Raw genomic sequence first — 135,453 nt, forward strand, 5'->3', positions numbered from 1 at the left:
GCATCACTCCATTAAAAGCAAACTCGGATTTGTGATAAAAGTGAATCTAGTGGCTTAAACTGACTGTGGTATCTAAATAAAGTCTCAGATGTGTATCAGAGCCAGGGCTCGTCTTTCCCAGTCAATGCCCGTTCAACGCCCGCATGTCGGTGGCTATACCATAAGTTACCGACTTTTCCGAGTCTTGACTAAAAACAAAAGGGGAATGAATGCGTCAAGTATAGTCGACTAGTTAACATAAGGTAGGTAGGGGGTATAATAAAAGAAGAAAGAAACAGGCATCATATCATCCTGACCGCCTCACATGATGAATACTTCCCAGAAGCTACGCCATCTTGGAAAAAAAAGAAGAAAATATAACTACAATGCAAGAGTAAAATTCCACTTCAGTGCATCAGCTAATGACTGTGTTCACTTCTCAGAGCCACTGGACCTTGGAAACCAGAACTTCCAGGGACGACGTCGTGCATTTCCAATCCCTGGGAGCTCGATCTCGGCCGCTTGTCTCGTCGAATGCCTAGGCGTTGGTCGCCTTCGTGATAATGCGCCTTGAACTGATAATATGTGGGTTGTCGAGGGCGACATAGAACGACAATAAAGTTCTTCAACATGTTGGCCTGAGAGAATGCCCGGAAACGCTCCTTCTTAGCAAACTTGTGTGAATTCATGTACTCTCTCGTCGTTTCGCCTCGCGCCATGAGGAAGATGTGGTATCCCATCAAAGCAGCAGGATAAAGGAAGGAGATAAACCCAAGGAATACCAAGGCAAAAGGAACTCGGAAGTGGTCGATAGCTTTTCCGAATGAGACACCTTCCCGATTCTTGTAAAGCAGAATCTGTGTAAGAGAAGTGGCGATAAGGTAGGCCGCGAGGATAGTTGCGGATGTAACAAAGGTAAAGAAATATCGGTAATTACGTTTCCCGACACAGTTGTTGAGCCACACGCAGTGATGATCATGGGTCTCGATACAGTTATCGCATAAGCGACAGTGGTGGGCACGGGGTGGTCGCCAGATATTGCATGTTCTACAGTGCTTAACCGGAACTTCCATGGCGGCTGTTGATGATTCGGCAGATTTTATCAATGCCCAATCTGTCGTGGGTGGACTCAGTTGGAGAGGGTCATCGTTGTCGTCGACAGGGGGGAACTGGTGAAGATTTCGCGGAAGAATCTGACAAGCATTAGCCAACGCGCACCTTGATGCGAACAAGATATGGACTTACCCCAGGATCGGTAACAGAGGCGTGGATGAAGGAAGAGAAACATATATACGCAAGGTATGCAAAAACAATAGGTATCGCAGGTGATACATGCTTCCATAACCAAGGTGCTTCAAAACCAAAGAACAGGGCGCAAGGAATGATGACAAAGATACCAGTCGCAATATTAACAGGTCTCCCTCTTGTGTTTTGCCAGCGACCACCAAGACAGAATACCGTGTTGCCATCGAAATACTGATAAACACGTCCGAGGTCGGATTTCTGACTTGGCTTATGAGGGACGCGGGGATGACGCTCAGTATGAGAGTCTACAGGCCTGAACTGTGGTGAAGATGCGGACGAAGAGAGTTTCTCAGCTCCTTCGGTACTGCGATTCTGACTTTGCTGGCCTTCGTTACTTCGGCCCGGCATTAGGAAGCTTGATCGAAACGACCGTGGAGATTTGATCGGGCTGGGCAGGTTGTGTAGGTCCTTATAACTCTTGTCCACAATGATGTTGTGCTGAAAGTGACCTGTATCGGATGTCTTGCCTTGTTGAAGAGGACGAACACTATCCGTCAAACTCCCCGCAGGATAATGGCCATGACTAGGGCTCGTATTCGCTGTTATTCTGTCCAAAGTTTCTTGTTCCGTCATTTCCGTGCCTCGGGATGGTGGAGATCGCATGTTTTCGTCATTGCTTGTTTGGCGCTGCAGTTGCGCAATGGGATTCGATATGATACTTTGCCGTGTTTGGCTACCACTAGCTTCGCCGTGCTCGTCGAATCTTTGTTGTGACGTTGGCGATGTTGGTGACGTTGGTGAGGTGGGAGATGCTGGCGACATTTGAGTCATTGTAGATGGGCGATGCGATCCTCCTCTTTGCGCCTGTAATTTCTGCGAGCTCATGGGTCGGAAAAAAGCGTGCGACTGCAACGATGGAACATGGCTTCTGCTTGATAAGCTCGGCGCTTGACTTGTCGAACCGGCAGTCGAACTCTCGACACTCCCTCTCTTCGCTTGTACGCCAGAAAGATATGTCTTGTTACGCAAAGACTGACCCTGCCATGGACCCCTGGAAGACGCTCCCGTTCGTGCAGTATCCGGCCGGGAACCCATGTCCGCACTTCGAGGAATGCTCATTCTGTTCTTCTGCAACTCTGGCCCGTCCCCGTCCTCACTCGCGATGTCCGTCATTCGAGAAGAAATTATGCTCGGCGGCCGGGCGGCTTCGGAACGGGAATTTTGTGGCGCTGAGAAGCCATCGTCATCGGATTTCGCGGCCATAGCGATGGCAATGTTGAGTAATGGTGTCGTTCGCAGTGGTCTACCTGGAGACGACTTTACAGGAAGTCTTGGTCGAGATTAAGGGAACGGTTGCGCGAAAGGTCAAACCGAGTTCAGCCTCCCATTCATTCAGAGCCTCGTTAATTTCGTCGGCTGGCCAGTGAATAGGTAGGTAGTGTCGAATGATATCCAAAAGTGAAATCGGCACGGTCGGCAGGTTGGTCGCGTTACGCAGTACTTTACAAAGGAGCCAAATGAAGGGATGGAAGGACAGGGGTGAGAGGATACGGGTTTCGATCGTGGAAAAGGGAATTAGGAGAAAGTGGTCGCGAGAAAGATAGGTAGCTAAGCACGGCAGGTAGGTAGGTAAGGTAGGGAGCGCACAATTGGAGAGTTAAACCAGTAAGTAAAAGAGAACGTAAAGGGCGGCCAGCAACGAAAAGAAAGGTGATGGGATGGTGACAAGACGAAGAGGAGGTGTTGTATGCTTGTTCCTTTTTCCTGTCCTGTCCTGTCCTTGCCTGGTTCCGGCTCAGGACTGGTTTCTTTTTCCAAGCCCAGTCCAGCCTCAGAAACCTTGGGCCTGAATCCTTAGGTACCTAATTGGACGTTCGCGCTCATCCAAGCTGTCCTCGGGCCCCCCTACCTTAGTAGGTAGTAAGGGGCCAGGGGCTAACCTCAGGTCACTGAAGCCCCTGCTAGCGGCGCTGTTGTAAGGGCTGTCGGCGGTTGAGAACTCCAGACGATAATTGATCACGAAAAGTGCTATTGGACTAAGAGATTGCTATGGCTGAACGCATACGCCGCAATCAAAATGCTCTGTACCTTTTTCTCATGCACAAAAAGACGTCACTTTCGACAGATTGTGGAAACCTTCTGCAGCAACCCGTTTCGTTGACGTTTGACAGCCAGTCCCAGAATAACTTCGGTTACGGTAAATCAGTGAATAATGATGGTTGCATTCACTTAAAACTCGACTGAAGCCAGCTAATAACTTAACTTTACTAGTCTTGGCTTTAAGAGGCTGGTATGATCGTCGCTGCATCATAATGAACGAATCTTCATGCTTTAGCCAGGGACAAGAATAGTAGGGAGCCAGCTTGCGGCCTGGTTACCAAGGCATCATCGCTAGAAATGGAAGCTCCCGCCTGGACTCAACTCAAGACGTCATTTCTTGTAAATCGTGATGCTGCACGTGACCCTCTCAGCTCCCCCGGCATTGGCCAATGATAGTGCACGCATTCATCGTAGCGACTGTCTCCGAAATCATACGAGAACTTCAAAGCTTCAACCACCTAAGAAAGCCCCCGACGTAGAAACCCATTCTTCAACAGCAAACAAAATCACGTCGTCAAAATGGCCTCTCGCATCTCCCGCCGATTCCTCTCCACCACCGCCCGCCGCTTCCAGGAGCACCAGAAGGCCGAGCTCAAGAAGGAGTCTCGTCGCAACCCTGAGATTCTGGTGCGTCATAATGCCTCGGCCCACCCTTGGAACTATGCCAGGCCAAAACACTGAGCGATGGGAATGGACTATGAATCATGGTTGCTAACGTAGATGGATGATTTGCAGATTCTCGGTGGTGTTATGGTTGCTGCCCTTGGCGGTGCCGGCTACTTCTTTGGTACGGAAATTAGCTGATATGTCAAAACTGAAGCAATTGCTGACATCGCCATCTTCAGGCCGATCTCCCACCGGCGCTACCTCCGAGTCTCCCGTCACCATCGCTACTCACCCCTGGGAGAGCGGTAGCTCTGGCAAGTACCAGTACCACCCCGGTGGTGACCCCAACGCAGCCCCCAAGGACGCTCCCAGCGCTCTCAACGTTGTCGTCGTTCCCAACGTTACCCTTCCCGCCGAGCTTCACGAAAAGTACAACAAGTGGGGCAAGGACGGATATCCTTAAATCACGAGTTTGGAATGATTCTGAAGCTGGCTACATGAACAAGCATGTATTGTAGGGAATGAGGGGAGACCTTATGAGTTGGATCAGCCAGGTCTCCCACGTCCTGTGTAGAAAGAAGAAGGACAAGATGGGCTTGATTTAAGCAGCCACCCATAGTTCACATACGACGCGCCGCGATTTTTCTTAGCTTTGTGTCTTTCAACTATAATTTGACTTATCTCTGGCCTCATTATGTCTGTGCCTGATCTCCGGCTCCCGGGAATTGACCGGACCAAAGGCTGCTCTGGATATGTTCACATGGGCTTCCAATAACAACGGCGAAATGGCATGATTTCACATACGTCACAGAATAACTCTTGTTTCTCATTGTTTCTCGTTACTTCTTGGTATCTCATCACTCACCAATACAACACCCGTCATTCCTCGTAATATCCTAAACTCCTATCTTCACCAGTCTTGTGACAACTTTGTCTGAACTCAACGCCGACAACTAAACAACCAACGCATCAATTTCTTCGGAAATGAATCCAAGAAGATACAGGAGATCCAAGAGGCTCTCTCCGTTCAGGCGGGCGTTAGCTTCCATCTGAACACGGGGCTTTGCGTTCCATGCAACTCCTAGACCTGCCTTGTCCAGCATGAGCAAGTCGTTGGCGCCATCACCAACAGCAATGACTTGACACAGGTCAATGCCCTCCTTGGCAGCAATGTCCACGAGAAGATCCCTCTTCCGCTCCTTGCCCACAATGACCCCCTCGACCTCACCTGTGAACTTGCCGTCTTGAATAACGACGTGGTTCGCGTGGGCGTAATCAATACCCAGTTGGCCAGCTAGCCATCCTGTCAACGGCTGGAAACCGCCGGAGAGAACAGCTGTCTTGACGCCCAGTCGCTTGAAGGCCTTGATCAACTCTGGTACGCCCTTGGTGACGTCCAATACTGGCCGCAGGCCTTCAAACAGGTTGGCGGGAAGGCCCTTCAGAAGAGTAACGCGCTCGCGGAAAGAAGCCTCAAATTCCAGCTCGCCCATCATGGCACGGTGCGTAATCTCGGCGACTCGTGCAGCCAGATCTGGGGGATCCTTGACATGATCAGCCAAAAGATCAATCACCTCTTGAGTGATGAGTGTGCTGTCCATGTCAAAAACCACAAGTCGAGGATGGCGTCTCCACACTGTATCTCGCTGCAGGACCACATCGACGTTCCACTCCTGCTCAAATCGGTAGATCATCTCATGCTTTCTCAGGTCGTCCAGGCTCAGATATTCAGGTGATGGCGTAGGAGAGAGCGTGAGCTCAACAATGCGCGGTTGCTCTTGGTTATCCAAACATCGGTGAGAGGAGTGAGGCTCATCGGCGTCCTGAGGAAGAGGGAAAGAAGACATGAGGTGAAGGAATGAGGTGATGCATAGAGGCGAGATGTAAGAACCATAGATATGGTCGAGCTGCTCTGACTCTTGAGTTGGCGGCTCCAGAGGATACTCGTTGGGATCAGTGGTCGGGGCCAAGTTGGCGGGCAGAGACTCGTTACTGTCTGCAAAAGTGGTTTTGACGGGAGATCTGGAGCCCTGATCCTCGCCCCTTGGCTTATAGAAAAGGGTTGCGATAAGACGATCCGACTTCTCACCAGCTCTGGGGGCGCAATTGGGGTGAGAGTACGAGTGGCTCAGTCCACTGTCGACGACAGTCGGGGGGTTCTCCTCGGACGGGATGCCATTGAAGGGCAAGATTGGCCTCGTCTGGGGAACGGGTGAGTTGCTGGTGTCCTCTATAACGGTGTCAATGCCGTGGAACAGCTGATCCTGTCGAGCTGAGTCGGGTCGAGGAGGGCGGTACTCCTGGTGATCACTAAGGTATGAGCTGCTCCTCATGGAGCCCAGCTGCGGCCGTGTGACATTTTGTTTGGTGGGACTTGTCTTATCTGCCATTGTGTTGACTGCCTTGCCTGTTTGTGTGTGTACTGTAATGTAATTGCGTGCGTGCGCGCGCGGGGTGAGATTTGCTAACGTCTGACTGACTGGCTCTGACTGGTTCCGGTAATCAATAGCGTCCGTCAAGGAAGAGCTGAGATACGAGGTTTAAAAGCCCAGAAAGGAGACTAAGAAATGTTTAAATCAACCTAGGTAGCTAGGATAAGTGATAACGCGCAAGCGCCTGTGGTACAGCGAGCAACGGACCCTAGAAGCTTGCGTTAAATCAATCTTCGGACTCCAAAGATGAGAGGGTAGTAAGCGTGGGTAGGCAGGATGTCTTTCGCCAGGGCACTTCTCTCCGTGTCTTAGCCCCCGCCAATGGCTCGTGCGACTTTGACCTTACGGCATCTGCGGCTCCTGTCAGGCTTGGTCTAGTGTATGATTGGTGCAAATAAGCCCGCAGCCTCACGGGTTTTGTCATTTTGATGAAGACATTCAATGAACCTGGAAAATCACGTGAGTGTAATTTAAGATGTATGTAACTCTGATGAAATGTCTGTGTAGATCTTTGAAGGCCGTGGCTGTAAATTGCAGCCCTCAGTTTGCCTTGTTGGAGTCCTTACTCTGGGCATCCAGTTAGCTCATTGTATTGGCTTCATACGGCCCGGTGTTGATAGCAAACTGTTGGTGTCAACTCATAAAGAAAACATTGAATGATAAACACTTGGCTCACCCAGGAGCGAAAATCGACAAAATTATAGAGTACGGGTCACATTGATAAAGCAATGACGCAAGCAACGGGCTGGGATTATGACGTAGCTTGAGATTAGGTCAGAGATCTCCACGTTAGCTTGACAAGTCAGCAACTTTGGCATTTCATTGTTAAACCCGTATATTAGTGAGCACCCAACCATCGGAACACGGCCTAACCTTTGATCCTTGATGCGAATAGTAGTCCGTCCCGAAGAGGAGGAAAAAATTGTTCAAATTGGAGCCAGGCACACAACGGCAGTCGCACGGTTCCTCGGGACCGATGTTCCGAACCTCATATTGACAAAGACCGACTGCCGCACCGGCTGCTCGGTAATAGATTGCGCCTTCGAAGCACGTCTTTTTGGGAGCATGTAAGACGCCAGCACAATTTTATAACTGGAATTGACTAGGTAGGTTGTGTCCATGTTTATACTTATACAGGCTGAGATACAGGCAATGAGCTGTCGGCCCGTAAGGTATGTAGGAAGCATAACTCAAAAGTCATCAACAATGGAACTTTGATATCATCGATCTCAGCATGTGGCAACACAATGGCTCATTCTTGCGACAGATACACATACATACATCGAGTGACACACTATCATCGTAAACGGAAAGCATATTCGCTTCCTCCGGGGATACTATGTAATTTCAATTTCGCAACCCAAGCCAAAATGACATGATCGCGGGGAACCTGCCCTCGTGCTCACAATCGTGCAATGGATGGCCCTGGTCAGTCACTGACTCCATCTGATCTCGCCAATCCGATGGTTAGTTGATACATCCATGCCCAGATCTAGATAACATGAGATTTGGCTTTGATTGTGAGGTGAGCCAGTTCAAGACCATATAATTTCTAAGCGATACTTATAGAACCTTCTGCTCGCATGATAATGATGATGATGATACCTAACCTCCAACACCCGGGGTTGCCGCTACCTATAGACAGACTATAGTCCCACCGAATAAGAGGCCCAATGGACCTCCGGCTCGGCGGCTGTATCGAAGTTATGTCGTTGTCCGGGATGAGGTGAGGCAAAACAAGTCCCATCTGCTGGGCGCCATTTCAGGGCTTTGGTCCCTAGGCCAATCAGACTTTGTCCTGACCGTGGCGCCCCCATCGCGAAAGGTATAGCGTCGATGTCGTGATCAGTCTCAGTTGCAACTCATGGTCGTTAATCCTCATGGCGGCGATTGCGCAATTGCAGCTCCCCATCTTTTTCCACCTCCTGGGCTCGTCACAGGCAGAATACTCTCGGGTTCGGACGATGTCCTTGCACATTACTAAGGACGCCCTTGATCGGGTGCACAGCGGGCGGTCGCCCGGACATAGGTAGCTTGTAAACCCCATACAACTCAGCTCGTCTCTCCCTCTCCGTCTCCCTCTCTCTCGACTTAACTTAAGAATTTGACTGTCCTCGTTCATTGTCGTGTTCGTCATCTCGTCTTTCCAGTGCTTTGAAATCCTACTCTATAATCAAATCAGCACACTATCTGCGTCATCAACTCGACTAGAGCCTCTTGACTCTACCTTACCTTTGGCTGCCTATTAGATATAACTGGGATACACTCTTCACCTATCCCAGCATTCAACAAGACTCAAGTAGCAACTCATCTTTGAAACACCATCACCGCGTCCTTCAACATGCCTGCCTTCATCTCCCAAACATCCTCGCAGGTGTCACTCACCGACATCAAGCTTGAGTGCGAGTCAGGCTATGTCTCTGGACAAAACTCAGAATACTCATCACCATCATCATCAACCACTCTGCCCCAGGTCTCTCTCACCAAGGCCCACATCAACCACCTCAACAACATGCTCGAGGATATGCACCCCATGGACATCCTCCGATTCTGCAAGGTCATGTTCCCTAACCTGTACCAATCCACTGCTTTTGGCTTGACTGGTCTCGCAACCATGGACATGCTCTCCAAGATCCAGAAGGAGCACCCCAACTCTCCCACTGTCGACCTCATCTTCCTGGATACCTTGTACCACTTCAAGGAGACATACGACCTTGTCGACCGAGTGAAGGAGCGATACCCCAACGTCCCTGTCCACATCTTCAAGCCCGATGGCGTCAACACTACCGAAGAGTTCGAGGACATGTACGGAAAGGAGATGTGGAACACCGCCAGTGAGATGTATGACTGGATTGCCAAGGTCGAGCCTCTCCAGCGAGCCTATGATGAGCTCAAGGTTGCTGCCGTACTCAACGGTCGTCGACGATCTCAGGGTGCTGCCCGTGGTTCCATCCCCATCATCGAAGTTGACGATGAGCGTGGTGTTGTCAAGATCAACCCTTTGGCCACATGGTCCTTCAAGCAAGTCAACAACTACATCAAGGAGAACAATGTTCCCTACAACGCTCTCCTCGACCAAGGCTACAAGTCCATCGGCGACTGGCACTCTACTGCCCCCGTCAAGGAGGGTGAAGACGAGCGAGCCGGACGATGGAAGGGCCAAGACAAGACCGAGTGTGGCATCCACAACAAGAAGTCTCGATACGCCGAGTTCGTTGCTATGATGGAGCGCAAGCAACAAGAGGAGAAGCTTGCTGCTGCTCTCGAGAAAGTAGCTCTACCCACCGTATGAGTGCACTTGCACCCAGGCAACCACTTATCTTTGATGACTTAATGATTGAGGCATTATGCGAGGCGTTTAAGGGGATAAACTGGCTCAGCAGTTATCGTGACTGAGCAGAATGAAGCTTTTGGTATTTCGGGAAATCATTGAATGGCGTTAGGAAAAATACAGGAAGCAGGATGCAACGGAGGAATAGCAAGCACATGACGAAGATAGATCTGTCGCAGGCTGCAGACAGAACAATAAATGAAGGAATCAACCAAACCTCGCAACATGCGTCTTTGATAGTGAGGTCTGCGATGTCAATTATGAGAAATGAGGTCAAATGTCAATGGTAATCAGGATCACGAGGTTGGAGCCACAATGATAAGCTACCCCGCGTCAAGACATGAGTTTTCAAGCTAACAAAGCATCACGTCTCCACTGCCAGATTCTGATATCGTCTTATCTGAGCCTTTCGACCTACCCTTTAGTGCTACCTACAACTGTCCATCGTGACCTTTTTCAGCCTTGCGCCACTGCTAACAAATAAAAAGTCTTGCCTCTTGTCAATATGCAGGACCTCATTTCTTCTCCGCCCGCCTTTGTTGAAAGAAAGAGAAAGATCCTTGAACAACTTGCGATTCCAGACACAGAATACACGGATGCTTCACCGAAAGGCTCTGTAGATGAGGGCATCAGGGATCTCATTGATGAAATTAACCAACAATCCGGATTTGTCACTACCAGCAGCTGTGCAGGTCGTGTCAGCGTTTTTCTTGAAGGGCGGAGAGTTGCTGACACTGAAGGACAAGATGAACGGGTAGCGGGTGTTGGTGGAAAAGGTGCTGGGGGTGCTTGGTTGTTCGTTTCCCATGATCCAGTCCCTGACAAGGGTGATGGAAGTACAGACTGGAGCAGTTTATTTGGACTCCGGGAATCTACAGAGGCACAGGAGACAACTGGGCAAGTGAAAGAGAGAAGACTTGTCCACTTCAAGTACGAGGCAATGGTAAGCAGAAATTGTGCTGTATCTAATATAGCAGAAATGCATTATATAATACAAAGAACATCCATACTGAGATATTACGTAGATCCTCCACGTTCTCACAGCATCACCCGAACACGCTCAACTACTTCTGCGTTGCGGCCTTCAGGCAGGGTTTCGCGAGTCGGGTGCCCTCAATATCATCCCGAATGACAAGGATGCTGCCACTCCTATGGTGGCTATACGGACAATGGGGCTTGCCTTTGAGTCTCTCATCGGGCAGCAAATTGATGGGCATCGGCAACGCATAGTCTCACCCGAGTACCTCCAGACCCTCGTCCAGATTGCCAATGAGCGCTTTATCGAGAATAAGAAGCGCATTGAACGCTTCCAAAACGCCTTCAGAGATGCTGTCGCTGCTCCAGTACCACGTCTAAACCCTGAAGGGCAAGAATGGGAGGACGCTGCAGCAAGAAGAGAAAGGAAGCGCGCTGAGGGCCTGCGAAAGAAAGCCGAGCTGAAAGCCAAGCAAGAGACAGCACCAGAATCAGACCGTGCCAACTCAGGAAAGGAGGAAGATGCAGGACTGTTTCTTGAGATATAAGTTGTACACTTTGATTCCTCAAACCTATTTTCCCCGCTATCAATGCCGTAATGTACACGTGCATACCTGTCTGGGCATACCAGAACCCATCGCCTCTATATCTCTATAGAATCATTCTCCATTCCCATTACCGGTTTTCCTTAACTCTCTACGAGACGACCTTCTCGACCCAGCTCTTCTCAAGTTTCTTGACTTCAGCCTTGAAGTTCTCCACCTCCTGCCAACAGTCGAGCGGCCGTCGGTCATGCTCCCGCAGACATCGAATGACCTCATTGCGCGCTCCCTCAACGCTCTCGGGCAGAGGACGCACTTGCTTGCGTGACTCGAGCTTCTTACGCATGGCTTCAATCTCCTTGCTGACGGTGTACTGGCTCGTGCTGTTGTCATCTTTGAAATCGGCGCTGGCAAGTTTCTCGTGTGCTATTTTGAGAGCTTCGGCCTCTTTCTGCTGTAGCTTCTTGAGCTCCTCGGCCACGCGGGCCTGGAGCTGGAGCTCGACTATCTTGGAGCGAGAGGCATCGGTCTATTCAGAATCGAGAGAACGTGCATTAGCTTCGATTGACGCCCGTGGAAAATACAATTGCAAGACGTTGCGGATAGAAGTACCTCATTGCTGGATTGTAGTGAATTAACGAGATCTTGTGACAGTCCGTTAGGCGCTGAGCTGTTTATTGGCAAGCTGTTAGTCGCTGATGGGAACATAGCAGCATACCCTCCATAATCAGATAAACTTACGCCTTCCACACATGTGAGGAGATTGGTTTCGACTCGCTGGAACCCATTGTGTCGACCGCAATGGCTGTACAACCGATGTTCAATGCCCGTGATAGCCTTCCTGGAAATTCCGGCGTGGAGCGGCGATCCGTGGCTGCCTGAGGTTGCAAATACACCTGGTCCAGCGACGCCGAGTGTGGCGCCTGAGTGTGGCGCCTCACCGGCGACCGAGACATGGTCACAAACTATTACACCACATGCCACTTGTACTGTCATTAATGCATAGCATTGTCCAAGTAGGCTTGAACATAGGACGATGTCCGTGCTACTTGCGATGATGATTCAACAAACATGCCACTGTCGACAATCTATCTTCCACAAACAATGATAAACTCATAACACCGGCCAAGCCCGCGCTTATTACGATCTGATGTTGGGGTAAGATGGCCTGTTCCATGATCATAGCGATTTACAGAAGCCAATGCCTGCCGATGCAAAGAATGGGGGTGTCACGGCGACCCAGCTTACGAAGTCCTGCTGTACTGTAAGGTCGCGGCTTGACTGGCCGATAGGATCCAAGGATTAACGCAAGCATCAGGTTCAGGACAATCTCCTCAAGGGGCCTTGAGATTTCCATATCTAGAATCGAGATAGCGCCCGCTCGTGGGGCTGTATACATCGGATGTAGCTTACCAAGGCATCGGAAGCGAGCATTCAGGCACTAGATAATTTTATCTGTGACGCCAAGACAGTCGACCTGATAGACAATGTGCGCCAAAGGATCAAGAGCCTCGTGGGCCTGGATATCCAGCGGTCATTTTTCCGTTATCATGTTAGATGGTGGACAGGCTAGCTGGGCCGCAGTATCAAACTGACGTCGAAACAGAATTCCATCAACCACAGGACGAGAAAATATAAGATTGCGGGCCGCGTCTGACCCTTGGCAATGATGTTTGCAGGGAGCATCTCTGAATACCTTGTTGATTGAGGCTTTTGGTCAGCATTGGCAATCTGTCGTGCTAAGCGAGGAGATGAAGCCTTGAGTTGAGAAGTCTTGGTGAAGGAAGAAGCATGGGAGCTGTCATCGTGGTTGTGGTTGTGGTTCATGGCATGACAGATGCGCCCTCATGGTTTGCCGTGCAAGCCGTAGGATGTTTCAGTCAGGCCGTTTTCATCCACTCTGAGCAGGATTGCGTCAGAGGAACAATGAGACGAGAAACTGGAAACCGATGCGTTTATCCGAACATCAAACAGGAAACAATTTTTTTTTTCATCGTCTGGAAACGTGTCGCGGCGGTGCTGAACTTGAGCTTGTGATACGAGAGTGAGCGTTCCTAACCGGATGCCTCTAAGAGAATGAGTCGTTGGCGGCAATGCTGCGGGGCATTGAGTGGCTACGAAGCGCTGTAAGTGCTCAAGTGCCCACATTCTTGCAGCAGGTCTGGCCGTTGACAGCCAGTCTAGCCAGTCCAACCAAGTCCACCCCTGAAGAGTTGAGCAGAAAACTTGGAGTTTCCCATTCGCCATTCCAAAAGGGGGCCCGGGTGGTCCCCTGAGCAAGGGCCAGCCAGGGCCAGCAAGTGGCTGGTTTCAGAAGCATTGAGTTACCAGGATCTGCCAACAAGCAGCCACTAAATAATGTTCCTCTTCCGCCGAAGGCCTAATTCTGAGATCTGCTAGCGACATCTCTCACCCAATTGGCCATATCTTGCGAAGCCACGCCGTTGCTGGGAGTGCCCCTGCCGTGCTGCAGCTGATGGAGGCTTTTTAAAGTCGGGTGCTAAAGTTCCTAGGCACTCGTGTAAGATGCGCTTTAACGCTCGTGGTTCGTTGTGCCATGAATCTTGTAGCTCTTGTATTGTAAGACATCGGAAGACGTAGTGTAATGTGCGGTCCAACCAGATCGATATGAATTGAATTCTCGGCTTTACGGCTCACAGCTGGAAACAGCACGCCCTGCAGGGGGTCCCAGTTATATCCATCCGTCCAGACTCTGCGGTGCCGAGCCTAGAAGTCTGCTCTTGTCTGTAAGGGGCTCCTTGTGATAGAGACGAACAGGGAGGGGATCCTCTGCCATGCCATGCCCTGCTGTGCGAGTAAATTCTTTCAGCGCCAAGACGCGTAGTACACAGCCTTTTCGGCCAAGTTTGGATGCGGATTGCCCACTGTATCTGGGCTGACAAGTCAAGTGGCGGCGGACTAACTTGAGCTGGGGGGGACCCGTTTACAATACATATTATCACAACGTCCGCTCCGCTGGGCTTCGTGTAGGTATTGCCTCTTCATTCCTCTTGGTCTTTGCTTCGTGCCGTTTACGGTAGTTTGTTCCCTGTTTTATTTTTATCTTTTTCTTCTTTCGTCCTCTGGACCATTGAAACATTCTTCGCTGAGGCTGGCCACTCTCTTCGTCGATCCGCCTGACAGACTGCTTTCGTCGCTGTCGGCCACTGTTCACCGGTTCTCGCCCTCGTGTTTGTCTCTGCTTGTGGTTTCGGGTCTCAGAACAGGTTGAAACATTGAAAAACAACCGTTTCCCGCTTGGCTTCGATTGCCATTGTTTCCTCCGGTCGATCATTCATTATTTGGGTACCTATTGTCTTGTGTGGTACGACAGAGCGCCTCAATTCCTGCCTCACTTCCATATTTCATTCACTACCTATACTTACCTTATCATTCTTCATACTCGCGCAAGCGCCCAAACGTCAACGTCGATCGTCTTAAACGCTTGCCTTTATCGATTGGACTGTGTCTCAATTCGCCCTTGCCCTTCCTTTTCTTACTCGCGGCAATTGACATCGACCCGTTCTTTACCGCTGATCCAAATCCGCCCAAGGTTGGAGATCGTCAGCCTGGCCTGCTTTCTTCCCAACTGCAACTGAGAACATCATCATCACCTTGTTGACGAGGTGAAGCCGACTTGGACATTCTACGTCATTGAGAACTGCCCTGTAGCGACAGTGATCGATATCCAAGTCAGCCTTGTTCTCCGCGGATTGTTTATTGTTCTTTGCTGCCCTTGCCGCTCTTTGCCTTTGTGCTGCGTTACATTGTGTGTTGAACACACCTTCACCAGCACCAAATCTCCCAAGTCACCACCCAACATCTCGCTCGCCGATCACGATTTATCGACACAAGCGCCAAGTCAACCATTTGTTTACCATCATGTTCTGACACCAAAGAGCAAACACAAGGAGGAACAGCTTGCAGTTACTTTCTTTAAAATCACCACTGACCTCTTGACTCTTATTTGGGAACCTTTTGTTCGTCGCACAATTATACTGTCCATCATTCATTCACAGCGAACTGCGAATACTCCCTCTTCATTCGTCTGAAGACCCCGGATAAAAGGAAACCGACTCTCATTTTACTACTAAACTCGCTCCCAGAGAGCAACTACTTAACAAGATGGATTTCACGCGGCGCAGGATCGCCGATATCAGCTCATACATACCAACATCAACCCTCAAATCTCGTGGCGAAGCCGCTCCTGCAGATGCTGAGGCAACTCCAAACTATCACTCAAATCTCGATGGTGTAAACCAACCTATGAATTTACTTTTTAAAGATGCCTTGTGGTGGACCTTGGGCATCATGGCCCTTGTTGTCCTGTCCATCAGAATAATTGAAATCCTGTGGATGAGACTCCGCCAGGTGTCTGCCATGAATGTGTCCGGCTCCAAGCAAGCGTACTGGAGAATATCTCAATGGAGCTGGATGCCAAACGTCAAGAAGAACCTCATATACGCTCCTCTGTGGAACAAACGTCACAACCGAGAGTTCAAGTTATCCTCTGCCATTAGCATGGGAACTCTTCCTTCACGACTTCACTTCATCATCCTCTTCATCTATCTGGGCAGCAACTTCGCCTATATGTTCGTCCTCAACTGGCACAACGAGAACAAGCTTGCTTTCTGTGCCGAGTTACGAGGCCGCTCAGGAACCTTGGCCCTTGTCAACATGGTGCCCTTGATCATTTTCGCTGGGCGCAACAACCTCCTCATTGGCCTGCTCAAGATCAGTTTCGACACCTACAATCTCCTACATCGATGGATGGGTCGTATTGTGGTCCTCGAGTCTATCATCCACACTATCGCCTGGCTCATTGTCGCCGTCGACGACTTGGGTTGGGATGGTGTTGGTCATAAACTTTCCCATGGACTTTTTGAAGGTTCGGGAGCCGTTGGCACGGTTGCTATGACCTTCCTCCTTCTGCTTTCCGTTTCGCCTTTGCGTCATGCCTTTTACGAGACTTTCCTCAACGTTCACATTGTCCTAGCCTTCGTTGCCTTCGTCGCTACATGGATACACTGTGCTTCGTCTGCACTCAAAGGTGGTCTACCTCAACTTCCCTGGATCATGGCTATCATGGCCATCTGGTTCGCCGACCGCCTAGCTCGTATGCTCCGGATTGTCTTTGTCAACTGGTCTTCCAAGGGGTGGACTGATGCGGTGTGCGAGGCTATGCCCGGCAATGTCACTCGAGTCACCCTCCACTTACCGCGATATGTCGATATCGAGCCTGGTACTCACGCGTACCTGCGCTTTTGGGGTCTTTGTGCCTGGGAGAGCCATCCTTTCTCTATCTGCTGGGTCAATCATGTACGCGATAACAGCTTACCGATTACGGAAAAGGATCCTCTCCACGCAGTCGACAAGTCAACTATGACCACTACAGTCTCTTTCCTGATTGGAGCCCAGACAGGCTTCACTAAGAAACTCTTTGACCGTGCCTCCAGATGCCCGCGAGGTCTCCGTATCAAGGCTGCAATGGAAGGCCCCTACGCCGGACACAACAGCCTTGATTCATATGGCCACGCAGTCCTTTTTGCCGGCTCCACTGGAATTACTCACCAAATCTCCTACATCCGCCATCTCCTCGAAGGATACAACCAGGGCACTACTGCTGCTCGACGCATTACACTTGTCTGGATCATCCGCGAATACGAATCTCTCGAGTGGGTGCGGCCCTACATGGATACGATTCTTCGTATTCCAAACCGAAAAGACATCCTCCGCATCCAGATCTTCGTTACCCGTCCTCAGAACCCACGCGATATTGTCAGTGCTAGCGCCACAGTGCGCATGTTCCCAGGACGGCCAAACGTCCCACTCATCCTGGCCCGAGAGGTGCAAGAGCAGATGGGTGCCATGTGCGTCACAGTCTGTGGCCCTGGTGCTCTTGCTGATGATGTTCGGGGTGCTGCCCGAGCAGTGCAGGGCTCAACCGTGGTGGACTTTGTGGAAGAAAGCTTTACGTGGTGAACTGCTACGAGAGTGGTGGAAGTAATCAAGAGGTTTCCGTTCGAACTGTACATACTTACGGCAAGTGGGGGTTATTTCATGGAGGGAGGTCGATATCATGGACAATCATAGCGTAGAAGCGTTTCCATAAATCGATCGATCGTATTATCAGAGATCTTAAGAGAACTATTACTGGAACGAACCACATTTTTGTTTATATTAGTGATATGTTATTAACCAATAGCCCAGGATCTGGCAGCACCATGTACTTATTACCCTACCCAGTCTCTTAATTCATGAGGCTCAGGCAAACCTGGTACATGTGGTTCCATTCAACTAAAGTTCAGTTGTCAGATCTAATGAAAGTCAGGGGACAAGAACATACCAGACCTCGATATAGGGCGTCAAAATAAACCCAGCAAAGAGTCCCTTAAGCTTGGGCTAATTTACCTAATACTTTCATCACTTTTTGTTTCCTCCCCAAGGTACTAAGGTAAGGTACCTTACCTATGGAGACCCCTCCCTGCCTGCCCCGCAAACTTCTTCTCCCAGGGCAGGTGGAGCTCAAGGTTAATTGAAAGAAGTACGTACCTGCCTCACGTCGCGTTTAACTCCTCAAAGACGCGATTGTGCCACAACTAAACCTTTTAACTTTAACAAAGCACTGAGATTACACGTTCTCAACGGATACAAGAGCCTAAGTAGATTAGATTCCAAGTCAATGCTTTCATTTAAACGACTCACTCTATCGCACGAATGCCTACTCGAACACATGATTCCCCGTCGCATTCGCGATCACCATCGCCGCCCTCAAGAGCCACACCGGCGCATCGAAACCTAGCGGTCAGAGAACGGGATTCAAGTCGCTCCGCATCTGGGGCCAAGAGGAAGAGAGCGGACACAAGAAACGGAGAACCCGCGAACCATCGAAGACGGACAGTTGAACCTACAGCTGACAGTGAAGACGAGGAGGAAGACGAGGATATCTACGATCCTGACCAGCCACTGGAGGAGCGCCGCAGAGTCCAGCAGGGCTTCAGAGACTTGCTTCGCGATGTGACGGAAAACACCGAGGAATACCTACAAGGAGACTCGCGAGGGCTTCATGAGGCCATTCTCCGCGCCGATGAACTATCGAAGAAAGTCAGACAGACTACAGAAGCCACAATTGACTCACGGCTACTCGTTAGCACTACCGACCTATCTTACCGAAAGACTTTGAGACTCACACAAGGCAGCCTCTCTCAAGGCATCGATGTTGATGAGTTTGTTTCAAAATGCATCACATATATGAGACATGGCCGAGGAATTATGGACGATAATGCACCCGAGCTCTCGAGCACCCAACGTCAAAGAAGAAGGACCACAAGAGGGGATGAAGATGGCGAGGACGACATCGGGGACGAGGGCGATATGATGAATTGGCCACATCTTGGCCGTTTTGCCAGCTTGCCTTATATCAGGCGTCCCGCTCTCCCCGGGTTCCTCCTTGGGCCTCTGTCGGTCGAGAAGAAGGCTCGCAAGATTACAAAGCGAAGTGCACCCTTTAGACCCAACAATTTGACTGAGACGCGTCCCGAAGTGCTCAATGTCGAGGATCTGGCCAAGAAGGAGAACGATCTCACCGCGATTTGCGGCAAGATTCTTCATCAATTACAAACTCTCCAGGCGAACATTCAGGGAACTGTAGCGGACCTGATTGATGAGACTATGGATGATGAGGAACAGACCAAGATTATGCATCAACATGGCCTTCGGAGCACCGGTGGCATTGACTTGATGCGGTTCGTTGTGAATCCCAAATCATTCGGTCAAACCATCGAGAACATGTTCTATGTCAGCTTCCTTGTCAGAGACGGCAGAGTGAAGATCGACTTTGATGAATTCGATTTACCAGCGCTTGGTTAGTTAATCATGGCCGGGACGTCTGAAACTCGCTAACTGGATGTATAGAAATCATAGAGAGAGATGTCGAGGGAGAGGAAGAAGAGCCGACACGACACGGGGCAGCGAAACACCAAGCAATTCTTTCCATGGACATGGAGACCTGGCGGGACATCATTGACACATTCGACCTCAAGGAGCCCATGATTGCTCACAGAAAGGAGGTGACAACTTCGGGACCTGGTGCGCGGGGTTGGTATAGCTGAGTGGGAAAGGGGAAGCATGGACAGACATGCCGAGTCTTTTTCAAATCCGTGATTCATTGTGTTGAAACACCGGGATAATCTTATTTGCCTGCGAGATACCTACCAGGAGTGGTTCGGAGATGGCCAACATGGTGTTGTGCACAGGCCCTCAGCAAGCAAACCATTTTCTTTGTTCTTGCTCTTCCCTGACCTCTGTTGCGGGGCGGTAATGAAGAAATGCTCGATTGACGGCGATGAGCCTTTGTGTAAGACTGTCAGCCCACGGCAAAAGGTGTGCGCCTCGTTCTATTTCTGACACATTGCAAACAGTGTCAAAGAGAAGCGTCCGAGTCAAGGAATCTGAATAGACAAAGGCATTCCATGCAGCTGCAAGCCGCTTGTTTAATCCCTTGATAACTTCCTCGCACGCCTCGTGTCCCTTGATCGAGTATTAGCGACTGTTTCGATAATCCTTTTCACATTGTTGTAGGGCAAAATCGCTGCCTTTGTCACATTAACCCGGAAATCGTGCAGCAACTTTGTCACACATCCATATTCAAATCCAACTTTGTTTATTACCCAGTCAGTCAAGATGTCAGTTACCAATCCCTTGATGGGATTTGAAAAGGACTTCGATATTCGAATCGCCGAAACAGCCGCCAAATGGAATCATAAGAAGAACAGCCTCCTGTCAAATCTAGAGGAATTTCACAAAGAAGAATGTCTCAAACAGGGTTCCAAATTTTCAAAAAACGTGGCCCTCAAAGTCATGCAAGCTTTTAACGAGATTGCCCGTAGTTCGCTCGAAGACCTGCTCGAATGGGTCTGTACCACGCAACGGAGTCAGGACGATGAGTCCAAGCGCCAGATCAAAAACCTGGTATTAAGTATAGAGGGTCATTTTCAGAATCAGACGTCACGAATCGAGAAAGAAAAGCGTCTCGCAGAACAACGGCTGCTCGTGATCGCGAGGGGCAGGCCCTCTAACCCTGCATCAAACCCTGAGCAGAAGCCAGAAAAGCCCATACCAAAACGTCGGACTTCCGGGTTGAGACGCGTTGGCAGTGCTGGGAACGCTTTCGAGCGTGCCAAAGTTACTGAGAGGATCATACTTGGCCAACAAGCCAATTGGCAGCCAAGACCCCCTCGCCATTCTCGTTGGAGACAGAATGCTATGCGCATGGAAAAGACCTTAAGTGGTCTAAATGAGAACTCTAAGAAGTTCTGGCTGTACCATCGAGCACAAACTTATGGTAATCCCAAGGGACCGGCTCGTCGCACCTCCGTTATGGCCTCTAGACCGCCCACAGCGATCCGGCTCAAAAAGCGGTACACAAGATCTCTAGATCAGGAACTCAATGATTCCGAGTTACAACGTGACGAGCCTGAAGATGTCCCTGATAATATACACGCAAAACCTTCTTTTAAGCAGGAGCCTGTCGCTGCTCAGGGGTATAGGCTTCCTGGCATAGGCGAAGGACTCCTCATGGACGACGCATTGGTTCTTGGGCAACAACTCAATGAAGAGTTCAGTACCACCTGCTCTCTGGCTGATATTGAAGAAGACTCGGATGGTGGGGATACCGAAGTCGAACAAATGGCTGAGGAGGGAAAAGGGCAACAGAAGAGGGATCTTGAAGAGAAACCTCAATCTGGGCCTGATGGCACTATCATGCTTTCACCCTACACGGCAATGCGGCTCCAGAAAACCCTCCTGCGTAACCACGAGCACGTCGATTTCGCAATAGCAGGATGCGAAAACCTGGAAAAGCACGATATCAATGCGAGTTCCGTGAATGAACTCATTGACACCTGGGTGCTGGCAATAAAGGACCACCATAATAAGTTCAGTCTCATCAAGAGTTTCTTTGCTGATATCGCTCGCCATGTGCTCGAAGTCGATCTCCCTCTAAACGCCGCCCGGAAATCGGAAGCATCTCCCTCTATCCCTATGCTTGGACACTCAGAACCTTCTGCGGGCACGAAAGGCTCTCAGTGTTTGTCAACTGCTCCTTCCAGCGGATCTCGCGATAGCTTCGTTAGCAGTGACGATGACCACGACGGTGACAATGCAGAGATGAGCGTAAGTAGCGAAACGAAGAGTCCTGTTTCGCCAGGCAATAAGCCAGTGGCGAGTTTCGGACCTGGATTTTCTCAAGATTTCAGTGTTTGGCAGCAAAAGATCAAGAAAAACAGAGAGTCCGTGACCCGGGGCCCTTATCTGAGCCCTCCTTCGTCCACTGGAACGCAAGATTGTACGACGCCGCAAAGCAGCCCGAGAGACGGAGACTCACCCAAGAAGTGGCAGAGAAGTCCGAAGGAGGAGAGTACTCCACAGAAGGACAGTGATGAAGAGAAGGAGGCTGTCTCTGGAGATAAGAAAGGAGATGGCCCTGCTGGAGACACGCTGAGCAACGGCGCTGGTGAAGCATCCTCAGACATACCTGAGGCATCTCAAGAGACGAACGCGCCAGCACCAGGGAACAGTGATGGCGGCGATGATCCGGATCCGGACCCGGATCCTACCAAAGGGGCTACCGCCGATATTGAGTCGTCACATTCATCAACAAAGGCTTTTGGTATCTTCCAATCCTTGAAACCGGGGCTTAGGTTCTTGATATTGCTGGTGAAGCTGTTTATACTCGAACAGTTCTGGGCTTGGTGTGCCGTTGTCAGCTTTGTCTATGAACTTATCTCCTGGTCCTTTCTCCGTTTACTCATGCGTAGGAGCGTGGAAGACGACGGTAAAGCGCTGAAATTCCCCAACCTACTTACGTATGCAGAGATGGGTGCTGTTATCAACCATGTTTTCTTCATGCTTCTTCTTGGGTCTTGGTTGGACATACGCGAGGAAAGACACCTGTGGGATATTGCCAACGGCCAGACGAGGGATCATATGTTGACGTATATTGCGATACAATCGTCATGGGTATCAACTTTGGGCTCTTATTATACAGGCTCATTATGGTATATCCTTGGGCCTGTGGAGGTATTGCTGTCCTGGATGTCGACCGGTCCGAGTGTTTTCAGGCAGTTTGTGACTTCATTTGTAATTCCATCATGGGCGTGTTTGACAGATGTCGTTGAAAGTGCAGTCTTGATAATCAAGACATACAAACTGACAGGTGGCTGATGGAAAAAGATAGTGGTTGGGGGTTTCTGGATTATTGTTTCTGTTTGTTAACAGTTGCTTTCAAAGGATATATATATATGTGTGTGTGTGTGAGTGTGTTAGTTACTTTCTGTGTGGTGTTGGACCTAATGTTTGTTCTCTTGGTCTGGGGAGTGGAGTGAGTGTAAGCTGTCTATAGTCCCAAATAGTACAATATTATATTGAGTGTTGAGTTATGTAGTCGATGGCCAAAACATATGAAACCAACGAGCTTCCATATAATTCAGCCAAGTTCGTTCATTTGACCAGAAACATATACACGTACCGAAGAGTCCTCCTAATTGAGCCGAGGCTGAACTCTTGTATCGGGCTCTCGGGGTGAAGTTACGTGCCGGATGGATCAAGCTACCTAGGTAGTCTTGAAATGATATTTGGAATCAATTAATTATGAGCTGCCAGCAACTTTGACAGTACATATTAATCCTTAACCCTATTTGCCAGGGAACCTTTCAGCTGGGTACATGGTAGATAAGAGAATGGAATTGGTTACCTCAGTCAGTACTGACCTTGTGCTGCATCTCAGCCTACAAGTGCAGGGGCTGCAGCGTATTAGTGTACGGTATTTCAAATACCTACAGCACTGACAACACCCACCCACATGCTGCTCCGTTGTATCCACTATTGACGCTTGAATTAGCATCCCCGATTTCCAGGGTCTTGGGCCAACTTAGCCAGAGTCGGCCGATTGATTGTCAATGGATCGGAATGTTGATGTCATTGAAGAAATGCAAAGACCAATTCTACGTAGTATTCTCAACTGGATGGAATATTACCAATTCAAGTCCAAGTCCAAGCTCCGCCTCGACATTATCAATTACCTTGCTCGTGATGATACGTCCAGCGTCTCGAATTCAATACTTAAACCTCAACGCATCCAGATCATTCCAGCACCAACAAAGATTCTTTCTATTTTCACGTGCATTCAAACAGACTCCAACACACGACTTCAACGTCATACATCTTGAACCTCGTATTGCGACATCTTCCAACAAAAGATTCAAACTTGTAACCTCTCTCACTCTGCCATCACATAATCACAACTTCAGCACACAATCAGGAGCCTCCAACTCAGCAGAAATGTCGTCCAAACTCATCCCCTCAGACCCTGATCATGTCATGGTCATTCGTAATGTCACCCCTAACATTGCCACTTTCTCAGTCCCCTTTTCACGATTTGGAAAGGTCAAGATTGGTGGACGAGGCACTCTAGGTATGCTCTCCTAGGTATTCATAAGAAGTACCTAACTTGAGCGCAATACTGACCCCCAGTAGTCAAGCTCACCTCTGGAGGCCTTGCCATCTTCTCACCAGTCGCACTCACCAAAGCCACCCAGGCCAAAGTCATGGAGATGGGAGGCGATATCCGCTATATCGTAGCTCTGGACTATGAGCACCACATATTCATTTCTGAGTGGAAAAAGGAATATCCTTCAGCCAAGATCATCGGCCCAGAGGGTCTGCCAGAAAAGCGCGCCAAGCAGACCGACGATCCTAAGATCAACGACGATGAGTTTGCTGTTGTCTTCAAGAAGGAAAATAAGCGGGAAATCAAGATTGACCCCGACTTTGATGCCGATTTTGACTATGAATACGTCGACGGCCACGCCAACCTTGAGATTGTCTTCTTCTACAAGCCTGAGCAAGTCCTGATCCAGGCCGATCTCCTCTTCAACCTACCCCCCACCGAGCAGTACAGTAAAGTGCCCGAATCAGAATTGCCCGCAGATGGAGCTGTTGGCAAGCTCTTCGCCTGTGTCCAGAACCCCCGTGGTGATACCAAGTGGTTACAGAGATTCAACTGGTATCTCCTCGCCAAGAACCGTGAAAGTTTCAACGACAGCATGGCCCAGATCGCCAAGTGGGACTTTCATACCATGATTCCTTGCCATGGAGATGTTTTGGAGGGAGATGGAAAGGAAGTGTTTATGAAGGTGTTTGACTGGCATCTCCAGGGACACAAATAGACGTAAACGATGACGAGATCATGGTGCTGGTGATGATGATGACGATGTACGAGCAGAGCATAGGTGAGGAGTTGGGGAGTGATGTGCAAATATTTGTAGTATTTTGTAATCTTACTGTAGATATGCCCAAGAAATTCTTTGTTCAATAGACCGACCACTCCGATACTCTTCCAATAATACAGTACAGCACTACTAATATAGTTTCAGGATTGTAAATACCATGTTCCGACTGGTCTCAAGATACTACGACGGTTTGAAATTTCACAAAAATTGACTAATCATCGGGTATAATACTATTTTGAAGCCAAAACGCCGGTATTGCAACAATCATCCATGCATTTACTCTTGCCCTTATCCAGTGTACGCCTTTTAACACCCTCGCTTCTATCCGCAGCAATCTCATCGGGCATGAACTCTCGGTTGCGCGATGACTCTGCAGCAGAAATAGTCGACTGCTTCCTCGCCCTTTCTAAATGTGTAGCCTCAGGGGTAGCAGAAGGTTGTGTCGATTGTTTCCTTGACGGAGGCTCAGGCTCCATCTCTACAAATCCAAACACAGGATGTTCGGCACTGATCAATTCACCTCCTTTGTGAACGTAGTCGCTGAGTTTCCCGAGTATAACAAACTCGACCTTGAGTTTTACCGAGTAGGCCACTGCCTTGATGCCCTGTTGCCACAGGAAATTGTTGGTAAAGCTAACGGCGAGGAGCGTGATATCAACTAGCACGATTCCCACGTTAATGGCAAACAGGTGCCAGATTATTCGAGGAGTCTGGTTTCCAGCTTCTCTTCTCTTGATGATCTCCACCGTTTTCCAAATGTAAAGGCCTGAAAGCAGGAAATCTTGAGCGCAGAAGAATGCCAGCTGAACCTTTTGGACCCTGACGAATGCGCCGTTGCGGTCGAGCTTTTGCTGCGTGCTGATAGCAAATAAAAGAACAGTAACCGCGCTGTGCCATATAACAGCATTAAGGATAATCATCCATTTTGTAACCTTCAAAATGGAGATGCTTTTGACGAGCAGGTTGAGTCGAGAATATAGAACAAGAGCTTGGCCGGTAGTCAGGAGTATCCAGCCAATGTCGTTTATGAGCATAATTGCGACATCCCCTATAACATCGAAATAACGAACCAACCAGCCACTCGCATACGGCAGCACACCGATGGAAGCCACAGCAAGGCTCCATGAGAAGAGGTCGTTATGCCGCCTGGATGATGTCAAGATGAGGAGAAGCAGCTCGATACCATTGTACAGCGAGATAGTGGCACATGTCTATAAGGCGTGTTAAATGGAGTACTCGAGTATCGAATTCGACAGGGGTCGTACTATGACTATCATGGCCTCTGGGGTATATCTCCCCGAAGACGTAAACTTGGAGGCGGCATCGGTGCGTCTCGAAAGAGACATGTTGGCCTGCTTTGGGCGAGCCGAGGCCGTGGCATGAGTTGAAGCAACAGAGAGCAATGCTCTAGAGAGAGAAAGGATCGAGTCCGAGAGCTGAAGGCTGTTGAGATTACCATAGGTTAGTAGTTGTGACGCCTCAAAGGCGGCACGTGATGGGTTCTCTTAGACCTTGGACCTTGGATCTACAGGTGAAGGAGGCTCAGATGCTGGGGCTTGCTAGGCCAGGGATACGAAATGCCTAGACTAAAGTTTTGGCGCATGTCTCTGAGGGATATCCATTGATTGATGGGGATGATGGTGTGGCTTCTAGGTTTGGGCTATGCGCTATGAAGATTGGGATGCACTTAGCTACCTTACCTATGCAGTATCCATGTCCGCTATGAGACAGGACAGCGGATCGGGATATAAGTGCCGCTATACCTTACGTACCTAGTATGAAGTGAACCCATGCTAGGGACTGGTCAATTTAGTCGGCAGACGGGACGTATAAGAAAGTCTGGGGCCATTAGGCATCGACAATTGCCATTGCCATGTCCATCCAGGGGCACTTATAATAAGGAAGCTCGACTAGCAATGCTACGTAGCATCTTGGTTGATTTTCGGGAAATGAATCTTGACACATGCCGATGTTTGGTTGATGAAAATACGACAACATTGGTGTATCCCATCAATACCTAGTCACTACAGACTGGGAAGTGAGTAACTAGCTAAATAAAAAGCAAAAAAAGTGTCAATCCTCAGTCCGGTCGGTAGTCAGAGGTTCTGATGATGCGGTAACGGCGGCTGATCAACGAACTACCTTAGCCACAAGAGGGAATTCATAGACAAGCAAATAAAAGGCTTGGTTAGTACTACAGCTCAGCCAATGATTAATTTGAAAAGTACGTGAATAGAAAGAAACATTCCTGTTTTGATTGCTAATTGGGGAGGTCAATGAATCTTGGCTTTGAATTAGTAGTCAATGATATCTGCTGAGTGAGGTAGACCTTATGACCGGGGCCATGTGATTGGATTCTCACCAACGTCATTAAGCTGAGCTGAGCTGAGCTGAGCTGTGAACGTCACTTTACCTTATCTTATCGCACCTCGACACCAGCCACTACATACTACCAACCCTGCCTAAGGTATTTTCACAACGCAACTCAAAACCTACAACACTAACAACAGCTCTCGTTTTCTGCGCGCATCTCTACTTCTCTTCTATTTACACAGAATGACATAGCCTATCATGTCTGAGTACGGGCGTATGGACCCGTTCTCTTTTGCGGCTTCCAAGGACGTCCATCATCCTGTGACCATTCGCATGTAATGCCCCTCAAACCCCTCCCATCATGGGAATACTGAACCTGACCTTGAGTAGTATGAACCTGGAGGGTGACGAACCTCCCTTCAAGCACTCCACTCTTCTCGAGCGCCCTGACTTGCGCCACGTTGGGTCCAACCTTGGGTGCGCGACATTGCTCACTATCCTAACTTTCGCGATAGACTAACAAGAGCTGCTAGCCCGTACTCTGACCTTTATGTCACAGTGCAGATCTGGGCTGGATCAAAACCCTTGACCGTCCCTGTCCAGACCGCTTATAAACCTTTTCGATCCGAGCGAAAGTACGATACCCTCCGAATGTGATGGCACAAGTATTGACCAAGTTAGATGGAATGAGTGGCTACAGTTGCCTATCACATACGACTCCTTACCAGCCAACTCATGCTTGGCTATAACAGTATGGGACCTATCCCCGACTGGCGGCAAAGGGGCCATTGGCCATGCCATTCCGTTTGGCGGCACGACACTGCCCATGTTCGATGAGGATAATCAAGTACAGAAGGGAAGACAAAAGTGTCTTGTTCACCGATACAAAAATGCAGACGGCACCGACAACTCTACGACGCCCGCGTTGGTTTCGACAAAGAAGAAAACAACGCGAAAAGGGGAAGTCCCCCCACTAGATAAGGATGCAGAAGAGTTGGAACGGATGGAGACCTTATTCAAGAAACACGAGATGGGTGAGATTCCCCGGGTTGACTGGCTAGATCAGATGGTATTTCGGAGCTTTGAGAAACGAGGCCTGCAAGCTGCCAAATCGTCAATGAAAATGCTCCAGAGGCAACGAGCTATCAACAGTGAGAATGATCCGGACAATCGAGATGGCGAAAACAAGGATGGGCGCCCTGGACAGTCGACGTTCTTACTGAACGTGGAGTTGCCACGTTTCGATTTCCCTGTTGTCTTCGCTGACCACGAATACGATCCGCCCCCGATTTCAGCTTTCCAGAATCTCTCCGTTTCGCAAGCAAGCCTCGCAAATCGTCAGCCAGAAGTTCATTACGGTCCAGGTATCAATGCCGTGGGCGAGAGCTCTTCGGCACCTGGGAGACGGCTCATCAAAGTCTACGACCCTGAAGTTGGACACAGAGACAACCCTGCAGAGGCCAAGCATCGAAGACTATTCAGAAGCTCGTATAGGCACGGCATCATTGATAAGAACTTGAAGCCGAATGCCAAGGTTCGAGATGAGCTCAATCTCATAATGTCGTATTCTCCAACTCATGTTCTCACCCCAGAGGAGGCAGATCTGGTATGGAAATTCCGTTACCACTTGACTCGAGACAAGAGAGCGTTGACAAAGTTTGTCAAATCTGTCAACTGGAGAGATCAGGGTGAGGCCAGACAAGCTATTCAAGTCCTTGGGCGCTGGACTGCAATCGATGTTGACGATGCGCTGGAGCTCCTCGGGCCATCCTTCGACAACTCTGCTGTGCGTTCGTACGCCGTAGACAGATTACGAAAAGCCGACGACAAGGAACTTCTGCTTTACCTTCTTCAACTTGTTCAAGCGCTCAAGTATGAGCACATATCAGCAGATTCAGAAGAGGAAAGCAGTCAAGATTCATCCCTGGCCCGTTTCCTGATCCAGCGTGCGGCTGCCAACTTTTTGCTCGGCAACTATTTCCACTGGTATCTCATGGTCGAGTGTGACGATGCTAGCCCTGAGCAAGGTATTGATAACCGCAACATCTACCGCAAGGTCGCATACGACTTCATGGCCGAGCTTGTTAAACAGCCGGATGGCCAGGAAACGCGCAAGACTCTGTTGCGCCAAGCAGAGTTGGTTGCTATTCTCTCGAGGATTGCTCAAGAGGTCAAAACCTCGAGTGAATCAATTCCGAAGAAGGTGGACCGAGTTAAGCACTTTCTGGCTGATCCCAAGAACGAGTTATTATCATTCGATCCGCCCTTACCGATGCCGCTTGACCCTTCAGTGCTGATTACGAGCATCATACCAGACCAGACAGTTGTGTTCAAGTCTTCACTAAACCCGTTCAAGTGCACCTTCAAGACAACAACTGGGAGCTCCTATGCCATTATCTTCAAGCTGGGCGATGATCTTAGACAAGATCAACTTGTTATTCAGATTATCACCCTTATGGATCAACTGCTGCAGAAAGAGAACCTTGACCTCAAGCTGTCGCCCTACAAGATCCTGGCGACAAGTACTTCTGCTGGCGCTTCGCAATTTGTACAATCCCAAAGCTTGTCAAGCATTGCTAACAAGTTCAAAAACAACCCAGCTTTGGCCTACCTCAAGATTAACAACCCGGATGACAGTCAACCTCTCGGCGTCCGACAAGAAACACTGGACACGTACGTAAGATCTTGCGCAGGGTACTGTGTCATCACTTATATCCTCGGCGTTGGTGATCGTCACCTGGAAAACCTGCTTCTTGCACCTGACGGCCACTTCTTCCATGCCGACTTCGGCTACATTCTTGGCAGAGATCCCAAGCCTTTTGCACCTCTGATGAAGCTGTCCAAGGAGATGGTGGATTGCATGGGTGGCGTGAACTCGGAGCATTATAAGCAGTTCAAGCAGTACTGCTTCCTTGCGTTTACGGCACTACGCAAAAACTCAAATCTCATTCTCAATCTCTTTAGTCTCATGGTTGATGCCAACATCCCTGATATCCGACTTGAGCCTGATAAGGCAGTGCTCAAGGTCCGAGACCGTTTCCACTTGGAGTTGAGTGAAGAAGAGGCACTAAGTCACTTTGACCGGATCATCGAGGAAGCTCAAACATCTTACGCTCCTGTTGTCATTGACAAGCTGCATGAGTGGGCCCAGGCTTTCAGGGCATAGAATGATTGGAAATGACACGGGCATTAGGAGTTGGGGTGTTTATATCATATATATTAGCTTTTGTTAGACAATACACCAGATTTGATATTTGAGATGTTATTGTTTACATTTGTCGTTCGTTTCGTCGAGGGCCCGGGTCTCTACCCGTTGGACCATGGTTCAAGGAGTGGCTACTTATCACACTCTGCAGCGGCCTGGCTCACCTGTTCATATTGGAATAGCCAGCCCAACCCATCGCGATGTACGTTATGCTCTTGTCCACATGTTTTCCTCCCGCCTATGTCTCGCCAAATGTGAAGATACCCTTGCCCTTACGGAATCCCTCAAGGCCCTGCTGTACGGCATTGCGCAGAGTCTCCTCCTCTGTCTCCCAGTCCCACTTGACCTCCTCAATAGGGACGTCACGGAACTGGCCAGATCGGATGAGCTGGAGAATATCGTTGATGGCATGTCTCCTGCCAGTAGGGTCCTCCTCATTGAGTCTGCTGAGCCAGAAACCGAGGAAGCGGACATCCTTGAAGATAAGGAGAGCGAGGGGTAGTGAGACTGGCTGCTTAGCCATGCCACCATAAGAGACCAAAGTAGCGCCTTTGCCGAGCGACCGAGCGATTGTGGTTGCCGACTTGCCACCAACGCAGTTGAGACCTAGACCGATCTCCTCACGACCCTTGCGGGTGATTTCTGCTAGTTGATCCTTCCACTGAGGAGTCAGAAACTGGGTTTCGGTAACAACGACATCTGCGCCGAGGTCTTGGAGCTCTTTCTTTAAAGCGTTAGTCGCCCTGGGTGTTTCGCGATCGCGAATAACATTGATGCTCCTCAAGCCCCAGAGCTTTCCAAACTGGATGGCAGCTCGTCCAACACCAGAGTTGGCGCCGTTCTGGATGAACCACTGGCCACTGCCAACTTCAAGGGGGCGCATACCCATACCAGCTTGAAGACCAGCACTGGGTCCATAATGTCGCAGGATGCGGTAGGCGGTGCATGGGTTGACGCTCACGGTCGCGACTTGCGTAGGAGTCAAGCCCTCCTTATCGATCTTGATAAACTTATCGGCTTCAGCAACGGCATGGGTTCTCCAAGTACCGAACTGGCCGATGGCGGGGATGACCCAGTCGCCTTTCTGTAGCGAGGAGGAGGGTGATCCTGTGGCAACAACCTCGAAGACACCTTCGTTACCGGGAATGGCAGAAGGTTCAGCGGTACCAATTAAGTTGGTGAAGGGAGGCATAGAGCCATAAACTCCCTGAACTGTGTTGACATCGGCGGGGTTGATGGGAGCGGCGAGAGTTCGGACGAGGACCGAATCCGAGGGAATAGAAGGGGAGACAGAGTGACTATGAAGCCTGCAGACAGTTGTTAGTCATACCTACGAGGGGATATATCATACACATACTTGAGAACTTTGGCTGGGTCTCCAGGCTTTGAGAAGACAAGAGCCTTAGCTTGTGTGTAGCCATAAGGACCCGACTTGTATCGCGCGGCGATCATGGGAAGTCGGGTCATATGTTGAGCACTGAGCTTAGCCGAGGGCCTCACAAGGCCTGAGGAGGCGAGTGGCCTGAGGCGCAGACACTGCGAACTAGCCATTGCGATGAAGGTAACTTATTCAATCAATTGTCGAGCAGAAATAAGAGCAATGATTACCTTTCCTCAATTGAGGCTGAAGCTTGCTTGATTCAAGCTTGACGAAACAAGTTCAACCGAGCTCGGATCAAATAAAACGATTAAAGCTCTATGACGTTCAAATGTTGACAACCTAAGCCAATTAGAACATGCGATTAAATGGGACCGCGTCCCCAGTCAGAGAAAACAGAAATGAAGATTCTGGAGGGTCCAAGATTAATGAAAGTGGGTGGGATGATGGATCCATTCCCGCGTTTGTGGAACGCGGGGGCCTTCCTAGATCGGGGGATGTCGACGAGACGGGTAACACAAGAGATAAGATTGGGAATAGCGTCAGAGTTTCTACAGCTTGAATAGGGAACAAGAATTGTCTGACGGCGCTAGCTTGGACGGTTCATGAAAGAGTGAGGTACCTGACGATACCTCCCCTATCATGACTCGCAATGATGAGAAACGGCCTGCAAATGCTAGAGGTTGGTCCCAGGGGAGAAAAAGGTAGATCACATAAATAAACTTGGGTTGTTTCTCATATGCACGATAAAGGGAGGATAGTCATGCATAGGTAAGTAGTCCGATCTTGAATCGCTCTAACAGAGAAAAAGGCAAGACAATCAATCGTGCCGTGAGTGAAACATGTTTTAGTCTTTCGAGCGGGTTCCTGGTCTCCCGTGGAAACGCAATCCAATCCAACCAAGAATTTCTCTCTGCTGCTCGAGTCGTCGTGTTGAAACTGCGCCTCGAGTGCCAAGGTACTTGTGAGGATAGATACGAGCTAACTATCTGAAATACGTAGTAATTTCGGCAACAAGGCAGCTTGTGAATATGGTCAATGGTATAGCACTGTTGACAGATAACAGCTCGTCACTATCCGTAGGTAGGTAGGTACCTCAACTATCGACATGGAGCCGTTGATATAGGCCCGGTTGAAACATGTTGGCGCCAACGTTTCTTCTCTCCGTCGAATGGGTGGTTCATCGAGTCTTGACACACGTCTGTGGCGTTGGAAAAAGGGTGTTTTCTCGGAGGTTGTAAGGGAGAAAAGAAAAGGGAGCAGTGAGTATGAGGAATTGACTTTTGAATCTATGATTAACTCAATCATTAATCGGTGCTTCTTCTTTTGAGTTTTCCAATGTTTCACGAGTCTATAGCAGAGTCGATTCAACCTTGTTCCTTCGGAATCGTTCGCCATTTGGTGTCCTTTTCTTCAATAGTCTCGGTCTGTCCCGTAGGTGGTCTTGAGTGATTGCAGGATGGCTTCCGAGATTCAAGGTCAGTACTTTGGAGGTACTTCCAAGTCTCGCCAGCCACACGCTGCGAGAGGGTCCGCTATCCCCCATATCGATTAGACCAATCACCATTTCTGGTAACGCAGGTACCAGGCAGTACTTTGCGAGCCCAAAGACGCCCAACTCGCGTGGCTCCAGCAGGGTCCAGGGAACAGCGGGCTCGCTGCAGTCCGGGTCTCTCAGGGGCAAAGGTCTGAAGAGGAAACACTTTTGTGTGGCACTCGAACCTACAAGTACCCCCAAAGTCGCTTTATTAGGTTCGCTGCCAGCCACGACATTCTCCACTTACATCAGGAAGGTCGTACTGTACCTCTCATGGCTCTCTCTCCTCAAAGCCTAAGACCCGGTCTTGCACCAATTCTTCTCCTCTGAACACACTCTCCTCCCTCTCTCCTCTCTTCTATCCTACAACATCCACGGCCTCATAATATCTCTCTCTACATCAACTACCCATCGCCTCAATTGCTCCCCACGTCTAAGATCATCGTCCTTGTTACCAAAAGCACGCCACGCCGCGTGTTGGATCCCTGCAACTTGCAGTCAACCACAAGCCACTAGACCCTTGCTCCAATTTTCCACCTCTACCTTACCTTACCTTACCTTACCTTACCTTGCGCTACGCTACAGCACTGTGCTGTCTGCGTCTGTATCCGTACCTTTCCTCGTTATTCTGCGGCACCTCTTCATCCTGGTCGGGTCAAAACTGTTGACTACTAGAACTCTCCTTTCTCTTCGCCCTGTTCTTGCGGGGAGTTTGAGACTCAGCTTCGTCATCTAAGCCTGGATCCCAGTCATCAATTACAGCCTCATTGAGAGTTTTGATTGCCATTCCAATTCTCGTTTTGAGCTCCTTGGCCCTCGCTTCGCCCAAGGTATCCTTCTTTTGCTGAATACCCCTTTCCGAATTCGGGCCCTCGCCATCGAATCGACCTGCCTTCTTCCATTCTCCGTCCGTTCCGCCTCGTATCGTATCGTGCACGAATCGCCAATTCACCTATTTCCCCCCCATTATGTCGTCTCTTTTTGGCAAGAGCGGCGGAGGTTCGCGATTTCAGCTGCCCGCTCTCAACCTCAACTTTGGTAGTATCACAGACGGCACCAATATCCCACCGCCTCCGGAATCACCTGTTCAGAAGGTCCCAACTCCTCCACAGACACCGCCACCCGCCAAAGACGTCAAGGACGAATCCAAGAAGGAACCAGGACAGGCTACATACAGCAGTGTCACCGAGGACGTCAACAAGAACACACCTCAGCCAAGCATAACTGCTTCTTCTAATGGTAATCTCGCTGGAACCAAACGCTACGCCGACGAGGATGCTCCTTTGAGCCCAGCTGCTTCAAGCCGCCAAGGCAGCATCCGTCGCCTATTCAGTAGAACCATGTTGAATAACACTTATGCAGAGGGCCAGATATCATCGAACGGAAGTGTCCCAGCCGCCAGCGCCGGTGGCCTTGCGCGGCCGAGCAGCCAGGGCGGTGCAAGCTACCTCGACGAGCGCAAGTCTAGGAGAACCAGCGGCTGGTTCAGACGCATGAGGACCGGAGAGACGATCCCCAACAAACGAGCCAGTACCATGTTTATGGAGGAAGGTCCTCGTGCACCGACACCCAAGAAACAATCCGGCCCGCCGCCTCCAATGATACCCGAATTGACCGATCTCGAAAAGGACAACGGAAGCTTGGGTTCTGATCTTTTCAAGAACATCAAGTAGATCGACATTTCATGCGACACCTAGAGCCAAAATTCACCTGCCGTGCTCGACTCGCCAATAATGGCTGGACAGCCACCCCGTTTTCTTTTTCAACTATTTACATATTCAAGGACCGGAGATTGAGACAAGACAACACATTACACCTATTTTTATTATTATTATCGATCGGCCCAGAAGTAGCAGCAGCATCATAACATGGGCCAGTCCAACCACTTCTGAAAACGCGTCTCTTCTACCATGACCGTTTTCTACGCAGCCAGAAGGATGTTTTCAGCCCATGTCTTGGGGGAAAGGGTGTCTGCAGTGGAGCAGGGGAAAATGGGGGGAGAAGGAATCAAGAGCAGTGCAGCATGGTGAAGGCAGCTCATCAAGATACCCAACTCGTTTCGCGAGCTCACTTATCCGGTGTGCGAATTATGGATTTGTTTTCTTCTTGTTTGGCATTGCTTTAGTTGTCTATGCTATGCGCTATGATACTACAATGCAGTGTATCATGGTCATCTTACGGGTTTCATGTCACTATTTGTCATTTATTACTTGCCACCATCACCTGAACAGCCCCTGCTACTCCTATGCGGAGAATCATCTCAGATTATTATTTCTTTGTGAGAGTTACAAGGCTATTTCCTTTTTCAAAATTTCTTCGGGGGTGACAGAAAGGAGCATGCTGTGGGTGCCCTTTTGGATTTTACACATCTATTTCTAGAGAGGAATTTGTACAGATAGGTGATTCTGTTTTGAGAGAAAACAAGGAGAGCTTTTGGAGACAACATGCCGAGATATTGGTCAAAGCTCCGTTACTAGAGGGAAGTCTCCCTCTTGTTATTGGATATGAGGCTTATGAAGAATTGAACCCCAGATCCTTACTATTCACGGTCCTTGATATGATCCATGCGCAGGGGAAGGCTGACTAGAGATCTGTGATAGTTCCGCCCGTGACTTGTTTGTGCCGTAATCTGAAGCACAGATCAGGACGTACAAGTGCGTCGGTGAACGTCACTGTATCGATAAATATTCCGATGTGTGCGTATATGAGGCTGTGCAGAGTTTTTTGTGAGATATCGAATTCATGCCCGTCCAACAATATGACGGCAGTCTGGGAGATGAGGACTTCGGTGATACATCCTCACTCACACTTCCAAGCCCTCTGTTTTCAGCTTCGCATACAGAGCGTCCTTGGAAGCTTCATACCCAGGTACCATAATGCCTTCACCTGTCGGAACTGGTGCATTGAAGAGTGGCACAACTCTCGTTTCCCCTTTGGTCACTTCGAGGATGGTGCCATTGCCATACTCGGGGTTGACGACAAGTTGCCACATGCCTCGAGCCACTTCTAGAGGATCTATCAGGACTGTATCCTCGTCTAGCATGACTGCTTTGGTTGGATCTTCATGCCACAGAGGGGTCTAGTGATAGCCAGGCATTAGCAGTCTTCCAAAGACTAGAAAAGACTCTGGCGAGCTTACCTCTACTGCGCCGGGAGCAATACAGCTGACTCGAATACCAAGATCATCGCGCAATTCCCCCAATGCTCTTACGAACCCATGCAAGCCATGCTTACTCGCAAAGTACAAGGGTGTCGCTATGCCAGCCAAGTAGCCAGCCATGCTGCCAACATGTACAAGGCATCCCTTTTGCTTCGTCTTTGTCCAATGCCCGATAGCCAGCTGACTGAGCCGAATGGGAGATACCAGGTTCACATCCAAGACTGCATAGTGTCCAGGTTCCGCATTGGCATTATCTCGAGAGACACTATCCTCGTTGCTCTCAGTTTTGGGTGGCTCCCAGAAGGAGGACCATTGAGGCTCGAACAGACCGGCTCCAGGAACGACAATGTCGACAGTTGTGAACTTCTCCAAGGCCTTCTTCCAAGCAGCTGTCAACTGTGGCCAAGATGTAACGTCGGTTTCTTGAAACAAGACTCCAGCTTTGCCGTCGACGCTAGGGAATGGATATTGCTTCAGGAGCTGCTGAGCTTCGGGCCGTAGTTTGAGATCCGCTATGAGGACCGAGCATCCATTATCCAGGAGTATGCGCACAAAGCACAAGTTGATACCTGAGCTTCGTGGTCAGTCAATATAATTCCTTGTATGTCTATGTATTTGGCATGTGCATACCCGAGCCACCGCCAGTGACAAGCGCGGATTTTCCCTGCACAGACGTTGTCATTATTCCTTTTGATTAGAAGTGTTTCACTTTTAAGGTTGTTAAATTGTTAGTGATCCGATCGCCAGCGAGGGCCCAATGACGCGAGTTGTATCTTTCAGGGCTGTACGGAGTACGATCCCTACTCTAACTGTTATATGAATCAGCGTTGCGGTTGCTTAATCGACTGTTTTGAATAAGAGAGTTGATATTGGAGAGAAGAGTGAACTGAAGTGCAGTTTGCGGGGTAGCCTTGTAATCGTATCAAAGGGACTAGGTAGGGACATGCATGGGCTGACGAATGAATCTACTCCGTACTCGATGAGGGTTTCATGCAAAGTCTAATCTTTGTGTCCATATCTGTATAATGTATGGGTATTCTGACCCCTGTTACTTGTAGCAATATGTTGTCTCACCTCCTCTCTGAAGCATTCATGTCAAATCAGACCCCAGCCTTCTCCTCATCTCCAGATCCTTGCTGCACCTGCATCGTCTCTGAATCCGAATCCTCCGGTTTGCCCTCCCGACAAGCCCATCCATCCACTAATCGCAGCGTCTCGCGGCTCCACACGCGATTCATGAGCGATAATCGGACGGGAACTAGAGCGATGATGATCAGAGGGAATGCAGGGGCCGCAACTGTCAGCGTCACCCCAAAAACAATGCCTGTCATGACGATCTGTGTGATTGTGTACATGTGAATACCGAACCAGCTAACATTATCAGGGAGGGCAGGGAGATCAGATGGCGGTGTGAGTAGGTTTACAACTCTTTCAAGAATAGGATTGACAGTTAGAGACTGGTAACCCATGAAGAGGAACAGGCCAGCGAGCACTGATGTCTGCGTGAGACCCAGAAGCTTTTGTAGCGGGGGAGACACAAAGATAAGAATGAGAGAGGCCTGGATGAAGTGAGAATATCTCTGCTCGTATGTCCTTGCGACTGGCCGAGGCGAATCTGGCTGCTCCCCTTCTTCGGCACGAGGGCTTTCAATGACATAATGCATCAACGATTCTGAGTGAAGCGGTGCTTGAGGTAACAGGCCGTTTGCAGGAGGAATACCAAGAATACCACAGAGGATGGTAGTGGTCCCCAAGAGAGCAACATCCCAAGCATACCCACCTGGCTTCTTGGTTCCGTATCGTTCCACGGTGCAGATAATGCTGCTGATTTCGTGGTCAAAGTAGAACAAGACTGTGACGATGGCGCCCGGGATCATGGACAAGAAGACCCATTCAATAGGTATCTCCCAGAAGCGAACAAAGAAAGTCGTTCTGTCTGGGTTCGTGGGCCGAAAGCTGGTTTGGACTTCGAGCCGTATATGATCTAATGATGCCAGTTCCCCGATATATGGGATTCCGATCCAGATAATAATGGAAATAGCCGCAGCATATTCTGTGAGTCCAAGTCGAACGTATCGATGGAGCATAGGCTTCCATGAGTTTGCGGTGGACAGCAGAATGGCCAGGAGACACGTTCCCACCGCTCCAAGGACAGCATATAGAAAGGCAGCAAGGGAGACTCGAGCGTGGGTTCGCTTCAGCTCCATTGCCGCCTTGTGGAAGTAGATAACACTGTTGAGGAGTGAGAAGATGTCGGCGCTGAAATGGGTGACATATTGCATGGTCCAGTCATGCGCGTTGAAGATGGCAAGCAGATAGTGCATCCAACCAGCGTGGATGAGGGACCATGCCATGACTGGTAGAAACTCGACCTAGGGAGGGATTAGCTGGTGACCACGAGTATACATGCACACTGTTTATCGACTTACATGAAAGTGTGTCTCGCATAGTTCGTAAATGTTCTCAGCCAGCACCGAGAATGGGCCTGTAACACCCAGAATCGTAAGAGGTTGGCCCGAGAAGCTAGGGCTCTTGTCAGTGTGTCCAACGCGATATCCAAGGGCGTTCATATGCTACTAACAGAGAGAAAATGAGGCCGCATAGTCCAGTGCTGAACACAACCTCGATGGTCCCCCACGACTTGCCGGTCAATGTGTATAGATCACTGGCGAAAGTGATACCGGGAAGAAGGTTTGTGAAGAAGATGTAGACTGCACTTGCAACCACCTGTTGATTGAAGACCTGCCAATCTGACAAGTATCGACTCTTGAGGTTGATAGCATCTTCCTTCAGCAGTCGAAAGGGCCGAAGCTTTCCACCTCTTGCAAAGTACCTGGATGCTCGCCCTCTCCCGTTTACAGGACTCGAGGCATCATCTTCAGCTGGGGGACTTTGAGTGTTTGCTGTGATTGTATTTCCAGAGCCGCACGTTGTCGTCTGCTCGACATTGATAGTGTCTTGGGTAGGCTCTGGCCCAGCCATTGTTCACGTCGGTCCTGGTACAAGTGACAAGACAGAAGAATGTGTCGTTTCTGCGAAGGATTTGAAGCACATGTTGAAAATTCGCATGATCCCGGGGGCTCTGAGTCAACTTATTACTCTCTCAGACTCGCTATAACTTAGTCTTCTTCGTTCAGTGAAAAGACTCAAGCCCAGTCTTGGCTTTTTCTTGGCTTTGACGATTTTCCTTGGCTTTCTACAACCTTTTTCCCTTGTCGGTGCCGTAAAGGGCGAGGCGGCACTTGGTTATGTCTCCCCATGCTGTGTCCTAAACCGCGTGGGCAATTCTCCAATATCAATTGGTTCAACAGGTTCTCGACGATAGGTACCTTACCCAGAGCTGAGCATGACGTAGTTCTTCTTATCGCCAGCTCTTATCGACACGTGCAGAGGGGCAAGGCTGAAAATAGTGGAGGCGCTAAGACGAGGCTGAGGATCAGATTTACATCATGCCCTCTTTTTCAGGGTCCTCTTGATCCTATCACATCTCAATGCTCCACGATACCCAACCTCAAAAGCAACGGCGCTTCTTCAATTCGCTTTGGAATACAACACTCAACCGCAAAATCATACTGAATCGAAACAATGGCACAGTTTGTCCCTCGGCAAAGCTTTGTCGTACCAAACTCGATACCCAAAACGTACTATATCGGCCATCATGCCAAGGGCTTCAGCGAGATGACAAAAATGAAGAGCCACATTTCTCTTGCTCTCGAATGCCGCGACGCTCGGATCCCTTTCACATCGCATAATCCCAATCTCGATCGCATCATAGCCGGTAAAGAACGAATCATCATCTACACAAAATGCGATTATACAACAGACACTCCAAATCTCCAAAACACACTGCGCAAGATCTACGGTGATAATATCATCTTCTGGGACAAGAGCAGACCCACTACAACAGATAAGCTACTCAAAATGATCAAGAGCGTCGCCGTAGCGCACGATTCAATAGTCGGTTTGTGGGCTATAGTTGTCGGAGTGCCCAATGTCGGCAAGAGTTCAGTGCTCAACGCTCTACGCTCCAAAGGCATGCCGAGGAAAACGGGCAAGGTAGCCAGGACTGGAGGCCAAGCAGGTGTGACGCGCAAAATGGGTACAAATGTCCGCATCCTCGACCCTGAGGGGAAGGATAAGGGCGTAGGCCTAAATGGTGCATTTCTGTTGGACACCCCTGGCGTCTTCCCCCCCTACGTTCGTGACGGCGAGGCTATGCTAAAGTTTTCGCTCGTCCAGGGCATAAAAGACGGGCTAATACCAACTGAGATTCTGGTGGACTACCTCCTCTACCGGATGAATCTCTTCAAGCCGGCCTTGTATAACAGATACTGCGAACCAACCAACGATGTTCATGAGTTCCTCAACGCTGTTGCTTGGAAAGACGGCCTAATAAAGCTAAAGGGGGTTCCCGATTTGCAAGCGGCTGCTAGCAGAATCCTACACTTATGGCGGCATGGCAAAATGGGCAAGTTTGTGCTGGATGATGTATCTGACAAGGGATCAGAAAAGTATCAGCAGTCCATAGACAACCCTCCTCTAAGTCTAAATCAAGCAAAGAAACAGAAGAAACAGGCAATTGCACAAGAGAGGGCAGGCGCCTAGCATTCTCAGGAATTCATTTCTGTACTATGCGTTGTATACTAGAGCATACTCCTTGTACACTATTCAAGCCAATTCTGTCATCTCATGGCAAATTTGATTCGAGTTGTCCTCCTCCATGGAGATCTCTCTCAAATTGTGCAAAGACACCAGTGTCCGAACCCTCGGGCCGTACTAGGGTATATATAAAAGGCAGCCGGAACGACAGCTTCGCCTCCTGAAGCGGTTCCATAGAAAGAATAATATCGACCACAGATTATAGACAAGCTCATACAACTTTGCCTGTTGCATCTGCTGCAGATGCTAGTGACGCCATTTGATGCTCCTAACCGTAAACGCCTTAAATAAGAAATCGAGCGTAGGTCCCTTTTGTCTCATCATGATGGACCTACTGAAACAAAATGCCGCCGTCAGGTATACTGATTCTGCCACTTGACCATATCTCGTGTCAGGACATCCATCATCTCTATACAGTTCAGGTCCTTAAAATCTTTGCCCCCAGAAGAGCTTGCTGTATCCTCGTTCTCTACAGAATGGGAATCTAAGGACTTTTGCGGCGATGCTTCTCCGTTGCTTGCGTTTCCGTTCGTGCCTGGGATTGCTTCCGCTGCAAGATCCACTTGGGTCCTTGAGATAAAATCCATTATGGCGCCGACACGCCGCTTCATATCCACCATATTCAACTTGTGGTGCAAGGCGGGCTTTGACTTGCCATGTCGATGTTCACCTGTGGGTTTCGTGTGTGTAGGGGTGGGTTCTTCGCCGTTCTTTTGAATGTCCCTTGACATGGATCGTGCTGGGGATTCGCCATCCACATCGCGATCCCTCGTGTATTGGTTTCTGCCTTTGCCCTTCTTATGTGTAGCTCTGCCGCCGCGTTTGGCGGTACTTGAGACCGTCTGGTTGCTCGCAGGTGGTGTGTCGGGAACGGGCAGCGCAAGTGCAGGGGTTTCCATTGTAAGTGGTGTCTCGATGCTTTTGGTAGCGGGAGGTTTAGCAACGGCGGGGGGTGTTTCCTCCGAAGGGTCAGAGTCTGTGCAATGATCAGTACCCTGCTTAATCAGAATGTACGTTCCAACTTACCATCTCCTCGTCGCCTTTCTGCGCGGCCTTTCCTCTTATCGGCAGCTTCCTGTCGCTGACGCTCTTTATCTTCCTTCTCCGTCTTAGTTCGCTGGTTCTTGCTGCTCCGAGCTTTCTTGACTCCATTTCGAGTATTAACCTCCTCATCTGATTCATTGTAACTTTGAACCTCGACCAACTCAGTGGGAGGTGAAGGTGACATGGAGTTGGTTCTCTGTCGCTTTACACTTAGGGGGTTCCTTAGTGACGCCAGTTTCTCATCCCGTGGCCGAGCATTTACGGCGATTGATTCTTCACTATCGCTTCGTCCCCGCTTCGCTCGTCGGGTCATGATTTCTTGTCCATCTTGAGGGACGTCTTCTTTACTTGCTTCAATGGCGCGCAGGAGCTGCTCGTCTTCATAAGCTCGGTCGCGGCTATTCATTGTGGATCGACGTTTTGAGGTTTGTGAGGCGGAAGTTGGGCGTGAGTTCTTGCTCGTGCCAGTCTTGGGTGAACGATTGCCATCCTTGGCAATTGAGGTGGCTCGAGACGTTGCGCGCGACGGCCGGTTATGGGGAACATATTTGGACCATTTTTGGCTGGAAAATAAACTTGTCAGTAGTCAGATTCGTAGCAGGGCCACCAACATGCATTGTCCAGGAATTCAAGCATCCCGAAGTTTCAGACATGAAATACGTCTTGACCGCCAAAACAGCATGCTGGAAGATTCACTTACCCGTTGCTTGCAGTGTATATTTTATGGAGATCTTTGCGACATTGCTCGCAAAAATATTCCTCGGGGGAGCTCTCAGCGCTAAAGATGCCGACACAGGCGCCGTGCTGCCAGACCTTGCAAATGTCGCATTGAACGAAGAAGCCGGTAACGTCTTCAGTAAATTCTATGGCATTGAAGAAATCTAGGTCGGCACCTTCCACGGGTGGGCGGCCTGGGTATTCTTCTGCATCACAGATACATCGCACGGCTTCGTCCTCCTCTTCTGGGAGGTCGTCGCTGCCATTCGCCATTTCAAAATTTTCGGGCTTCGAAGTCTTATCGTTTTCGTCTTCGTGGTTGCGCTTTCGCCTTCGACCGAGGAGGGTATCGTCAAGATCTTCAAATGGCTCCGAGGACAAAGAGGCACTGGGTGTGGACTTGTTGGAGGAGGGTTTGGCGACTGATCTCGTATTCCGCTCAACTCGGCCAGACGTGCTGGAGGATACAGATGACTGTTGGGATTGTGAATTGGTGGCGCGGGCTCTTGATGACCGTCGCGGCGAGGGTGGTGCCATTGAGGGAGCCGGGTCACCGATCTGAGGTGACAGAGGAGAAAATGGAAGAAAGAGGACGAGGGAGAGGCTGCGGGAAGCAACAGCGGCGCGTGGAACACAATAGAGTAGGATGTGTTATTCCCAGCGCCGATCGAGAAGTTGAGAGGAAAGGAAATCGCGAAATTGGTGGTGGTGAGCAAGGAATAAAGATTGTTGAAGCTGGCTAGTAACCAGCGCTGAGTGCGACTACTGAAAGAAGAATGTCGAGTAAGGGCGACGGTATCGAAGGACGGGTTGGCAAGCAAGCATGTCGAGACCGAGTAAAAACGCCGTGGTTATGACACGAAGAGATGCCGTAACGATGAGTATGAGAGAGAGACGAGTGGGTGGAAGCTTTCTTCGGAACGAGGAGGAGGAGGAGGAGGAGGATAGCCAGAAGAAGCGCGGGCATGGGCATGGGCATGGGACGGGTGTGGGAAAGTGGGCAGGAAGGTGGGCGCGGGTCTCACTTTGCTTGGGATCCTTCCCAAAGCAAAAGCCGGTGGAACCACTGCGAGCCCACCTGAAGAACATAAAGTTATAGCGCTCGCGCAGACTGAGCCTAGGGGAGGAAAGAAAACTCAGGACCTTGACCCTAAATGACAAAAATCTTTAGGTAAATTTAGCCTAAGCTTAGGGCACTTTTTGCTTAGTTTATTTTGACACCTTATATCAAGGTTCGGTGTTTTCTTGCCGCCTGAGGTGAGCTCACTAACAAGCTCCGATTACAGGGGTCTTTTGGGGTTCACGAACCTGAAAGCCTCTTACGAGAACAGCCAAAAGGTAAAAGATTAGTGCCCACGAGCCCAGTGCAGCGCATCAGAGTGACCTGACGGCTATTGGCCGGCTTTCCAGTATGAGACTGTGAGAGCGGTTTGTTTCCGCATCATTCACGGAGTACCTTGGATTGTTTCCATATTAATTGCCCTACCATGCATGCCCTGCATTTCCTGATGAGTGACATCAGAAAAATATTGAATGCCATGTTGTTCGGGTGAGCCACAAAACAGTTGTTTCACCACGATCCAGTCCAGTATAGATTACTCTGAATGAGTTTACACTCAAAAGCATTGGATCCATTAGAAGTGAACAGTTGAAGCTCAAAATCGTAAACACCAATCATGTTCTTCCTTTTTTTTTGTGGCTGCTGTCAGTAGGAATTGGAGAAGACGGGAAAGCGGGACAAGTCATGGTCATTATTACTGGTACCCTTCATGTATTGGAGGCGCCAGTCTGATTACCTAACCCGCCACCTCCCAACGGCCCTGCCTCTACCTTAGCACCTCCACAGATTAGTAGTTGGTGATTCAATCACACTCAAATACAGCAACCTTGGAGGCGTTACCGGACTTCGCATTGTGTTATTCTGGCTACTTGCTTTGATAATTCTTGCTTCATCAATTTTGTCTACGTTTTGTGCCTACTGTGGCGTCTGCGCTCATACAAAAGCATCCTTCGTGTCCACGAACACCCCCTCCATCACCCTGTCCATGACTGGGTAAGCGAGCCACGGCCTTGAGCGACCAAGAGCGAGCGACTCTGGCAGCCATTCGTATACCTCCTACAGGAATCGATAAAAGTACGAAACGAGCCGAGCTGGTGCAGGCTGGTACTCGTGCCAGAGCCAAACACTCAGTCGTGATATCGGCGATATGTTCTGACCCGCACACAGAACGTTTTTGAGCCCGACCGAACCAAGTTTACCCCTCTGAGCTTCGAAGAGACAGGCATTCTTTTGCAAATCACGGTTTTGGTTTTCTCTGCGGCTTGTATAACTAGTATTGCATTATTGGGTTTGTTTGCCGCCAACGAATTGTACAAGTTACGACCCCTCGTTTGGCAGCATTTGCCCTGCGACTGTCGTGTCTGTCGTCATTTAGAACAGAGCATATACAATGTTCGATGGGTACGCCTTCCATTTGCTTTGCATTTGGCCCGTCAGTTGCCAATCTAGCAGGTATTGACCCTGCAACTGCTTCCAACTGCCAGCAAGGCTGAGCAGCTTCTGACGGCGCCAACAAATCTTCCAATACCATCTGCCACCATGTCGAACTTCGCTATCATTGTGGCGATTCTCCTAATCGTTCTGGTGATCTACGTGCTAACGAGAATTGTTCGTTCACGCGCAGGTCATAATCTCAACATGTTGCCAGATACTGTATCGTCGCAGTTCCCGGACCGACCGATTCGGCCGTTACCGAAACGTCGACTGCGCGAGAAGCTCTCACCAGGGACCGTAGAGACAATAGCGTATCCTCCTTCAACTCAGGAAACTACGCCTCTCTTTTATTACCCCCCATACAACTTCAGAAAACACACGAGCCCGCCAAGGGCATGTTCTACAAGCCCATCTCAACAAACTCGTCGAGCGGAGGAGGGCTGCAACTATACCCCTCGACGAAACGGGCTGGGGCTACCAGATGGCGAAGACGAAGAGCCGGCTTTGCGAAGCACTCTTGTTACTAGAACACCCCCAGAGATCTTGACTCGCGAGACTCAGCGATCCTCGAAGCCAGATATCCCTGATCCGCAACCGCCGCTTTCCGCAACGTCCTCTGTGGATGGTTATGATGTATTTGAAAACACGAACAACAAAAAGAAGCGGAAAATTCCTTCCGCTGGGGAGCTTTCTGTTAATGGTACCCAGGGCTCGAATAATGAGATTGCCATTTCAGCTGGTGCAGGTCATTCTCCTACCGATGAATCACACAACGACGGGGCGCACTCCCACTCAGTCTCACATCCAACGACGGGCACTTTTTTATCCAACAATCAGGGGATATCAGGACCTGGGCGGGGCAGGCTTGGGCGTTCAAGGAATGGCAGAAGCCCACTACGAGCATTGTCTGATGGCAACAGTAATGCGTGGGCCGGGCGAGGCTCAAAAGCCACTGCATCTCAGTGGACAACGGGCGGTGCGTTAATCATTCTTCTCCTTTTTTCATGCTCTGTTGCTGTGCTTCAAACTCCTACACATGGATTTATCACTAGCGTTGACATTCAACCGAGTTTCTGAATACGTTATGCCGCTACACCTTTCGTTATGGAGAGGTTGTTCAGCCATGGGCTTTCCTGCTCTGCCCTCCATGGCTTTCGGCTAACAGCATAAAACGGAACGGAGTCTTGCACACCATTTTCCATATCTCTTCCGGTGACAATTCACACTGCCGCGTGGCTGATGGAATTTCATCCCCCCAAACAGTCCGACCTCGATCTCTGTTTCTTCCACAACTGCGCATCTTGCTATGACAGATTTCTAGCTGCTAACGCGAACTCAGAGCAGGAGGGCAGTGGTATAATATCAAATGCTATCGCAAACGCCGAGAAACTTCGACCTCAGGGACAGGAGAACGTGAGTCTGCTTCAGCAACACTCTATCGCAACAAGATCGACTCCAGCATCGACCCAATTCACTTTCACCTGTGATTCCCAAGTTCCTGGCATGATTCAGTGGCCTGGTGAGTACATGTTGCACTGTTGAGACTTTGATTTACTGACATAGCCGTTAGGCCACTCGAGCAAGCACAGCATGTCAACTCAGGCTGGCCCTGGCTCCTTACCACCTGGCAGTGTTGCTCCTCACGATGGGTCTTCCGTGGCAGCTAGTCGAGGCTCCGGAAGTTCTCGTCGAGACAGCAAACGACGCCTAGACAGATCACTCGAAAGGGCTGCGCGTCGTCGTCGTCAAGAGGCGCGGCGGGATTCCACCAAAACAGCTGACGAATGGATTTGCGAATTCTGTGAATATGAGATGATATTTGGGGTACCACCCAAAGCATTGATCCGGCAGTATGAGATGAAAGACCGTCGGCGCCGACAGGAAGAAGCTGATCGCAAACGACTTCTCGAAAAGGCCAAGGAGAAAAGTCGGAAGGCCAGAAAGGGCGGCAAGAAAGCTGCATCTCGGGGCGAGAATGCTGCCGCTCAGAACTCGCTTCAGGAGCCTAGCACATCTGTGGACATGAACCACAATCATTCAAATCAGTCAGTAGAGGACGAGAACCATTTCCCGAATTCCCCGGGAGATCGCACTGGGCCAGACATACCGACTGAGATCCAGTCATCATAGTTTGCAAGCATGATTCAGTGGAAGGGGCCGCTCCCAGCAATCGCGGTACTCCCTATTCTAGCCTTGATGGTCGGGGTCCGTCGGCGACCAACAAAGCTATGAAAGGGTGATGTGTACTTAGAAGATATCAGTGAACCAAGACACTGCGGTGACTGGCATCTGAAAATGAGGCACTCTTGCTCTTGAAGATGAAGAAAGGCACGGAGCCCTGCCTACGACAGGTTTTCTTGCTTGTTACTATTGGAGGAAGTGCGGATAACAAGAGACTGAGCTACTCGGTGGGGAGGCGGCTCAGTAACGACACGAAAGTGACATTTGGTTTATCGAGGACAGGCAGGGGATAGGAATAGTTAGAATGTTGTTGTGGCTTGGGTCACCACAAACAGCACTTGGATTCAATCAGCCAGACCAAAGTCACATTGTATGATAACAGGGCTATCCTAACTTGTTCAACATTTCTTATTAACCACATATTGCTTGCCTGTTTCAACTTATGAATATGCACAGACTGTTAACTACCGCAAAATTGCGTGAAAGCGAATTGGCTACGACTGAAACGTCCTAGACTCCCAGCTAAGCTATGACGTCAGAAAGCTGTTCAGTTCAGCTGGAGATTTGATCAAGGTGGGTTTTGATCTAGGATATGCGGAGATATGGGGCTTTATTATTAGCTTACCTACATCTACTCCGTACGTAGTCCAAGTCAAGAGTGGTTGAATTGTGTTTGCAACAGCATACTGAAAAGAATGCTCTATAAAACTGATTGTATGCATAGGCCATGAGCAGTGTATTTTCTTCTACATATGCTGCATGATTTACAGTCTTGTTGTTCCAACTGCCTAGGTACTAAGGTATTAGTACTATACTTGTACAATTGGTCTCTCAGGTCCATCCGAGTCCCGATACAGAACAATGCCACTAACACGAAGATCAGTCCCTCAGTGGGTCAGGGTCGGTCTTTGAATGAGCCAGCGGCCGTGCCTCAGGTCGAGCAACCTAAGAACCAAGCAAGATTAGTCCCCAGATTGTTTATGTTTATTCCGCCGAGCAATCTTTGTACTGTAGATCTCGGCAGGTAGAAACTGGAGGCCTGCCGAGACGGGACCCGATGAGGCACTGATCTACAATTCGAATTACTGATCTCAATGGATCTGTGCAGCAGCAGATGGCACTACTGAAAACCGGAAAGTTGAGGCATTGTGTGTATGTATGCAGGCATTTTGGACCAGTCTGTACAACGACAACCACGTGTTGGTCGACGTGGACTGCCGGGGAGTACAGGACGAGGTCTCTATGACATAAATGGTTTATCACTTCAAGCAAAGTCATCATAATTATCTTATTGGACAGGATGGGACGGGATGGATTGGATGGATGCAATGCAATGCGCCCTGGAAGATGGAGCCACCGGAATAAAAAATTACATGCCAGAAGCTGGGTGGGGTCTGCTAATTGAGGCTAGTAGTGTTGGTGTTAGTGGCTTGATACCTGTCGTCATCAGGCCGGGTCTTTAACGACCTCCACTACCTAGCGACCATGCATGGACATGGAACCTCCCTCCCTCGTCTCCCTCCTTGGAGTCTTCCTCAAACTACTTTTTTAGCTGCGCTGCCCTAATTTCCGTCTCAACCCATCCCATTCAATCCTGACGTATACACGACACAGCATTTCTTACTACGACTACCTTGACTCACATCTCAGCGTCATTGTTCACTCACCTCCGATAATCCGTGGCCTTGATCTTGATGCAAGCCATCTGTTGAGCTGAGCTGGCCTTGCGCCGCTTTCGATCTAGTCAAGCTTAAACCAGCCCGTCATGTTTGGAGGTTCAAGGAGGCATCGTCCTCCCACTCAGGTGAGCCGTCTTCCTCCTCTGCGCTGTTCACTGTCTATTGCGGCTCTTATAAAACCGGTTTTGGCTTTGGGCTTTTGGCTTTTCGCCCGCCACGGAACCGGCTCTGGTGGGCAAAAGCCATCAACTTAAGCTCACCCACTACTTATCGAGACTTGCCGCATTTGCTCATGTCTTTGATTGTTGTCTTTGGCCTTTATCCCTTGATGCGACGCTCCCCCTCTCCATCCAATTCTCTTTTCCTTTCCATCGCTTTCGCAATTACACGTCGTTGCTAACATGGCGCTCTCATCTCAGCCGTTGACCCGGGAGACTGCCAATCCCAACGCTGCGACAGCAGCCGCCTCGGCCTTTCTAAGGCGTGAATCGACGCCATCTCTGTCATCAGCTGCTGCGGCTGCTGCTCTCAAGGCTCGGCCTACAACCCCCACCAATGTATCGCAGGTGCAATCAAAACGAGCTGCGCGGAGGAGCGCTTCCGTCTCGTCTACGGGAAGTCGGGACAGGAGGAGCCGGGAACTACATCGATCGCCAAGCGCGAGCTCTATGACAGAACGGACCTTTCGATCACCCTCACCTTCGCCAGCCCGGGTCGCTGCCCCGCAAGCCCAGGATGTTCCTCCAGTGCCCAAGATTCCCCAGCATGAGCACAACAAGACCAATCCGAAGAGCACGGCCCACAAACGAGCAACAAGCTTGCAAACGCAACATTTCCAAACTGCAAGCCAAAAGATGAAAAACGGACAAACTCAAGGTTCATGGTTTGGGGCAGCTACAGGAAACGATTTGTCTAACGTGCGTCGCGCCCCTGTGGCTGATAAACGGGCATCAGCAGATTTACGGCCAAGCAGTCCGAACTCTATCAATTTCTCGTATCCTCGCTCTATGACAGAGTCTCCAAACCCATCAAGTAATGCAATGGTGTACGATCCCAATTCGAGACGGATGGTTCCTCAGGCACAGCTTTTGACGATAGATCAGACTGTCCGTGATGCATCGGAGAAACCTGTTCGCAAGCAAAAGCATGATGGATCCAGGACTGGCACTCACTTGTCCAAGGGAACCGTCGGGAGACTCAAGGGCACTGCAGTCGAGCCAGCCTCACCACCACCAAAGTCAGTCGCAAGCCCACAAAGCCCTTCGAATACCTATGCTGCGACAACACAACAGCCTGGGCACCCAGAGGCTGGCCTTGAATCTGAGCTCGAATCGGATCCTGAGTCTGAGCCGGAGACTAAGCGTGAGGCGAAGCTTGAAACCAGCTCCAACTCAAACCTATCAACTGGACAAACATTGATTCAGCAAGAACAAGAACCAGATGTCGAGCCATCGAGCCATCCGAGCCAGACTATTGTAATCCCACCAGCAGTAACAAAACCCGAAGCATCAGTTAGAAAGCGCCCCTCTGTAGTGCATGAAGACTCCGAACTAGAGGAGGAGGAACCGCGAGATGCTGCCCAGCTGGCGCCTGCTAACGAACGCCCAATGGATGGAGTAGATGCCATCCCTGTGAAATCAACCCCCCCACCTCAACAGTCACCGGAAGCTGCACCAGTCCCAGGTCCCAGTGAAACTGTGCGCCGAAACCGCGTGCATTCTGAGAGTCCTGCCCGCAGCCCTGCCCGTACAACCCATTTTGCTCCCAAGACCGATCAGCTACTCGTTAGGCATGAGCCGCCTCCAAGGTCGTTGTCGCCACGAAAATCCGCACTTAAGTACTCAAGTCCTCGGGATGCATCTCCCTCTGAAGATGGCTCAGATGCGTCTGCTGCCTGGTCAGGTATGGCCGGGCGTGAGGAGACAGAACTCTCGCGGAAGAAGAGCGTCAGGGTGAGCTTTGATGATGGAAACACGGCTGTTATAGGGAAGTCTATTCCATCTTCAGATACGGACTCGCCACAAATAGCCAGCCCACAGTCAAGAAAGTCTTGGCACAGCATCATTGGGCGAAACAAAAGAGACTCAGTAACTCTGGACGAGGATGAAACCATGACACCTCGTCCTGCTCTCCCCTCTTTTGGGAGTATTCGCGAGAAGAAGATCAGGGAGCCTGAAGAGCGACCTTTGGTCCGCCCTATGGAGAGATCGGCTTCACCTCCAGCTACAGATTCGTTGCCTTCAGAATCGAATCACAAAACTCCTGCCCAAGATTTGGCGCAGTCAAGTGATCTGGCTATTGGGTCGGTCTTGGCACAGGAACAGGCCTCTCGCAACGAAGCTAATACTTCCAGATACCGGGAACCACTGCCCCCCGTGGTCACTTCCGTTGATGGCCAAGGGTATATAAGCAATAGTGACCTGAGCTCTGATGATGAATCCGAATCAGGGGTTATGTCTAAATCCCAAGCTTCTGCTGACCCTGTGTCCGAGACCCAAACAACTATCAGCAACCCCGACAGCCCCTCTGAGAGCAGCTCGGCAAAGTCAAGTCCAAGCGACAGCATACCAACCATTTCGATAATACAACCCAGTCCTCGAATTCCCGATGAGAATCAGGCAGAGTCGCCGCAAGACTTCTTCGATGTTCCTGGGGGCTTCCCAACCGGCCCGACTGATGCTTCTAGTGAGAGGGCTATCTCCGAGGACGCCAAGGTATCCTCAACAGAGCCTCGCCCAAGTCAATCGCCTAAAGGAGCTGATCAGCCGGCACCAATCGTAACTCGTCGGTCCTTCGATTCCACCAGTGCTGTTTCTTCAAATTCTCAGATGCATGACATCCAGGAAGAGTCGGAAGAGTCGGATGGGAGCAGCATTTATAGTGACGCCTATGAGGATCTTTCTGACATGGAAGGTGATGGTTTCTTGTCCCTTGACGCTGTTGTTGACAGCCCCGTCGAATCAGCATTCTCTCAGAAGGTATTTGAGAAAGCCATCGCCAAATCCAAAGAAATCGATGCCTCTCAGCAGTCAACGCCTACAAAGACTCCCTCTCAGAAGCCTCTTCAAACGCCCAGTGACTGGGAAACGGCAAAGGCTTATTGGAGAAGTTTGAGTCCCAGGGACAGACGCCAGCTCGAGAAGGAGGCCATGGAGGACTCTGACGAGGAGGATATTCCAGCAGAGGCAGCCAGACGCTCGAAACACAAGACAAAGAATCAAACGAAGCAAAAGCAGAAACTTGTTGAAGAGCCCGTGCAAGAGCCCCTGGACACTTCGGAAAATGCGCCTGTCTCAGAAAAGCTTCGCAATCCAACAAGAACCTACCAAATCCAACCAGGTACTAGTTGGCCTCGTGATGAGGTTGAGAAGCCTCTTGTTAAGGCACCCGTTACAGAGAAAGGAAAGCAGGCTGGAGGCGCCAAGCTGCGAAAATCTATGCGGGCTACTGAGGCTACAACAGTCAGTCACTCTGAGCCAGTCCACACCGGAGGAATGCGCAAATCTATGAGATCCGGCGCTGCTCCTTCGAGCCCTCAGAACTCGCACGATGGACATTTACGCAAGTCCCTTCGTCAAGAGCCTGAGGCTACGACTGGTGTTGCGATGCGCAAGTCGCTTAGGGCCAATGGTTCTGCGGCTAATGGGCACAATACTGCTTCCACTCAGAGAAACGGTGCTCGGCCAACGTCTTATCAGCCAGCGACCACATCGGAAGCGGTCAAATCGCAGCGTCGAGCGCATTCCGAAGACAGGGGCCCTACTATGCGATCTACTGCGAAGCCAACCCTTGCACGACGAGGATCTGACTCAAGCGAAAGCAGCTTCCGACGTGCAAAGGCTGGCGGCGGAGAAGGCTTTGGCTTCCGTAGGACAATGAGAGGAAGTACACGGGAACAGGCGCCAGCAGCGCCTCCGCCAGAAAGCGCGAGGGGCAGCAGCCGGTTCAGCCTTCGGTCTCTGTCGCCTACTGGATCAGCCTTTCGCCGCAATTCCAACACTAGCTCTCCTCCTCCAGTTATGATGGGCGGTCGTATGCGTCAGTCACTACGTGCTGAGTCCAATGATGCAGGTTCCTCTCGCATGCGGGTTTCTGGATTTGGCCGCTCGTCCAAGGGGAAGAAATCCAAGAACGGCAGCCGCTTCGATGATTCGAGTGATGAGGATGAGGGCCGCCCAGCCTTCAGAAGTCGTTTCGTCGACTCAAGTGACGAGGATACTCCTTCGCCACTCCCCAAGCAGAAGCGTGTACCTAAAACAATGCGCAGTTCTGCCTCAAACAATGCCGCTGCCGCCGCTATGGGGGTCCCGCCAGCTCGTGCAGGTGTCCAAGACTCCCCTGACCTTCCTGACAGCGATGACGAGGAAGAGCAACCTCGGGAGAATGTTGCTCCCAATGGAGCGGCTATTGCAGTTCCTCGGGCAACACTGAATCGAAGCGGTTCGGGACGAGACGCGATGGCGCCGCAGGCTAACAGCGTCGAGATAACAGGTGGACGACCAGGTCACAAACGACGTGGCAGTTTCATGTCGTCCATTCTACGTCGCAAGAAGGATCCTGCTGACAAGATCTCTCGAAGCACGAGTGAAAGTGCATCGCGTCGGGACACGCACCTGGAACGAGGCCCTGAGCGACTCGCTTTTATTCGAAGTAATAGTGAGAGCCAGGCATATAGCTCACGTCTACACAAACGCGGAGCAAACTGGCCTCTCCAGGACCAACAGAACACTCATGAAGAGGAGGATCAGTTCGACGACGGCTCTCAAAATACATACGTCGTTGACGAAGAGAAGCGCCCCTCCACCGCTGGCGGTCTGGGTCCTGCTCCGTCCTCCCCAACAACAAAGACGGGCTTCCTTAAGCGTCGCAGTACTTCCCACAGCCAAATTGGTGCTGCCAACCACGGCGTCTCAGCTTCGATCGACGGCTCAGAGGTCGGCACGCCCAAGAAGAAGAAGTTTAGCACACTGCGCAGGATGTTCAAGCTTGATGATTAGTACCGTCTCATGTTGGCTGTCCTTGGGTACCCTTTTCCTCGTACCATGAATCATGCTTTGCTATATTACACATCAAACTTATTCCTCTTCTTTTGAGAAACCCAACACACTCGCTCAAGTCAAGCATCGCTCTCTTCGCAAAGCGAATTCTCATCCCGTCCCCTATTATAACGCGTCATCGATTTTTGGTATAAGTAATGGATTAGGAACTGGTTAAGTCGGTTGGACAAAACATACGGTGCAAACCTTGGGTTACAAAAAGATTAAGAGTAATATCTAGTAGCTATTTTTTCCTAAGTTCTCCAGTTTCATGGCTGTAGTATTAGATACCAGTATTATCAACATAGCGTTAGCAGATGGGATATTTCCTTCACGCAAAAATTCACTCGATTCCCAAAACATATTTTATTTGTCTACTTTGGTGCTTGCTTCGTCTGTCAATCGCTAACGTCGCATCGTAACTTGGCGTATTTCATGTGGTAACTCTGATGTGTAGCATAAACAAACATAGGGTATATTGGGGAAGAAGAATAACTAAGCTTCTACCCAAAGATGGATAATGAAAAATATCAAGGTCATGCGATAATTCATTGTCATGTTTTACATGATTCTTTTGTTCCTTCAACCAAATTTGCAGGAAATCTAGAAGCTCTAGGGTAATGGCATGCACTCAAAACGTCGCTTTCGTGAAGTCCTAAGCAGCATCTGCAATGACTTGCTTTTAGTTTTAGTTGCCTTATATATTGGTATCAACTGAATTCCCGTTCATTTCCTTCATGAGAGGGAACCCTTTAGCCCTTCGTCAGCTTTGCTGGCAACGCCCCATCCCCCTGATTCGATTATGGTATAGGGAATCATATGCGCGACCTTTGAACTTTCACTTGTGAGCCAACAGTCCTTCATCATATAGCAAGAATTTAAGAATACATCAAATAACCATGCGGGCCGCAGATGTTTTATGCATTCGCTCAACACTCCGTCACCATGCACCTGAAGCCATACGGAGAAAGAAGCAACGCATTTTGCTTAATATGTGAGCTAGGCCCTTGTTTATAAAAGGTGTACATAGCCGTGGTGAGACCTTTACCACGGCACAGAATAACGGCGGCATGATGGCTTTTAAGGGTACAAAGAATATTTTAGTTTCTGGATCGCGACCTATCACCGCTTCGTGCCTTTTCTCGTTCAAGCAGTAGTGTTAGTTGGCTTTTTGTGCGTCCTAGGGGTACACCAGCTGTTGTAGTAGGAGGAGTTGGGGTGAAACGAGCATCGAGTATAGAGGGCTGTGGTGGCACAACGGGAATGGTGTGATGTTCGAGCCGTGAATGATCGATAGTACTCAAGTCCGACGTGGATCCAAACCCAGATTGATCGAGAATTGTGCCAGTCACCGCAACGTTGGATGTCGATGAGGTGGCTTCTGTAAAGAGTCCAGGTGCTCGAATGTTGTTGTGCGGTTTTGGTTCATTATATCCGCCATGGGAATGGGATCGTGCCATAAGGGGGGTTCCCTGACTCCTTCCACTCTCAAGCGATCCCACTCCGATAGTCGACCTTGAAGAAGCCCCCGACCCTCTTCGCGGTCCGTGGTTCGCTAGGTTTATGAGAGAACGAGCTTGGGGGAGCACACCTTTCTCTCGGTGAATGCTTCGAGGTCGATCTTTAGGGGGTGATGGCTGAGTTTCTTCTTCTATCACGTCCTTGGCGACGTCGCTTCTGTATGTAACTGGCCGAACAGGAACTGCTGGTTGTTTCCCGCGTGCCTTCTCGCTCATCGGATATGGGCGACCTTCCCTGGTCATTCCATTCATGTCCCTAGAGGCTGGTTGGTCGTATTCCACTTTTGTGCGAGCACCTTGAAGTACGGGCCGCTGCAGCGTGCCATTCCTTGGCCCGCTCGACTTTCCAGCCCCGGCTTCTCGAACGGCCGATTCCGCGCTTGATGATGATTTGCTTAGCTGAGTGGTTTTCTTACTCGTGACGGGAGACGAGGGGGCCAGCTTCTGAGGGGGTGCAATGGTCATTTTCTTCTTCGGCGGATCCGTTACATACACGGGCGCCTCAGACACTGTCGCGGCTGTGCTCCCTGAAGAAGGAATATCGTCCTCATCAGCGGATTCGTGGGGTGATACAAAACGAGCGGTTGGCCGAGGTCCCGATGATGATGGTCCTCGGGCTTTTTTCAAGATTGGGTGGGCGGGTGGCGGCTTTGAGGCACTTGAAGATAATGTTCTCAACACTGAGTCGGTGGGTTTTGAAGGGCGAGACCCTTGGCTTTGTGTCAGTGATGTGGTTGCCTGAGACTCGGCGGCTTCTAGAATCTGTTTGATCAGGGGTGGTATCTAGGCGGCTCGTGTTAGTTGTCGATGAATGTCATTGTGCAAAGATCTCAGTGGCACATACATCGGGTCCTTCCCATCGATTCGGCGGTCCCTTGAGGGGGACAAAGGTTGGTCCAACCGAGATCTCCTCATAGAGTTTTGCCAGGGCACTGCCCTTGAGAAACCTGCGATCACTTCCCCAGACATGCCACCAAAAGTTTTCAAGTCGGCAAGCAGTCGGATCCTTAAGCTTCTTATATGTGGTCGTATACACTAGGAAAGCATGAGTGGTATTCAATGGCTAAGGGACAATTAGAAATTTACCATGCCAGTATTCCCAAACCTTGTCAGGGGGGACCAAAGGAAAATCAGCAACCTCTTTATATATGTTTTTGGAATTGATGACAATGCCCTTTGGCAGTATCATAGGCATGTTCGAATCCATATCTGAGGATTTTGAAGTTTTCGGCAGCCTCCGCAACGATAGAGATATGTACTTGGTGCGATCAACGTACGGCTCCTAATGCCACCCAGTAATTCTTCGGCGTAGAAGTGTTTATCGACGACTAGCGATGTGAAGCATGGTCGCTAAATTCAATAATAAGTGAGGGATAACGGGCCTATGGTAGAATCGACAGAGGGTAAATGATTGCAGGCACACACAGTGTCACTCAATAAATAGCGATAGCCAATTTCCGTTATTTTTGGCCAATCTCCAATTTAGGTGCCGTAAACCACTGACACAGTTGTTTGGAAGTTTTAAAACCGAGGCAAAGGATTGTTCGTTAGTGAATGAATTCTGGATCGCTGAAGTTGTTGTTCTAACGGTCCTGTGATCGGGCAACCAAAACTGGGCTGCGGGATGCAGCAGTTGACGGTTGTTGAGGGCACACGGACGCTGCAAGTTATACAAGATTTTGTCTCTGCTCTTATTTGTTTCTTCTCGCGTGGATCAATGATTGTTGAACTCCCCTAGGAAGAAATAGCGTTGCAAAGAGAACCTCAAACCCCGATACGGCTCGTGACTCGTAAGCTCGTGACGCAAAAATTGGCTTCTCGTGTGCAAAAAAGCGGCGAAAGTAATAAACTGTGGACCTTGTGCTGGTGAAGCGAGACAACTTTGGTGAGTGAAACTCGAGTGATGCAGTAGAAAGCTTAGCTCGGCGTGAGCTTTAGCTTTGGCTTTGGTTGTGAACTAAATCGAGGGCCGTTCAGGTGCCGTGTAAGTGTAACAGTGTGTTCGGCGCTGTTTTGTTACATCTGCAGGTTGAAGCCTCTTTTAGGAACGAATAAAGTCTGCGCGTCAAGAGGTTAGGGATACGAAAAGAAGAATGGACAGTTGAAGAGATAGAAAATTCAGGGTCCAGAGGTAAAAAAGACTGTACCTGCTAGTGAACCGAAGAAAAAGACGGTGGAGAGCCGGTGGAGGGCCTGATGACAATGGCTGAAGATATCGAGTACTTTGAGCTGGGATTTCATGGGTACGTTTCGGACTACTGAATTCGTTGGGTTGGTATACATGAAAACTTCAATGGTGGCGGCGAAGTCGGAGGCGGCAGCTGATGCTGGGTTAGAGGTGAGAGAGTACCTCTTTGTACAAGTCAAGTTGTCGGGAGACTCCCACGTCTTCATAACCTGGTGCCGATAAGCTTCGGAGCTGATGCCGTGCCGACTCAGCACTTTTCAAAAAGACACGGAGTTGCAAGAATAGATAACAAGATCGGTGTGCCGCAAAAAGCTTGTGCAAGGCAGTGGTTTCTATAGTTTGCTTGTGACAACGGGAGGGAGAGCGATTGAAAAGGAGTCCCGTCCGCTTGGTCGGCCAAGATGGCGGCGAAAGACGGTGGAGAGACAGACGAACAAGGTCAGGTACCTTCCGGAGAGGCCGCTACTTCGCTGACCGGTCCAGGCCACAATGATCCAATTTTGATGAGTGAGTGCCCTGACAGCGGAATGAAACAAAGCCTCTGCCTCGACGGGAGAGCCAGGGCGCCAGGGGGCCGGGTTCTAGCGACTTATCACCCAGCACGTTTATCTCTTTGGTGGAGGTGAGGTGAGGGATGCTTGTCACCTCATCTGAGGTGCTGTCGAGGCCGGTACGTACTGCGTCGTAGTCTACCTTAGGTACTAAGGTATTGTATTGTGCTTGAGGAGTAGGTAAAGTAAGTAGAGTAGGGTAGAGTAACTCAGTGGAGGTGGTCCCTCCACAGACAATAGTGGACTCGAGGTGCTATCGGGTGCTGGAGCTGTAAGTGAGAAGCCAAAAGCAAGCACGCAAGCCACGAATGTCAGGGAGGAAGACAGTGCAGATGCAGGTGCAGTTGCTGGAAGACGAGGTGTTAGGACTTGCACCAAGAAGTGAGGTGGAGTGGAATACGACAAATACCAAGGAGACGTCGAATTAATAAGAGGTTGGTTGGAGAATAAAATAAGAGTAGAAACAGGATGGGGAAATGGAAAAAAGGGAAACCTCGACCATGGGCTTTAAGATGGCCTGGACTGGAACTCGAGCTCTTTCCGTTGGTGATCTGGGTTGACGATGGGGCTGTTCCTTCCCTAGCTTAGCTCCTCATGACCTTTAGGAAGCTTAGGTTAGGAAGGCACCCGCGGAGGGGAACTTGGCAGGGCTTCTAGTGGCTGTCCTGGGTCTAGGTACCTTAGTACCTTACAATACGTGCCCTGGGGTTTCGTTAGTAGTACCTTGTCTTGGGAATGATTCAGAGAAGCTTGTGGCTATATCATGATGACATGATACGAGAGATTGGAAGAACCGGGATCTAATTGATGTAATACTCGAGTAGATCTGCTTGGCATCTCGCAGCAAAAGAGCCCAACAAAGCCAACCTATTCCTCAAACTTGATGAACTTCTGGAACCCACAGACAAGACAAGACAAGACAAGACAAGACAAGACAAGGGCAGTGGGTGGGAAATATACGCTAGTAGGGGGGGGTTACACTGGAACCTGAACTACCGGACACGCGGGCACCCTGTGACGTGCGTGCCCTTCCATGGGCTGAAGCTCACGGGTTGCTATTCTCACATGGGGATGGGCTTGGGCTGACCTCGACTAATGAGATCCATTCTACATATGATGATGATTGGGGCTTTTTGACCCAATTTTAAATCCAGATTACCTTAGTACCTTATAGTAGCCTTTATCAATTCTACGGAGTACATATGGATACGGATACACAATGTAAATTTTGAGTTCTGTCCTTTGGTGATTCTAGGCACTGCACCTGTATGTAGGTACCTCCATAGAGGTAGGTACATAGTCTTGTCTTACATCTTACTGAATGTCTGTGGATGGATGGGCAGTAGGGCTGACAAGCTGTGTACAGTTGCCTCCGGGAGCCAAAAACCTTAGGACCTCTACTCTAAGTGATAAAAAAGAGTCATACAAGTTTGGCTTAAGCTTAGGTAGAAAGGCTTCTAATTTAGTAGTTGTTTTTATCAACTACCCTCAAGTTTTCTTGTCTCCCCTAGAATTGTTATGTACAAATACCTATCTGAAGGACTTCCTTTCGTCTCCTCACTCCCATCACGCACCTATGGCTAAGGACTTTATGTAGGGTGCATAAGGGGACAGGGGCTACCTACAGCATCGACAAGGATATGTATCTCAACATCAAGGTCACGGTGCCAATACTGAAATGAGATATCGCCAATCATCAACCTCCAAGTCAATACTGTTCAGCTTTATGCAGGGCGAGCTGTCACTATGAATCAGGAGCCAGATGTTTCGTGTTGGCCGCCTTCTGGGCCTGAATGATATATGACCATGAATGAATTCACCGCCTCCATGGCAATAGGCTTTCACAGATTCAATAGATCGAAAGTTGGTCATAACTGATTACCCTGATCTATACCGGCTTTCTTTCAGCTTGAATTGAGACAGTTCCAGTTCCCGGGCTCTCAGCCTTTATCAAGGTGCAGTAGATACCGCACTCAGGGCTTTGGCCTCGTAACCAACAGAGGTGATCATGTACACGGTTTGCGGCTCTGCGAGCCCTCTCCCTTATGGTCCCTGACTCAACATGCCCAAAAACGGGCACAATCTTCGACCCAACCGAAACATGACTTTCACACCGAGTTCTAGAACGGTTATTAACGACTCAGATAACCAAGGTGCTCAGAGCCTAACCTATCGCCTATCTGCTACTCGTCTCCTGACCTCTCAGAAGCTGAAACCGTCACATTGTCTGACATAAACTAGTCTACCAACCTCTATCCGGGTGAGATGATCAACCTGGTTGACTAAGTGGATTGGCTGTAGGAGTCCTACCGGGATCCCCATCCACTACGGCTCAATGCTTTTATTGCCTTTCCTTTTTCTCTTTCCTTTCTTTTTCTCTCCCTTTTGTCTTTTCCTCTTACAGGAGGCGCAATTTTCCTCAGAGTCGTCTGATCTGTTTCTCGGCGGGGTCGATCAATAAGGTACCCAGCGTCGTCATGGTCGTGTGACTGACCACATCAGCCACATGGGACAGCACAGACTCGATGAACGCGTTCGTTCATCAGACTTTCACTTCTCTGAGGCTCTTCCCCGCTTCCAAGTAAGTTCCAAGCTGTGCTGTAATGTTTCACGAGACCAATTCGGAACTCTTTGGGCGGAGGTCGCCTTGTTCCTGGAGGCACCTGACGCCGAGATGATGGGAGGAGGGGTTCACGGCCAGCCATCCCGTCTCTAGGCTTGGACTAGAGGTAAACTTTCTCGAGAGTTCAAGCATTTGTCGGCCGAGAGGAATTGCGGGATTCGTCACACGTACCCGTACGGGGAGTTGTGCCTAGGTTGAAACCGGCAATGATGGGAGGTGCTCAACGTCGGCTTTAGAGTTGGAGACTTGGGAGACTCGGCTAACTGTGGAGAGCTTGAGCTTCAAAGAGCTCGCTCTTGTGCATGCGGTATGCTATGGTCATGATGAGCACGCCGCGTTGGGGCCTTTGTCCGGGGAAGCAAACATGCATACCCTGTATGAGTGCGTAAATGACCTGCTCTCGACAGACATACTGGTAGCATCGAGTTTACTTGCGGCGAGATCTTCATTCATCGTCTATCTCACCCAGGTCACGCACCCACGTGGCCGAGAGTTCAGTGCAAGGTAAGGTAAGGTAAGGTAAGGTACCTTCAGGTGCCTCGAGTCGACAGGCCTCCCCACGCTGTGAGCCACACCCAAGCTTCACGGTTGTGGGGATCCTTGTTAGAGATCCTGGACTGGAGCTTCTGTCAGAGATGGAGGGGTTGCAGATGATCAAAAAATGCAGTACAAAGCTTCCTATTTGGTCACCGCGGGCCGACACTGATTTTCAGGGTGATTGCGCCATCTGTATCACTCGGAGGGTCATCGCTCGACTGTCGGATGTCGGAGGCCAGGTCAGGTCAGGTCAGGTATGGAGTGATAAAATGAGGTTGACATTCAAGACAGCATACTCCGTACATAAGGTATCTTGGACTAACGACGACGAGGGAATGATTATAGTGGCATTTATGAGCATTGATCCAAGTAGGTCCTGTACACTGTTCTTGTATCACCCTGTTCATCATCTATCTAGTATCACGATAGACTACCTATGCCGTGGATAAGAAGACTTGATCCAGATTCATGGCAAAGCTTACCACCCTGAACACTACAACATCTCTGTCCTGCAACCACCAGGTTATCCTAGATTCATAGTAGGTCACGGCCACGCACAATCACACAATCTCAGAGTTTTCACCCTTACATCTGACTGATACCCAACAATCGCGGTGGCTGCATCTAGAGTTGCATCCAGACGTGATTGTGTGCTGTAGCCGATCTAACCTACAACGGCAGCTGTTTGGCTGTACCATGGCATCGGTGTCAACGAACGTGTTGGGGTTTCTCTGCAGCCCGATCCTGTTTCGGTCGGCAGTCCCATCAGGCATTTGCTGGGTGTGGCGGGCGGGTTGCACTCGGGAATGTCATGGGTTTTACTCCGTAATCTGCAGCTATCCGATCTCGGGAAGTGTCACATACCTACCGGCATCTCTTTGACGGCATGGTACCTTATCTAACTTATAGTAAGTAGGTACTGATAGGTAGGCCATGAACTGCGATAGGGGCTGAGCTACGATGAACGGAAATTTCCAACTGGCCTTTTATTAGTGCTGCCAAGAAATGCATGTTCAAACCAAGAATGAGTTGATAGGTAGGCAAAAGAAAAAAGTACGGAGTCGCGCATGTTCACAACTACGCCTAATCATATTTCACCATCAAATGTGCACTTCGGACAAGGAAACACGAAAGAATTATCTAAATAGAACATTTTCAAAGAACCCATAAGCCCCTTAGAACCACTGGGTCACATTGGTATAGAGGGATGCTCAAGATATAATGTGTCCATAGGTAGGTACCTAAGCAACACTTGATGTAATAACATTACTATTGAGAATTGTGAACCCATTTCTGGCCATGTTAAACATTGGTGTTTCAATTTGATAATCAGCAATTACAGGCAAATCTCAATCCCAAAAAGTATAGAAAGCATATGTGCTCATTTCTTCAAGGCATCGATCGATGTGCAAGTTTTCTCGTCTCATTAGTTACATTATCGAATTCCAATCGCTATTGGGCACGCCAACCCAACTGTAAGAAAACCCAATCAGGGTGCAATTTTAGCCAAACTCCTTTTCGCCCGTGTTTCATAGAGACCTAAGTTACTGTGTAACCGCCGTCAACTCGGATATCAGCGCCAGTGACATAGGAGGAGGCCTGTCAAGGATCATTGGTCAGTTCAGAATTCCGAAACACCATGGAGTACACATACATCAGAAAGCAGGAAAGCAACAGGGCCCATGAGATCTTGAGGCTGGCCCATCTTGCCCTGAGGGATGAGAGAAGTCCACTTCGCTTTGAGATCCGGGTTGTCATCAAGGATCTTCTGGGTGCTGTGGTAACTACGTTAGTTACAGCTTTACTAGAGGAAGCCTTGAGTACACTTACAGAGCAGTAAGCATGTATCCAGGAGAGATGCAGTTGACTCGAATGTTGGCATGAGCCCATTCAACGGCGAGAGATGCGGCAAGGTGCCGAACACCGGCCTTGGCAGCGTTGTAGGGAGCCTGGGGCTGAGGGACATTTACAATGGCACCGGACATGCTACCGATCATGACAATGCTTCCTGGGGCCTTCCGCTCCATCAGGTGGCGAGCAACTGAGGTCGCAAAGAGGTAAGTGCCGTCAACGTTGACAGCCCAAAGCTTTCGAAGACGGTCGATGGGGTAGTTCACGGCTTCGAAGTTCTCAGTGAAGCCAGCTGAAGTGACCAGGTTGTCGATTTTGCCATGCTCCTTGACGACCTCAGCGACACACGCCTCAACAGACTCAGGGTCAGAAACATCGGCATAGTGGGCTGTGACCTTGGGTGTTCTGGGGAACATGTTTAGTCCCACACAGTCGGAGTTTGTGAAATGATGAACTCACCGTCGAGCTCGAGGGTTCTCCTTCTTGAAGGCTTCAATAAGAAGACTTGTCTGCTTTTCAGCTTCTTCCTCTGTATCATGGTCAGTATGACTTGTTTGTCCGCTAATCATAGGATATGCACTCACTGTTCATGTCAACAAGAGCAAGGTGAGAGCCAGAAAAGACCATTCCCTGGCCCATGACAAGACCCAAACCACGGGCACCACCAGTGACGATACCGACGTGACCATCAAGGGAAAATGTAGGAAGTGTGGGCTTCACGTACTGGCCACCAGTGCCAGCAACAGGCTCACTGCTAGGGAGCTCATGGTCTTCTGGGTATTCGACCTCGATCTGGGGGTCAGTTTGGGCGTATTTTCCTGGCTTATCCTGGCGAGGAGGGCCACTGTGAAGCTTTCTTGCACCAGCAAACGTAATAGAAGGGCGGACCAGAGCCGGGGAGGCAATCCGGCGCGCACAAAGGCGCAGAGCAGGTGCAAAAGACATTGTCGATGAGCAACTCAAAGTGCGGGTATCACGAGAATCTGAGATGCGTGAAAGAGGAAGAAGAAAGGGAAGGCTCTGCTCTGTCTTGGGAAAGACGATATTGCTTGATGGAAAGCAAACAGTGGCAGCCCAAACCACGAGACTCGTGAGCTCAGGTGGCAATAGCTTGAGCTGGAGCTCCCTAATAAGCTTGACGTCGATGGTGTAGGGATAGGCACTGTTGATTAGCGCCCAGGAACGAAAGCGGGAAAAGATGTGTACGCCAATGATGCCGCCAAAGTCAACTGTAATTCGAATTGGAGAACAGTGGTGACAATTGGATGGATGGATGAATGAGGAGGAGCTGACGTGGAGGAGGATAATTGATGATGAAGGAATGGGGGAGGTGGGAAGCTCCCATTTATTGATTAATTTGTTATATGTATTCCCTACACCACCGAGAATTCTTAAAAGGAGCTACTGGGTACCTACTCCGTAGACTACCAGACTTTGCTCATATTGTGCTGAGCCCAAAATTTTGAGGTCTCGTGTAGTCTGAGTCTGGCCTGGGCCCGAGTAACGGGAGAGCTCCCCACCAAAAAAAGCCTCCAAAGTCCACTAAAAACCTGGCTCCCACCCCCCGGCTTCTCATCTCAACGACATTTGATGGATAAATCCACAATTCTATCTCGAATCCATGATGCATCAACGGGGATCATTATGCGCGGATCCCTTCCAGTTGTTCCAATTTGGCAACGCACATTACCATTGACAGTCTAGAATTTCCCATCCATCTCATCTTTCTTCCCTTCCCTTTCTTTTGCTTTGCTTTGCTTCCCCCTCATTTACCCATCATTACCAAGACATTATCACAGCCTACCTACTGACGCTCAGATACCTATTGCATATACTGACTGGATGGGAACCCCGCCCCAGGCATCAGTTTATAGAGAATGACCCAAGAGCCTGACCTAACTTCATCTCTCCCAAGTACCTTAGCCTTTGGACTATACTGAGAACATACTGGAATCATACCATCAAAGTCTTCCAACATGTTCGATGGCTTAAGCGAGATGGAGACTAACATGAATGATCCTGCACTCTAGCTCAGAGACTCGCAGGCAGCAGTTATTCAACCTCGAGGACCCAGAATTATAGAAGCCCGATCGCGGTAGGTACAGTAGTGCACTCACGAACTAGGTAACCCCTGACACTTTGAACTGTCCCGGATTTCCATTTTTGGATCTGGAGGTGGAGGCCAGAAACATCCCCACAATGTTAACACTCGCCTAACCAAGGAGCTCTCCAGGTGAGAGCATGGGGTATCGATACCGATGCAACAATCCCCAAAGCCAATGTTTCCTCTCTTCCAATTATCTCTACAATCCCTGCCCGTGGCCGCATAGCTCCGCTCTACGGCATCAAAACCGACCTTCCAAATGTTTAGACGTTCTAGACAAGCAAATCATCCCTCGCGAGTCTCGTGTCTGGCCGGGTGTTTCAAAGCCTCAACATGCAAGCTGCAATAGCCTATGATCTCGGTGGTAGAGTGGCTCGAGAAGAAGAAAAGCAAAGAAAAGCAAAGAAAGATGCACACGGCACGAAGCCAAGAATGGTCAGGCCCACCACTTCAACCTGTCGGTGGCGGGTCGATTGTGCTCGGTGTGCAGGTGAGGTGTGTTGGCACCCCTTCACCGTTCGGCATGCCAAAGTCAGAAGTACATACAAACATGATAATAAACAGCAGTCACACTCTGATCGATCGGAATGTCTCATGTCTCATCTCACTCAGGAGAGGGAAGAGGGAACTAGCAAGTAGAGAACAATAGAAATTGGCTGACCTGTTTGGATCGGATCATCGTGTCACGAGGCCCTCGGCAAATCGACCAGGCCAGGTTATCAAAAGCAAAATCAACCAGGGCGTGTTATTCGAGCTCTGCGCCGGGCGGTTTTATTGGAGCATTGGAAACAAATGGAAACTTGTCATTGCTGCAAGATGTGACAAGAGCCTGATAGGAAATGTCATCTTGGTGGGGGTGACCGCCAGCAACTCAACACCAAGTATCAGACAAAATATCACGATCTTTATAACTCAGTGCTCGACCACTGAGTTCATGATCAATGCTTCCGTAACTTGCTATAATCTCTGTCAGCAAGCGAGAGAGTCTGAATTATCCAATGACAACCAAGACATGCCTGTCCAAGGTCGGGGATTTATTAGTTGAGCCTCCATGAACTACGTACTCCTACGTTGCGTGGGGGTTTGTCGCTTGGTGCATCCTGAGATTCACAAACTTTTGTCAGGCTTGATAATTTCATGGATTTTCTGGGGTTTTTTTTTATCTTCTAGTTTCTTATTTAGTGTGTGTTCTGTTGGTTATTTTCATTCCGGCCAATATCATGATACGCAACTCTTGCATCATAGCATGCATAATCAAGATCGGATCGCCCTCGTTTCAGAACTGGCCCTGCAAGAATCAACGATGTCGATAGCTACACCCGTTGAGCGAATCTGCTGGCTCGGTGCCTTTTTCTATCATTCCATGGCTCATGCATTGATCCTGGCGTGTGTTTTCGTAGATGAACCCACGTATAATGCTATATTGTTGTACTCCCTCTTCAAACCTGTGCATACTCCTTATTGAAAGCCCTGCCAATGACCATTCTTCGAATCTCAGAAGTACCGGCTCCAATCTCATACAACTTGGCACTGAATATATGGTTAGTGAACAGTTCAGGAAACAGTTATGTGCCCAGGGCCCTCAATCTCTTCAAAAGTGGTACCGAAGAGACAACAATGGTTTTCAACTTACTCTCGAAGCAATCGTGATGCGGGCATTTCCTCAACATAACCCATTCCACCAAGAAGCTGAATACAGTCGAGTGTGCACTCCGTCGCCCGCTCAGCTGCATACAGGATAGCTCCCGCGCAGTCCTGTGTGCGGATCAGACCGTTCTCGTCGACCGCCTTGGCGGTTGTGTAGGTATAGGCACGAGAAGCCTGGAGCTTCGTGTACATATCGGCCAGCTTGCCCTGGAGCAACTGGTTGTGAGCGATAGGCTGACCAAACTGCTTGCGCTGGTGTGTGAAGGGCAGGGCAACATCCAGTGAAGCCTGCATGATGCCCAGAGGTCCAGCGCTCAACACCAAGCGCTCCAGATCGAGACCTTCCATCAGGACTCGCACACCTCCGTTGACCTTGCCAAGGATGTTCTCTGCAGGTACAAAGACACCGTCAAACATGAGTTCGCCGGTGTTACTGCCGCGCATTCCCATCTTGTCGAGTTTGCGAGCACAGCTGAAGCCCTCGCTCTTGGTGTCCACGATGAAAGCCGTGATACCCTTGGAGGCCTTTTCGGGCTCTGTCTTGGCGTAAACCACAATAACATCAGCGTCAGGGCCGTTGGTGATCCACATCTTGGATCCGTTCAGCACGTAGCCACCGTCAACGGCCTTTGCTGTTGTTCGCATGCTGACGACGTCACTGCCAGCACCAGACTCAGACATGGCCAGCGCGCCGACACTTGTGCCAGCAATGAGGCCAGGGAGGTACTTTTGTTTCTGCTCTGGAGATCCATTGAGTTGCAACTGGTTGACGCAGAGTTGTGAATGTGCCGCGTAACTGAGGCCGATAGAACCGGAGGCTCGCGATAGCTCCTCCATAACAATGATGTGCGCCTGGTAACCCATAGCGAGGCCACCGACGTCCTCGTCAGCTGTGATGCCTAGGAAGCCAGCTTCACCAAGTTTCTGCCACATCTCTGCTGGGAAGGCATTTGTCTTGTCAGTCTTTGCAGCGACCTCTTCTGTGATCTCACGGCGTGTGAATTCCTGCACACGCTCCCTCAACTCATCGAGCTCCTCATTTGAAGGGGCTTCGAAGCCTTTGGGGTGTTTAGAAGAGTGCAAGCGAGACTGAATGGCAGGGAGAGTGACAGCTGGACGGAACCGACGTGCCACGGCAGGTCGTGCCAGAGATCTGAATGTTCGTACACTTGTTGCCATTGTGAAGGTGTACGAGACTGAGATGAATGAAGTGAATGAATGATAAGAGCAATGAGATATTGAGAATATATCACTTCTTTTTTCTTTTTCCTCTTGTTTTCTTAGATGGATTTGAAAATGACACGACCGAGGTGAGTGAGAAGCGGCCGGAAAACACGGGCTTCGATAGCCGTCTTTGATGGACCCGGCTCGTCACGGCTCGTCACGGCTGGCACGCTTACCCCAGGTTTTCGACGTCACAAGCCTCGGCCTTAGGCGTAGCCCGCGCTTCGGCTTTAGAGATTGTTCATTCTTTAGGAGAATTAAGAAGAGCTTCCTTATTCTCCGTCCTTCTCCATTGAAAGAGCCTCTTATTCTCGTCGCAGACGTTTTCCCAAAGCGAATTGAGTATCTCAGAATCACCAAACAAGAGAGAAACTTGAGATCAGATATGACGCTATTACGTTCATCGCGCCAGGCGATACTGCTCGGTCGCCAGTTCAGTCGGCGCACGCAGATATCTTCACAGAAACGAACTGTCGCAAATCTCACTCCTCCACATCAGGCCAATGCCATCTCACGGATTCAGACAAACGTTGATCCGTCGTCAGACGAGTTCAAGGAGAACGAGAAGCAGATGAGCGAGGTCATGAGCCGCATGCAGGAGCTCGCCCGTAAGATCCAGCAGGGAGGACCTGAGAAGGCCAGGCAGAAGCACATCGCACGCAAGAAGATGCTCCCCAGAGATCGAGTTACAGCTCTGATTGATCCTGGAACTACATTCATGGAGCTCTCGCCCATGGCTGGTCATGAGCTTTATCCGGAGGCTGAGGTGCCTGCAGGCGGTATCATCACTGGTGTGGGTGTTGTCGAGGGAGTGACATGCGTGATCGTCGCCAATGACAGCACAGTCAAGGGCGGCACATACTATCCGATTACAGTCAAGAAGCATTTGCGAGCGCAGGCTGTCGCAAGAGAAAACAAATTACCGTATGTAACCAAGCATTCTCACACAAAATGATACGTGAATTGACAGCGTCCAGATGCATCTACCTTGTCGACAGCGGTGGTGCCAATCTCCCCCACCAAGCCGACGTTTTCCCCGATCAGAACCACTTTGGTCGCATCTTCTATAACCAAGCCCGCATGAGCTCGGAGGGCATTCCCCAGATCGCTGTGGTCATGGGTCCTTGCACAGCAGGTGGCGCCTACGTGCCAGCAATGAGCGACGAGAGCATTATCGTCCAAGAGCAGGGCCACATCTTCCTCGCCGGTCCTCCCCTTGTCAAGGCTGCGACAGGAGAGGTTGTCAGCCACGAAGACTTGGGAGGTGGCAAGATGCACTCTTCTGTGTCTGGTGTTACAGATTACCTGGCTGTGGACGACGCCCATGCTGTCGTGTTGGCTCGTCGCTGCATTAGCAACCTCAACTGGCCCAAGAAGTCACCAGAGACTCAAGCCCCCAAGCCTACCTTTTCAGAACCTCTCCACGATCCCGAGGAGCTTCTTGGCATTGCTACCACCAATTTGCGAAAGCCTCTACCTATTCGCGAGGTCATTGCTCGTGTTGTGGATGGCTCTGAGTTCTCCGAGTTCAAGCGCGACTTCGGTACTACTCTCGTGACTGGCTTCGCCGAGATCTACGGCCACAAGGTTGGCATCGTAGCCAATGACGGTATCCTCTTTGCCTCGTCCGCTGTCAAGGGCGCTCACTTCATTGAGCTCTGCTCTCAGCGCGGCATCCCATTGGTATTCCTACAGAACATTTCCGGATTCATGGTAGGATCACAGTCCGAGCGTGACGGTATCGCGAAGCACGGTGCCAAGCTAGTCACAGCTGTTGCATGTGCTGATGTACCCAAATTCACCGTCGTCGTTGGTGGCAGCTACGGCGCCGGAAACTACGGAATGTGCGGACGAGCTTACAGCCCACGATTCTTGTGGATGTGGCCCAACGCCAAGGTTGGTGTCATGGGTAGCGAGCAATTGGCTGCTGTGATGGAGACTGTCGGCAAGACTGTCGACGGTGGGCTAAAGGAGCGTATTGAGAAGGAGAGCGATGCCACATTCTCCTCTGCTCGATTATGGGTAAGTCACATTCTCATAATTCTTTGTGAAGGAATCGATGCTAACATTCTTGTAGGACGATGGTATTATCCCTCCTCAACATACAAGACGATACCTGGGTCTGGGTCTACAGGCTGCTATGGGAGGTAGAAACGAGGTCAAGGCTGGTGATACCAAATTTGGCGTCTTCCGAATGTAATGACTTGTATGCAGTAAAATACGTTAATTTATTAGAGATACCTACTGAAGTTTATGTTGGCATGTGAGTTGACAAAGAGTTGGGAAAGGTTGGGCATTGCGTAGTGCTTTGTGAACAAGTTAATAGCTCAGCATGTCTTGTCCGGCGCATCCCTGTTACAGTGCTCAAGACTTTACTCGTAAGCTTACGCGACATACTCTCTGTACACGTAAATTATACAGATGGATCTTCCAAGCTCGTACAGGTGAGTGTAGGCCCCATCCCTGAAAGGAACTTATACCCGCTAGCCAACACATGCACAACCGTTGGACATTGGAATGTATATGTGCCCGGTGTTGGGATATTCTTCTATGCCGTCCACGCCTTTATTCAGCGTTAACTTGTGTGGATCCAATCGCTTTTGGTAAGTCTTAATGATGGGCTATACTAAGAGTGAATATCGCGACTATAAATAACTGAAATTGAGTCGTAAGAGGTCTCTAGATATAATATAATAAGAGACCGTATAATCCATATACTGAATAAGCTAAGATTTCGCCGTTATCTAGGTACCTAGGTATTAACAAATAGGTTTTGCTTCATGACGGTGATTAGATTAGCTTACCCTAGAGATGCCTGGAATAAGCGGGCAGGCGGGCTATGGAAAATCAATGAATGATCGACATTGACAAAGATCCATCCCACCCTGGCAACTGATGACGTTCAAGGGCCCCTCCACAGATAAACATGAAACACGCCAAGGAAGGACGATGGAACCCAGCTAAAGTGATAACTTACAGGTATGAATATGATTTGTCTGGGCCCAACGCCCAGACATCGATCAATTATGTACGTTTGTACTGCCAGCTGTTTGCTTTTGATCAGGTGAAGCGTCGTGTCGAAACAGACAGTAATTACTTATGTTTAAGAAATGTCATCTTGTTGACCAAACGGAGCAACTGTCGCACAGCGGGAAATGCTGTCCTTTATGCCCGGGCACGGAATCGATCGAAGCTAGATCTTGAAAGGTGAAACAGCACCTCGACTCAAATGCAGCCGACACAAGTCAACCTCCAGGGCCCCTTGTGAGTTATCGTAAGATGCGGACACGATAACAGTTGGAGCGTCGCATATGCTAGTAGTAACTCTGTTAGATGCTCCGACGGTTCCGAGCGAGTTCTGTATCAGAGTTAAGAAGCGCAGGCTAAACTCGCAAAATGTCATGTTGTTCAGGCTCAAGTTGGCGGACGGACTGGTCACTGTTGGTGATATGTATGAAGAAATTAAAGGCCATGAACTCAATTGGTATGAAATCGCGCATGACCGTGGCTAGTGCATCAAACAAATTGAATCTCATTAAGCATCAAACGACGGACGCTACTCAATGTGATCGTCTAATGTCCGAGGCAGAAGCCTTACCGTACACTACCTAATGGGGAAGTCCATCTAATCGAGCCCACGCGAGTTAGCTTCATCTGTAGCGTGACGTGGGCTGTTTATTTCGGTTGTGTCAATTGACATTAATCAAATCATCGTGAATATTTGTTCAGCTTCTCGGTGCAAGGCTGAGCGCACAAAGCTCGGCCTGTCAAAGGCGGAGGAAACAAATAAGATTACTTCCGAACTGATGGAGTCACATTAAATTGCTCTCGACAGAACAAAAGAAAATAAAGATTGATAAGAGTATGGGACACATTCTGAGACATTCAACGGCCCCCAGAAGAGGAGCGTGAACCCTGGAAATTATCTGACAAAAGATGGATCTCGTCTTATGTTGGTCTTGGTGTTGAGAAAATGGCACTCACAGACCAGATACAGACTGACTGTATGTAGGAGAGACGGCAGCTCAAAAAGTCAAAAAGGTGGCTTGCACGCTGTGACTAGGGCCCGAGCTGCAGGAACAGAGCACGCTAGTGTTTCTGCTAAACTTGAGAAGCTAGGCCGTTGCAAAGGATCCCCTCCCCTAACTTACCTTGGGTTAGCAGCTGGCTGGGCTTGGCTTCTAGGGGTTTTCGACAGACGAGGCTCTAGCATGATTGGTGGGACTCACACTTCAGACGGACGAGCAGCCAGTGGGAGAACAGTGGCTTGTCTCCCGTGCATTTATGGGGAAAAACGGCCAACCCAACGGCCAGATGCGCCCCTTTGAGAGGTCATGACCGCTGCCCCTTCATCTCTGATTCTCTGATGTCTGCTGTTCATGTTGCGCTCCGTGTGAGTGAATCTGATTCTTGAATGGCGTTTGTGAAGGAGAGCAGGGTGGTCCCATGTTGGAATAATGGCGATCCTGCAGCAAGATGCTATCGTGATGGGGCTTGTTCACCCGTAATAACTGGATCAATCGAGTGAGTGTTTGCGTTGTCTCTGTGCCTCTCCCGTGCTCCCGGAATAGCCCTGTTTCGCAAGTGAGTGAGGTTTGGGTGCTTGCTCAACTTCAAGGGTCCCCCGAAAGCCTCACCAGTCTACTAATGTACCCGGGGCTTGGGTCGTCCTCTCAGTTCCATTTCCTCTCTTCTCCCCTCGCTTCGCCTCGCTTTTGTTCCTCCTCTCCATCCTCGCCCGCACACTTTGTGCCTACCTATTGTACTGTACCGGTACCTACAAGCCTGCTTCGACCCAAGCTGTCGTAGTCTGCGCCTCGTTACATTCATTCGTTACTGCTTTCGATTCTTCTCCAACTGTGCCTCTCTTGTGCACCTTTTTTTTCTTCTTCTTCTTCACCTCTTCTCCTTTACTATTGTGTTTTTTTAACGGGTCTGTCTAGAAGATAATCAGACCAACTTTATTCTTCTTACTCTTCTTGTTGCTTGATACCTTAATTTTGACAATTAAATACCTAAGGGACCACAGAGAGATAAGATAATCAGGTTCAAGAAAAGAAACAAGAGCAAGAGCTGGGAAATCAAACGCCTCACCACGCCTTCCTCCTCAACAAACAATTGGTGCCTCATCGATCTGGCCTGAGCTTCTATTCTTCTATAGGATCTCCTTTCACCACTCACAACCATTATCGTCTCATCACCCGGAGCATCCTCAAACCATCGAGACGCAGCTTTGAAACGCGATTCGTCCAGAGCCATCTCCTCGGTGACACGCCGCCTCGTCTCACGACGTCGGCATCGACTTTGGCCTTCGCCCACTGGTTCTCGATTCCGACTCGAATTTTCGTCCCCATCTGCTGTGCTGCTCTACTACGGAACCGATCCCTTCCATCATTTTAGTCGTTGATTGCGAGCCCCTGTGACGTTGACTCGATTTGTTCGCGCCCAAACGATCTCATGAGGTCGTGACCTTCTTTCGCTTCTTCGGTATGTTTTCCCTTTCGTTGTTACAAAATCTTGAGATGGCCTGGACGTCATCTTGATTGTTTCACTTCAATCTTTCGCATCTTCCTCCACCCATATCCCCTTGTAATACTAACACTTCTCTTCAGACTATTTTTCATTTGCATTGCTTGCAGCGCCTGCGAGGTCTGGATTACCGTGCAACAATCTCTCATTTTTGGGTCGATCCGTCTTATTTTCTCTCACGTTTCTCTTCTATTCAATCTTCATCCTGACTATTTTTACTTCGCTTATCACATTTCTCGTAAACTCGACGTAGCCTGTGGCTGTACGACCCGATCGAGTCCAAGAGAGGTCAGCTTTTTATGTTGCAGCACCCCAAACAATTCGTACCCAGACTGCTTTGTCCATATACGAACGGTGTGCCAGTGATTCCCCGCAAGGTCGATTCAAGCGCTGCAGGTCATCGGATACTCGCATTATTTCATCACTTCGGTTCTTCGCAACTTCGCGGCTTCCTACATACAGTTGAACTGCATATAGGGGCTCGCTCCTGGATTCCTAACCGTGTTACGCTGTTGGTTTGGATGAACTCTCGACTTGGCATAAAGGAACCAAATGAGTCAGATGTATGATGGAAGAGGGATGGACTCAGCACCCGCATCTGGATCTGTAAGGAGAGCACGCGAGATGGCGCAAGGTGGATATCCGCGACAGCAGCCTCTGTACTCAGACAACATGGATGACAGCCCGCCTGGCGAACTGAGGGCTCCTCCTCGTCGTCCCATGGGAGGACACCCCTCCTCGCAATCAAGGCTTCCGAAACCCAAGGCTGCGCCTGCCATTGATTATAGAAGTGGAAATCCTGGTGTTGCCATATCTCGACCACAGCAAGTTCCACAATGGCCTCTACCCGGCCCCCCGATGGCCGCTATGAATTCGCCCGACCCCGAACCATATCGACCACCACCCGGACGACCGACTCAGGCCCCTCAACGACCACCCCGACCCAGCCAAGTTCCTTCTTTGCTGGATCAGTCTCGACTCCAAGAACCAACCCCAGTGTTTCTCACACCCGAGTCTGACGACTATCACTCTTCCGTTCCGCCTTCTCCATCCTCCCGAATGACAACCTCTAGTCTTGGATCGCTCCCTGACTTCCCTGAGCCTAATCAATCGACATCTGCAGATTCTAATAGAAGAAGTGTCAATCTGGGCCCCCCCAGAGCGAGCGCTAATCTAGGACCTCCCCCGTCATCTCGCAGGGGCGCATCATCCTTCTACTCACACGCTTCTTTTGTCTCGCCGATTCCCGAAGAGAGTCTCAATTCGAGATCACACGGTTCTTACGCCTCAAGCGCGGCTATGCCTGAAAGCTGGCCAGCAGGTTCTCGGGCAGTCAGTCCCTCGTATTACGATGAGACAGACAACAAGAGCCAGGATTCCGCCTATGACGAGTTTCATGATGAGAGCAAGCTGGTCCGCAGTGCAAGCATCGGCAAGAGAGGAAAGCCCTCAATTGTTACTACCAAATCATTCATTATGGAGCCCAATCACCGCCCTGCACCATCGCCGGTTCAGCCTTTCGACTCGGGAACCGGCTATATTGATGCTTCAACAAGCTCTTCTAACACCCTTCCTCTGGCGAAGACGTCGGCACCTTCGCAAAACCCTCATGACAGCCTTAGCCCCGACGCTATCCTGGGTGCATATGCTGCTGCCAGCGCCACCAACTTATCAGAAGTACAAGCTCCAGCGCCAACACCTTCCCCTCAGCCTTACAGTCGACTTTCGGCTATTCGACGACCCCCAAAGCTGGACATTGAGGCAGTGCGAAGGGCTGAGGAGAGAGGCAGTATCACCAGCTTGCCTGATTTGATCCGACGTGCAACTCGCCTTGCTACCATGATTGATTCTGGCAAAAGACCAGCGAGCCGATTCGACAACTTGAATGACTTCTTTGACGACAAGGGGCAGACTCGAGGGGGTGACAAAGAAAACTCAGGTAAGAAGATCTGCTTTAGGATATGGTGTTTTGATGAACTTACCTGTCCTAGGGCTATCGGATATGCTGGCAGCATTCCCTCCTCCCGCACAACAACCAGAGCGACAGAACCGTGGATCCTGGTTTCGGACGACATCTTGGCCCTTAGCACCGACACGTCAGGGTGATGTTCCTTCACGATCTGGCCTTCGCGAGATGACGCCTTCGGATGAAGGCCAGGGCAAGCGACGTCGGCGCTGCTGCGGTCTGCCTGTGTGGGCGTTTGTCCTCTTACTACTTTTGCTTGTTGGCATAATTCTGGCCGCTGTCCTTGTCCCATTGGAATTTTTTGTCTTTAAGAACTTGGGCAATGATGAAAAGCCAAAGTCTGCCCTTGCTCAATGCCAAGAATCATTAAAGTGCCAGAATGGTGGAACAAATATCATGTCGCAGGGTACATGTTCATGCATTTGCACAAATGGTTTTACAGGCTCCGACTGCAGCGCAGGTGGCTCCGATGGTTGCACGACTACGGACTTGGGCAACGACCTGAACAACGTGACGCTCGGCAAAAGTATCCCACGCCTTATCGAGAACAGCCAGAAAAACTTTTCTATCCCTCTATCCGGCACTGCCATCATGGCGAAGATCAATGCTGCAGAGCTGTCCTGTATTGCCCAGAACTCCCTGGTTACTTTTGATGGCGCTGCAGCACGCAAAAGGACTTTGCTCGACAGCCTGGCTCTCCAGTTCAAGCGAGAGGTCGCTGCACCGACTCTAGTTGCCCGTGTACCCGAAACTGCCCCTGCCGTCGTCGTGTCCTCCGAAACCGCCGCGCCTACTACGCTGGTGGTTGACGAGGGAAGCCCCGAAAACGCGCCAACCTCAACAAGTGACGCTGGCAATGTTGCACAGACCTCAGCGGCAGCAGACCCATCGCAGACACAGGACCCGATGACCAAGTTCAAGATCACAAACGAGGTCCTCGACTTTGCGCGTATTGCCGTCCTCTATGTGTTGCAGGAGGAGGACGTGGACAGTGCCGAAGACGCCCAATCTAGCCTTGCACAATTCTTTGCCAAGGCTCGTAAAGAAGCAGGTGTTTTGGTAAAAGAAGCAGGCAATGTCAGTATTGGAGACAAGGAATCGGTTGACTTGTTGAGGTACAAGATCAGTATCGGATCCAAGACAATAGGGGGAAACGTGAAGCGCCATGTGCTATCTCCAATGGCTGCTCTCACCCACCCGTCTCTTCGACATAGAGCAGTCCATGGTCCAAGGCGAAGCAGAGTAGCGAGGTTCAGGTGATCCAGGAGTCAAGAGTAGACACTGTATATAAGGCATGAACATAGGTAAATATGCATTTCGCAATGATGGCGTCGGTCTAGTGCGTTCGTTTCGTTATTTGCTTCAGTTCAGCTTCGCCAGGGCCGGGCCATGGATGGTAATGAGCGTGGGATAAAGTAACGGGACTGATGAAGAAGAAGACGGGAAAAGAAAAGAAAAGAAACAAAGGAGGAAGAATTTTGCATAGGCATCTCGGAGGCGCCCTTTTCATCTTATCCTATTCTATTCTACTACCCCCCCTTTTACAGTATGTAACACTCGTGAGCGAGATTAGCAAGGGGGTTGTACCAAAAGATAGACGCCTCGGGACTTGATACTCGATGCCATGAATCGTAAAGAGATTTGAATCATAAGCTCTTTATGAGTCCGGAGTGTCTGTCTGTGACTTTTCTTTGTACCACTCCTGAATTTTATGTTGCATTCTATTTCTATTTACCTTAAGGTTGATAAAAGACCTCCTCAACTGGCTTCCACCAAGAAGGCTCGCCAGCCTCAGAGCTCACTGCACCAGGCACGAGACTCTCCTGCCAAGCGTCTGTCATCTTCCACCATTCCCTCACACGGGGGTTCTTTGCCATCTTTTCCATGTCGCCACTGTAATCTGAGCCGATGTATTTGAACGAGGCGAAGAGAATGTGGCTCTGGTCATCGTAGAAAATGCTGTCTATACAAGCGATCAGTCTCTATTACAATTGCCCTGTAGATACACCTCAGGATAGGCCATACAGTCTCGAATATTGCACTCTTGGATCTGCTTGAGGACGTCGGGCCAGACTCTGGCGTGAACCTCCTTGTACTCAGCGAGGTGCTGAGGCCTCAGTTTGACGATTTGAGCGAATCGGCGAGCTGTTTGTGACATGTTGTGTTTATAAGCGGCGGACTGTACTGTGAGAGTGACAGTGAGAGTGACAGTAGTAAATTGAGACAAAACAGGACCGAAGTAGTGTAGCAACCACGGGAACAAGTAGTTAGTTATATAAGTAGCTAAACTCGGGGGTCGGGCTAGAATAGAGCGAGTCGAAACCCCGCATACAACATGATCTTTCTATCCACACTTGATGACTTTGGATCGCGGATGCTCCCCCAAAGTGGAAGCTAACTTAGAGTGTGAGCGGATAGTGCCCATTCAGGGTCCACAGCCTGTGGGGGATGTAGACTCTGGGTAGCATTACTCCGTACTACGCAGTATCTTGTGTGTAATTGGCGATCTTGGTCGCATATACCGAATACATCAAGTTCCTACAGAGTAAATCTGAGACGAGTGTATGAATGTAAGGTAATTTTTCGATATAGTTCAAGTTTAGCCAACAGTGAGTGCCTAGACCGTCCATAACTGATAAGACACCGCTGAATCTCTAAAGAAGGGACAGTAACAATTTCAAATCGTTACCAAATAAAGCCACGACGGCCGAGTCTGACGCGTACGTAGCCATCCAGTTCATAAGACATAATCCCATCCACCATACTCATAACGCCTATCCCGAGCCCGAATCCTTTAAAAAACATACAATCTTTGGTATCAATAACACACCTGCCGTAGAAGGCTGTGTTGGTAGTGTGTGTTCCCCTTTTCTATCAACCACGGCTAAAATGCGGGCAAGTACAGAGTCTCAGAAATCGACTTCTAGTTGCGTGGCTCGTACTGGGGAAGAGCCTCCTCATCGACCATAAGACCGGACTTCTCGTCTTCAACAAGCATCTCAGCGATGGTAGCCTTGTGAGCAGCACCAGGGGCAAGCTCTGACTCGGACTCGGCGGATTCGCCCTTGAACATACGGATCACGCGGAGGACCATGGCGCAAAGGAACATGGTGAAACTGAATATGTTAGTATACAAATTGAGGAATAGCAGGATATGAACTTACAATGCAACTCCGACACCGGCAGCAACACCCATAAGGACAGGGATGATAATATATGCCGTGACGTGTGTGAAAACATCACTCCACGACTGCTCGGGGGCCTTGTTGACGAGAGGACCGTGCTTGAAGTTGTCGGTAGGCTTGTTCTCGCCCTTACCATGACCGTGATGGGGCTTACGACCGTGACCATGTCCCTTACCCTTACCCTTCATTCCGTGGCAGCCCTTGCCCTTGAACTTGCCCTTGACATCCTTCCAGGTATCGTGGACCATACCCTTGGCGCGGCACCACATATCACAGTCCTCTGGTGCCTTCTCGCCATCGCCCTTGACCTCGATGCTTCCGATGATGATCTCGCCAACAGGAGCCTTGATGAGCTTTACTGTGACAGGAGGGACGCCATCGACGAAACGGTCGCCGACTTCGATGATCCTGACTTCAACATTGACAACCTCGAGATGTTGATCCTTATCGACTCCTTCAGGGCGGATAGCCAAGCCGTATCCCAGTCGTCGCATATCGCTCTTGCCGTTGGCCTTGATAACAGCAGCCGACAGGTCTCCATTCCAAGGGTCGGCGTGAGGATAGAGTTCGAAACCGTTTAATACCAGGCGACGGTCTTGAATGCCGAAATTGAGTTCGAGCTGGCTATTATGGCCACGGCACTGAAGGCAAGGGACGTCGACGACCTGGCCATAGGCGGTCTCGGGAATCTCGAAAGTGTCGACCTCGATGGGAAGAGTGCGGAAGATGCTGTCGTCCTTGTCTGAGGTCTCTGGGACGATGAGCACAGCAGCGGCGGTCGCTGCAAGGGCGAGCGGCTTGAAAAGCATGGTGTGATGGAGTTTTCGGGTGTCAGTATGTGATTGGTTGATTGGTTTGGCGATGATACGGATGATGGCGATGTTTTCTGGGATTGTTTAGTGATGTGGAATAGTTAATAAAGAAAGGATTAAAAGAGGAAAAGGATCAAGTGCAGCTGATGGTAACGTGCTTTACCTTAGGTACTCTTGAGGCGTCGGATGTCTCGGTGGCAAGGGATCCGCTTTGGGTTAAGTATCTGGAGCCGGAAGGAACGACCCCTCCTGCCGATGACGACGAATTTAACTTCACTTTTTCTTTCTTGCGCCAACGTGATTGGCTCAGCTATTTCATGCACTTTCCTGCCTCTTGCCCACTTACCGTCCACCGTTGGTCAGAAAAAGGCAATCGCAGGTCCTACCTACATACATTAGTACTTAGGTACCTGACACAATTATTCACATACCTACATCTACAACGTACACTCCCAAGATACCTCAGTAAGAGACACTTTCGTGAACTGAGTCAGCAAACTTGTCGTGTTAATCACAATCAATTTGCCGGCTTCTTTATTTAGGTGATTACATCTGTCCCTATCTCTTGGCAATACGCGTACATATTCGATTCGTAGTACTCTCTACCAGCCAAGAATACCAATGATCCACTCACATGTCTCACCTTCACATCCATCCATAGGCACCTAGGAAGTTATCTGTTATAAAGCACGCGATCAAAAAGGCCCGTACCAGATGAGTTGGTCAAAGAAAAACGATACGTATTATAATCTCGACACGATTAATACCATGAACTATATAAGTCTTGTACACACACCCGTAACGTCTGTGTTTTCAGCCAACTCATAGCAAGTCTCGTCTCGCAATACACCAAGGCTCCCTGTCCTGACTGGCCTGGTCTGACCACTGTGATCCCTGACCGGACCCTCAAGTTGCCCGAAATACCGAAACCGAAATCGAAGTCAACAAACAGGGCTGAATGAGAATAGAAATGGAGTCCATACAAGGAAAACCAACATGTCCGTAGAAAGAAATAAAATCCCCTTCATAATCAGGAAATGTTTTACAAACACAATACAAATCATGCCTTCTTCCTCCTGGGACTTACTTAGTCTTCCGACTTCAAAGCCTGTCCACGCCAGAGACCTTCCAGTTTGTCTCTGACATTCTCCCACCGCAGGCGCCAGCTGCTTCTCTTGCTCAGACCTCCATCGCCATCGCCGTCATTTTCGCCAGGGCTAAGCTCAGACGAGTTCTGATGACGATGGATTGGGGAGTCATTGCCCCATGGAAAGTTGGGATCCTCGGGGGACCTGTCTGTGGGCGTAGGATAATCGTCCCCAGCCGATCCCGATCCTTCTTCAGTCTGCGCTTTTGTGACTGTCCGCAAGGTTGTAAGCGGCTGGTAGGTGCTCGTTTCAGTATCTGATCTTGATTAGCTTGGCGATTTCACCCATCAAGAATATCACAAACCTTTTACACCAAATGTGTGAGTCATGTTCAACCAATGCACCGTGCTGCTTGTTGTGTTGCAGGTCGATGAGACGTCTTCAGTGGCTGTTACTGCCGATACGTATGACAGCGATAAGTCTGGTCGATTCGTTGCAGTCAAGCAATCGGTGCTAGCTGGAATGGCTGTATGGGTCGGGGCGTCGTACACTGATTCCGTACAGGTCGATGAGCTAGTAGACGTAGATTCACATGGAGTAGCTGTTCCCGCTGAGCCAGTCAACAAGTGTGTGCCCGTCAAAGTATCAATTCCCGAAGATGCTCTCCCAGAAGCCTGTGATAGAGTTGAGTTACCCACTGGGATTGGTGCCAAGGCGGAACTCTCAAGGCTGGTCGATATCCCCTTTGCGCTACCAGTTGTCAAGAAAGTTGTCAGTGTTCCGGAGAGCGACGATGTAACAGTGGCCAATGAGATAGTCTCTGTGCTCGTTAAGTCAGTGACCTTGGAGGTTACGTCAGCCCATGTGGAAACTGATGAATCTGTAACTGCAGCCCCAGATATTTGAGATGTTGGGGGTTCTGCCAAAGTAGTTGTAAGAGTCAATGTCGTAGTACGAGTGTATGAGGTTGGCAAGGAATCACGACTGCTTGAGCTGTTGAGGGCAGATGATGACGCGCCTGGCCCTCCCAAAGTCGTAGTGCGGAATACGGTTGTTGTACGAGTATATGAATTGGACTCTGAGGCTGCACTGCTCCTGTTGCCACTCGTGGACGGGGACGTGCTGGACTCTTCCAAAGTGGCTGTGAGGGTCACAGTTGTGGTACGAGTATAAGAGGTTGACCCCGAGGTTGCACTGCTGAGGTTGTGAGCAGAAGAGTGGGACATGCTTGGCTCTACTGAAGTAGGAGTCAAAGACTTGGTGGTGGTTCGAGTGTCCGACGTCCATTCTGAAACCTCGCTATTTACAGTCCATGTGGAGATACCTGGCTCATTCGTGAGACTCAATGTTGGCCAGCTCGTCCATGGCTCAGGATCTGGCCTCCATGAAACGATTGTCGAGAGACTGATAGTGCCCAAACTCGTCGAGTTGGAGACCGGGAAGAGTGGCTCATTTGTTCCCGAAGCAGACGTCGAAGTATCAGTCGTGGTGCCAGCCACTGTGGTGTTCGCAGTGTGATAGGTTGTCCCGACCGATGGTGAAATGGTCACACTGGAGGTTGAAAAGTCTCCCAAGGTTCCGGTAATGGTGATTCGAGGCCCTGTACCACTTGGTGGAAGGGAAGCGCCAGTTCCCGTCAATGTGGCGTTTGATGGAAGAGGGAAGGGGGCCGCGCTTGTCGATACTGTTGGGCGTGAATTGCTCTCAGATGTCGTCGAGAAAGTCGGCATAATGATAGTTGCTTTCACATCTGTGAACGTGGTGAGTGTAACGTTTAGCGAAGCGGGCGGTTGAGGAGTGACGGCAGCTGTATCGCTCAAAGTTTGAGTTCCAGAAACTAGATCAGAGCCAGTGTGGGCAGCGGTAACTGCTGTCTGGATAGTTGAGTTGGTGAACCTCTGAGCGCTGTTAGTCGTGTTCCACGACGCAGAGGCCCCTGAAGTAATTATAGACGGCGACCCATCCCCATTACTTGAAGGATATGTTTCACTGGCCGTAATGGTAGTCGAGTTGGTATAAGGAGCAGTGCTATTGAACCCAGCTGTTGTCACAGAGAATGTAGCATCACTGCCTTTGGGGCCGGTGGTTTTGATAGATTCAGAGAGTGACATTGAAGATGTTTCTGACTGCCGAACCAAGCTTGTGTTGGTTGGAAAGGGGAAGTTGGTAGGCTGCTTAGATATGATGACGGTACTGATACCAGAAAAGCTGTCGAGAGAGGTCGACTGAGAACTGAATGCGCTCTTGCTGGATCCCACACTTTTAGAAAAGTTGTACCCACTAGTGGTATGGGCCACTGTGACATTGCCAGACGAGGATAGGCTTGTTGGTGCGAGACTGCTAGTGATGGTAGAAGTCATTGTTGTCTTGATCACCGTTACGTTGCCAAGTGCTGAGCCATCAGTTGGGCCTCGAGTTGACGTTGTAGACACACTGGGAGGCGTCATTGCCGTGGTAATGATCGAGAGCCAAGAGCTTGGAAAAGAAAGTGACGGAACCTCCAAAGTTGCTTCCGAAGTATGCAAAGTCGTCAGCGTCGAAGTCGGCCAGTCAAACCAGGAGTCTGTCTGAGAAGACAATGAAGTCCGTCTGATGGACATTGACGAATTGAAGCGCGAAGGGGCAGATGTGGAATACTGTGTAGAAACAGAGTTGTTCATCATACTTGAAGCGCTCTCGGTTGGAATGATACCGCCTGGGAAGACAGTAATAACCGAGCCCTCAGACACAGTAGTCACAACGAAGGACTTGGTGAATGAGTCGGAGGTCGCATTGATGGGTAGAGCTGTTGATGCAAAGAGAGTCTCCGAAGACATTTGGTTCGAGGCTGTAGCAACATTTGACTCGGAAACACCAACGCTCGCGCTAGTCACGAAGGTCGGAACTGAAGAGAAAGAAGAGCTTGTTGCTGGAGAGGTGACGTTGAGTGCAGTGTATGTCTTGCTCGTGGTAACTGTGGTGGAAAAAGAAACGGTAATAGATGCCATGATCGCCGATGAGTCTCCTGTTCCAGCCCCCGACGAGTCATCAGAAGCAACAATAGTAGGTCTTGAAATGCCAGATGAACTTGACAGAACAGAAGATGAGACAGGAACTCCAACTGTTGTAGTGAAGTAGGCAGTAGTACTAGTAGTGAAGCTCACAGTTCCATTGACAGGAATGCTCGAAGCCAGGGTGGACTTTTGAGTCGATTCTGAAATAGCTGCCTCGGTCAGAGTGCTTCTGATTGCGACAGGCTTGGTTGATTCAGTGGCCAGACTGCCCAATGTTGAGTGCGCCGCCGAATCAGTATCAGTAGCAAGACCGCCAGTAGAAAGTTCAGATGAGTTTTGCTGTGGGATGACTGTGACTGTCGTGGTTTCATCTGCAGTCATGGGGACATTCAGAGATGAAAGGCTTGATGAAATACTCATTAAAGAACTGGGTGCGACTGTCACTGTAACATTAAGCATTTTTGTTGTCGTTGTTGTCGACCCAACCTTTCTTACGCTACTCTCGAAGCGAGAAGTAAGCTCCGTTGTAGTGAAATCACCTGAAGCTTCAGCACTCGACATTGTTTGTGTGTGTGAGACACTCTCAGTGATTGCATTTGTTTCATTAAAGAAACCAGAGACTGTGGCAGATGAGGTAGAACCTGAAGGCAATGCAGTTACCGTCCCGGGTGATGAGGTGTCCGCAGAGGGATAAGTGCCAGTCAACGAAGAATTAGTACCCGAAATAGTAGAAACTTGACCAGGTGAAATTGAGGAAGTTTCAGCACCAGAAGTCTCAGTCCCAAGGAAAGAGCCCGAAGCTGTTAAGTGAACACTCGACGATGCCTCGGAGCCGGATGTACTGCCAGCCTTGGCGCTTGAACCGACAGTTATCATGGCAGTGTCGGTCTCGAGTGCTGAGGATACAGAGAGAGAGGAGCTGCCAGAAGAGACAGTATCATAGTGAGAAGAAACATTTGACTTAGATGTCACACTAGCTTGGGAAGCTCCAGTCGGAGTTTCTGTTGCAGTGGACTCCTCGAGAGTGTGATCTGACAATGTTAGATTTGAGGAGGACCTTGAGTCAGAGCGTAATACTAACGAGAAGTCAAATCAGTTGGAGCAACTGGTTCCCCAGTATAATAGGGAGGCGGTGGACCATAACCATCAGCGAGAGCGTTACCCAAGGGATTGCGAGCTTCGATGAAAGTATTGCCGCGCACATCTTTGCGAGCACCCCGATGCTGCTGGGGACCAAGCCCGGCTGCGCTCCCCAGAAGACAAGATAGCATTAGAAGCACCGATAGGACGGTGAACAAAGGAATGTTAGGTGGTCTCATGATGAAGATGTTGTAGTGCTGTTGGTTCTTTGGGTCAGCGAATACTGTTCATCCTCAAGCAAACGCAGATATTGCTTTTTGAACTCACCAGAACGATTCGGTGAACAGGGTTTATTACAGAAGTGTTTAAACGAGTGGATGAGTCGATGGTAGAATAAAGGATACAGGCAAACGAGTGATTGTCGACTCCTAGGATATTATTTTCTTGATGCTTCCTCGAGGTGATGAGAACACGAAAGCGAGACTTGTGAAGCGGAAGAAAAGAAGGGCAGAAGAAGTGAGAAGTGAGAAGTGAGAAGTGAGAAGAAAGAAGAAGAAAAGTAGTCAAGCAGTTCAAGGCATACGTAGGAGTGAGTGAATCATGAACAGCGCAAAAGATAGGAGATACAAAGCATGCTGCAACTGGCAGCAGCTGTCACAAGAATTTTGCCAGTGACAGGCAAAGGGGCACATATCTTGCACCCTTATAGGCGGAAAGTACCCTCTAATGCCAGATATTTGAGTTCACCCCTGAAAGCCTGCCACAGCATGAGCGTACAAGCTGTATTTTCAGGTCCAATGGGTTACAAGTGCTTGGATCTGTGTCATTGCGGTGGCGGCTTTTGGATATGTTTTGCTAGATTGGACCGTCGTCCGCGGTGCTCCGGTTGTTTATGATAGTATATAGCCTTCTTGGTACCCAACAGAACATGTCCGGCTGATTGCTTGCCTTCCTCCCGATGGAAGCGATCCCGGGATCCTGGACAGGCGTATAGTTCCGTCTTCTTATGACATAGAGGTAGATACAATGGAGATGAGCTTATACAGCTGTTGCCGATGCTTATTTAGTTTTCCCCTTCATCTTTTAGGACAAGAAACTTGAGTTTGGGGTTGTATTGTCGCTTGATTGCATGTAGGAAGTGTCCTTGCTACCGCCTCTGCTTCATCAGCCGGTGATTGTTTCCGCGTGCCATGTCACAGGCCATCCTTCATCTCCCATCATGTTTCTTCGAGGAAACAACACAAAAAGGATGGCTTCCAGAATTGATCTCACTTGAGTATGAGCCAGCCTATTCCTGCCGATATCCAGTGATATTCTGTACATCATATTCCAAGACATGTCGAGAATAAGCAAGTGATCATATGTTTGGGAGCTGTGCCTTTCACTCTAGTGAAGAAACTCGCTGGCTCGTCAGGTCACACATGACCTGTATCAAATTAACCCTCGTACGGCCGTATCTCGCTCTGACTCGCATTGCGGGATCTAACTTGCATTGGTAAACTGTTGATAGACGAGATCTTGGCCGCGTTAAGCGGTGGAACACAAACCACGTCGGGCCTTTGACCGTTGGGGATCAACGGCCTGGTTGTTTGAGGTTTCACAGTCTGAGGGCCAGAATCCCAGACTTTACATCATCCGTGCAGACATGGCACCAGTAACGAGCCTCGGCAACGAGGCGAGATGCAGCTTGCCGTCGGGTCGCATCAGGGGTGAAATGTTCTGTGACGCATTGAGTTTGTCTTTGTTTAGCGTCCAGGCGTATAGAAGAGCGCTAATTCTTCATCGTTTTCTTGGATGACTAGGTATGAGTGACAATGAAAACTTGGAAGATGCCGTCTCGTGGCATTGTCAGTCAAACCAAGAACAACGACAAGGGTCAAGGCTCGCAGTTGAAATTTTCTCGAAAGAGGATCAACGTTTCAAAAGGTGAAGGTGGTTCCAGTCCTGAACCTGATTGCTCTCAAGAGCAGATCTTAAGCGAAGACTCAGACATTGGCGCGTTTTCATCTTGAACAGCGAAGACTCTGAAATTCAAATAGGGGGATAGTTGCGAGGCTCACGTTGACGTGTAAAGAATGAGACAAATCGAGACGATGAAAGTTTTGCGAAAAAGAAAACTGGCACCTGAACCTAGAACTACCTAAGACATCTCTTTCGACCATTCCTTCCTTCCTGACTGATGTATCTACCTAATGGACATTCCTTCCTGCATTGGGTTTACGAAAGCGCTCGCCTGTATATAAGGTGAAGGTAGGTGCCTTAGATAGGTAGGCAGGGACTCGTGATTGCCTCATGTATCCCCCATATTTTACTAACCTTCACCCCTCAGAATTATCAGAATCAAACCCATATCGTTAATCTTGCTCTCGTGTTTCGGACACAATGTCTCGCAGATCATGGATGTTGCGTGGCTTTGAGGCTTCCTGTTGTGCGAAGACAAATGCGCTTATTCGGCCTTTTTTGCGGTTTCACGCAGAGTAGGGGCAGTTCCATCAGTCATCGAGGCATTCTTATCCTCAATATCAGCAGCCCAGAGGGCAGCTCCAACTTGTTGACGTTAGCTTGGCGTAATGCGAGCTCGCTTCAGACTTACCTGTGTTACTGAATGTGAAAAACATGGAAGCAACAGGAATCATCTCGAGAAGAGTGGCAACTAGTCCGAATCTTTTACAAATTTCAGTTAGCTAAATTTGGCTCATTTGTGCTACCAGCGGTCAACCAGGAAGCAAATTATAAATACGTACGCCGTGTAGGGGCCAACATTCTTGGTAAGCCAATCCTCTCTCTTGGGCTGCGTCCATTTCTTCAGTTGGAAATACTAGAACGAACACTGTTAGCTCTGGTCAAACTCCAGTTGATAGACAACTTACTCGACCGTGAACTCCCTTGCCTCGAGTGCGACCTATGTGTGGTCAGTGGAGTGATATAAATATTCATGGTGCATTTTTACCTTGAATGAGGATGAAGATGACCGTACCAACAACCGGGATGGCGTTGAGAGGCAGGTACATCACATAGCGGACAATGGCCTTGGGGCTGAACTTTTCAAAGGGGCTCTTGATGATCTTGCCAAGCTTCTGCATCGGATCTGACCCAGACTTGACCTCTCGGCCCTCGCCCACGATTTGGGTAGCTCCACGGGCAAGGAGTGTACCATCAAACACATCCAGAAGGGCATCTTGAAGGAGGTAGTTGCGAGACACAAGGTTGATGATGGTGGTACTCTCATTGAGAACCAACAGAACGGCAGAGAAGGGCGCAATAGGGCCATTCACGAAAAATAGTACGGCGAGCTGTGGCAAGTATGTAAAGAAGAACATGCCACCAATGACACCGGTAGAGAGGAGGACCAGCGGACCAAGCTTGGAGATGAATGGCTTCCAAAGTGAGCGATGGGAGAGGAAGTAGAAAATTCCCTGTTCAAGACGTGTTACATTAGCAAGTGACCTCTCTGGGGGTCAAGCGGGGAGATACTGTACCTTGATCGGGTAGAGGTAGGATCGGCTCTTGGCAGCGCTGGCGACATGCTCTCGAGCCTGGGCATAGTCCTCCTTACTAGTGATGTTGTCAGCTCCGAGAAGAAGAAAAAAAAAAGAGAGAGAGAGAGAATCAATGTAATTTTATACGTACAAGACTTCTTGAGCTTTCCCTCCAACAGAGTCAACCACTCTGTTGCGCTTGGCGGGTTCCTGCTGGTGATCAGCTCCCGAAGCTTCAGCTGTGTCGGCCATGGTAGTTTGTCGAATGCGAAAGTCGGGTTAAGTTTGCGATTCTGGTGATCGTGTACAGAAACGAATCGTTATAAGAGCACTTTTGTTGTCAAGTGAAAAAAGAGGTGATATGGTTCGCTTTGTTTATGACACTGCGAGGTTGGCAATCACAAGCTTGACATTCCACCCTAAACCATGGAAGCTGAAGGGAGAGAAGCTCTAATCGATGTCGTCATTGGCACCTCAAAGCCCTACGAGTGGGGCTACCTTAAATCGTCACAGGCTTCTACGTAACCCCAGTGACGATGATGTGTATGTTACGCTTTTTGACAACTTCTGATATAAGAGTTCCATCACTTATATTCAGATGGTATGCAGTACTTCTGCCAAGTGATTCTCTCTCCTCTTCTCAAGAACGACCTATTAACCCTGTAACCCCGCCTCCAACGTCACATCAACGCCTCGCCGGAAGAAATGTCCCAGAGGACCCACCTCTGCCGGGAGCTCATGACCCACCATCGGCGTAGGGCTCCGGCTAACCCTGACGTCTGTTTGTCATGAGCCGTATATAGTAAGCGATCAACCTTGGAACAAGGCAGGCCTGTTTCAAACCTGGCCTTTGAGCCTATTATAATCTCTTTTGTCGTGTCTAGAGAGCCTATTCTTTTGTACATTGGTGGTATGTTCTGTCGCGTGAGCCTCGTCTTTTGCCCCTCCTCCAATTACATGGTAACGTGTTGCTGATCATCCCCAAAAGATGAAAGGTATGCGTCACTAGGAGCGCGTGTACCAGTATAACATCATGACATTAAGGACAGCCTGATCCAGATAATGATAACGCGAACCGCTCTCGATAGCTTTACCAGGAACTCACGAATGCATATACCATCGCCGCCAACATGACTCAACGATACATCTCGAATAACTTGCCTCCCCAGAAACTCGGCTCGGATCCCAAAGAGCTCCTCACATATGCTCTTGAACTCGTCGTAAGACATACGCCGCCTCGTGAGGTCTACCACGAACGCCATCTTGGCGGTCTCTTCACCGGGTACACTGGTCTTGCTTACCTGTTCCTTCAACTGTCCGAACTATATCCAGATCTGAAAATCTCTGGCCAAGACTTGATATCTTGGGCGAAACGCTACCTGGAAGGAGACCGTGGAAAGTTGGTCCTAGAGAAGGGCAACTGCGGCATATCGTCCGAGAAACTATCATTCGAAGCAGTAAGAGCGTGCATAACCAAGGAGGAGGATCACTTGATAACCTTCCTGAGCAATATACCAATACTTCTTGGTCCCTATACGAGCCCCCAGGACGATGCTTTTCCATCAGAGATACCCTATGGGCGGGCAGGTGCATTATACATGTTGCGTATGGTGAAACACTGGGTTCCTAAGAGTGAGAGTCTCGTTGAATCTCCGATCAAGAGACTTACAGAGCGTATTATGGCCACCGATGACGACGGCAGGGGTAATTGGGAGTGGCATGGGAAGAGGTACTTTGGAGCAGCTCATGGTGACATAGGTATCATCACCCAGCTTGTTCTTTCAAACCCATCACTCGCTCCACTACTTGCACGACGCGTGGAAAAGCTTCTCGAGCTTCAGGGTCCCGACGGGAATTGGCCGTCAAGCCTGCGGAGCCTCAAGGAGGGCAAAGGCGCAAGTCTCATTCAGTGGTGCCATGGTGCCCCTGGTTTCTTGTATTCGCTGACGTCCCTGCGCCCGTATTTCCCTGACTTGCAAGATCGCATCGACTCAGCCATCGAGAAAGGTCAGAGCATAACCTGGAGGCATGGCCTTCTCACCAAGGAGCCGTGCTTGTGCCATGGAATTTTTGGAAACGCATTGTACGTTTCCCCCGTATTCAACCCCTTTCCCCTTTTCTTCACCGCGATATCCTAAGTAGACCTCGGCTGTGACTGACCTCGGAGTAGGGTGCTTCCCCGTGGACCTAATCGACAACACTTCCTTGCACTGGCCACCGCTGATGCAGTGGAGAAAGTGCGCCGACACGATCCAAATTTATTCGAATCTGCATCTTATGGCCACAAAGCCGCAGTCCTCATGAACTATCTGCCGAGTGCCGCGTGGACATGGGCTGTTTGCAAACAAGAGCATCCCCGGCTTATCATGTACAATGATGTGTAATGCATCAAGTAGTTTGGTGGTTTGATACTTCTTCATAGGTACATGACTGTTGTTGCAGCTTGGTGTTTCAAGAGCGGTATCATGTGGACAAAGATGTCTCTTCCATGTTGCATCCACCTTTCCTTAATGAATTGATGCGATATGTTTGATCCGAAATGGACGTGGGATGCGACTGTCAGTCGTGATCAAAGTGGGTGCTTAACCGAGGATATACTGGTAAGGACTCTGGAATACCACCAGACTTTCACAAGCTCGGTCATTAGAATCCTGGTTTACAAGCCCCATAGTCTCAAGCGAGAGACAATATCTGACCTCAACCAATCTCTTGGCCAGATGAGGATGCAGGCGATCTCGAAGGCGAGAGACAAGAAGCCAGACAGAGCCTTGCGTGATAAGGCTTCCGGGGGTGGTTCGTGAGGAGGATCCGCACTCACGTTCCGATACGTCCACAGCATCGGACCCATAGCCCGGACGTTACTGAAGAATGATCGGAGTTGGAAGCCTTTCAGGGATGAGGCTTGTTTGAAGTTGTTCCATGGGATTTCCATCTTGTGTGAAACGCCTTGTTATTGGTTCCTGCTTGGCGGATTGATTCATGGGTAGACACATCAACTTTGCGGCTGAACCAACATGGGGCTTATCTTACAGACGAGGAAAACCTCAACACCGAATCCCGTAGAACAAGAATTGAGAATCATGGCGAGCTTCGATGACCCATTGAGTCCCATTTTTTTTTCAAGAGAGTCATCGCAAGACCCGGTTTATAAAGGTGATATTCATCGGCCTAGCCGACGAACTCTGAGATTTCCAAAGCCATGGCCATGTGAATATGCTTGTGATTCCTTGTGAAAGTGGCAGAACACAGAGATTTTCTGGTGATGAAACATTCCATCAGGGTGCAATGCCAAGCTCAGCTCAGATCAAATAGAGCTTGCTTGAGGCTCATATCATGCGACGTTGGCAACGGAAAATACCTAGCATCGGGTTCTCGGCCGAGTTTGCTGCAAGCCTTCCGCTCCACCCCGGCAAGGTGGGACGAAAAGACGCCAGACCCAAGGGGCTCTGGAGTCTGGAGCCTCTTGGGAGCCTCTTATGGAGCGTCCTGGAAGAGTTTAGTGAGGCAAAAAGAAGTGTCAAAGAGAGAGGCTAGGAAAGACGACGGCTTGGAAACATGAGTAGATTGGTAATGTATGAAGTAATGATGGGCCTGGGCTTGTGCCATGCAGCCTCGAGATGAATAATCACGAGCAACTAACGTTAGGTCCGTACCCATCTGAAGGAGATTGCCAGGCATTGATCGTGTCTGATAATCGGAACATGAAAACGAAAAGCGGGCTCTCGCACTCAGAGGAGCACAGGCTCAGTCCAGTTCAGTTACATGCATTTGATGCAATGCCATGGGTACTGAGGCATTTCTCGACATGCCGACTTTGATCCATATGCTGTTGTTTGTTCAATTCCAAGGCGAACATGGATATGACGTTCCAACTTCCTCATTCCTCCAAGGGTGTAAGGGTTGCTTCACCTTTCAGGTGACCGAAAGCGGCCCGAGGAAATAAACCGCACATAACCCAAGACTTGCAATCTCGAATCGCGTATGTAAGTTGGTGCGTCGCATGCATAGCAGGGGAAAAAAAAACCCCGACGGGCTCTTGATGTCGGGCTCTTAGACGCCGACTGGGAAGCGGGCCACACCTCGGCACGGAGGTCGGGGTATTGAAGCATCATCGCCTTACCAGTCAGTAGCCTAGGTGAGTCGTAACGCGAGTCAATCCTCCAACAGCCCTGAATACCTAGGTATCAGAGAAGCCGCTGACCTCATTTCACGCCCTCTGGCTTTTTCGGGTTGATATCATGGAAACTTTGTCTGGATAAGCACGCAGTAGTGACACTGTTGGCTGGCCTAATTGAGCAAAAGAAACCCCCACTTCGGCACCGAAGAGCTGTTCAAGTCCGTGCACCAGTTCAAGATGGTGATGGTGATGAGATGAACGGGGAACGTCTAGTGCCCAACTCGTCAAGTTTCGGGCGAGTCCGACAGTTCTTACAGGCTGAAATTTCAATTACTGCTTCCAAGTCTCCAAGATATCTTCAACCCGATAGATCCACCATTGCCGTTCCGGTGCCGATGGGGGTACCATGCACTGATAATCCCGCGGCCTTCTAGAAAGATTTCCATGGAAAAGAACCCGGTCAAAGGGAGAAGCCAAGGGACGCGGCTGAGAAAGACAAGATCCCATAGGACCAGTGATGGTCCCCTGGGAAGACTTACATACAGCATCATCATCCCGCATCGCGAAAAATCAAACATGGCTCGGCTTCGAGTTGCCGAGTTGACCAACCGCTTTCACACCTTCAGTCACTGACTGTCTTGGACAAGGTGAGATCTAGATAGGCTTGCTGTAGGCTACTGTACATACAACCAGCAACGTCGGGAAACAGACTCGCCTTGTTATCATCATAACATGACATCAGGTCAGCACGTTACGCCCGTTTTAGGTCACGTTTGCTGCACAAGGTCTTTATCTCCGGCGTCTGTTTATCAAGGTCGAATATCAGTCTGGATGTGAGAATAGTTACTGATCAAATGTGGTACGTGTCTTTACATAGGTACACTACGACGGTTGCATCGAAAAAGTTGATGAGATATGTCTTGGCTAGTTCTGATGCGATTGTGAACAGAGCACTTACACAGACAAGACTGAACTGACATGCATATCTCCAGTCAAAGACGAGTCATGGACTCGATTTTACGTATTCAGCCATTGACAGGGACAGGGACGGGCAGTGTTATCCCCGCCGCGTGTAATCTATTTCCGGGTCACTTAGCAGCAGGCGAACACGCAGGCGCACACACAGGCGCAGGCGTAGTCTAGGTGTAGGCAGGGCTACAGTAGCGCTCGTTTCTGGCGATCAGGGTTTTTCGCTTTCCAGTGTTGGTGTCATCAACTGAGGTGCCCACCCCGAGGATTCATCACCACCATCATGCACTAAAACTCCACTGTCCATGCACTTGAACAACACGCCCTGGCCTGGGTCCATTGACTTTTCTTCTTCTTCTTCTTTTTGACCAACGATAACAGAGTTTGACTAGAGCAAGTGCCGGACGGTGAAACTGGCACTCACTGAGCAAGTTTAAACGTCAACGTGGTACTGAATTTGCTAAGCGGGTGGACTTTTTGTTGATAATCAAGACCGCATGACATCGACGGTTAGATCCAATCCTGTACCGTAGCTTGCAGTGCCGTGTGCGACTGTGAGTTGTCGGGAGGAAGTGGATGAGCGAGCATGAAAAGAATGCGAAAAAAAAAAAAAGACAGAGAGAGAGAGAGAATCGAGAGACAGCAGAATGAAAAACGAATGGGACACGAGCTGTAGTTGGAGAAATTTCGCGGCCGCATTTCCGCATTCCGGGAGACTTGCCGCTACAGCCGTCACATCCATCCATCCATTCATGATCGATCGATGGGTTCGGGGTTTGTGTTTGTGGTGGCCTGATAATTGATTCATAGCAAACAACTTGCATGTCACAAATATGGACATCTATAAGAATATCCCTCACTTCTTGTTGGATTGTAGGGATGACGGGAAATGCCTTTTTCGGGCTTTGTCTTTTTCTTAGTTTCAGTGCTTAGCGCTTGGAATACCGGTACCCTGCCTGTCTTGCCCAACTGAACCTTGACTGAAACGAAGCTCTCGTCGTATCCAAGATCCATAATTAAACATGGAATTCGCTTCACAATGGATCTGAGTTGACAGGGAAGCAACTGGTCTCTTTGACAGAATCTCAAAGAAGGTTTCATTTCAAAGGAGCGGGCGGAATGGTTCCAGACCGCAACGACCGTACGGATACAGGAACACAATAATGAAATCATCATATCATTGCTTTTTAGCTTACATGGTTCTGTTACACCTAGCCTCGGAGGACAGTGAGTCAAGTGAAGTGAAATGAAGTGAATAGGCTTCTTGTCTATTTACCGATAGCTTGGGTTCAAATCGCGGAGGTTTTCGTCCATTCGGCAGTTGCACAACTGATCAAATGATCGACTGCTACCTCAGCCTTCATCTCACTTACGCAACATCTACATGCACGTGTCCAATTCCATGTCCGTGGCTTCAATTGCATTGCATTAAAGAACGGACTCTCTCCCAGCCGCGGACTCCGATCGGTTTCGGCACCATGAACAAGTCCGGCTATCGATCTTGTTTCCAAAACCTCAGACGTACTGTGACTGTGATTCTGGGGATGAAGCTGGCGGCTTGCTCTTTCATACCCCCCCTTTTTGGCTCTTTTGTTTGCTACCTTGGGGGGGTATTCGGACTTCTGGGGTCTTTGTTCATCACGAAACTGCGGTAAGACGCCTGCCAAAGACGGTTGATATATCCGAGCCCAGAGAAGGTATCATCGCGGCAGTCTAACGGTGCAGCGGTACGTGGCTTTGAGTTTATAAGCATGTCTGATCACCACTGCCGTCCCTCCTTATGGGGATCAACGGCTGCTCAACCGTCCGTCCGTATAATACGTAGTACTGTAATCTGAGTTGATGAGAGTCATTAGTAATTGCCTACCCCAGCCCTATACTAGAGTCTACGGTCAAGAAAAGCCTCCACGGAGGGCGGCACTTACAAAGTTCAAACTTCAATGCCTGGCCCTTGGCGGCTTTCGTAAAGGTGCCGTGAAAGCGAAATTCGGAGTCGGGTTGATAGATAATCTTCGCTTCACTTTAAAGTTGGGCTTAACTCTGTACTGTAACTCATGGTCCCTGGTATGTGGGACCTTTGATGAAGCGCTCATCATTCATCACGACAAGCTAAACAGCCCGCCTGGCGCTAGATTCGACCGCATCCCGCCCGCTTACACAATCAACTTTGAGGCCCTTAACCACGAATTGAGTTGGAGCCGCAATTATGCGCAAGCAAGCATGCGTCCGTATCATGAAATGCCAGACATGGTATAAGACGTGTCCTCTGCTCATGCCTTTACACGAGAATCAGAACATCATTATAGAAATGCTTGGTATGGAAAGATGATGGGATAGACCGAGGCAGACCCATTATTATAATTAAACTTTGAAGAAGACGATCGTTGTCTACATTCACTAACTTACCTGCTTGATGAGTGAACGTGCTTCGCGATTTCGCCTCGTGCCTGATGAGTATCTGTCATCGGCGCCGGTGGTTGGAATCGGCGCCGAGAAATCGAGACCCCTGCTGATGGATGACTACAAAAGACCCAGGACCATAGCGCTGGAATATCGCAGCTTACAAAACAACGACAACTACCGTGACTAGCCTCACTCAAGGTTGCAATTACATACTGGTAGGAACTAGGAACGGAATCAAATATCGGCCCGCCAGCGTCCAAGTAGGTAATAAGGTAGGTAACTATGTATCATGTATGGCTGGTGAGCTGTCGCTTTTGGCTGTGCAACGGCCGCACAGCGTGGCCATGAGAACCTTAACAAGGTCGCGGGATCATAACATCCTTGCCTGTCAGTGGGAGTCTAGAGTCTGGGAGCGCGAGAGCCCTTGTTACGGGGTCGCGGGTGCACATCTCATTTCTTGAAAGATGGAGATGGATGCCCCCCCGGTTTCCCCTCCAAGGAGTCTAGGAGAGACGCACAATGCAATCGCCGCCATTTGTCATTGGGTTCCAGGAGAAAGTTCTTCTGCTCTTGGCAACCCGAACTAAAACTAGCGACCATCCGCTGTACTGGTAATGTGGATATTCAGATGAGAGCAAGTGAAGAAAAAAAAAAACCGAAATAAATGAGATGAGATGGAATCATCCAAAGCCAACGGCCCCGAAGATGACGGAGATCGGTCGCGCGGAATGCCGACAGGACTCCGTAACTTAGTACTCTACCTAACTAACTCGTTCTGTCGTTCTAATCAATCAAAGGGCCCAAGGCTCATTCTCAAGCTCACCTTACCCTTCTAGAAGCACCAAAATTCGGTCAGTGGCGACAACCAACAGCGGTGGAAGTACGGCAATAAGTGGACAGGACAGGACAGGACAGGAGATGGGATCCATCTTTCTACCTCCATCCACTGCAATTGATCAAGATGCAGTTTCTGGGCAGCAGGGCAATGTACCCGTAGCGAGCCAGATGGCCTACAGACCTTGCTTGGCTGTACATAATAAGGATGATGCATCAGCAACTTGTTTGTTGATCGAGCACGATGACGAGATCGGTCTGGGGAGTAGACTATAAGAACAAGACAAGAATCATACATACCTAGGTATATACACGTACCTATCTAGAAATAGCCGCATTATTCCCTGTGGGGTATCAGTACAGTCTTACACACATCCAATATCTTACATACAATTTTCTAGTGATGGTGTTGGAATTGTTGTACAATGTAATCAAGTCCGAGATTGTAGGAGCTCTACTGGGTCATCCGCACCTCCAAACAATAAGCATCAATCCGTCTTACTGTACATTGCAGTGTAGTAAGTGTAGCGTTATGCAGCACAATTAAGTACCATTTGCCGTGCTCTGAAACCAGAACCAAAGCTTCAAAAGTTCAACCCAACCATGGTCAGAGCCAGAGCCAGACTGGGACGGCAGTCAGCGATGCAGTTTGATCCTTGCGAGTGATTTGATATTATACGCAAAATACGCGCTCAGTGACAGTCTCCGTATGTACGTACATACCCAACTGTAATTGTTGTATAGCCACAGGGGAAAGGGGATCGCCAAAAGCACCCCTAGCAGCTGCTCCGTACTGTAGCTAGCTCGCTCGCTCAATGCTCGTTCTCGGTCTCGCACCCTGATGCTGATCAAGGGCATGGCTTGGCAGAGACTCATCCTACACTCATCAGCCTCGCTCTTATGCTTTGAGTTTTGGGTACAATTTGCTTGCGCCCTGAGAACGCGTTGTCCCTCATTTTGATGGGCGCCCAATCAATCTGTATTTCCAACGGTTTGCTCTAACTGATAGCCCGTTAGGTTCAATGTAAGCACCAGCAGTTGGGGAAGCATCCAAGCCTCCCGTCAGCCATCACCATCATCATCATCGCTATACCATACCACCACAATCAATCAATCAATCAATCAATCAATCAATCAATCAATCAATCAATCAATCAATCAATCAATCAGTACGTACCCAAAATTCAAACACTCTCTTAAGTCCGCCGCCGTCAAACGCGGGCGGACTTTTAGGTCGCTCCAGTGCCTCAAACTTCCAGAGGATCCACACCATCACCATCAACAGAACATCAACATCCATCATCTGCGGGTCCATCTCAACCCCTGCTAGCCTCGACTCCCTGGACGATCCCTGTAACATGGAGCACTCTAGCACTTCTCTCGCCTTCTCGGACATAATGACCACGCCGACCGTTAACTACACGCCCTCCACTCCCAATAGGTATCTCTCTCGAGTACCGTACTCATCCTCACGGGGCACTCATTCACTCGTAATTCATGCCGCTGCGCGCGGGCGGGAACTTCCTTTGCACTCTCTCTGATACCTGATGTAGGTACCTACCTACTCATTCATACCATACCTGTATTCCACAGTCTACACCCTACGAAAACCTTCCGACCGCCGTGGACCGGGATCGCTCGTTCTCACATAATACATACATAACTCAAAATCCATAATAATTCAAGGCCCTCTCTTCTCTCTCTAGACTCTGGGCTCTACGCATAACTCACTTATTACTGTCCTGTCGCCAAGTCACCTCCAGTCACACAAGATCCAACCTTGCTTGACTTGACCTGCCTTGGCCTCGCCTACAACTATTATTAAGCTGCTCGAACCCTTCATTTCTTTCTTCCCCCCTCCTCTTCCACTTCAGCTTTCGTATCTATTACATACATCCATCACCAGCCACTCCTGTCCCAGGTGCTTGGTACTCTACCACTACAACTGGCTTACACATACTGGCTTACACCACTCAACATCCACCCAATCCAAACGCAACCCACAATCTGGATTGTATATCGCCTCAATCAACTTTGCTTGGCACATCATAGTCGTATTAGCTATAACTACAGCAGCAATGGGATCAGGTAGCTTACCATCTCCTCCCGCCGAGGATCATAAGTCGACCCTCTCTCGAAAGAGCACATCGTCAAGTTCCAAGTCTGTCAAGCCAGTCCACCGCACTTCCAAGCGGGCCAGCTCAAGTGCTGCCACAATTCACCACCACGACCATGTTACACATACAACTGGTATGGACGGCCGACACAAGCGTGTGTGGAAGGCTTGTGAAAGATGCCGAATGAAGAAGACCAAGGCACGTTTCCAGTACTACAGCTCTTTAACCCCACCTCTCACTAACACCAACTCAAGTGCGACGGTGAATTCCCGTGCAAGCGATGCAAAGACGACGGTCTAGTCTGCACAGCTGGCGTACGAAAGAAGATGGAATACAAGCAATTGCCTAGAGGGTATGTGCTCATATTTCCCAACTTGGTCTGCATCTCACTTACACGCAATAGTTACGCCGAGGTTCTCGAGAACACACAATTCGCCCTCATTGCCACAGTCCACAAGCTCTACTCAATGGTTCGAAACAACCAATCTTGGGATTTGGGAGAGCCCGAACTCAACGACCGCGGCCAGCCCGTGATCCACAACATCGCCCAGAAGCTCGGCTGCATCCGCCCCAACAGCGATATCGACCTCCCTGTTCACTCAGTGTTCCCTGAAGACGAAGCTGGCATGGCTGAGCTGGCTCGGCAGCTCGAGGATCAACAGAAGGAGCACGAGCCTGCAAAGGAAACCATCAAGGATACTGATTCATCCGTGTGCAACCGAACCGAGCGAGCGTCATCATCGGAGCTCGATCACTCCGACTTTGAGCACGACTATCGAAGGGCTGCCTTTGGTAACACCAATGCCATGACCCTCTCACCGCAGAGCTTCACAGGCAGCGCCGACTTCGACTTTGCCCCTCCACCGCCAGAGATTGATGCTTCCAGCCTGTTCCCCTCGCAATCGCCCGCCATGAGCAACTTTCCCGCCTGGACAATGACCAAACCTCAGCCTAGCGACCTCACCATGCAATTTCTACAACAGCAGCAACAGAACGGCATGATGGCAAACATGGACTTGTTGAATCAGGGCCTCGTCGAATCAGAATTCGGAACAATCAAGCCTCACGTTCTGTCATGTCCTAACCCCGAAGTTATGCTGGGCATGGGCGATCCCATGATATATTCTGGCTACGACGGTGAACCAATGCGACTATAAGCAGATGCGACTATAAACACTTGACTGTACAGTACTATAGACTTGTTTACGGCCATCTTTGTTACGTCAAAATTTGTCACGCGGCACGGTGTTTATCGGGATTCAATCAATTTTATTTTTTACTGGGCTTTCATTTCTTGTTTGGGTTTATACCCTTGGGGGTTTGGTGTTGAAAGGCACGGTTTCACGTCATATGTGTGAGGTTCGGTGCGGCGTTGTATGTTTTCCGACTGCCGACGGGATATGGGACTACTTGTACAAACAAAGGTCACCCAGCTCGACGCCACGACAGGACAGGATAGGACAGGGCAACGTGGTGATTTGGAGATTGCATGATACAAAGAAGACGGATGTGGAATGACAGCCACGAGCACGACCATGGCACAAGGCCCCTGTCAGAAGCACAGAGAGCCAAAGTTGAGATAAAAATCACGCCATTCGAGGGATAGGAATAGGGTTCTTGAGTTGGATGCATATTTTTTTTTTGATAGACCTGTACATATCATATGGATACATACCTAATCCGACTCCCTAAATTATCAGATCAGATTGCCTGAATTGCACATGTCCATTGCTGTCTCATCACATATCTCATCTCGTAGTCACTGTGGGGATGCAGTCACATCAATGGATCCTACCATGCCCTCCCTTTGAGCCGCCCGCAAAAGCATATCGTTGATCCTTTAATACTTTATTACTGTATGCATCTAATAAGCCACATGCCCCCCTCCATCAGACCATAGAGTGTTTGGCCACACGTCACTTTGAGATGGTCGAGACCAACTCTTCGCTTCTGTCCCTTGTCCCCCTTTCTTCTCTCTAGTTCTTTGATTCAGGCAGGGCCCTTTTGAAGATCCATAGCGCAAATCACCGAGCTGTCAAAATCCGGTTCCGTGCAAATGCCGTGGACTCACACACACACACACACTTCTAACATTTGCCCGAACTTGGCACGGACCATTTGTGATTGATCGAATTGGTAAACGATGTTATTCTTAACGGTTATGGTTAAGCTAATCAATGAATCAGCTGGGCTAGGGTGATTGCAAATCAAGCTCAACCTCGATGAGAAACAAGGACTAAAAAAAAAGGCCGAATGCATGATAATTAAAAATTACTCTGTTATCTATCTAGACAGTCAGTCTTGTGAGACTGCAGCTAAGCTCTATTAAAAAACACCTGGGCCGTCAATGGCAGATTCTAACCACACACCTCTATCTCTCTGCTTATTTGGTGCTAGCACGGAAACCCGGAGCTAAGGTGCAGAGCCTTGAGAATCTCTATTGAGAAAGATGCACGTTGAGCCGTAAATCCGGCAGAGGAGCTGCAATGTGCCGATGACCAACGACCAACGGCCAATGACCCGTGGATTCGCATTCCCCTTTGGTGCTAGATATTAACGTTAGTCCCCATGGGCATAAGAGTCATCATCCATCATCTGCAGTCCGTCCCACGAGGGAAGTCTCTGCGTGATTGGCTCTTTTGGTGTATCCTACTGAGGCTGCTGGGTACGGTAGACGATGAGGGTGGACATGATTGGAAATTTGACGACACTGCTTACAATAGCAGAGCCAGCGTCTTGAAACTCGACTGGCTGTACACATGTCCAGCGTGAGATAGTGTCGAAAAGACTGCCAGTCTGGGTATAAGATCCATTGGGTTAAGGGGCGGCCGAATTGATGACTTATTAGCTACTAGGTAGGTACGGGTTGAGTAATACACGCGCGAGACGGGTTGATATGAATTCCGCTGGCGCCCTTTTCTGAACTAAAAAGCCACTACGTACGATACCGCTGCGGGTATTTGGCTGGTTACAGAGCAACAAAAAACGCCATTCGAACAAGGTTGGGAATGTGTGTCACCCAGTGTCAGCCCTAAGCTAAGGATGCGATGCGTTTTGCTTCGCTGTTGAGCGGGCGACCAAGGTCCGCGTCGGACCAAACAACGGACGAAACAGACAGACAGTCTACGACTCTACAGACATTCGAAGCTGACGCTTACTGATGATGCCGCCCTCTAGTGGCATTTATAACAAGACGGGCTCATCCTGCCTGCACAGAGTGAATGAATGACTGCAAGCGAGTGACCCAACTGCCCAACATACGACTGACTGTATCATCATGATTACACATCATCACCATTCATTCATTGATTACTATACTACAGTAGCAAAGGCAGTGAGTGGGACTGTACTCCGTACGTACGTCAACAAACAGTGAACAAACTCTATTATGAGAGGAGCAAGATTCATGACAGACACTCAACTCAATAGTTAGTTAACAAGGTTATTCATGGCGTTAAGAGATCCTTGTTAAGAGCGAAAATGGTCAGGAGGTGTCTTTGTCATTCTGAAGCTGTAACTTACTGTATGTTTGCGGTGCGGTGCGGACTGTTTTGACTCTCCGCGGGGCACTTGGGGCTCCGCGGACGCGGACTGCGGAGTTGGAGATCCAATTCCATGCTCGCATTCCCCCCCATCTCATCTCAGACACTCAGACTCAGAGTCTGAGACTCAGAGAAAAAAAAAATGAGAAACAGACGGCACCAAAAACGGCTTCGGGCTTTTGCTAAGCTCCGGCTGATGTGGGGTTAACAACGGACGGCCTCGGACAACGCCTAGTCGGGTTCTGAATGGAGAAAAAGGAGCTGGATAATAAGGGGTAAGAGACATTCGATTCGCATCATACATAATACCAGGCAGATCAGATCAGATCAGGTCAGGTCAGGTCAGGTGTGTTGCTAGAGAGTACAGTAAAGACTGTTTACCCTTTGGGGATAATGCTTTGTTTGTGTGGTAGATTTCAGGGTTTGACCTCCTTCGTTTTGCTCGGCGATGACTCCTTGGAGAAGTCTTTGCGCGATCTCGATAATAAAGTAGATCAGATTGCGCTACGCCTTGCATCTTTATCTTTGCCTTTGCCTTTGCCTCTCTTTGTCGTGGACTTGGGCATTGAGTTTCGACCACCAGGTAACGTTGACGAACTAAGCGAATTGCGTGGGGATGAATCAGTGTTGATCGATACAGCTGCATTCTTCGCAAAAGCTCGTTTATCAAAGTAGTTAGTCTTTACTGCATTGGGTTCAATCTGAGAAGTCAATCATGATATCAAACCCAATGCAGAATGCAGAAAGACTCCCCAATGCGTCTCGCATGAATGACCTGAGGTTGAGGGGGAAATATTCGAGTCCTCTCTTTCGAGACACGCGTTTTCGCATAGTCGCATTGTAACATTGGGGATGCAAAATCACACACACACACGCACGCACAATGGATGGAAATCACACAAAAGGTCACATGTGGGCCTCGCTCGACGCACGTTACGGCCATGCGGTCCAGATGTGGGGCCGGGATGCGGGAGCGAGATGTGATAGCGAGGACGACGACGACTTATACGGGAGGGTTTCAGTGATGGACATACAAGGTGTATTATACACATGTGCCACTAACATGTTAGATATCAACATCCAATGTTCATCCATTGATACCAGACCAACTCTAATATATGTACCCACGGAGTAGTAATCATGCCCACTCTGGGACTCTGGGACTCTGGGACTCTGGGACTCTGTTGGACTACAACCTTGATGATTCTCAACCAGGGTTTCACACAGATCGGCACCTCAAAACCAACATTTCCAAGCTTCATTTTCGTATATATGCATGCACGGTCTTCAACACCGAGTTCAAGCCACGTACAATACATACAATAATTACCGGTACTCACCCTCGCCTCACGTTACACCCGTCAAGGTCCCTGTCATATTGAACCACACACTCGCTCAACTCTTCCAATGATTCCCACCAGTTTCCGAACACACCCCGCAGTTTGTAAACTCGTCCTCAGACATGGCAAGGCATAGCATCCATCGTCTAACGTTAACTCAAGCCAAGTCTCTCATCTCCCTGACAGAGAGGCTCAGACCGCTCGTCCACGTATCACCACGACAGCCAAGGCACTTGGGAGAAAACTCTACCAAGAAAATACGCCGTACTACGATACGGTACGGTAGGTAGATAAAGTTAGAGGCCGTATCCGATTTCGACCCCCCGATGAATCAGCGGGGGCGCGCTACATGCAACCCGTTTTGGGTAAATCCATTCGACCAGTCAGGTCAGGGTCAATCATCCTGATCCCCTGTCTGAAGCAAGTAAGCTCCGGTCAAGGCCAAGGTCAAGCTGCGATGTGTTGTGCTGTGTCGAGAGGGCGCACCCACGCACGTGCATGAAATTGGGCTCAAGGACCCGAGATATACGAAATCCCCCTCCCAAACTCTGTTTACGTGGAACAGCCCGAGAATGAGAGGCAGCCAAGCCCTTGGAAACATGTCTTGTCTTTTGGGCGGCCCTGGCTTTGGCTTTGGCTTTGGCTCTCTTGGCTCGGTCAATGTTCCCCCCCTCGGTCTTGGCTGTGGCTATGGAGGTTGCTGAACCCTTGATCGACAAAATAATAGCGACAGCTTGTTAGACGGACGCCTTTGGGACCAGATAGTTATCGGGTCCCGGCCGGCGTTTGGATTTGCCCGTAAAGGCGCATTGCGTATGCGGGTCGGGCTTTGCTATTCCCCGCGTAAAGAACATTTTCCATCCTCTGAAACTCTCTCATCATGGATGAAATGAGTACGCGTATTGGTTTTAGTGACCGAACCGGGCTTCAAATTGTGGCCGACCAATCCAATATTCAACTCGAACCATCTGATGTTTACCGACTATGCCTTGCTCATCAAAGCACTAATCAAGTAGAATTTCACCTAGTTATCAATGTGTCTTACCACCATATTCGCTTAGTAGGCATTGGATATAAAAAGATACCCTCAAAACCCTAGCTTCATGAACCCCGTAGATCTAGTGCTGACTTGATCTGCTGGCAAAGTCTGGAACCCAATCAGATAGTAGGATCTACACTACATTTATTTATTACTACATGATATCAATGTCACGCTTATAAGCCCTCATGTCAGCCATGTTGAGCTGGCGCCATTAATGCAATTGTATTACTTTCCCTGCGGTCCCATGTTAGTAAAGTCGGCCGACAGATAGGAGATTTATTGACAATCAACTCTAAGTGGAGCCCGAGCGAGCATATGTATCCGAGATATGTTCTAACAAGGAATGCATTTCGAGTTGTCAGGAGTAGAAGTATGAAATTCGCCTATTCTGCTCTTGTGGTTCCAGGCCATTGGACGAGATGCTCCCTTATCTTAGGTATGAAACGACAGTCAGGAACACATTCATCATGGCGATACTGGTTCCAATGACTTCCTGGTATGGAACTATACGTTGCATGTAGACATCACACAGAGAGGCGTTGGTTTAGTAGTGTTTCCTTGCTATGCACAGTTTAATGATCTTGTTGAGATTTCACGCGAGTAACTATTATATGTAGCCCATTGGAGAACCCCTGATAGTACGATGCCATACTGAACCGAGGTTTGGAGGTCATAATACATGCTTTGGGGGAGAAATCGATTTGATCAGGATAATAGGAGGGGGTTGCTGGAACACTTTGTCCCCTGCTGATGACTTTGCTTGAACACCTCACCGCCGCTCAGCCTATCTTTTTCCTCATCTTCAGTCCGCTGCATACTCTGACTACAGCTATAGAGAAGCTAAGAATTGTTTGAAGTCCTTTCAAAGTCTTTGGTGCGATTGATGTCTTTCTGCTAATGGAAGGATCGTTCGTTACTGGCCAAGGAAATCCCATAGGCCGATATATCAGAACTCTGGGCACGCAGAGTAGTATATCACCCTCTACTGATGGCTCAAAGTGTAGTATTGTAAAGATAGAACTCACAGTGAGCACTTGTCCTGTATCACTGCCATGGACCAATATCGTTGTGTCCCTGCCCGAAGCGTATTGCTGCTACATCGTCTGGCATTGTCTGCTTACCCTTGAAGATAATGTTTGTCTCCTTTCCAGAGACTCACGATTGCTGTAAAGTTAGAGGCTATTGTAAATTGGTCCTGGGTGACTTCGTACAGATGCTATCGACCGAGGCTGGACTACAACGATCCAGAAGGGGTTGAGTTTGAACTGCCATCAGCATTCCAAGACCTGCTGGGTCAAAATAGAATTCTAGTCGTGGTATTCGATTATAAACAGCTATAGCTCTGCTGGTGTCACATAAGAGAATCACTTTGTAGACTTGAATGCCACCTCTGTAACTTGCACAGTCAGTTGGAAGACGCCAATTCTCGGCATTCTTTGCCAGTGGAAGACAGTTCCATATACTCAGTATGTCCTGGTAGTTTTTTATCCATTTCCAAGTACCGAAATAGACATAGTAGCTGTCCTACGAGTCGATGCTGTGGTGGTCAACCTCCCATATGTCAGACCGTCAATGACGTGTGTCAATACTATTAAGAAAGCTGTTGATATGACTCTGGCGTCTTTTAGGTAGAAGGAAGATAAAGTTTAATCTTCACGTCTTCGTGGAGTCATTGTCGATGTTATATATCATTCAACATTGTGCCTGGGACTGACAACCTGCACTATCATCTATGGTTATATGCATGCCTTAGGAGTATGAAAACCTATGATTAGATCCTCAGATGCCTATAGATTCTCTAGAAAACACTTTGACAGCGAATCGGGCTATCTTGTGCAGGACCTCTAACATGTTTAAACTGTGAACGGGTAATATGAGCATATGAGACTGTGTTCTAAAAGACGAAGGATATGTATCTATTTTCACATATTGACTGAAGGAACGCATCCAAAGGACCATGATTCAAGAACAAACATGAGTTCTTGGGAAGTTATATCAATGTCGCAAAGGAGTACAGCTTTGGTATATTGACTACAGGGTGCTGGAAACGCCTGACAGAGGCTTTACACTAATGGTACCTATTTACATCACATAAAATCGCAGATAACGTGCCGCGAGACTTTGAACATTCAAAAAATGAACAGAACTATCTTGCCAAAGCTATAGCAAAGGTCAAGTCACATTACCGACGCTAAACGCCCCTGCCCCTATTCCGTGTCCCATGTCCTCACAACGCCAGTTGTATCGTGATATCTCATCTCTTCATTCGTGTTCACATCTCTCAATTCTTGATATCCAAAACCTGTGTCAACACACCCTCACTCGCTCTCCACCAGCGAGCTCTCTCCTCCAGGTCGTCGGCTGCACCGCCCAAAGCGGCCTCCTTTCTCCTCCTCGCCTCACGCGCAGCAGTCGCGCTATTCTGGCGCTTGTTCTCAAGAGGCTGCAGCTCAATGCGAAGTCTTTCAGCCTCCTTTCTTTTCCGAGGGACCTTGGCTTGTAAGGACTCGAGCTCTCGCGCAAGTTCCTGCTGTTCCAGCTTGCGTTGGTTGACGAGATCCTGAGTTTTGGCTAGAGGCAGATTCATGCTGGGAGCGGATCCATCTGGTGTTTCTAGTTCTGTGCGTAATTGCTCGATTCGCATTTCCAAATCCTCGATCTTTGCAGGCATCTCACTCAGCTTTGCCGTTTCAAGTTGCACGCTCTCGTACTTCTGGCTGAGCTCGATACCTCTCCTCTCAAGATCTGCTACCATATCCGCCACTTCTGTCTTTAGTTCTTTGAGTTGCTTCTTTGCAACCGCGTTTTCCTTTTCAAGCTCCAGGTTCTCTTCCATTGTGACAATCATTGGTGGGTCACCGACAATGGCTCGGATGAACTTTTCCTTTGTGACTTGTTGTACATATGAGAAGCGCAGTTTGGCAAAGAGTTCTTTGTAGTGTGCTAGATCAGCTGTCAGGCCTGCGGGAGTTGGCGCGTCAAAGGCTGAATTTGATGCATCTGATGTTCGATGCCGGGCATCTTGAGGCCTTGAGCTTGAGATGGGTTCACTGAGTTTGATGATTGAGATGTCTTGCGATGACTGAAGTTTGTTCAAGGCTTCAAGCACCTTTTCTGGATTTGGTTGACTCATGGCAGTCTGGGAAATGGTGAAATTGTGGCAAAAATAAGACCAATTATCAGGCTCGTGATATAGAGTTGATTGATTGTGTTTAGTTGAACGCGGATATGGACGGGATGTTTACTTTGAAACCTAATTTGGGTTAGTGGGAAACCGTTTGTGCCACAGGCGGTGTGGAGGGGCAGAAGACTGCTGACATCAATGCATTGCACTTCTAGCCATGGAAACACAAGAGCTGCAACCTCGACTTACAACCTTTTTTTGGGGGGGGCGCAATCTCTGGGCAATATACATATTTTACGACTGGCGCGTATCCTGGACTCTCGAGCCCGATCAATAATGTCCAAAAACGACGAACTTTTGACTGATGATTATGTCGCGGACCTCTTGTCGCAAGAGGCAAGCGACTGCTCCCTCAAATATTCAGCCATGGGTATGGAAGCATATCGCTCGAATAAGAAGTAATGCATACACCCACCAATTCTGGCAAGTCTGTTGCTGACATGGCTTCAGACCTGCGAATATGATGAAACCCAACACCCGGTTTTTACGACATATCATAAAGGATACCGACAATCACAACAAGGCGCTATTAGCCAAAGAGGCCGCCGAGTCCAAGGCACGACTCAAGGATCTCGAGCGCACGGAAGAAATCAAGCGGCGCAAGACAAACCCAAGTGTTCATGACATTCGACGGCGGCAGATGGGCGATATTCATGCCATTCTAGGCGGCAAGAAACGGCCAAGAGACGAAGATGAGGCTGGCCCTTCTTCAAGGAGAGAATCGCGACGCGCCGACAAGGATCGAAGGCAGGAACGCAAGCACGAACAGAGATTAGACGACCTCTTCACAGACAAACGCAGTGAGCAGCGACAGCACGGTCGACTGTCGCGCGACGATCGTCGTAGTAAGACTGACGATGAATCGAGACAGTCGGATAGGTCACGACGGGATCACAGACATCGCGATAGGACACGGAGCAGAGACAGATACTCCGACGAAGAAGGACATCACCGTCGAAGTCATAAACGGAGAGACAGGTCTAGATCACCTGGAAGCCGACGACGGTCTCGATCGCCCAGAGAATCTAAGAGTAAGCATCGACATCGATCGCCTCTGGTTAAGAACGAAGACCGCAAGCGGAAGGAAGAGGAAGAAGAGGGATCGGATGCCATGGAAGATCTGATCGGACCCGCACCACCCCCGAAATACCGGGGACGAGGAACAGTGGGAGGGTCTTCGGGTATCGATCGACGGTTTTCAGACACATACGACCCCAAGACTGACATACAAATGGACGAAGATGAGGTTGGCAATGACTGGGATGATGCTGTTGAGGCGTTTAGAGACCGCCAAAAGCTACGGCAAAATCAGGAGCAACGGCTGAAAGACGCCGGATTTGCAGACGAGCAAATACAGCGTGCGAGTGGTGCAGATGAAAAGTCTGCGGAAAATGTGCAATGGTCCAAGGCTGGGGAGAAAAGGGCTTGGGATGTTGGCAAGGTGATCGGGTCAGACGGAGTGGCCCAGCCAGAAGTTTAGTTGAGCATCGGTACGACCAACGGATTGGATCGAGGTTATGAGCCGAGACAGTGATTCACAGATGATGATTGGATATAGCGTAACATTCTTTCACTGCCTTGTTTTGAAGGATTGCTTTGGGCGGGTTGATCAGGGAGATAACGACCTTTTAGGATAGACATGGACGTACAGCGAGCGGAGTTCAAATAGACGCATTGGAAATAGGACACGCGGGTCCTAATAAAAAAGGTTATACGAATGCCACAACGTAGCCTCCACTATCGCCCAAACCGGTGCTATTAAGGCAGAATCACAGGTCACTGAAGACTGAAGTCAGTAGGTAGGTATGTATCTACAGGCGCACGGATGGCATTTGGATCACATACAAAACTGAATTCGGTGCCTGGATCCGGGCAAGCCAGAAGAGGCATGGATCGAAAACGCCATGTTTGACCAGATCGTGGTAGTGGCACAATTACACGGCCGATTCTGGCAATCCCTAGCTTTGAGGCTGGATGGCGGTAACGCCGATGGAGCGATACCCAAGCTGGGCAATCGCAAGTCATCATTATAAGTTAATTTAACTTGAATACAAGCTTAAACTTGATTCAAAGATGCAACCGAGTAATCAGTCTATGGTATGAGGTTATGTTATCCCTTTTGCCCAAGGGATTGTTGATCTCGACCTCAAGCAGCCCTTCAGCCCTTTAGCCCTTCGGATAAGGAGAAGAGACCAACAAACAAGGCCAGAAAAGCTTGGTCGACGCACGTCCAAGGGAATCAATCAATAATGGATCTATTTTAAGGTCAAACCAAACGAAACGTGGACCTGCATCTGCAGACCCGTTACGTTGCCGAGGCAGGGTACGGCAGGGCAGGGCAGAGCAGGGTTGGATTTAGATCAGGTACGAGAGAGGAGAGGGATCTTTGTTCAAGCTGTCTTTATACGAGCTTGATTGGTGAATTCGTATCTTGTGTTGCGCAAGCACTCTGAGGGTCGATCATTGGAGGTAGCGTAATATGGGTGGATGAAAGGTTTCATGGTTCCGCGGGTCTCCGCAGCCCGCCGTTAGAGCCTTAGATCCAATCCTGTACCTAAAGTTAGGTAGCTGAAGGCTTAGACATATTCACTGTGTCTGTGTCTGTGTCCGTTCTGATTGAAGGGACTCACCTGACGCTCTCACGTGTCAGAAGCTAACAAAAGTTGCCAACATTAGGTAGTCAAGAAGAGAAAAGAGGCTCCGAGAAACAACCACATCATCTCGTCTCATGCACGGAGCATAGAGAGAATGGAGAATGGCCGTAGCCGACCGTTTCACCGACAGCAAAACAAAACACGCGACTTTGTCAACACACTACGACGTCGCACCTGTACCTGTACCTGTACCTGTACCTAGAGGGCCTATATTTTCTGTTCCTAGCTAGCAGGGTCAGTACGCCAAAGAATTTGTTGGTCTGTTGCACAGCAACTCGTCCAAGGCTTCGCAGCCTCGAGTCACGAGTTTACGGTTGCGGTAGACGCTCAGGAACAAGATTGATTGACTTTGAGGCGTCAAGTTTACCCCGAATATCTACTAACTTGGAGCTTAGTTCTGGATATGAGTGAGGTGGAGTAGCCAGCGCTAGAGAGTGGAGGCTGTTTCGTGACGTGACGTGACCACCAGAAGAACAGAACAGAACGTAAGAGAGAGCAGCCAAAGGCCAAAGAGACCCTGGTTTTGAAGGGCGCCTGATCATGACAGGGACCCACGGGAGTTGTCCAGCTGAGTCGGGTTGGATTGGGTTGGGTAGGTCTCTGTTCATGGCTTCACTTGACCTCGAGTCAAAGTCGAGTTGAAAAAAAGAGCCCGACTCATGTGTAACCAAACAAGACAAAGCTCTTATCTCTCTCTCTCCAGTCTTGATCTGATCTGATCAACTGATTCTGAGACGTTGTTGGGTGGCCCACCCCAGCAATAGCCAAGTAAAGCTCTCTTTAAAAGTCTAGAAGCCAAAGACACCTTAGGGACCTTGAAATGACAGGGGTCGAGGTGCCGGTTACAGCGCTCACAGCTCTAGCCTCCAGGTCACCCCCGCCCAGAAACCTCCACTTACGGCACCATGCCGCGTGCGTCTCTCTTTGTCCCTCCCCCTCTCATCAGCCATTGCCATGCCATGGATGTCATTGATTCGAATGCATTGTCTTTTGTCGTCACTAATAACACACACAGAGAATTGATAACCTTTGTATTGTAACTTTTATGATCTGCTCTCTTCCCACTCCCCATCGCCAAGAAGAGAGTTTACATATTATTCTTTTTTTTCCCTGTGTGAGATCGATCTAGTTATCACTGATCTTAACCGATTTGACTTTGCAGTCAGTCAGGCCAGCCACACTGACATCAACTTTCCTTATTGGCACTGCACTCACTACTCACTCACTCACGTTGTTTGCCTGGCAACTGATACTGACCTTCTTCTGTCTCTTCTTGTTACTTGAGCCTCCCGTCTCATCATAAAGCAAAGTCCCCGACCTAGGCCATGCCATAATTTTCTCTCACTCACGTCACCTTTCCCCATCGAAGCTTCACTTCTTTTTCTCTTCGCTTCCTCCATCCTCTTCTCCAAAAACAAAAAGAGAGTGACCAGCCAACAAACGGATGATCGGCCTAGACCAGAGGTGACGTCTTTGGTTTATGTGACTTGTATATCTCCGAGTGACCCCAAGCCCAAACCCAAACCCAAACCCCAAGGTCACCTCACTCACACCTCAGCTCACCAACACCAACCTCTCGTTCTCTCTCTTTTATCCTCTTCCTCCTCTTCCTTCTTCTTCCTTTCGCTCTCTCTTATCCTCGTCTCCTTTCATCTATTTTGGAGAGTTTTGTTTTTGTACAGTCGCTCAAAATGCGTCCCCCGCGCGTTTTTGTTCTTATACTCTTCATCGCTGCCTCTCTCCTCCTCTTCTGTCGCGCTATATCATCCTCGCTTCGTGCCGCCTACGCCGATTACCCCGCTGGTAACTTCAGGTCTAGACAAAAGACTGACTCCAAGTCGTCTCACTCTCGGTCGCATGATGATGATTCAGAAAAGTCTCCAAAGTCCGTTTGGAATTCCATGTACTACAACACCCCATTCTCATTATTTCCACCAAATGCTGCCATCAGCTTGACCGACGACAACAGCACTTCCTTTGCCGCCCGTCCCGCCGCTTTTGGTCCTAGGCTCGCTATGCGAGGTCTAAGTGGTCAGTTATGGGTGGGCAGTGGTTTCGCAGAGGATGCTCTTATACATGGTACCGGCGAATTGGGCTGCAGCGACACGCCAGGTTGGAATGAGAGAGCAGAGGCCATTGCTCTGCACAAGGCCTTGAGGGCTGCTGTCCCTTCTATTTCGACTTCCAGGTCCAGCACTTCTGTCCGTGCTGCTAAACGAAGCCGAGTCGTTATCCCCAACGCTGGCAATGGTCACACCACCTCCAGCCATGTCTCGGTCATGCATGACCATTCCGAAATCGACGGCAAAGTGGCGCTACTAATGCGAGGCGGTTGCGGTTTTCTCGACAAGGTAATGTGGGCGCAGCGAAGAGGCGCTCTCGCCGTCATTGTTGGCGATAATCAGAAAGGCGGCCCTCTTATTCAGATGTTTGCGCATGGCCCCGAGGTCGATAATGTCACCATTCCATCCGTTTTCACCGCTCGCACGACCGCGCAGTTGCTGTCTGCTCTAACGCAACCAGGCAGCTTCATTGAAGATACATTAGACAACCAAGGCAACCCTGTTCTTAGAGTTCAGAGAGGTCCCAAGTCTAGGAAGCACAGTAAACAAGGCGTCAAGTCCACGATTACCGCCTCCACCCACGATAGACGATCTGCCGACGACAGCGACAGCCAAATTGAGGAACAATCTACCAAACCAGCCAACAAAAAGCGAAAGACAGCGCTCAGATATTCCAGGAAAACATTCACCAAGAAAAACAAGGTTGTCAGAGGATCACCCAAAGAAATTCGAAGCCCCCTCTTATCTGAGGATAATTACGACGACTGGAGGCATCCTGGATCCAGAAGGTTTAAACCTGTAATTCCATCCAAGGCTTCCCTTATTCGCGATCGCACGAGCGACGACGACCCTGAACCCGATGAGGAAGAAATCCTGGTTGAATTCTTGACAGAGGATGATGATAACGTTCTTGACTTTTCCCACGAACAAGGCGATGAAGGACATGATGAGCCTGACGAAGCCGATGATGACGCACACGATGGACTCTGGGTCACCATCACTCCCACGAGTAATGCTAGCCCGTTTTTCGACACGCTTCTCGTACTGGTCGTCAGCCCGCTAGTCACTCTGAGTTTCGTATACGCCCTTTTGATTCTTCGCGCTAGAATCCGCCGAAGGCGCTGGAGAGCTCCGAAATCAGTCGTTGAACGCCTGCCCGTGCGCACGTTCCATACAGTCGCTCCCTCGCCGCCTTTGACACCGAGAACTCCTTCACCTCCCGCTCCGACACCCACCACTCCTCTGCTACAGGAATCTCCCTCACGGCCACGGCCTCGGTCGAGGGGCTCAACGGGTACTTCCGAAGAAGAAACGCGATCTAGTGACGCCATACCAACACCTTCAAACCCAACCAGGAACAATGCTCGATCGGAGCGCGAGAAGGGTTCTGGTGGGTTTTCTGCTGAGTGGAAAAAGTATATGGGTCGCCAAGTCGAATGTGTGGTGTGTCTTGAAGAATACGTCGATGGCGTGAGCCAAGTCATGAGCCTCCCATGCGGTCACGAGTTTCACGTAGAGTGCATGTAAGTTCTCCAGATACATGCTTGTATGCAAGTCTCAATTACTAACAGTCTATAGTACTCCTTGGTTGACGACTCGCCGACGAACTTGCCCCATCTGCAAGGGCGACGTGGTTCGATCTCTTGCTCATGGCTCATCATCTGAGCCGCATTACGAACCATATCGCGACGATGCAAGTGATGACGACGATGGCGATGACGATGGAACTATTGCAGAGGGCTCTGGCGCTCGTTCTGATGACCGTGAATCCGATCTTGAACAGGGGCTGCTCCCCAACGAAGGGCGAACTTCGCGATGGAGTCGACACGACGGTTGGCTCAGTATTTTCTCCAGTGGCATTAGCAGGACAAGGTCTCCCTCTCCCGAGGACCGCAACCGATGATTCTATAGATACCCTGCTTATTATGGGCGGCGAGCCATATGACATGGCGTTTTGTTTGTATACGTTTGGGGTTTTCTGGTTATTATATGGCGCAATGGATGGATAGCTAGCGCACTGGGATACAGAGCACAGCATGGATTGCCAGGACTTTAGAATATCACATATTTGAATTTGGTTATAGTCAACGGGCTGCGCATGATTGGTGTCAAAGACACTTGCGCTGGGATAGGAATAGATATGGTATACCCTCATGGTCGGTTGTTGCATGTATTTTACGGACCATGATGAATAATTAGCAATTCACCTCGCTTCTTCGTTTCCCTGTTGTTTTATGAGGTTACATATTTGCAGGGGCTGAGATAATGCTGAACGCCGAATAAATACCATTGTCTATTTTTATCTTTACATGACCGAATTGTTTTTTTTAAATGACCTTTACCCTGTACTCTTAGATGTAACCCTTGAGAATGGCGGCCTCTGCATTCAATATCGATGAACCAGCGGCACCAATAACGGCTGAAACGGTCAGTGTGAGACAAGCCCTCAGTGGGGAAGATGGAAGACTCACTGTTGTGGCTCAGGGCTGTAAACTTAATGTCAAAAATGCCAGCCTCATCCTCGCGAACACGTCCCACGCTGACAGTGTATCCACGGCCAAGGTCGCGGTCCAGACGGGGCTGAGGACGGTCAGGCTCATCGTCACCAAAGACCTTGATAGCGGGCTCAGGTGCAGAAGGGCATCCGAGAGCCTGGGCCTCACTCTTGTAATCCCGAAGAGCCTTGCGAACCTCCTCAGCTGAAGGAGCAGGCTTGCGCTCGAAACTCAAACTAACACATGCAGTGTGGCCGTCCATGACTGGAACTCGGTTACAAGTGGCGGAGACACGAAGACCCTCTTGCTCAATGAAAGCAGTACCCTTTTCATCAAGGCGACCAAGAATCTTGCGGGCTTCAGTCTCGAGCTTATCCTCCTCGCCAGAGATGAAAGGGACAATGTTATCGATAATGTCCATGCTGGAGACTCCAGGGTAACCAGCGCCAGAAACGGCCTGCAGAGTAACGATGGAGACGGTAGAGATGGGTCCGAAAGCGGCCTGGAGAGCGGCGAAGGGAATGACGAGACCAATGACGGCGCAGTTGGAGTTGCACACGAGGAAGCCCTTGTTAAGAGAGCGAACAGAGCGCTGATGAGGGATGAGGTCGAGATGGGGGAGGTTGACGGTGGGAACGACGAGAGGCACAAGAGGATCGCGACGGTAGTTCTTTGCGTTGGAGAAGACAGGAATATCGGCCTTGATAAACTCGAGCTCTGTAGACACGTAAAGTTAGTGTGATCAGTTAGTACTGATACGTGATAGAGAGGGATATACCGATATCGCCAGCGACGTCAGAGTCAAGACCACTAAAGACAACATCACAGTCCTTGAACTCCTCGGCCTTGCATTCTCTCACAACCATCTCGGCAATATCGCCCATGGGTGCAGCCTGCTTCCATCGTACGGCATCCTTGTATTTCTTGCCGGCGGAACGAGATGAGGCGCCGATGGCGTGGAGGGTGAGGTATGGATGCTGAGCAAGGAGGAGGATGAAGCGCTGGCCTACAGAGCCAGTGGCACCGAGGACACCTGTATATGGATCAGTATTGATGCTAAATACGTATGTAGATGTTGGCATGGAAAGGAAAGTGGTGCGAAATCGGGATGGAGGGGGAGTGTTGAGGGGCGACTTACCGCACTTCTTGGTAGGGAATTGGGAGGCCATTGTCGGTGTATATTTATTACAGAATCAATGAGAGACTCTTGGCGGCGAAGATATCAAGAGAATCAGTCAAAGATAAGGTATAGTAAGTTGGGGGGTTGCTGGTGTTTAAATTTTGGCGTTGAGGCGAGTGAGTCTTAATGAAAGTACCGAGTAGTATATAACCCCGCCAAACTTCCGACCCCGTCATCGGAGCTGAGTCGCCGAATTTCAACAGGTCGTAACCCCACTACGGCATGAGAGTGCTCTCTCATGGGTCGAGTTTATCGTCGAATAAAAGGCTTCAGTTTTTCAATTGGTCGCATCTAGAACGTTTAACGACAGGCAAAACACATGTTAAAAAGACTCATTGAATTGACAAGTAAGAAAAACCCTCCGAAGAGTTATAATTCGACCCGAAGCATTATGTCATGCACCTCTATCCGGAGGATGTCCCAGAATTGATTGTGAGCTTATTCAAGCTTCACCCTTTCTTCATGTAACGAATTTCTCAAATGCAATGCAAAAGAATGAATGAAACGCCAGGTCATGCACATTAGAACCTCCAAGGCCCCCCCCCTTGTCCATCTCGAAACCGTATTGCCATATCCTGTCCTACTTGTCTTGTCGGTTCGCGATCTAAGGCTCAATTGCGCTCTCTCGTTCATCGTTGGAGTAAATTCGGAACTGGACGAAGATGATGAGATCCTCAGCAATGGTGCCCAGAGAGCCAAGCAACCAAGGAAGCGCGTTCAGCAAGTACTTCTTGTCTTGGGAGTAGGCTACCAGGCTGATGCCGTAAGTGAGGTTTCCGCTCATTGAGAGCATAAAGAAAAGCAATGCGAGACCTGCAGATTATTAGTCTCATCCATTGATTACAAGCATGGATCAACATACCCTCGCATGACTTCTCCCGGTGGTTCTTGATGATTTGGGGAATTCGAGCACAGAGATAGAGCGCTGCGCTGATGTAACCTAGAATGAGTCCAGCAAGCTCCAATGGGCTCTGGGCCTCCTCAGGCGCATCGGGGGTACCAGGGTCACCGCTCTCCCAGGCACCGACCTTGAACGAGACAAACCAGCCAGCGAACCCAATGATGTATACAGCGAGTAGGCTCAGGGTGTTGTGAAGCCAAGGCTTGCTATCGGGGGTCTCGTCTTCGCCGGTCACAATCTTCCTCAATGGGTCCATCGAGGACTCGGTATGTGTCGCATGGCGGCGCTGAGACCCAGGGAGGCCAAAAGAAGAGCTTCGTCTACGGGATCCGTTGATCAGAGGGGAGTCTTCTGTAGGATCGCTTGATCGACGTTCCCCGGCACGACTCGCTCGGCGGGCATTGAGAGCATTGTAGTAGACGGCCTGGCCGATGAGGACGAGATCGGCAATGCAGAAGTATCCTGCTAGGGCAACTGCAGTGGGAGCTAGGTGGGTGAACAAGGCTCCTAGAAAGCAGTTAGCCAAACTGAAAGTTGACGTGGTGGCAAGCCACTTCTAGCCGACGTCAAATTTTTTGACCAGGGCACCAGACAATTGGCGTAGCAATGGTATTTGTCTCTGGGCCGAAGACAGATTTTGATTTTGGGGGACTCAGGTAGGAATGAGAACTAACCGATGAGGTTTGTGATGTCGCCCAAGAGCCAGACGACCAGAAAGGCCATACTGAGGCCATCGGCGCTCTTGGCCTTGTAATTGGCGAACAATTGGGGTAGCTGCAGAGCATCGTTAGCCAAGATGGGGGAGAATTAAGGGTTCGCGTATGCAATTGAGATGGCGAATGTGAATGCGAATGCAACACAAAGACACGCGAATGAGAGAAGAGAGAGGGACGCACGAGGAGACATATCCAAGAGGTCAAGCTGATGCTACCAAAAATGCCCGACAGAGCCAACGTGACCGGTAACGCATGCGCCGCAGCGGCGATTGAGGTTGAAGCCAGCAGCGGCATCGTCGTCGTTTTCCAAGGAGTTGAAGAGTGTAAAATCGAGAAGCAGAATGAGAATGAGAAGAGGTTTAGATAAGAGTAGATCAGATCAAGTAGAAGAGGAAGAGGGTGGTGCGACAAAGGTGGGTATCACGAGGGCAGCCAGCGACAAAGAGAGATCGAGTGCAGGAAGCAAGTGAATGAATGTAGATCCAATTCCAGAAGAAGCTCTGTTCTGGTTCAGAGTTTACTCGGAACCTGGCCAAAGAAAGATTCAGAGTTTGTTCTTCTGGTTGTAGTATGAAGACAAGAAAGAGTAAGGTAGAGCAAAAATATTTCAATAAGCAACAAAGCTTAGTGTTCCACGATCAACGGTTAACCATACCAAACCCAGGTAAAGCAAAGCAAGGCACTGCAGACACAAGACACAGACACAGACACAAGACTCAGATAAGAGATCCCCATGAGAGGTCGGCCCCGTTGTCGGGTTCAACAGTGGAGGTCTTATCGATCCGTTTGGTAACTGGTCATCATGTATTGGCCAGTTGAGGAGCGCTTATCGTTCAAAGTGACGCACTGGGCTTGGAGATCTTGTGAGCTAAAATATGGAGAACTCGCAGGCATTCCAAGGCGCGTGAGTCTTTTGTGTGAGCCTGTCTGAGAATATTGATCCTAATAGACAATAATACTTAGGTAACTTAGTACAAGTTTAGTATAGACTTAGGATAACCTTTGCTGAGTTTATTTTGACGCCGTACATTAAGGTCCGGTGTTTTCTTGCCCCCCAAGGCCTGTCCTAAGAGGGAGGGTGAGCCGAGTTTGTGAGATGCAGGGTCTATCTCCTCCGATAAGAGGCCGATTGACCCTTATCATGATAGTACTATCCATTCCGTACAAGCACTTATTGTAGACTCATGATACCTTATTGAAAGCTCATGCAGTAACCTCTAGTCTAAATAGGTACTTTGCATAAATCTACTGCTTTCATGATAAACTATCGAACTCAACTCTTCAGACGAGAGCAAACCTCAGCGGCCTCAGCTCCATTCTTCCCAGCCACTTTCAATGTTTTACCGTAGAGCGGCACATGCCCACCATGATTCGCCATAAGCTTGCCCATCCCGCCTCCAGTAGCTAAGACCCCTGACAACTCATGAGCAACTATCGATCATGCTCCAGGAACTAACGTAAACACAGGCGGGCTTAGCCAACCGCTTCGCGCTCAGCTCTCCAGCTTCAAACGCTTTGGTCCAATCTAGAGTTCGCCTCTTTTTGATCCGTAACCTTGAGCTTAAGCGTGTTCATCTTTTTAACGTCTTCATTTCCTTCTCAGATCTTTGATTCTGTTCCCTTCATTTCGTGACTGGTAAACCTGCTGCATTCCATAGCGCTTCAGACCTCGCGACCGCCCTCGTTCTCTTATGATGAAGCTCTTCTCAGCTGGCGCGCTGGCTCTTGGCCTCGCTCACTTGCCTAGCACTTTTGCCTGGGGCAGTGAGTTCATTCATTCATCATAAAAGATTTTGTTTGATAAGCTCACATTTCACAGGTCTCGGTCATATCACCACCGCTTACCTCGCCAGTCACTTTGTCGCAAACACCACTGAGACTCACCTCAAGTATATTCTCTATAATGACGAGGAAGACTACTTGGCGAAGATAGCATCCTGGGCAGACTCGATTCGCTACACAGATTGGGGTCGATACACCAAGACATTTCACTTCATCGACGCTCATGACAGCCCTCCCAACAAGTGTGACGTCGACTTTGAGCGTGATTGCAAGGACGGTGGTTGTGTTCTCACCGCCCTCAAGAACTATACCCAGCAATCAGTTGAGCCTCAGTTGCCCTTCTGGCAGCGCAACCAGGCCGCCAAGTTTGTCGTTCACTTTATCGGAGATCTGCACCAGCCTCTACATAACGAAAATGTCGAAAAGGGAGGTAACGGCCTCGCGGTAACATTTGACGGCCGCACGTTCAACCTCCACCACGTCTGGGACAGTTCTATCGCCGAGAAGCTGTTGGGTGGTCTGCACGGCGACCCCTTCAAGCTCGCCAACAACTGGGCCAACCAGCTTGCTGTCGAGATCACAGACGGCAAGTTTGCAGAGGCAAAAGACGCGTGGTTGAAGGATCTGGACTTCAGTGACCCCATCAGCACGGCACTTGCTTGGTCCCGAGAGGCCAATGCGCTCGTCTGTACTCACGGTAAGTCGATTACCCCAGCAACAGCTGCTGTATTTGCAACTCGTCTCTAACATGGGATCTACAGTTCTGCCCGAGGGTGCCGATGCCATTGTCGGTCAGGAACTCGGAGGCGAGTACTTTGAAAAGGCCGCCCCTGTCATTGAGGAGCAGGTTGCCAAGGCTGGTTACAGAATGGCTGCCTGGCTGGACAAGATCGTTGAGGCGTACAAGGATGTTGAGCAGCAGCAGATGTCCGAGGAGCTCTGATTTATTTTTTTAGGGAGATTAGACTGTTCTGGATATCTTGCAGCTGGTAGCCTCTCATGAATAAATGTGTTATGCTCTTTGAGAATGCAACTTTTGTGGTTATAAACCTGTGCTATTTGATTCTCCGCGATATCTACACGATATCTTCAACAGAAAATGCCAAGACCACGAAATGCCATGTGGAATCAATGTGCCTTGGTCCAGAAATTCAAAACATGACATCATTTCAATTAGGAGAATTGAATGATTCAGGCTCGCTTCGTGATCATGATTCATCCAGTGTCACTCCAAGCCTGAGACGAGTGATCAGTCAACAATTGCTGAAGGATTCTGCAAAAATTCGGATGAAACAGGAACTTTGGGGAAACCGCAAATGTCTTATCGATATTGTAAGCTTAAAATATTATCGTGATGCCGAGTGAGATATTATTACAGGTCCGGTTACAGGGCACTGTTTGGATGCTACCTCGTGGTTGCAACGCCAATGTAGGGCATTGATGCTATTGCTAGTCTGCGACGTACCTGCAACACGCCTCCAACTTGTCTGTCAGTCGTGAGAACTGGTTGGATAGAGCTTAGATCTGAGTGTAAAGTCTGGATGAGATTAGACTGAACTCAATGCTTGAGTTTGTGAGTGTAATAATTAATCAAGTGAAGAATATTTCTGAGTCTCAGACGACCCGTTGACAGTTATTCGTGAACATATAATACTGTGATATAATATAGCAATATAGAGCTAGGGTTGTCAGTCTTTCTCTCTTGGCATTATCAGCTACCTAGACATTAGAAACAGAACGAAGACACAGCAGTTGTTGACGGCGGACGAGCCAAGTCGACAATTACAAAAATCCCTATCCCAGAGAGGGCATCGTCTATTATTCATCAGATTCTCTCGATCTGGTTGATGAGTTTTCTGTTACAGGGCGGACATTCTCCGACACTGGCGCTTAACAATGGTAGTTTCGAGCTTCAGTGGACGAAACGCACTGTGCTTGGAGTTATAGGCACCCCCGGCAACTAGCTGCAGGTACAGGTCGGTGCATACTCTGATTGGCTGCGCAACCAGTTACACAATCCCAATTGGGAAGGAGGGGGCACGGGCTGAGACGTCTGCAGCCGCATCCCATCTCCAACGTCAATGGAACTCCTAACTTGACTTGGATCTCTACTATTACATACTCACTCAATCGCCTCTCGGAGATATGACCGTCCGCCAAGCTTAGCCAAGCGCTAAGGAAATACACTACACTCGCTCCCAATCGACTAACATTCTCCAACGTCCCTGTTACACCACCTGAGAACCGTCATCTCGACCTGCCCTCGAGAGCCCAGCCCCAACAGGCATCTCAACTCTGGAGTCTGGACCCCTTGGCCAAGCCGTCAGGTCGCTTCTGCCGCTGTCTCATGTATTCGTTTCTCGGTCTCAGAAGTCCCAGGCAGTTAGTACTGTCACTGTGCTCCACGATGTTCTGTCTTGGTGTTTCTCATCAAGTTTGATCGCTGCCCCCTTGCCTTTCAAGCGAGAGATGGATCTTGGGTACTGTTGCCTCGCTCCAGCCGTTATCCATGGAGTTGTGACCCTGAACCGGGCCCCTTCAACCGCCCAGATGCCATCCGGTCTGATGTGCAAGCCCGAGACGTTGAATTGTCTGGGATTGTCATAATGAAAGCCAGCCTCTTTTCTCGGCAACTTCGTTTCCGATCATCATCTCCAGTTTTCCCCGATGCTTTAAACCCTCGTCCCTTCGTCCCAAAATCGTACCATCTTCTCTTCTCCTCAGCTCTGGTAGTGTCTCTTTCTTTCATTCGTTCCTTTGAGACCAAGTTGACTTTACTGTGACCATTCTTTCTTTCTTTATTTCGAATTGGTCTGGCACCGTTCGAAAACTTTTATACAACATTGTATTTGCCCTCGGCTTCATTTCCTTTTTCACTTTCTCTCGGCAAGATCAACATAAAGTCATCACAATGCAGGTCAAAGGCGTAATCATCGCTCTTCTGGGCATCTCTGCCATTACTGAAGCTGCTGTTGTCCAAAAACGACATCCCCTGGCTCGCGCTCTCCAACGACGACAATTCGGCGGCGGTCGATTTGGAGGCGGTGGCCGTGGAGGAGGCGGTGGCGGCAACAACGGTGGTCAGGGCGGCAACAATGGTGGTCAGAACAACGGCCAAGCCAATAACGGCGGCAACAACGGCGGCAATAATAATGGAGGCAACAACGGAGGCGGCGGCGGCAACACTCTGGACGCCAACGCCGTGCAAACTGGCTCGCAGCAAGATGGCAACAACCCCGGATCGGATGAGCAAGCTGCCTCTGCAACGTAAGTCACATCTGCCTTTAGTTGAGGAAAAACGACAACTAATATGACTTAGGGATAACAACAACTTCATCAACTTCTGTGCTGGCCAGACACTCACCAATGGAGAGCAAAACCGGGACGGCTCATGTAACGGTATTCGTAAGTTTTACGATCCTCCCTTTCCTCTCTGCACATACTGACTCCTACAGCTATGGGAAAGATTCCCGGAGCCAACAACATGGTTTCTTCAGTCTTCACGTCGCCTCAAAACGGTGACAACATTGAAGCCAATCAAGACTTTGATATCTCAGTGCAGTTTATCAACTTTGCACCTGGCTCGTTCACTAATGCAACAACCACCTACTATTCTGCTCCCCAGGACCTCGACGGTGGTGGTAACATCATCGGTCATACCCACGTCACTGTCCAAGACACTGGCGATAGTCTGAACCCCACTCAGCCTTTGGACCCTCAGCAGTTTGCCTTCTTCAAGGGTATCAACGATGCTGGTAACGGCCAAGGTCTCCTCACTGCCAAGGTTGACGGCGGTCTGCCTGCCGGTAACTACCGTATCTGCAGTATGTCTGCCGCATCCAACCATCAGCCTGTCCTCATGCCTGTTGCTCAGAGAGGAGCACAGGATGACTGCATCCGTGTTACCGTTGGCGGTGGCAACGGCGGCGGCGGCGGCAACAACGGTGGTAACAATGGCGGTAATAACGGAGGCAACAACGGCGGCAACAACGGAGGTCAGGGCGGCAACAACGGAGGCAACAACGGAGGTCAGGGAGGTCAGGGCGGTAACAATGGAGGTAACAACGGAGGTCAAGGTGGTGGCCAGAACGGCGGCAACCAAGGTGGCCAAGGTGGTGGTCAAAATGGAGGTCAGAATGGTGGAGACCAAGCAGCTGATGCCGGTGGTGACCAGAACGCTGGCGGCCAAGGTGGTGATCAGAACGGAGGCCAAGGTGGTGACCAAAACGGAGGAGACCAAGCAGCTGATGCCGGTGGTGACCAGAATGCTGGTGGCCAGGGCGGCGATCAAAACGGAGGTCAGGGAGGAGACCAGGGCGGTCAAGGTGGTGACCAGAATGCCGGCGGTGGTCAGGGAGGTCAAGGTGGTCAGGGCGGCCAAGGCGGTAATGGAGGTAACGGAGGTGGCTTCGGTGGTGGTGGTTTCGGCCGCGGCGGCTTCGGTGGTTTCCAAGCGGCTTCAGCAGGGGATGAGTCTGGCAACAAGACGGCCTCAGCAGCATAAAGACTATGACTGGTTATCAAAGAGGGATAGACAGAGCCATTCGACTTGGCCGTAGCCCTGGCGGTTTTCGGTGTGAGTATCAGTGGTGGTCCCTGATTCGAGAATACTATTTCGCTCGAACAAGGACAGTAATCAGGGTGGAGTTTGGGTGTCTGCCTAGTTAGAATGGTTTTGGGTTTACATACATCTATGGACAATAGATGATGGATGGATATGAGCTGGAGGTGAATGTACGTCAAGATATGTTGTTTATTAGTTGAATAAGATTTGGTCACTTAATTACGATTGCCTTGAGAGTTGTGATTATCTCGTCTGATAGCTGTTGGCTCTGTGTATGCACTGAATAGCGCCAGAAAATGGTGTTGAGGCGTGGACTGTGCCATACTTAGTAAGGGTACTGTAGTTGTCGCAGAGTTGTGATATGAAACGGGCCTATCAGGGTTCAAACAACAACAGTTTCGTAGCGAGAATGACAAAAGATCAAGTGAATATTCAAGTTATAGAATGGCGATTATATGTAGCAGTTATCATCATGGACAGTAAGACCGTTGCACAGCCTACCTCTTTAAATTTAGGTGTCTAAGTTTGATGACTCAAAAATGTTTCTTTTTTATAGTAGTCCTATGTCAAAGTGGAGGGCATGATATTCTTGCGGATAGGATTTAGTTTTTGGCCTGGGAGCTTATAAGGCCTGGTAAATAAAATTAGATTTGGATATGCATAAAGAGCCTCAGTGAGGATATGCATCCGCCTGTTGGTCTCCTTCGAGGATAGATATAAGTGTTGAAGAATAAAAATCGCCTGCCGAACTCTTGTGTAACCATGAGCATTTGGACAGAGACTTACCACATGCCGATATAAAGACGTAGTGGGTAACAGGGTCGCAAAACCAATGACTCGACGACATACTTTTATTATTGATTTAGGGCATATTATTGCTGAAATTCGCCTACAAAACTACTGGAGCATTTCTTCTTTTAGTCAGTAACCTTGGAGGTTAAAGGTAAGGTACGGTAAGGTAGAGATAGATAGTACGTAGTAGGCAAGCGTATCGAGGTCTGACTTGCCACTTGCCAGTGATGACTTATCCGTGAACACTGCAACGCAACTGCCTTGTCAAAACTATTAACGTTAGTAGGGCACACCTTCTCTCGCAGTTTACTCACGGCGAACCTGAATTCCTACTTACACTGCAATGGCAGGAGGTAGGTAGCACTTGAACCACTAACCTTGTGTTGAATTTAGGTACATTGAGACATTCACTTACACTCCCTCCAGCCAACACCAAGCATCCCAGTCCCAGGTCTTGATACGTGAGACAGAACTTCAATACTGGTTACGGTCTTTGCCAACAGAGCCTTTACGTGATACCATAGACCAGTCTAAGGCCTCTGAAAGCGGCTGAATTCCGATTCGGCTGACTACATTCCAAGCAAGCAAGCAAGCAACCATCGAATACAAGCTCCGCCAGACCCTGTGCAAGAAGAACACTGTTCTAGAAGAAAGTATAGTTCACTTGCCCAAGCAGGCCTAGATCATCCAACGGCCTCAGCGAAATAAACTCGAAGCCTTACCTCGTCTCACCTAGGGCCACGGTTCATCCCTAGCCTAGACCACTCGGTCTGACGCCCGACACGACTCCCGGAAGCACAAGATCATGGATAGGGGCCCTAGCCTGGGATCACTCGTAGGGATTTGCCGATCATTTCTATGATGGTTTAGGTTCTGCCTTCGACTTATGTACTGACAATGTGGTACTCACAAGAGAAGGCATCGACTGCCTCTGCCACCGGCCACACGTAGGCGCAAGATACAAATCGATCGCCATAGCTCGGAGGTATTCCAGCTGTTGATGATGAGCCATCTCGAATCTCCGAGTGATTGCGCTTCCTGACGTGGTTTCTCATATTATGCTGGAAAGATTGACTTCACGATTGCTGGGACATGATTGAATCCTCAACGCCGCAGAGAATAGACCATACCTGATTTGAGCCACTTTAGAGAAATTTGACTCCAGGGGTTTCACAAACAAACGCCATCTCGAATCTCAGCCATATTGACGTCGATGGCTATATCTGAAAGGAATGAGAGTTCGATATATTCGGCCTAGAAGATGGTTGAGATGGCCCAGGCAGCCGACTGTCAATGCTGAGAAGATCATCATGGCTGATGGTACTGTCCAGCAAGTACTTGCGCATACCTAGGATGGGTGCTCCCCTCAAATACTCTGTATGTGTCTTCATCTTGCCTTCACCCCTGTATCAGCCCGAACGATAATCTACAACATACATGAAGGCTGGCGCTGGAGTTACGATCAGGGCATCATTCTGAATGTAATCACTCTGGCTCTATATCAGTTGCTCTACCACCCTGCGACCTTTTCTCAACTCCACGTGGGAAGGACGAGAACACCACAAACTAAAGAGCTTGATTGGATTGGCATGTTTCTTTTCACCATCGGATGAGTTCTCTTCCTTGTTGGTCTTTCTTGTGGCGGTACGACATATCCTTGGAAGAGTGTTGAGTTTTGTGCACATTAGTCATTGGTATAATGGCACTTGTCGGCTTCTTTGTATATGGTATGGTTCCTTTATGTCACATTTCTGTCCAGAGTCCGCTAATCCTGTACGGAGAGGCTCACCTCTGTTCTGTAAAACCCCTGATCACGCCCAGTGTTTTTAAGGACACTGGACTCGTCGCAGTAGTCACCTGTGCGATTGTTACCTCCATGGCCTACAACTCCTTGACCGTTCTCTGGCCTACAATTATCAGCACACTGTACACCGCATATTCCATCAAAGTTGGCTGGCAAAGCTGCGTGAGTGGTGGTGGAGTTGTTCTGGGCCAGGCTATGTCAGGTCTCGCTATCGCCTATGTTCCTCGCCTCAAGGTCCAGTGCACTGCTGCTCTTGTCATGACTTTCATCACGTCAACGTCTTCCATTTCTCCTGACCGGTGGGTAAACACAATCGCATTTAGGTTGATTGCATGCACTGCTGTTGGATACATTGAGAATGTTGCACGCACCTGTGTAACTGTCCTCAGGGAACCCCAGATATCGGGATAGCGTCTGGTATTCTTGTCCTCGGGGGTGCCATTTTTCAGGCTGTGTATGTCGCTATTCTCGGCAACGAGTTCCCGAGGAAGATTCACAAGTATGTGATCCCGGCTGCAACTAGATCTGGCCTGCCAACCAAGTCCCTACCTTCACTCTTTGAGACTATTAACAAAGGCGATTACTCAGATGTACCCGGTCTAGGGGAGGAAAGAAAACTCGGGACCTTAACCCTAAGTGATGAGAATATTAGGTAAATTTAGCCCAAGTTTAGGGGACTCTTTGCCTAGTTATTCTGACACCCTATATCAAGGTTTGGTGTTTTCTTGCCCCCTGAGGCCGGTAGCAACAAGGCCATCGTTGACTCAGTCGGAGATGCCGTTGTCAAAGCCTACACCAGCGCTACACTATGTCTTCTACGCTACTATACCGTTCTCATGCATCATGCTTGTCGCCGCTTTCGTGGGTCCAGACATTAAAAAGTCCTTGACGTACAATGTTGCAAAACGTCTCCAGGATAAAAGCTTCCGTAAATCCTCTACCGGAACCAACGAAGTTGAGGTTCAGGCCATGAATGAATGTCTTTCGGATGAGGCTGGAGTGGCTTCATATGTGTAGACTTTCTAATGAATTTCTTCCGATGGTGCTATGCTACGAACTGTATATAAGAACGGGAAATGATCAAGACGTCGAGCAAGCAAAGCCTTAACATGACATGGAGGGTTTAAACCTGCCAGTAGAAAAGAATGTGACCTAGTCAGTGGCATGTTCAGTTCAAGCTTGAATTCAATGAGCTTAGTATTACTCGTGCAGGTTGGAGACGCTTTTGAGGTTGAAGGACACGCTTAAATATTATGAGATTCTTATCTGCTCAAGCCTTGAACACATACAAAGACAAGAGTTCCTAGAACTGTCCGAAAACACCAAAGCCAGAACGCTATGATCGAATCAACCGCCCGATAGAGAGCTCAGTCTCTAACCACGCTGAGGACTATCGAAATATTAGCATGTATGACTCTAACTACTCAATTTATCAAGAGATCGAACTTACGCGCAACCTTGAGGAGTAACTACGCCAAAAGGACAATCGCCAGAGAGTTTCTCAACGATCTGGTTAAAGAAAACAGGCGTGACGACGATCCCGGCGCTGACGAGCGAAGCAGCCGCCGAGAGAAGCGTGACAAAGACTGTAGTCTTCATGTTGTTGATGGTGATGATGACAGATATGGAGATGTATATGAATGTGAATGTATATAAATGGTGGCGTGATATTGAGCGATCAGAAGAGAGTGGCACTTGAAGTTACAGAACCAGCTGAAACGACAAAAATTAACTAGACAGGGGAGAAGAGAAAGAGAATGCGTAGGTAGTGCAAAGAATTAATATGTATATTTGAACGTGTTCAAGGGAAGAACAAAAGAGGACGGGAGGGGAAAAGGGAGACAGACAGGAAAATGGAGTGCGAGGCGGCAAAAAAATTAGGGTGTTACAGGGGCGAGACGGTCGAGGTTTCAGGTTGTGAAACGAAACGAGTCCGTTACTGGTTCGCGAGAGGGAGACTATTAGCAAATACGGATATATCTTCCGATCCAAAATATTTGAACATTATTAGTATCACAAACTACAGTACAGACTGTGGAGAGTAGGAGGCATTTAGCTAATTCAAAGTCTGCTCTGACTTGATCTCTTATTATACACATAACCCCCCCTAGTCAAGCCTTATCATCTATAGTGTTGCAATACGCAAAACTTATCCAACTAGCGACTACAAGACAATTCGTATCACTTAGACATGGCAAATCATAAGTGTAAAAATCAGAAGCTTCAATGTACCAAATCAGCATGAGCCCAGGAAAGGTCAACCCGAGCAAGAACCTGGACCACTAAAACGAAAAGCCCCCGCGTTATATACGCGCCAGAAATGTATTGAAGCTATAGCAACAGTCGACTATCCTCCAAATCATCAAATCCTTAGTAAACTCCCCCACTCTGATAGTAATTGTCGGGTGCAGGAGCTGAAGGACCATCGCCGGGTGGCACATAAGGCTTGTATTGAGTCTGACCACCAGCACCACCTTGACTGGGCAGGCCATGACGAGCATCATATCCGCCGGCATTCCCTGGGTTCAGAGGGGGAGGTGTCATGACACTCTGAGGAGGAGGGGGAGCTGACCCTGTGGGCATGGGAGGGACTTGGGAAGGGTTGTAGCTCTGGTATTGTTGAGGCTGCTGCTGATGCGATGCATAAGGACCAGGAGGTGGTGCGCTGGCGTTCTCGTTGGGCTCTTCCGGAGAATATACCGAGCTTGAAAATGTGGCAGCCGAGGTCGGCTGGTGTGGGTTGTTGGTCGCTATAGGGGAATCGTAGACAGATGTAGCCAACTCTTGGGCTCCGTATGTGCTACCAGGTCGTCCTCCCGTAGGCGCTTGCGTGTAAGGGTTGTTGCTCTGAGATTGGTTGTAAGGATTGAAGTTGGGGCCTGGTGTTGAAGTATTGATAGGGGCTGGCTGTTTGCCATTGGAAGGAGACTCGGTCCGGGGAGGGTAGGGCTGCGAACCAGCGGGCACTTCAGCTCCTGCTACATAGAAAGGGGCCGGTTGACCTTGAGGTTGGTTCTGGAAGTTAGGGGGAGGAGACGATGCTTGATAAGGAGGTTGCTCTGTTAAAGAGTCAGAAAGAGGTTCTTCATTGCAAGGGCAAAGGGCTATCATACCTTGTGGGCCAGGAGTATAATATCTCGAGGGGTCCTGAGGAGCTGCTCCCTGAGGAGGATATCCGCCTGCTTGAGGATAGCCCTGACCGGGACCCGGTCGCATTGCGTATTGCTGGTAGTTGTGCTGAGGAGGATGGGCCATAGAAGACTCCAACAGAGCCTCGTAGTCCCTTCTAGCTTTGATAAACTTTTCGTTCAGCTGTGTAAAGTCATCTGAGAGATGTATATTAGCATCATATCCAGTCTTGGGGGCGTCTAATGCTAACCCTTCTTCTGAGAGTACTTCTCGATCAGTTTGATAAGCTTGGGTCGAATCGCAAGAGTCTGGTGGTAAAGCTTCTGCAGGACCTGTTAGCATACTGAAAACACTTTGCATCATACTGGGTGCTTGCGGAAATCTCCTCGTTATCTTCCTCTCGGGGCGCTGTGTTGGAAGTGCTCAACAATGTGAGGAGCTTCTCAACGTTCTTGATCTCAGCGAACACCTCGGCCTCCATCTGAGCCTCGCGTTGTAACTCATCCGGGGTGGGATCGGTAAGCTTTTCGACATAGTTGAGCGGGAAGATGCCAGTCTTGCCCCTGAGAGAGCCTCGCCACCAGTCCTTGTATACACTCTCGAGAACAGCAATCACATCGCCTTTCTTGAATTCCAGCTCTCCGGGCTCAGAAGGAGCAAAGTCGAAGAGCGCGCGTACCCGGCTGACCGTGGCCGCTGTGGTTCCAGCCGGCGCAGCAGGAGCAGGGCTCTCTGTCTGGCCACTAGGGCCGGCTTGTGCGCCTGGACTGCTTGCAGCAGTCTTCTTGCGCTCTTCCTCCTGCAGACTCAACTTGAGGGCCATCTGCAATTCATCCTCTTCCTTCTGGCGATCGAGCTCGGTAAGACCCTGCTTTTGAGGAGCACTTGGGGGCTGGATGTTCGGGTTGCTTCGTGTGGCACGGTTGTAGGCATCGCTCATGATGCCCAACTCGGGATCGCTGCTGAACATTTCGGACCAGCTCTTCATATGCTCAATAATTTTAGACTTGACTTGTGTATGGGTATTACGGTCGTTGGTGAGACGGAGGAGGGCATCTGTAAAGGCACGGCTGGAAAGTTCGCGGTGCATATTCTTCCCACAGTTTTGGGCGAGCGCATGCGCAAGCTGATTGAGTCAGTAAAACAAGGCTTGACATGCGGGCGTGGTATTCAGCATACCTCAAGAGTGTAGAGCTGGACATTGGCGTTGCGATGCGCAAGGCGTCTGATGATGCTCTGAACGGCCTCCTTGGGGCCATTTGGGTCGTTGCCTACTTTGTCGCAGACCTCGATGATGGCGCCCCAATCCTCAGACGTGAGGTTCTCGTCGGTGGCCTTGGCTACATCGGTGTTAGTCGCAAGAAAGCACAGATCGAGACGAGAGCCAGTTGTTGGGAGTCTCTTGTCCGACCCGAATAGAACGGGGGGCGCTACATACTGACGACCTCATCATAAGGGCCTGCTGCTGAGGCTCGGAACATGGTGGTTGGTGATTTGACTCGGGGTATCAGTTATTGGCGGGGATGGAGTGAAGGCGAGAGAGAGGTGCGGGGAGGAAGTCGTCGGCCGAGAGCCTTGGGTATGTAATGCGAATATCCACCGTATATAGAAGAGGAGTCTCGATGAAGGCGACGATGTTGCTGTTTGGTAGTGGAAGAAGAAGAAGGCTGGTGATAACGATGCGAGATGCGAGATGAAGGTCCCGTACCAAGACCCTGGGTTACGTCGTCGGCGGTCGCACTCTCCACACAGGCACGTCACTTATTACTCTCAGAGGGTGGTAAGTTAAGAAAGCGTCGTAGGCGTTTGGCGTTGTCTTGAGGACGAGAATATAGTGAATGGGTCGAGGGTACTTTACCCAAGTGGTTAGGTGCCTAGTAAATAAAGTAACTTAAAGAGTTTGTAGGTAGCAAGTGTTTAAACAGATCAGGCTCCCAGCTTCGCTTTTACCTTTGGCTCGCTCTGATGACGAACGAGCGGCGAGCAAGTAGCGGGGCTGAGCTACCTCCCCAGGAGGACAAGCTCCCTGGTCCATGTGGCTTGAGGGCCACGCGTGCGCCACACCAAACTTGATCCAGGAAATATTTACCTCCATTAGTACTATATACCTACCTAAGTAAGCTTACACAGCCAACTTGGGTATTGTCAATCAGGTTTGATTCCATTTTTACTACGGATAAGTATCACCTGACAGTCTCACATTGGCGAGCTTCTATCGAGATCTGTCATGCATCTAATCACGGTACTTAATGGGCTGAAGCATGCTGCTTATGCTTTCACTGGCAAAACCTGATACGAAATATGCTGCTTCTACACGTTTTCACGGAACAATTACTTTCGTTGCGGAGCCTTTAGTTTATTCTAGCACCTACTCATCGTCAACTCCGTGACAAGTTGCGCGTCCCCCTCCCTTATCCCTTTGGTGACGTCCTTACGTGGCGTGGTCCTCAGATTGGGTATCATCGGACTTACAAGATCCCAAGCTTCACACCAAGAGCAAACATACCTTGGCATATATATCACATACATAATGTAAATAAATATTCAGTGGCTCGCCTTATAAGAATGATGCCGCTTGCTAACGCTACAGTCAACGCTGCTTTGAATCGTATCAACCTATGAATAATGTATACGACTCCATATACGCCGCTTCGATCCATCCATTCGTCCATACATACAGACATACATACATAAATAAATAAATGACCTGGCAATCTACTGTACCACGCATCCAATGCGCCATCCCGCCTGCAACTCCACTGCCTTGAAACATAACTCATGGCTCCAATCAAGCTGGTGTGTCGTCGCTCTTACTTTACTGTTAGTCGATGCTGTATGTAATTTGTGTCCAAAATCCATATTCAGTTATGTCATTCTCACCAACCCCGTCTTGAAGCACCACGGCTTTCATACCCTCCCTTGTCTGATGTAGCATTTGTTGCCCCATGGGTGCCGCTACGGGCCTCTTCGATGCTTCGCCGACCCTGCGGATCCATTTCTGACAGGTCAAAGACCAGAGGCTCCTCATTAATCGAGTCATCGTCACCCCGAACCTGCCTGGTGATAGATCCGGTAAAGCTTCCACGCGATGATTGTGGCGGTGTCTGCTTATGTGAAGCCATGCCCATATATCGCCTTCTACCAAAAGGTGAGCTAGACGCTGCCGTCGCCATCAGTCCCTCAGGAGGGTTCTCTTCTGACAGACCGCGCTGCATCAGCCCTGGCGTGTCAGAGGTCTCGATTTCAGCTGCTGGTTTGAGTTCATCCGACCCCCTTTGAGTTGACCCTCCCTCGAGCTGCATCTGCCTACCTAGCAAGATGCTTAGAGTAGGTGGTTCTCTATCATCAGCACCTAAGCTGATAGATCGGTGCGCAAAAGCAGAGTCCGGCTCATCTTCATCCGCCATCGACCGATTGTGGAGTGCAACAGAGCTCGCCCTTCGCTCATACGTGGCCAGCCGTGGTGACAAGGGAATGTCAATGGCTGTCGTTCCATCTTGTGTGATCGTATTCTCTCTGATCGTTCCCGGTGCAGGGTTGTTATCAGATATTCGCCCCTGACGCGAAGTAATTCGTCCTTGGCCAGTGTAATCAATAATCGAGTTCTCGCTCAATCTTGAAGGGATTGCTGGCGTGTGGGGTGTGTGAGGGGACAGTGGCTTCCCAGGAGACGACGAAGCAGACACAGAAGCTGGTGCAGTCATCCCAGGCACACTCGTCAATTGTCGACTGGATGAGCTCGATGACCTCTGCATCTGTACAGACGATGTCATCGAATCCGTGAGTGCGTTATTAGAGTCCTTCATTTGATGGAAGCGCGATAGTTGCGCCACAGTCTTGTTAGTCGCCGATTCACCTTTCTTTGAGGGACCAAAGCTCTTCAGGGTCTTTTTACTGTCCAGTGCGCTGATGAAGTCTGAGAGATGTTTGTGGTCGTTCTGGAGCGAGTCTGAGCTGGTTCCTGCAATCTCATCCAGGAGGTCAGATCCTGGTTGTGCCACCGATGAGGCCAAACTCTGCCTGCCACTACTGCCCTGTTCGTCATCGCCAGCTCTGCTGGCTCCTCCAAAGGATAGACGACCACGGCGATGTGTGAAGCTGCTACTGTAGCGACTAGTCGATGCTGGTCGCGGGGAGCTGGCAACAGCAGGGTCCGTAGATGCCGGAGGAAGAGGAGGACCACCGCGTAGGGAAGCTGGCATACCAGCAGTAAGAGATGTTCGGTTTCCTGCTTGCTTAAGGGAAGGAATACCTGGACGAGCCGACGTCTGAGGAGAAGCCGGCTCGGGATCAGTCTGCCTTGGGACAGGCGAGCCCGAGAGCGAGCCCGCCTTGAAAGGCTGAAAAGATACTGAAGGACGTCGGCTTGAGCCCTCAGTCGTTCGCAGAGGGGGTCGTGTTGCACTTTGGCGTACGGGCAAAGAGCTTGGACCACCCACACCATTCTGTGCTGGTAGAGACTCTGGGGGTGAGCTTGTATCGGAGCCTGGTTGTCGCACCGATCTCAGAGCCGAGATCGGGCTGGTCCCCATTGGGACATTGGTGTGGAACGTTGAAAGACTTCCATATGCCTGCTGCATATCACTCAAGTTTGGACGGGAGCGGTTGTCACGCAGCGACCCTGCCTCCGTCGTTTGCGCTCTTGAGCGGTCATTCAGCGGTGGAACGGAAGGTCGGAAAAAGTTCTCGTCCACTCCCATGAAACGAGAACTCAGTAGAGCCTCAGAGTCATCCACGCGGAAGTTGCAATCATTGCGATAGGTGACAGTAGTGCTTAGTCGTCCAACAGGCACCTCTAAATCGCCAAACATGTACTCCGTCACGGGGTCCGGTCTGCCATCAATGGGCAGACGCAGCTGATCATTACGTGAGCGATCAGACTGAGACAAACGTACTCGGCATCGTGGAATAAGCGCTGGGTGTGAGTTCTTGGCGGGACCCTGGCTGGCAAACTTCCATGCTGGAAGAAGGCGAGTGGTGATGAAAAGAGACCGGAAGAAGACAATGGCCTTCTTGTAGATGGTGGGTAGGATCGGGCCAAAGTCCGTGGGAATTACGCCTGAGTACTTGAGCTCGACTCGCCACCTCTCAATGATAACCTCATTGTTTCTCCGGGATGCGCCAGACGAGCTGTCGGTAGAGGAACCAGATGAGTTCAGCTGTTCCATCACATCCCATCTCTTCCCAGCCTCATCAACGATGACTAGACTCTGGCTGTCTTTTAATCGAGAAGTATCCAGATAGACCTCGATAACCATTGGAGGAGGGGGGTTATCGAAGCTACCGCAAGTCTTCCAGATCTTGAGCTCATCTCGAAAGTCATCAATCTCATCCGTCTCGATTTGGAACTACCGGAAGATTAGCGACCGAGTGTGTAAACAGGCTGCAAACCTACCCATTTATTGGGTTTCCGTCCACCGTTGGCCCCGCGCGCAGGCTTGGATTTGATGCGTGAGTCGAGGACGAGTACGGCTGCCTTTGCATAGAAGTTCTGCAGGGGAGAGTAATTGTTAGCAACGGACCTTGGCCAACGTATTCAGGTATCC

General features: G+C 49.6%; 41 protein-coding genes across 41 annotated transcripts in view; 21 read left to right on the plus strand and 20 right to left on the minus strand.

Moving 5' to 3' along the window:
- Positions 1–398: 398 nt before the first annotated feature.
- FTJAE_2775 (palmitoyltransferase ERF2) lies at positions 399–2,487 on the minus strand (the record flags this gene model as incomplete). The annotated part of the gene is made up of 2 exons (XM_037349003.1): positions 399–1,172; positions 1,225–2,487. The coding sequence occupies 2 exons, from the start codon at positions 2,485–2,487 to the stop codon at positions 399–401; spliced, it is 2,037 nt and encodes a 678-aa protein (XP_037210054.1).
- A 1,356-nt stretch (positions 2,488–3,843) lies between these two features.
- Positions 3,844–4,393, plus strand: FTJAE_2776 (uncharacterized protein; the record flags this gene model as incomplete). The annotated part of the gene is made up of 3 exons (XM_037349004.1): positions 3,844–3,951; positions 4,045–4,111; positions 4,170–4,393. 3 exons carry the CDS (start codon positions 3,844–3,846, stop codon positions 4,391–4,393), a joined length of 399 nt encoding a protein of 132 aa, XP_037210055.1.
- Positions 4,394–4,883: 490 nt separating this feature from the next.
- FTJAE_2777 (phosphoserine phosphatase) lies at positions 4,884–6,320 on the minus strand (the record flags this gene model as incomplete). Its single annotated transcript, XM_037349005.1, has 1 exon — positions 4,884–6,320. One exon carries the CDS (start codon positions 6,318–6,320, stop codon positions 4,884–4,886), a length of 1,437 nt encoding a protein of 478 aa, XP_037210056.1.
- A 2,383-nt stretch (positions 6,321–8,703) lies between these two features.
- On the plus strand, positions 8,704–9,654 carry FTJAE_2778 (phosphoadenosine phosphosulfate reductase; the record flags this gene model as incomplete). Its single annotated transcript, XM_037349006.1, has 1 exon — positions 8,704–9,654. The coding sequence occupies one exon, from the start codon at positions 8,704–8,706 to the stop codon at positions 9,652–9,654; it is 951 nt and encodes a 316-aa protein (XP_037210057.1).
- A 544-nt stretch (positions 9,655–10,198) lies between these two features.
- FTJAE_2779 (DUF207 domain protein) lies at positions 10,199–11,216 on the plus strand (the record flags this gene model as incomplete). Its single annotated transcript, XM_037349007.1, has 2 exons — positions 10,199–10,636; positions 10,719–11,216. The coding sequence occupies 2 exons, from the start codon at positions 10,199–10,201 to the stop codon at positions 11,214–11,216; spliced, it is 936 nt and encodes a 311-aa protein (XP_037210058.1).
- A 148-nt stretch (positions 11,217–11,364) lies between these two features.
- FTJAE_2780 (ochre suppressor tyr-tRNA) lies at positions 11,365–13,037 on the minus strand (the record flags this gene model as incomplete). Its single annotated transcript, XM_037349009.1, has 5 exons — positions 11,365–11,739; positions 11,952–12,175; positions 12,459–12,569; positions 12,624–12,651; positions 12,807–13,037. 5 exons carry the CDS (start codon positions 13,035–13,037, stop codon positions 11,365–11,367), a joined length of 969 nt encoding a protein of 322 aa, XP_037210059.1.
- A 2,298-nt stretch (positions 13,038–15,335) lies between these two features.
- Positions 15,336–17,192, plus strand: FTJAE_2781 (ferric reductase; the record flags this gene model as incomplete). Its single annotated transcript, XM_037349010.1, has 1 exon — positions 15,336–17,192. The coding sequence occupies one exon, from the start codon at positions 15,336–15,338 to the stop codon at positions 17,190–17,192; it is 1,857 nt and encodes a 618-aa protein (XP_037210060.1).
- Positions 17,193–17,927: 735 nt separating this feature from the next.
- On the plus strand, positions 17,928–19,321 carry FTJAE_2782 (NSE4 nuclear that plays a role in the function of the Smc5p-Rhc18p DNA repair complex; the record flags this gene model as incomplete). Its single annotated transcript, XM_037349011.1, has 2 exons — positions 17,928–19,074; positions 19,125–19,321. The coding sequence occupies 2 exons, from the start codon at positions 17,928–17,930 to the stop codon at positions 19,319–19,321; spliced, it is 1,344 nt and encodes a 447-aa protein (XP_037210061.1).
- Positions 19,322–19,892: 571 nt separating this feature from the next.
- On the plus strand, positions 19,893–22,433 carry FTJAE_2783 (uncharacterized protein; the record flags this gene model as incomplete). Its single annotated transcript, XM_037349012.1, has 1 exon — positions 19,893–22,433. One exon carries the CDS (start codon positions 19,893–19,895, stop codon positions 22,431–22,433), a length of 2,541 nt encoding a protein of 846 aa, XP_037210062.1.
- Positions 22,434–23,549: 1,116 nt separating this feature from the next.
- FTJAE_2784 (uncharacterized protein) lies at positions 23,550–24,436 on the plus strand (the record flags this gene model as incomplete). Its single annotated transcript, XM_037349013.1, has 2 exons — positions 23,550–23,682; positions 23,745–24,436. 2 exons carry the CDS (start codon positions 23,550–23,552, stop codon positions 24,434–24,436), a joined length of 825 nt encoding a protein of 274 aa, XP_037210063.1.
- A 293-nt stretch (positions 24,437–24,729) lies between these two features.
- FTJAE_2785 (uncharacterized protein) lies at positions 24,730–25,845 on the minus strand (the record flags this gene model as incomplete). The annotated part of the gene is made up of 2 exons (XM_037349014.1): positions 24,730–25,710; positions 25,765–25,845. 2 exons carry the CDS (start codon positions 25,843–25,845, stop codon positions 24,730–24,732), a joined length of 1,062 nt encoding a protein of 353 aa, XP_037210064.1.
- A 1,328-nt stretch (positions 25,846–27,173) lies between these two features.
- On the plus strand, positions 27,174–29,978 carry FTJAE_2786 (phosphatidylinositol 3-kinase; the record flags this gene model as incomplete). The annotated part of the gene is made up of 3 exons (XM_037349015.1): positions 27,174–27,289; positions 27,328–27,447; positions 27,494–29,978. 3 exons carry the CDS (start codon positions 27,174–27,176, stop codon positions 29,976–29,978), a joined length of 2,721 nt encoding a protein of 906 aa, XP_037210065.1.
- Positions 29,979–30,255: 277 nt separating this feature from the next.
- On the minus strand, positions 30,256–31,568 carry FTJAE_2787 (mitochondrial trans-2-enoyl reductase; the record flags this gene model as incomplete). Its single annotated transcript, XM_037349016.1, has 2 exons — positions 30,256–31,324; positions 31,375–31,568. 2 exons carry the CDS (start codon positions 31,566–31,568, stop codon positions 30,256–30,258), a joined length of 1,263 nt encoding a protein of 420 aa, XP_037210066.1.
- Positions 31,569–33,900: 2,332 nt separating this feature from the next.
- On the plus strand, positions 33,901–34,605 carry FTJAE_2788 (uncharacterized protein; the record flags this gene model as incomplete). Its single annotated transcript, XM_037349017.1, has 1 exon — positions 33,901–34,605. The coding sequence occupies one exon, from the start codon at positions 33,901–33,903 to the stop codon at positions 34,603–34,605; it is 705 nt and encodes a 234-aa protein (XP_037210067.1).
- Positions 34,606–35,515: 910 nt separating this feature from the next.
- FTJAE_2789 (15-hydroxyprostaglandin dehydrogenase) lies at positions 35,516–36,774 on the minus strand (the record flags this gene model as incomplete). Its single annotated transcript, XM_037349018.1, has 4 exons — positions 35,516–35,642; positions 35,740–36,011; positions 36,072–36,661; positions 36,723–36,774. 4 exons carry the CDS (start codon positions 36,772–36,774, stop codon positions 35,516–35,518), a joined length of 1,041 nt encoding a protein of 346 aa, XP_037210068.1.
- Positions 36,775–37,192: 418 nt separating this feature from the next.
- On the minus strand, positions 37,193–39,074 carry FTJAE_2790 (anion transport; the record flags this gene model as incomplete). The annotated part of the gene is made up of 3 exons (XM_037349020.1): positions 37,193–38,464; positions 38,522–38,615; positions 38,674–39,074. The coding sequence occupies 3 exons, from the start codon at positions 39,072–39,074 to the stop codon at positions 37,193–37,195; spliced, it is 1,767 nt and encodes a 588-aa protein (XP_037210069.1).
- Positions 39,075–39,677: 603 nt separating this feature from the next.
- Positions 39,678–40,697, plus strand: FTJAE_2791 (MTG1 Peripheral GTPase of the mitochondrial inner membrane essential for respiratory competence; the record flags this gene model as incomplete). Its single annotated transcript, XM_037349021.1, has 1 exon — positions 39,678–40,697. The coding sequence occupies one exon, from the start codon at positions 39,678–39,680 to the stop codon at positions 40,695–40,697; it is 1,020 nt and encodes a 339-aa protein (XP_037210070.1).
- A 407-nt stretch (positions 40,698–41,104) lies between these two features.
- Positions 41,105–43,049, minus strand: FTJAE_2792 (CTI6 Cyc8-Tup1 interacting; the record flags this gene model as incomplete). Its single annotated transcript, XM_037349022.1, has 3 exons — positions 41,105–41,727; positions 41,778–42,358; positions 42,496–43,049. The coding sequence occupies 3 exons, from the start codon at positions 43,047–43,049 to the stop codon at positions 41,105–41,107; spliced, it is 1,758 nt and encodes a 585-aa protein (XP_037210071.1).
- A 2,161-nt stretch (positions 43,050–45,210) lies between these two features.
- Positions 45,211–47,136, plus strand: FTJAE_2793 (uncharacterized protein; the record flags this gene model as incomplete). The annotated part of the gene is made up of 3 exons (XM_037349023.1): positions 45,211–45,751; positions 46,328–46,525; positions 46,577–47,136. 3 exons carry the CDS (start codon positions 45,211–45,213, stop codon positions 47,134–47,136), a joined length of 1,299 nt encoding a protein of 432 aa, XP_037210072.1.
- A 2,131-nt stretch (positions 47,137–49,267) lies between these two features.
- FTJAE_2794 (uncharacterized protein) lies at positions 49,268–53,863 on the plus strand (the record flags this gene model as incomplete). Its single annotated transcript, XM_037349024.1, has 1 exon — positions 49,268–53,863. The coding sequence occupies one exon, from the start codon at positions 49,268–49,270 to the stop codon at positions 53,861–53,863; it is 4,596 nt and encodes a 1,531-aa protein (XP_037210073.1).
- A 1,139-nt stretch (positions 53,864–55,002) lies between these two features.
- FTJAE_2795 (uncharacterized protein) lies at positions 55,003–56,629 on the minus strand (the record flags this gene model as incomplete). The annotated part of the gene is made up of 3 exons (XM_037349025.1): positions 55,003–56,205; positions 56,267–56,457; positions 56,509–56,629. 3 exons carry the CDS (start codon positions 56,627–56,629, stop codon positions 55,003–55,005), a joined length of 1,515 nt encoding a protein of 504 aa, XP_037210074.1.
- Positions 56,630–62,860: 6,231 nt separating this feature from the next.
- On the minus strand, positions 62,861–64,117 carry FTJAE_2796 (gluconate 5-dehydrogenase; the record flags this gene model as incomplete). The annotated part of the gene is made up of 5 exons (XM_037349026.1): positions 62,861–62,920; positions 62,976–63,105; positions 63,152–63,577; positions 63,632–63,701; positions 63,757–64,117. 5 exons carry the CDS (start codon positions 64,115–64,117, stop codon positions 62,861–62,863), a joined length of 1,047 nt encoding a protein of 348 aa, XP_037210075.1.
- A 2,598-nt stretch (positions 64,118–66,715) lies between these two features.
- Positions 66,716–68,102, minus strand: FTJAE_2797 (isovaleryl dehydrogenase; the record flags this gene model as incomplete). The annotated part of the gene is made up of 2 exons (XM_037349027.1): positions 66,716–66,806; positions 66,910–68,102. 2 exons carry the CDS (start codon positions 68,100–68,102, stop codon positions 66,716–66,718), a joined length of 1,284 nt encoding a protein of 427 aa, XP_037210076.1.
- A 117-nt stretch (positions 68,103–68,219) lies between these two features.
- On the plus strand, positions 68,220–70,347 carry FTJAE_2798 (propionyl carboxylase beta chain; the record flags this gene model as incomplete). Its single annotated transcript, XM_037349028.1, has 4 exons — positions 68,220–68,233; positions 68,400–69,071; positions 69,125–70,169; positions 70,225–70,347. The coding sequence occupies 4 exons, from the start codon at positions 68,220–68,222 to the stop codon at positions 70,345–70,347; spliced, it is 1,854 nt and encodes a 617-aa protein (XP_037210077.1).
- Positions 70,348–74,255: 3,908 nt separating this feature from the next.
- FTJAE_2799 (uncharacterized protein) lies at positions 74,256–76,902 on the plus strand (the record flags this gene model as incomplete). Its single annotated transcript, XM_037349029.1, has 3 exons — positions 74,256–75,615; positions 75,668–76,024; positions 76,085–76,902. The coding sequence occupies 3 exons, from the start codon at positions 74,256–74,258 to the stop codon at positions 76,900–76,902; spliced, it is 2,535 nt and encodes an 844-aa protein (XP_037210078.1).
- A 476-nt stretch (positions 76,903–77,378) lies between these two features.
- Positions 77,379–77,800, minus strand: FTJAE_2800 (DUF718 domain protein; the record flags this gene model as incomplete). Its single annotated transcript, XM_037349032.1, has 2 exons — positions 77,379–77,605; positions 77,668–77,800. The coding sequence occupies 2 exons, from the start codon at positions 77,798–77,800 to the stop codon at positions 77,379–77,381; spliced, it is 360 nt and encodes a 119-aa protein (XP_037210079.1).
- A 765-nt stretch (positions 77,801–78,565) lies between these two features.
- Positions 78,566–79,636, minus strand: FTJAE_2801 (uncharacterized protein; the record flags this gene model as incomplete). Its single annotated transcript, XM_037349033.1, has 2 exons — positions 78,566–78,758; positions 78,807–79,636. 2 exons carry the CDS (start codon positions 79,634–79,636, stop codon positions 78,566–78,568), a joined length of 1,023 nt encoding a protein of 340 aa, XP_037210080.1.
- Positions 79,637–80,726: 1,090 nt separating this feature from the next.
- FTJAE_2802 (extracellular alpha-1 4-glucan glucosidase) lies at positions 80,727–85,039 on the minus strand (the record flags this gene model as incomplete). The annotated part of the gene is made up of 3 exons (XM_037349034.1): positions 80,727–81,043; positions 81,092–84,751; positions 84,802–85,039. The coding sequence occupies 3 exons, from the start codon at positions 85,037–85,039 to the stop codon at positions 80,727–80,729; spliced, it is 4,215 nt and encodes a 1,404-aa protein (XP_037210081.1).
- A 2,207-nt stretch (positions 85,040–87,246) lies between these two features.
- On the minus strand, positions 87,247–88,531 carry FTJAE_2803 (uncharacterized protein; the record flags this gene model as incomplete). Its single annotated transcript, XM_037349035.1, has 7 exons — positions 87,247–87,341; positions 87,394–87,464; positions 87,545–87,618; positions 87,671–87,702; positions 87,751–88,216; positions 88,280–88,355; positions 88,431–88,531. 7 exons carry the CDS (start codon positions 88,529–88,531, stop codon positions 87,247–87,249), a joined length of 915 nt encoding a protein of 304 aa, XP_037210082.1.
- An 878-nt stretch (positions 88,532–89,409) lies between these two features.
- On the plus strand, positions 89,410–90,663 carry FTJAE_2804 (uncharacterized protein; the record flags this gene model as incomplete). Its single annotated transcript, XM_037349036.1, has 2 exons — positions 89,410–90,362; positions 90,450–90,663. The coding sequence occupies 2 exons, from the start codon at positions 89,410–89,412 to the stop codon at positions 90,661–90,663; spliced, it is 1,167 nt and encodes a 388-aa protein (XP_037210083.1).
- An 8,017-nt stretch (positions 90,664–98,680) lies between these two features.
- On the plus strand, positions 98,681–99,876 carry FTJAE_2805 (zinc cluster transcription factor; the record flags this gene model as incomplete). The annotated part of the gene is made up of 3 exons (XM_037349037.1): positions 98,681–98,972; positions 99,020–99,071; positions 99,123–99,876. The coding sequence occupies 3 exons, from the start codon at positions 98,681–98,683 to the stop codon at positions 99,874–99,876; spliced, it is 1,098 nt and encodes a 365-aa protein (XP_037210084.1).
- A 7,048-nt stretch (positions 99,877–106,924) lies between these two features.
- Positions 106,925–107,776, minus strand: FTJAE_2806 (uncharacterized protein; the record flags this gene model as incomplete). Its single annotated transcript, XM_037349038.1, has 1 exon — positions 106,925–107,776. The coding sequence occupies one exon, from the start codon at positions 107,774–107,776 to the stop codon at positions 106,925–106,927; it is 852 nt and encodes a 283-aa protein (XP_037210085.1).
- Positions 107,777–108,103: 327 nt separating this feature from the next.
- FTJAE_2807 (pre-mRNA-splicing factor 38B) lies at positions 108,104–109,307 on the plus strand (the record flags this gene model as incomplete). Its single annotated transcript, XM_037349039.1, has 4 exons — positions 108,104–108,225; positions 108,278–108,672; positions 108,725–108,858; positions 108,912–109,307. The coding sequence occupies 4 exons, from the start codon at positions 108,104–108,106 to the stop codon at positions 109,305–109,307; spliced, it is 1,047 nt and encodes a 348-aa protein (XP_037210086.1).
- A 2,865-nt stretch (positions 109,308–112,172) lies between these two features.
- On the plus strand, positions 112,173–114,447 carry FTJAE_2808 (e3 ubiquitin ligase RNF13; the record flags this gene model as incomplete). The annotated part of the gene is made up of 2 exons (XM_037349040.1): positions 112,173–114,067; positions 114,123–114,447. The coding sequence occupies 2 exons, from the start codon at positions 112,173–112,175 to the stop codon at positions 114,445–114,447; spliced, it is 2,220 nt and encodes a 739-aa protein (XP_037210087.1).
- A 448-nt stretch (positions 114,448–114,895) lies between these two features.
- FTJAE_2809 (aspartate-semialdehyde dehydrogenase) lies at positions 114,896–116,208 on the minus strand (the record flags this gene model as incomplete). Its single annotated transcript, XM_037349041.1, has 4 exons — positions 114,896–114,963; positions 115,016–115,756; positions 115,818–116,072; positions 116,178–116,208. The coding sequence occupies 4 exons, from the start codon at positions 116,206–116,208 to the stop codon at positions 114,896–114,898; spliced, it is 1,095 nt and encodes a 364-aa protein (XP_037210088.1).
- A 615-nt stretch (positions 116,209–116,823) lies between these two features.
- Positions 116,824–118,130, minus strand: FTJAE_2810 (uncharacterized protein; the record flags this gene model as incomplete). Its single annotated transcript, XM_037349043.1, has 4 exons — positions 116,824–117,032; positions 117,082–117,627; positions 117,795–117,894; positions 118,017–118,130. 4 exons carry the CDS (start codon positions 118,128–118,130, stop codon positions 116,824–116,826), a joined length of 969 nt encoding a protein of 322 aa, XP_037210089.1.
- A 1,400-nt stretch (positions 118,131–119,530) lies between these two features.
- On the plus strand, positions 119,531–120,561 carry FTJAE_2811 (nuclease S1; the record flags this gene model as incomplete). The annotated part of the gene is made up of 3 exons (XM_037349044.1): positions 119,531–119,600; positions 119,656–120,315; positions 120,380–120,561. The coding sequence occupies 3 exons, from the start codon at positions 119,531–119,533 to the stop codon at positions 120,559–120,561; spliced, it is 912 nt and encodes a 303-aa protein (XP_037210090.1).
- Positions 120,562–122,529: 1,968 nt separating this feature from the next.
- On the plus strand, positions 122,530–124,122 carry FTJAE_2812 (uncharacterized protein; the record flags this gene model as incomplete). Its single annotated transcript, XM_037349045.1, has 3 exons — positions 122,530–122,885; positions 122,938–123,023; positions 123,074–124,122. The coding sequence occupies 3 exons, from the start codon at positions 122,530–122,532 to the stop codon at positions 124,120–124,122; spliced, it is 1,491 nt and encodes a 496-aa protein (XP_037210091.1).
- Positions 124,123–126,850: 2,728 nt separating this feature from the next.
- Positions 126,851–127,698, plus strand: FTJAE_2813 (trichothecene efflux pump; the record flags this gene model as incomplete). Its single annotated transcript, XM_037349046.1, has 4 exons — positions 126,851–127,081; positions 127,168–127,430; positions 127,491–127,639; positions 127,694–127,698. The coding sequence occupies 4 exons, from the start codon at positions 126,851–126,853 to the stop codon at positions 127,696–127,698; spliced, it is 648 nt and encodes a 215-aa protein (XP_037210092.1).
- A 1,450-nt stretch (positions 127,699–129,148) lies between these two features.
- On the minus strand, positions 129,149–131,388 carry FTJAE_2814 (signal transducing adaptor molecule; the record flags this gene model as incomplete). The annotated part of the gene is made up of 5 exons (XM_037349047.1): positions 129,149–129,837; positions 129,892–130,104; positions 130,259–131,033; positions 131,087–131,247; positions 131,346–131,388. 5 exons carry the CDS (start codon positions 131,386–131,388, stop codon positions 129,149–129,151), a joined length of 1,881 nt encoding a protein of 626 aa, XP_037210093.1.
- Positions 131,389–132,728: 1,340 nt separating this feature from the next.
- FTJAE_2815 (Autophagy-related 13) overlaps positions 132,729–135,453 on the minus strand; it is a gene marked incomplete at both ends in the record, with an annotated part of 2,966 nt that continues 241 nt past the window's right edge. The window contains 3 exons of the mRNA XM_037349048.1: positions 132,729–132,738; positions 132,788–135,255; positions 135,303–135,398. Of these exons, the coding sequence (XP_037210094.1) occupies positions 132,729–132,738; positions 132,788–135,255; positions 135,303–135,398 (2,574 nt within the window). The remainder of the gene's footprint in view (positions 132,739–132,787; positions 135,256–135,302; positions 135,399–135,453) is intronic.

The sequence above is a fragment of the Fusarium tjaetaba genome (genome assembly GCF_013396195.1).
Source record: "Fusarium tjaetaba strain NRRL 66243 chromosome Unknown NRRL66243_c0000058, whole genome shotgun sequence".
Lineage (NCBI taxonomy): Eukaryota > Fungi > Ascomycota > Sordariomycetes > Hypocreales > Nectriaceae > Fusarium > Fusarium tjaetaba.